The 111,193-nt window shown below is 37.2% G+C and overlaps 1 protein-coding gene across 1 annotated transcript; it reads left to right on the plus strand.

The window, feature by feature from the left end:
• Positions 1–7,250: 7,250 nt before the first annotated feature.
• SLC13A1 (solute carrier family 13 member 1) lies at positions 7,251–84,025 on the plus strand. The gene is given in 16 exon segments (XM_014558527.2): positions 7,251–7,395; positions 25,717–25,785; positions 25,787–25,846; positions 34,717–34,853; positions 37,036–37,223; positions 37,836–37,893; positions 37,981–38,023; positions 53,172–53,323; positions 62,127–62,246; positions 66,551–66,649; positions 66,997–67,098; positions 70,245–70,351; positions 72,373–72,482; positions 77,247–77,408; positions 78,742–78,879; positions 80,585–84,025. Coding segments are annotated over 16 exon segments (1,782 nt in total). The 5' UTR covers positions 7,251–7,296; the 3' UTR covers positions 80,723–84,025.
• Positions 84,026–111,193: the final 27,168 nt, after the last annotated feature.

Consider the following 111,193-nt stretch of genomic DNA (forward strand, 5'->3'; position numbering starts at 1 on the left):
TCCAAAAGCTGCTTTCTAATGAAAGAAGGCATTTGGAGAAGGGAATCTATTGAATACCTTATCAATGATTTTGAATTAAAATGTGAGGACATCATTATTAACTATGTGTTTAGCCTGCATGTGATGAACGACAGAAGTCATGGCACTTTAAAGCATATGTAAAAATCTAACAAGATGGAAATTAGTAGGAAAATTTGCTGTATTTATTAAGACGACAGGATAGAGATTACTTAGCTATATCACACAGAAAAATACTTTCAAAGTTTATTGGGTAGTAAACTCAAAATGTTTCAGTAATATAATGGGGCAAATGCAGCCTGCATTGTTGTAAGAACCACATCTAGAACCAGGGAAGTGTTGGTCCAGTTCTGCTCCTGTCTGCCAAGCAGCATGTGCAATAGAGTATTGAACTCAGGCACCAGCCAGGGAGACAGAAAAGGAGTCCATGTTCTTAATTTGAGACGAGTGCCCAAGATAGTGAAGAGAATTAACATTTGAGACATGAGATATAGTTGAAGCAAATGGTTAGGGGAAGACTTCAAATATATAAAGGCTGTCACTTGATTTCCCCCTCACCCCATGGTCCCCAAAAGCAGAATTATAGCAGAGCTGAAAGCTACAGAAAGACAGATTTTGGCTCAATGGGGAAAAATGTCTAACAGAAAAGGGAGGGGATATTTAAATACGGAGGGAGGGACGAGTCATCCATCATGAGATACATTCAAGAACATGCTGGGAAAGAATGGACTTTTGGGCACTGATATTTCCTGGGGGTGCCTAGAGCAATTTTCTGAATCAGAGATGCTCTGATTCTCTAAAAGTAGAGACAGCCACATTAGGTCAAGACTCATGCTATGAGAATTTATAATTAGTTATTTTAGGGACTATGAAAATGGAGATTGTTATGAAAGATAAGAGAGCACTCAGAATTAACTGTCCTCCCATAGCACTTGTCTTATGCTCTACTGAGCCACCAGCTCCTGGTTGTGTGCACGCTACCTTCCCAGTTGAAGAAGGCACAGTGTCTTATTCACATCAGTGCACTCACTACACGAGTCCATTTTATTGGTTCCATTTCTTTTAAAACCTCCCAGAATTCAAACTATTCCTTACCCCTGCCATTGTACATCATATTTACCCAGGCCAAAGATGTAAATCAGGCTTGTGGTCTATCAATTAATGTGGTTTAACTATACAATCATACAAATGAAGAAGAAAATGTTCTGAAAATACACCTCTGTGAGTCTATGGTAAAGAAAATGGACAAGAATGAAAGCATAAATAACTTGCCAGAATAAATGTTGGGATATTTCTTCATAAGGTTGTTAGTAACCACAAGGCACAAATTTCCTTCCCTTAAGAGTGAGTTTACTCTATGAGTAACCATTTTGAACCGAAAGCCACCAAATCCAAATGGTAATAAAAGGCCAAGTCGCCAAGAAGAGCAGTGACGCTGTAGCTATGCCAACAGAAAATTACTGCAAGAGGGCACCCTGGCTAACTTCCTGTAGTCATGTTAATGGCATATTGTGAAATATTCTATGCTTATGGAAAAATTTATTTCCAAGGAAGATGGGTTAGCCTGGCAGCTGGATTGTGTCAACACCGCTTACTACACTTAAAATAAAATCACCATCAGGAACTTTATTTTTTCATTGTCATCAAGGGCAGGAGATGTACCAGGCTCAAATGGACAACAGTTTTGGTGGTGAAGATGGTGGGAGAAATACTAATTTTCTTTTTCTGGGAGAGAAAAATGGACACATTTGGCTATGAGCAACAGTGAATTCATAGCAGCACTGAGATTACCAGGGCAAAACTTTTACCTCTGTGGCTTCTTTAAATGGGTCTCTCTAGCTATACCCCAAAGCAGTTCCTTACTGCCTAGTTTGAACTATATGGAATGCTACTGACGTCTGAGGAGGGAACCCTCAGATCAGCTGGGATGGTATGGTAGCTGTATGTAATTTATTTCATGGATCCTCAGCTTCCATTCTGAGGAGTCCTAGTGTCACAGCAATCCTCTCAGAGCACCTGGAACTCTGGTCTCCTTTCCCACCTAGGTGCTGGTAATTTATGCTACATCCAGGAGTCCTGGCTCACCTCTAAATACCCTAAAAGTTCTCACGAAGGTCCCCATACTGTCTCATGTGTGAAGGCTGCTGCAAGATGATTATTACAGAAGGTGACCGGGCAGGGAAGTGAGGGACAAGCAGGGAGCAGGAGTAAAGAGAGATCTAGACATTTTGGGGCAGCTTTATTCAGTTTCCTTTTCTAACAATATGCTGCTTATTAGAGCATGTCCTTTCTCCTTTCTTCTTCCCAACATCCCCCTCTTTCTTCTTCCATCCCTGGATTTTCCCCTTTTATCCCTCAGGGTGCCCAAGATAAAGACATGGTCAGGGAAAAACATTCCTCGCACCCGGGTGGAGGGTGTGACCAGTTGTGTCTGGACAGGAGTGCTCAGCTGTTCAGGCAGCTGCTGTTTTTGCCAAAAATAGATCCTCCTCTTTTGGAATTTGCTTTGCTTCTCGGTTCATGGGAGTTCAGGTCATCACCTTTTAGGTCATGGTTCAGTCTTCATCTGTTCAGTCAGTCATTTACTTCATGGTATTGGAGGAATGATTATTGAAGTTGTGGTTAATAATGAATGATACCAATTTAGGTGTCTAGAGGGTTGTGCATGAGCCAGGAGTCTCTAGGGTAGATTATCCATCCCGAGGTAATGCCTTTATCCTTTATTTTAGGCAATGAAAATAAAAACTGATACAGTTAATTGATGTGGGCCTGGAAATTTCACTACAATATTCTTACATTTCACTTTCATCAAGGGAATTCATCATCTTAAGGAATAGAAAAGTTGAACGTGAAGAAATTGAAAATATTAAAAAGTGGTGAAGGGAATGACTGCTAGATGCCAGTTAGGAGGGGAAAAATGATCTTAGTTTTCAGAGTATCTAAAAAGGTTTTAGCGCATAGCTCGCACATGGAGCTCAGAGAGTAAACAATTTACTGTGCAGTATCTGGAAATGATAGAATTTATGAAGGTAACCAGAATATATAAAAGGGGATGGACCATGAGTGAGATTCAGAATTAAGGATTAGTTGAGGCTTAGAAATAAATGACTGTGAAGAGAAAATCTGACTTACATCCTGACTCGACAATCTCAACAATAGCAATCAGCTAAAACTGGACTGCACTTTGAGCTCCACACATTCTAACAATGAAAATTGGAACACGTAATTGAAGTGAATGCAGTCAGTCTTTTATATACAAATGTTTATAATGCCTGCTTTCACCAACAGGAAAGGCTTTTGACTTTTTTTTTCTTAGTCAAAGTGTACACCGAGCATACACACTTTCTCATCTAAGTATTTATATATATTTTTGCAATGGAGCAAATATTCCCCCATTGAGCAAGTCATATCTCTTTGAAGTCCTGAATACTTAATTGAAGAACTGCTCCTGTAAACCACACTATATAAACAGTGAGGCTAATTGGTTCCCATTTATCTATATTTATAGGTAAATCCAGAGAAAATTTTCACCGAGTATTCACCTGTCACTTTGCTAGGGACATAGGGGAGGAAATTAATGTCCCCTGTACTCAAACAGTTAGCAAGTTTATTGAGGATTTAAGATTTACGTGCATTATATCACCCATGTATGGAATCAAAAAAAAAAGAAAGAAAGAGGACATTAATGAGCTCATCTACAAAACAGAAACAGACTCACAGACATAGTAAACAATCTTATGGTTGCCAGGGGAAAGGGGGTGGGAAGGGATAAATTTGGGAGTTTGAGATTTGCAAATGTTAACCACTATATATAAAAATAGATGAAAAACAAATTTCTTTTGTATTACACAGGGAAGTATATTCAATATCTTGTAACAACCTTTAATGAAAAAGAATATGAAATGAATATATGTGTGTATATATATATACACACACACACATGGCTGGGTCATTATGCTGTGCACTGGAAATTGACACACTGCAACTGACTATAAACTTCAATTAAAAGAAATAGTAATTAATGTAAATCTGTCTACTCACAGGCCAGAATGCATCTTACAGATACTGCGTCAATGGGTCTCAAATCTTAGTGTGCATAAAAACTTCGTAAGGATCCAACTAAACATGAAGACACATTTTGACCCAATAGGGCAGGGAATCTGCACTTTCGTGGAGCTCTCAAGATTATTTGGATATGGTCGGCCCAAGGAGCTTCCCCTGTGGAAAGCCAGGAATCATCAGGTTGGATTTATAGGAAGCAGCAGATTTGAGATGAGTCTACGAGTTCAAACTTTGAGGATGGGTGGGGTTTAAAGACAGAGAAAGGAAGCATGTTCTTGGAATAGGGAGAGACTTGAAGAAGAGCACAGAGTTGAGAGTAAATGTGGCATAAGGAAGGGGCGGCCAGAAAACAAGCCTGAGAGAAGTATGTGGCACGGCATGTAAAGCTGGTTTCTGCTCCCCTCATGTTGACTGTCTATACAGCTTCAGCACCAAACTTCTTCATGAAAATAATCAGAATATAAAGAAGGAATCCTTCTTTCTCTTTATGCCCGAACCTGATTTTCACATAAGTTGTGTCCAATCATAAGGCTTGATGGACATTAAAGTAAACAAGCCCTAGAGCTACAATCCGCCCCTTAGCCAACCAAACCACATGCTGATATACAAATGCTGGATTCGATGATTTAGTGTTTAGTGTCAAATTAATAGTCAGCATGGTAGATACATGACATATTACCCCCAAAAAATGCCTTAGGTACGAGAAAGAACTGGATTTAAATCATTGCTATACACTTAGTACCTGGTGTGTTTTACACGGACTCTTTGGATTTTAGTTTCAAAATCTGTACAAGAGAAATAGTTATAAAAATACACACAATACCAACAACTTGCATTGGGTTTTGAAGGTTAAATGAGATGGTAAACTTCCTGGAACATAGTATATAACTGTGAATGAATGAACAATATTTGTAATATTCTTATATTTATAGAGAAGATGTTTTAAATGGACTAATCTGTGATTACACAATGGTGTGATTCATTTTAGGTCAAATAGATAAAACAATACATTTGTGATGTAGTAAAAGAGATTTATGTTTTTCTGTACCAAGAAGAGGTGAAACCTCATGACTGTGGAACTGGTTAGCAATGTGATATGATTTGAAAGACACCTTAAGATATGTTTCCAAGGGGCCCATAGTCTCCCATTAGCGTTTCATTTCCTGCTGACTCTTCCAGAGGTAGGCAGACCGGTCATATTAGTCATTCGTGTTTCGTGTGAATTGTTCTATCAGATCTTTTCTCTCTATGATAATGGAGAGAAGACCCTTAGGAACAGAAGATTAGCTGGACGTAAAGAAGAGTAGAACCATTTTGTAGTAAGGGGCCACCACAGAAGATGGAGCTGGCTAGAACCTAGGTTTATAGGAGGGTCCTGCAAAGCTTTGTCCTGTGAGAAAGGGGCGCCAGAGTAGAGAAAACAGGGCACAGAAAGGAGGCCCTGACAAATGTCAAGTGTTTTCCTTTAGCCTCTGTCTGGCTTGAGTGCCACTAGTCCCTGCATGCATAGGCACTCATTTCCATTAAATGTCACATAAATGCCTTTTCATTTTTGGTGTCATTTCACAGAGTAAAATCTAAGATGAGGAAAGTGAAGTTCAAATGGTCTCACCAGGTGGCCTAAGGAAATTTCAGAACAGAAATGGTTTCTTGAAAAAATCTCAAAAAAAAAAGCATGCAATGAAATGTACAGGGTGTTATATATTGAAAAAAAATGTATCAAAATTGCTTTAAGTAACTCTGTTCCTTTAATGTGTTTTTTAACACTATTATTATTACTGCTCATTTATTACTGCTCATTATTTATTGCTACTATTTATAATTACCCACTTTTTTTTTCACCTGAGAAATTCAAGATGTAATGTGCCTTTCTGGTTTGGAGACTTTTTTTTTTCTGTGTACTATGGTGATTTTCCTGAACACTATATATATATATATATATTTAGAAATTTAGACTTTTACAGGGAAAAAAATGCTTTCTCACCCACATTAACAGTACAGTGAGATGAGTGTTGGTGAAATTATCTTCCTTGATGGGAAAAGAGAGCAGAGTTACATTAGTGAGGAATTAGAAATAAGGTCTGAATGCTAACCATAGATTACATAAAAGTAAGGTTATTTGTGCCAAGAGAAATTGACTATAAATTATAGAAGGGAATGTGTTTTGTTTATACCTAGGGCTGGGTGCATAGTAATTGTTTAGTTGACGTTTTGGGATGATTAATTTACAACACAACGAGAAACAAACCAACCAGTCCCTAGCCCTGAGGCATTTCAAAACAGATCCTTGATATCACTGTCAGAACATTTCCCATCTATACACACACACACAGCCCTTCATACATGGCTCTAATGACTTATCTCTGTGCAGGTTCCCTCATAGTTAACTCATCAATCTAGTCAGTATCAGAGCAATACTATCAACTCAATCTTTTGGTTTCCTATTGAAAGAGGTCATAAAGTCCAAGAAATACACAGAACTTTGTTTCCAAACAGTGAAGAAGTCATTGTACAACCGAGTGTGGTATTGGGGAGGAAAATACTACTCACTGTCATAAACAGGTATTTATCTTTTGAATGAGAGCAGAGAATTCCTGGACGAGAGAGGTCCGGAGCACTCCTCTGAGCCGAACCCCACGTGGGCAGTGAGACAGCTGCCTTAATACATTATCTAAGAAGCCCTAGAAAAGCCCATCTGCACCCAAAACTTGCCCTTTCACACTGGAATTCCCGCTACTGGGGTTGCTATTTCAATTTACACGCTGAAAATGGACTTCATTGGAAAGGACACTGGAGTGACCCAGAAAAGACTTGCTCAAGACACAACCCAAGTGTGGAGCCTCAAAGTCGGGGGACATCAGAACGGGCAGAGGGTCCTCATTGTGGGCAGACTCAACCCACTTCACAGTTCTGCCTTCTCCTAGACTTGGCCAGTCTATATTCCGGTTAATGTGAACAAAGGAAACAAAGAGAGTTTGGCCTTTCAAAAACTGTACCTGTAAATGGTCTTTGGTTTCTTGAAAACACTCTTGGGCTTATCTCTCCATGTTAATTGTGACAGTAAAACAATAAAAATCAAGATTTAATTTTAACTCATGTTGGTCAGTCTGGGGCAGTAAATGAAGATGATGAGCTGGAGAAATATTAATCCAGGTTGGTTATTTAACATCTGCCTTATTTTGAGGAGAACACTATTGAAGGCACCTGCTCGGGACAATGAAATTCTTCAGTTATATTCTAGTTTATCGCCGGCTTCTCCTTGTGGTTTTCAGTCTGTTGATCCTATTGCCATTGCCAATCGTCCTCTGCACCAAGGTAAGCGAACCCAGAGAATAGGCTGGTGGATTTTCTGATTTATCTAGTTGTCATTTATTGTCGCTATGTCATTGGCTCAGAGCTGAATGGATGGTGACACTTTGGGCTTGAAATCAGGATGGTTATACATTGTGTTTTGTCCATTTTTCTCCTTTTTAATGACTAATGTTGTAGATTCTCAGTATGATTAACTAGCATAATTAAATAGTATATTCAAGCAGAATTATTCTCTGCCTGGCAACCAGGTGAGAGGAAGAACAAAAAAAGCACAGCTCTTGAGATCTTGTTGTCCTGGTTATCAGTCTCCAGGGAGCATCCTGGGTTAACACAGTCCCTTCCCCTGAGATTAGGCAGCACTGTGACATTGGGGGAAAGAGCTAGAACAGCTGGTGTAGCACAGACTAATTCACTTGTCAGCTTCATGGCTTGGTGTAAGCCTTGGAACTTCTGGAAATTTAGTTTCCTCACGGGATAAGAAGACATTGAAAACACAAAGTAATTTTCTTGGTTAATCAGAAAATCTATTAAATTATTGTAGATATTCTGATTCTTTGAGATTTTATTTTGGTGTACTTGTAGGGATTTTTCTGTTTGCTTTTACCTGTGGTCAGTCTATTAAGTCCAGAACAATAAACTCAATGTATTTTTAATACTTTGGTAAAGTGATTTGTATCAGCAAATATTTAATGAACATCTTCCCTATGCCAGGCACGACAGGTGTCTCTTGGTGCTAAGAGGATGGTCACCAGAGCCAGGCTCTCTCCTTGAGTTGCCAGGATTCCACTTAGAGCTGTGTGACCTGGGCAAATTAATTATCCTCTCTGTGCTTCCATTTTCTCATATGTAAGATTGGAATAGTAGTGGGCTTGTTGTGAGGATTAAATGAATAAGCGCTCATCAAGCACTTTCTTGGAGCAGTGGCTGACACATCGTACGTGGGTTAGTGAGCATCTCCCCAAACCTGTTGACCCCACAGCTGTGTGATTCCTGCCACCTCATGACGCCTTTTCTCTGAGTAGAAAAGAACGTGTCTGATGTTCTCCAACAAGTATTAACCAAGGTTATACTAGTCTTAGGTTAAAATAGAATCACGGTAATTATAATACTCCAGCCTGCCTCAGAAGCCTTTCACTGGTATGGGAATCTCTGAAGGAAATTCACGTGAGATAATGAAAAGTCCTTTTGAACTCATGCAAAGCTGGCAGAGGGACCGACCTCTGCTGCCCACAGCTGCGGGTTACCTCCTGCAGGGGGTTGGGGGGCAACCACTCGGCTGGGCCTCTGTTGGCACTGAGGTCTCAGGGCCCTGTGGAGGGAGGGAAGAGCTCCCCTCACCCCCTTTTCATCAAACATTGTTCTGAACCCCCAAAGTCTAACAGAATTTCTAGTGAAAACAGCAGGCACACTCCAGTTGTTTATGGTTTGGTGGTTTTGTTCTTTAAATTCTGTGTGACTAATCCTCCCCTCTTCCCTCTGCCCCCCCGACCCCACCTCAGCTACTTCTTTTTTTTATTGAAGTATGGTCAGTTTGCTATGTTGTGTTAATTTCTGATGTACAGCACAGTGATTCACTTATACATATATATACATATATTCCTTGTCATATTCTTTTTCATTATAGGCTGTTACAAGATATTGAAGATAGTTCCCTCTGCTATACAGTAGGACCCTGTTGTTTGTCTATTTTATATATAGTAGTTAGTATCTGCAAATCTCGAACTCCCAATTTATCCCTCCCCACCGTCTTCTCCTCCTGATAACCGTAAGTTTGTTTTCTATGTCTGTTAATCTGTCTCTCTTTCATAAATAAGTTCATTTGTGTCATTTTTTAAGATTCCACAGATAAGTGATATCATTTGGTATTTTTCTTTCTCTTTCTAGCGTACTCCACTTTGTATGGCAATCTTCAGGTCCATCCATGTTGCTACAAATGTTTATATTTTATTCCTTTTTATGGCTGAGTAGTATTCTATTGTATATATATATCCCATAGCTTCCTTATCCAGTCATCTGTCGATGGACATTTAGGTTGCTTCCATGTCTTGGCTATTGTAAATAGTGCTGCTATGAACATTGGGGTGTATGTAACTTTTCAAATTAGTTTCCTCCAGATATATGCTCAGGAGTGGGATTGCTAGATCATAGGATAACTCTGTTTTTAGTTTTTTAAGGAATCTCTATACTGTTTTTCATAATGGCTGCACCAAACTACATTCCCATCAATAGTGTAGGAGGGTTCCCTTTTCTCCACACCCTCTCCAGCATTTATTGTTTGTGGACTGAGGACCCCTCTATGAGTCTCTGGCAGCCAGTAGATGACAAATTTGAGTCACAGACACAAGACTCTAAGCTGAACTCCTACCCTCACCCTCTTCAAAGACTCGATAATCCATCTAGTGTGTGTGATGGATTTCTTTTTCCAACTCCCCTGGTCCCACGTGTCCCCCAGACCTGGCTGAATCCTACCATGAGTACATCTTGATTCATACCGGGACCCCTGCTATATTTTAGTATTTCTGGATTAGTCTCAGCATAAGTCCTTACTTAAGGCAGAGAAACTAAGAAGTTAAAGTAGTCAAGACAAACTTTGGCCATGACTGCATATCATCAGTGATGCTCCTTTGACATATATACACTCGACACTTTGATTATCTTGCATAGTTTTCAGAGAAAGTGAGTATAAACTCTTTGAAAAGGCAAACAAGTAAATAAATTAAAAGCAACAATCTCTGTGCGTGATTCATTAACCAGAAAGTGTATTCTTGCTAAGAAAGGCAGTCGCTGATTTTTTTCCCTGAGGTGCTGTGATAAGAGTACATTAGGTCTGTGGGGAAGCCTGACATCAAAGCCTGCATTTGATGAACTGTGTTCCTCTTTCTTTTCCCTCTAATCAACTCATTTGTTAAAACTCAATAAATGTTAATGAGAGGATATTTTCCTAGTACAATAAAGTGATTTCATTTTTTGGCTACTTTAAATGCATATTTAATCATTCAATCAACTGCTAATTAAACTCAAAGAATATTATTTTAACTGTTGCTTACAATGAAAGCAGAACTTTTTTTTTTCAGAGACCATGAGCCTTTGGATGGTATAAAATTTAAGTAGAGGTTTACTTTGACAGGGCTGCAAATTAATGCATTGTAACTTTTAGGTTACCAAACTGGAGAACTCTAATAGAACAACTAAAGAATTCAACCCCCTCAAAAAGTCAATTTTGCTTTATAAAAGCACAATCAATCTATATGACATAGAACCAACAAACAATAAATTAATTGACTGATTTTTTTTTCATTTTCCTACTGATTATTGAGTTGTTTCTATAGACTGGCCTTAACTCTTACCTTAATTCCATATCAATTCAAAAATGTAGTATCAATGGTGAGAGACCCTAAGTGATTTTGCAAGGTAAAGTTCAAACAGAAGGGGAAGGGATTCATTTTGCAGAGCACGCTTCTGCTCCAGGCATTCTGCCAGCTGCTTTATCCAAATTATCTTCTTTAACTTTCATTACAAGCTAAGAAGACAAGCACATATGTTCTATCATTCTCCTTTCACACTTGAGGAAAGTGATGCTCCAAGACAGTTGACCCAACCAAAGCCACACAGATGTTACTGAAACTGGATTTGGACTCAGGTTCTGTACATAGTTACATAAAGCGTGGCTTGGTAATCATTTACCAACTCAGGCATATCTCTTTAAGATAATGCTTTAGACAGGTAAAACCAGAGAAGAGGTATATCTTAGCCATTTCCCCAATTGGTCTCATGTTACTCAGTGTCTTTAAGATAGAAAATTGCAGTGATTCTAACTACGGGGGGGTGGAACTATCAGAACCAGAGTAGCAGGCTCAGTCATTTGCTGAATGTCCCAGAGTCCCAGCTACACAAGCTGGTCTTATCAGCTTGTCAGGATGTTTTTTTCTTCCCTTCACACCTGTGCCCCAATGTTTACTATGGGTCATAGCATTAGACTGGCATCTCGATAACTTCTAGTTGGAAAGAGACCTTGGAACTATGTACTTGAATGAATGAATGTTTTCACGGAAATAATATTTTATAGCAAAGGAAGGTATGTCTCATCCCAGAAGCCCATGAGCGTAAGTCAAAAAGAAGTTCAAATTCAATCCTTATGAATTCGCTGTCATACTTGGTCAAATTATGCAGATCGGAAATGGAGACAGAAACAAGTAAATGGCTTACCCAGATGTGGCTATACAGATGCTTCCTATCAACATCTGTCTGACCCTACGGCCAGTGAGCCCATATTTGTGTCTTTATAGCTTCCACAGTGGTAGTAAGTATACTCCTAAAACACTGGTGTGATGTCACTTTCCTAAAGGAATCCTGACTTCTTACTGCCTTTCACTAAAACATCAGAAATCCTGTCTTTTTAACTGCCACACAAACATAAAGGTAGGCTCGGTCTTCCCCAATCAGTAGCTAGTGATCAGTAAAACAAGCCCGTCATGTAATTGATATTTATGTAAACGTTTGAATAACATTAACAAACTGCACCGAATGTTTCCCTTTTTGGAGCCAAATGTTCTTAAATACCGCCAGAGAAAAACCTGTTAAACCTGGTCCAGACTCTGTGCCGTATCCAGTGATGTTCTCTACGCAGCTTTGTTCTTGTATGACTACTTCTAGCAGCTTGTTCATTTTTATTCTTCTCAGAACTCTGTACTATTTTCTTACTTACTTTTCTAGTCCTTGGCTTTTCTTCATACTTATTTTGATGGGACAAAACGATAAAAAGAATGCCAGATTTGTTTGAGAAGGAGTAAGAGAAGAAAATTGAACAATAATACTTCCTGTTTGTAGCGAGCATTTCCTCCAGGTATGCCACTCCTCCATCCAGTTTATCCATTCATTATGGATCCCTTTTTTTCAGTTAAGGAGTCGGGAAAACAGCCGCACAGATATTGAGCAGCATTCCCTAGTTGATTGGTTGTAAAACCAAGACCAGATTTTGGATTTCTGTCAGATACTTCAGGATTTCTCTAGAAGATATTTTACGCTGAGAGAAACTTGAAGAGAGAAGAGAGTGGGAGCATGAGCAGAGCAGAGTGCTGGTGCGCAGGACCGACCCCGTTAGACATGGAGGAGATACGGCTGGGAGGGCCGCCTCTGTTTCTGCAGCTGTCATGTGCTGCTTCTTTCCTTCCCAACCTAGGCATCTAATGCATCGCAAATATAATATAAATTATAGTAAGGATAAGAAATGATGCATAGTGAGAGATGCAGTGCTACATCTGTACAAATGAAACATGGGAGAAATACAGTGCTTGTAAAGAAGCGTAAACTTTAGCGGGATACAGGCTCTAAGGGGAAGGGGAAAGTGGTAGGTCGGGAAGTCTGACAAAGCAAATGAAAATGAGTGGGAGACATTTTAAAATACTACAAGTGAGAGAAGAGGGAGGGGAGGAATTCCCAGAAAACACGAAGAACTTTCAAAGCAGGAAATCGAGTAATGAAACATTATTAATAGAAACAATTGGTATTGTTTTGGATGTTGGTTTAGAATACTGTAGGGATTTAAGGTAAGGGGGAGAATACTATAAATTCCAAGACAGTGAACATTTTTGATCCAAAAGAGCATCAAAATGATGGCAGGCAAGAAAAAAGAAAACATAGAAATCCGCCAACAATAATGTGGTAGGAGAGGACCAAAACCAGAAAATCCAAATGTGAGATATATTTATTTCATGAATATTTTCTGAGAACCTACAAAGGCCAAAGGGTCGTGCTAAGTGAACGGTGACATTACACAGAAGTTTAACGTTTCTGCTTTCCAGTAGCTGGTACAGTTGCTGAAAGTCAATATATACTGTGGCAAACATTCATCACAAAACAAGGCTGCTTATAAATTTATGCCAAATGATTAGAACACATCATTTGTGGTATAGATGTGTAACTAAAAGGTGGGTGCACCTCTAGGGAGTCATCACCGTCCTGCCCTCCGTTCCCCCGACCACACACGGTCCCACTTGCCCACAACCTGCTGCTCCTTCTGTTTTCTTTATCTCAGAGAATCTGCTACTCTTCACCCCACTTCCAGGCCTGAAACCTGTGCGTCATGTCAGATGCTTCAGAGATTCCTGAGCTCCCATCACTCAGTGTATGTAGCTTCACTGCCCGAATCCACCCATCTCCTGTCTGCGGCCCCATCTCCACTCCCGCTGGCCCTGCTCTCCTCGAGGCTGTCTTCACCTCTCTCTTTCATAGGCCATCATCACACTCCTTCCCCGCCAAGTCTCCTGCCCGAGCACCAAGTCAGAAATGCCAGCCTGGTCCTATTGTACCCCTGGTCAGACTTCTGCAATGGCTCCCTTTCGATGACAGGTGGAAAATATCTAAACAAAACACATATGTACTAATGGAGTTTTAGGGTTTTGTCATTTATGTGTCCTAACAGCCCTCCCCAAAGCCCCCCATACTTATCTCCCACATTCACATTTCCTGCGTTAACAGTATTTCACTGTCTGTTGCCCTTGGAATACTCATGACTATTCTTCCTCTCTGTCTGTGTCCTCTTCCTGGAATGCCCTCTCCTCCCGCCCTGTGCTCTTTGGGAAAGGCAGCTCAGGTTACGATACAGTCAGAATCATCCTCCATGCTCTCACTGCACCATCATGGAGACATCGGCCTCCACTACAGTATGTATTCCTCTTTGCTTTTATCTTTGCTTCCCCCTCTCAGCTGTAAATACCTCAAGAATATGGAATGTGTGGTTTAGCTTGTTTCCTCCTCTGGCCTAAATGCAGTGCCTGTCACACAGGAGAGAGTTGATCATTGTGCTGAATGGATGGACTAAAGACCTCTTGAGGCAGAAGGATGTAGGGACTTCAGCCAGATCTTATAGGAAAGATAGGATGCAGGAGACAGAAGATGATGAAAGGAAGGAACTTCAAATACAGTGAAGAGAGTGACTAAGAGACAGGACAAAGGGTGTGTCTCTTCCGTGGAGCTCTTCTTGACCTTTCACAATACATTTTTGTATCTTGTTTGGTAACAATAATATATGTGAATGTCGGCTATCAGCCTCCTAACAACCATTAGAAATAGGCAACATTATCCCCTTTTTACCGATGAGCAAATGGACAAAGAGGTTAAGTAATTTGCCCAAAGTCACATAGTCAATAAAGAAGGTGGGAGGATTTAAACACTGACTCCCAAGCTCATCAATGATATTGCCTCTTCAGTGGCATTTATATCAGATTTCTAATGGTTTGTGCACCGTTCTTCCTACATTTGCAATTACGAAAACACATACTGACATGAGTCTCCCACTGACTGGATTGCAGAGCAACCACGACCCTTGATGAACAAATAATGTGAACAAGAAATAAACTTTGATTGTTGTAAGCTGCTGAGGTTTAGGGAGTTTTGCCACAGCATAACCTAGGCTGTCCCGACTTGTCTGGTATATTCTGGAAAACTCCCCAAGTGATTCCGTCATGCTGTCCTCTGGGCCATGTCCTCATCTGTAAAATGAAAAAGACTCTTAAAAGTGTTTTAGATCTTATCTGTGGATTGGCTCTCCCAGATTCACTGGAGGTACTTGTTTAAAATCACAGCCTCTGGATGTGAAGTCTGGGATGCTGCACTTTTAACAGACTCCTCGTGATTATGAAGCAGTTAATCCAGGGACCGCATTTCCATCACACCCTAACGATGTAAAGTCAGGTTGGAGAACCGGATGACCTCTACAGCTGTTTCCGGTTCCACTGTGTGCATGGGGTATGAACGCAGTACATCTCCATTGCTAAATGGTGGTAGACGTTAAATGAAAAGAAAGAGTTAAAAATCCCTTGTAATTGACATAGTTGAGCCACCAGTTGCCTTTCCCTGCTATCCATTTTGGGCTAAAGACTAACAAGAAATGCTGATTATTTTTCTTTGACTTTGTAGTTGAGCTCTTTCTTATTCTCAAGATTAAGGATTAAGTCTTGAGAAATTCCTGCAGCAGTAGGGGTAGGTGTATCACGAACCAGGCAAAGCCCTTCATGGGCTCTGTCAAATAATAATAGTGTTTTTTTTGTAGCACCCAGATTTAGAAAGCATGATTTTTTCCCCTTCTTAATTGCTTGGCGTTCCTTTTAGAAAGTCAATTGCAGTGAGTGAGGCCTGGGATTGGCCCCGCTTTTCTCAAGCTGTGCTGCGAGATCGTAGCCACGTACATGCTAATTCATCAGCCAAATTACTCCCTAATATCAGTCAGTGTGTTATTAAAAAGCGGGAGGTGAAAAAACTATATTTTAAAGCCTAATTTATATTTCAATTCCATCTGGAGTTATAATTTAAAAGTGAACTAAGGTGATTTTTCAATATAATCAGCCACATTTCCCAAGATAATATATTTGGCACTCGGGACTTTGGGGGAGGGGTAGCCGTGGCTGCCTACTCAGAGTTGCATTTGCCTTTTCTGCCTCGGGGACAGTTGCCTGGCTGCACTTACTGAGGTGGTGAAGACAGGAGATGACTATAATATTGTTAAATGGGGAAGTGGGAGAGTGTCAGGTGCGGGAAACTGACCTATGCAGGTAAAAAGTTTTAGTTTCAATTCTAGCTTGTTGGCAAGAGAGATGAGAACCTCAGGAGAAATAAACATTTAGCCACTGGTATGAGGGTCAAGAGATCCACTGCCAGGCAAGAAGAAGAGAAAACAGAAAAGAAAACAAAGCAAAAGATTCCTATGCTGAAGAATTTTATGGCCAGGATGGTGATTGAGTGTTTTCTTTAGGGGTCAAGATATATGAATAAAAACAGTTGTAGAAAAGACACAGAATGAGGGGAAAAAAACCTCATCATTCAACAAATGTTACTGAGCACTTACCATATGCCAGGCACTGTTCTGGTGCTAGGAATAGGGCAGTCAATGAACAAGAGATGCTCTCATGGGTCTACTTGGATTGAACGCTACTACATACTAGCAAAGTGATTATGGATCCTTGGTTCAGCATGGAATTACAATACCTACTTTCCTCTCCTCTTATTTAGTCATAAGTCAGAAAAACAGATCTGTCTGTTTATTGGCAAATATCTTCACCTTGTAAGTAAGATTGCCTGTCTATAAAGCCTGTGATCAGCAGTCTACATAATGTTGGTGCAGTTAAGACCCCTCCACCCCACCACACTCTCCACCATAAACACAAAGCAAATAAATATTTCTGTAGACCCGAATGGGGCAGAAAAGCAAACAAGCAAACCCAAAAAGTGAGAACCTGTATGGTCTACTGTGCTCCCACATCATTCTGAGGTTAGAGTTAATGTCACTGCCACAGACTAAGGGCTGGAGAGTGGTTTTCTTGCAGCTATGAAAGCACTAAAAAAGTAGACTGACCGCTGTCTGTGGTGGCATTCACAGAAAGCAGCCCAGCCTCCCAGCCAGCTAGAAGCCTGGATTTGCATTCTTCTGGCAGGACAGGACCTCAGGCTGACAAATAAGGCACATTCTGGACTGTGAGCCAGGGACTGGCTGGAGGCAACTGTAAAACTTCTAGATGGGGAGTAATGAGTACAGAAAGAAAAGAAACCACTAAAACAAAACAACTACCACTCAGGGTGAATCTGAAAATAAAATTTAAAAATGCAATAAGACAATTAAGAAAGTCTGACAATGGAATCAACACAAAGATGAAAACAGTCCAAATAAAATGAAAATAATAGGGCAATCATCAGATGAGGAAGGGGGGAAATTTGAAAAAGATGCAAAAGATGACAAATTATTTTTAAAAGAGAAATATATCAATTACACACCAACAAATTGAATAATCTAGACCTAAATAAATTCCTAGAAACACACAGTCTATCAAGACTGAATCATAAATAAATAAGAAACCCTAACAAACCAATAATTACTGAAGAGCTTGAATCAGTAATCAAAAACATCCTAACAAAGAAAAGCTCAAGACCAGATGGCTCCACTGGTAACTTCTACCAGATGTTTTAAAAAGAATTGATGCCAATCCTTTTCAAACTCTTCGAAAATACTGGAGAGGAGGAAACACTTCCAAACTGATTTTATGAGGCCAACTTTACCTCTGCTACCAAAGCCAGGCAAAGAGACTACAATGAAAGAAATTGTCCCTAATGAACATGCACATAAAAATCCTCAACAGAACACTAGCAGACCAAATTCATTAGCGCATTAAAGGATCATACAACACGGCCACGTGGGATTTACAGCGGTGATTCAGTTATACACAAATCAGTTCATGTGATGCATCAGAATAACAGGTTTTTTTTAAATCATATGATCGTCTCAATAGATGCAGACAAATCATTTGACAAAATTCAACATTCTTTCATAATGAAAAAAAAAACTGTCAAGAAATTAGGCGACAACAATTAAGGAACAAACCTCAACATAATAAAGGATGTATATGACAAGCCCACATGTGACATCATACTCAATGTTGAAAAACTGAAAGCTTTTCCTCTAAGCTCAGGAATAAGACAAAGATGCCCATTCTCACCACTTCTATTTAATACAGTGTTGGAAGTCCTGATCAGACCGGTTAGGTAAGAAAAAGAAATAAAAGGCAACAAATTGGAAAAAGAAGAAGTAAAATGATCTTATGCGTGGAAAACTCTAAATATGCCACAAAAAACTATTAGAATTAATAAAATTCAGTAAATGTACAGGATTCAAAATCAATGTAAAAATTCAGTTGTGGAATTTATACACTAACAACTATCAGAAAAGAAAATTAAGAAAATAATTCCATTTACAGTAGCATCAAAAAGAATAAAATACTTAGGAATAAACTTAAGCAAGGAACTTCACCTTCTACACTGAAAATTACAAAACTATAAAACATTGATGAAAGAAAACAAAGCCATTTGGACCTTGGTCCAAACCTTGGACATGTCTATTTGTGGAGATAGTGACTGATTGTGGTGACAGTTATATGGGTGTATGTATATATCACATATATCCAAACTCAGCAAACTGCTTATAATATAGTATACAATTTTTTTGTATACAAGTTACACCTCATTAAAACTGTTTTTTAAAAAAGAAATACGAAACAAGAAAAAGTAAATGTAAAAAATGACTAGTTAGAAATCCAGGAAATGAAAAAGATAATCTCTGAAATTAAAAAAGAAAAAAAGCAACTCAATTAGAATTTTAAAAACTCAAGATAAAATAAACTATAATCTTTAAAGTGAGTACACCTGAAGACATAATTATGTGGACTAAGAATACTAGGAATTCACCTAAAAAATCAGGCAGAATAGTAAGTAAATATGTTTTAAGTTAAAGAATAATTTGAGGAAGGAATTCAGAATTCCCAAAATGCATGCAAGAGGTATTCCTGAAAGAGACAGAATAGAAAAGAGATTATATTCAAAGTAATAATGGCTAATTTTTTCAGAATTAAAAAAGACATCAATCCTCAGGCAGAATATACATTTCTAAGTACAAAATAATTTAATATTAGCCCACGTTCAGACACATCATAAATGGAACTTCAGACCATCGAAAATAAGGAGAAAATGTTAAAGCTACTAAACAGTAGAGAGGAAAAAACTTTCTACAATAGGATGATAATTAGATTCATTTCTCATTCTCAACAATAATGAAGATATTTAATAAAGATACACAAAACTCCTGCAGAGAAAATTACAAGATATTATAGAAGGAATTTAATGAACACCTAAATGAATAGAGAGATTAATAGATAGAAATATTTTAAGGCTATTTCTTACTCTATAAATTCTGTGTAATTTGAATACAAATCTAAAAATCAAAGAGAAAAATGAAAGCTTAAAACGATCAAGGCAAGTTTGAGAAACTGTAAGATAAGGGACTTTAGATAGAGATTATAAAACTTATTGAAAAGCTATAGTAGTTATGAGTTTAATAATTCTACAAGAATTGATTTTTGAAAGCTGTGGTGAGGGTAGGAGTTGAGGGACAAAATTAAAAAGTCCATAAACACATGTGCCTACATTTGTAGAAATTTGGCATAGGAAATAGGTACCAACATGAATTTGTGGGCAAAAGATGGACCATCCAATAAAAAAAAAAACAAAAACCCAGACCATTTTGGTTATCCATTTAGAAAAAGAGTTATCAGATTCCTACACAAATAAATTTAGGACCTACACTTGAAAAACAAAATTTAAAGCTTTAGGAAAAACATGGGACTACAATATAATATAGAGAGAATTTTTCATACAAGACAGTAAAAACATAAAACGTAATAGAAAGGATTTAAAATAACTGCATTAAAATTGAAATCCTCTTATCAACCAGAAATACAATAAAACAAATTTCATAGATGAGCCAGAGACTAAGAAAAATACTTGCAAAAATATACTTATAAAGAAATATTATCAAGAATCTAAAAATAACTCCACAAATGCATGAAGAAAAAGTAAACAACTGAACAGAAAGATAGAAAGAGACTATAAACAAGGTAATTTGCAGGAAAGAAACAATTATGTTCAATAGCCATGAAAAAATACTTCAGTGGTATTCAAGCAAATGCAAATTAAATTAAGAACTTTCCACAGCATCAGATTGTCAAATACGTAAATTAGTCCAATATACCAATGGTTGGTGAAACTGAACTTTCTCACATTGCTGGTGCTAATATAAACTGATACAACCATCTTGCATAGCATCTGGCAATTCCCAGTAAAGTTCAAATGCATCCCTTCCACCCAGAAATATTGATACTACTTTTATACAATATCTTAGAAAATCTCTTTCCTATATTCACATGGAACTAGGTACAAGGATGGTCATAGTCTTATGATAATGAAGAATTGGGGAAAGAGCCCTAAAGAGCCATCAGTAGAAAAAAGCACAAATGAATTGTAATATATTTATAAAAAGAAATGCTATAGTCACTTAAAATTAAATAACAATAGGTCTACATGTATCAACATGAATGCATTTGAAATACATAAAATATTGAGTGAAAAAGCAAGTTGAAAAATCACATACACAGAAAGTCTTATTTATTCTTAAAATTGCATGTTTATTAATGTATTAATGTCTACATATAGTAAAATCACAAAAGCATGGATAGAAAGGATGCAGACCACACTCTAAACAATGGTTGACTTCTATGATTTCCAAGGAGAAAGAAATGGAGTGGTCTATATAAATCTTGCATGTTTTATTTATTTTTTAAAAAGTCAAGCAAATGTGGCAAAATGTCAACATTTTTAAAATGTGAACACAAGTGCAGTTACTATTATAATTTTTCCATGTGTTCTTAATATTTCACAATTTTAAAAACATTTTTAAAAGATATTCTGCTAGAAGAGTTATACTTAAATTTTTTTTTTTAATCAGGAAACAAATTTCTCGTCCCTATTGGTAATAAGTCTGCAAGGAATCGCTTCATCTCTCTGGTAGTTTGAGAGAAGCATCTTTTAATAGGAAAGGTGGAGATGGCCCTAAAAGAGCCAGAAAGGCATAGTGTACACACAGAGCAGGAAAGCATGGTTACTTAACATTCCACCTCATACTACCTGACAGAATTTACAGCATCTGTTTCTGCACAGCTGCCCCTGTCTGGATGGATGTGGTTTGTTTGCTGAACTTCTCCATGTAACTTTTGGAAGTGGTAGGGGGTGTATAGATTTTTAAAAAGAAAAAATTTTGAGGAAGTCCTCTGGACTTTCCCCTCTTTGTTTCATATAGAGTTTTGAGAAGGAATCATGACTTAAAGAGTATTTTTATAAGATCAGTCAGTCATAATTTTGAATCATTTTTTTCTTCCTATATTTTCCTTCACAATAAACAAAATAAAAGTGGACGTTATTTGTGTTGCTCTCATTCAGTTCAGAATTTTATGATACTGAAATGCTTTGCTTTATCTAGAACAGAATTTGATTCAACATTACTTGTTATGGCTGTAGGATTAATTTTATGAAAGGCATCAGATTGTAGTCGTGACTTGCACTAGACTTGAGAGAGCTTGAGAAAGGAAAATGATTCACCCACAGTCTAACTTATTTGACAATTGGCCTTCTTTTATTGTTGTTGTATTATTGGTTGTCGGTGGTAGTATTAGTGGTGGTTGTGGTATATAACTGTGGTGATGGTGGCGTCCCTCTGTTTTAGGAGTAGGGGCTTGATAAAAAAGTAGAAAAAGAGAAGAAAGAGAACAAAATTAAAGAGCTCAACGAGAGACAGAGATGCTATAGCTAGAGAGAACAGGTGATGAAGCATTTCCAGGGATAAAATGAAGCAATTTTCCCCTTTATCTCAGAGATGATTCTACAGATCAAACATTCAGGGTGTCTTTGGAGTTGCAGCACATTCAGACAGAGATAATTCTGTTTTCCTCCTATTCTAGACTTTGAGTTTAAGATATGGGGACAAGGAGGCATTTCCTACAAATTCTGGAAGGGTAGCTGTCAGAGACAACAGATATGGTGCCTTAGCCAGATGCAGCTGTAATCCCCTGGGATGTAGATGCAAAAATATGAAATGTACATAAGTGTTTAGGGGAAGCTCTGCAGACAAGACTGTAAATTTGAACTTCACATTGAAGAATGGATAAGTATTCAGAATAGGTTATGAGTCTAATGATTCAGCTTAAGCAAAATGACCCTTCTTGGAAGCGCGTTTCTGGTTTGAAAGTTGGACCCAGCAATAAAGATAAAAGGGAAGGTCCGGAAGAGGTAGTAACCCAGGGCTTAGCAAATTTTAACTTAATTAATAATCAACTGGAGAACTTGAATATGGTGATCTGGACTCAGTATGTCTGGGGAAAACCCTGAGAATCTGCATTTCTCACAAGCTCCCAGATCATGCTGATGTGCTGGTCCATGGACCACACAGCCAGTAGGCAGAGAAATCCAAATGAGCAATCTAGGTGTTGATGCAGGAATGGTAAAAGCAGGATGGTAAAAGGCAGCATTTTTATTACTGGAGATTTTACTTAAATACTAAGGCCAAACAGGAAACAGAATGAATTTGATGGTGCAGAGTTACTGTACACGACCGCAAAGCACAGGTCAGCATCTAAAGGGGAAGCTCTCCTCGAATCTGGAGAATTGTTGACCTGGAAGAATATGATCTCAGTGTTACCAAATTCCTTAGTTTGTCAAGAGAAGCCAGAAATTCAGGTTTTATTTCTAACGTGAAATCTGCTGATTTACCAATCTTGACCCAAATTAAATGCGCGCGCGCACACACACACACTCCCCTCATTGTAAGTCAGATAAGATGTATTTTCTTGCTAGAGTTGGCCATTAGCTTGCAACTACTTCATTTAAATAGTCAAACTTGGTCAAAGGGCCCAAGAGGCCAGAATATAGTCATAGGCAGGTAGAAGCTGTCACTTAAGAGTATCTGGGGGCTTACTGGTATGAACGTTATGGATTAGAGTTTAGAAAAAGAGTGCATGACGAGGAGCAGGGATCAGAACCCAAACATGAGGAAGGAATGTCACTAAGACTCTTTAGAAATATTTCAGGAAATACTGGGATGAGTCTTATCATAGTTAAAGTGAAGATGGCCTTGAAGGCAAGATGAGGATTTTGGATTCTTTACAATGAACTACTGAAAAATCACTAACTTGATCATTTTAAATCAGGGCTGTGCCAGTTAAAATATGAAAGCAGTCTAGGCAAGTTAATAATTTAATACCTGAAATTTTGTTTTTTATTTTATCTCCAAAATTGCCCTGTCTAAGCAGACCATGCGTGTCTAGTTGAAGTAGACCCAGGTGGAAGTGAAATTTCAACACAATGGCCAGGGTTATGTGTGGTGAACAGCATCCTCTTGCACTGTGTTTTCTATTTCTTTTCCTGGTGTTTTAGCAGGCCCTTATAGATTGGTGCTCCAGACAGTTGTCAGGGTAGCTAGTCTTTTAATCCAGCTGTATGCAAGGGGATTACAAAATCGAAGTGGATTCTTGGAAGATGATCTGGCTTTGAAACAGCCTTGCCTACAGTGGAGGACATGGAATGGAGCCTAAAGGGCAGATCTGAGAGGTAAAGGGGCAGATTTGAGAGGACCAAAAGACTGGTTAGCTGTGGCTAAAAAGCAAGGTAGTAAAAAGATCCATTTTATCTTTGAAATCTAGGTTCTTATAAGTAAGATAGAAAACACAGAGTCACAATGAAGAGCTTTTGCTTTATCCATGTGTTCTGACTAAGAGAAAAAGCGGACCCCGTCTTTCTTTTACTCTGGCATTTTAAATCAAGCCTGTATTCACAAATTCTCTCCGGAGCAAGTCAGGAAGATTTAGTCAAGGCTCAGCTTTGTTTCACTGTTTTATTGTTTGTCAAGATTATAGAGGCAGACTTTGTATAAAATTGCCAACATCGAAACACCTTTATTCTTTCTCCTTGAAAAAGAGCACAATAAAGATATGACACAATCTTGGCTTACTAAGAATTGCTTAGAAACCCACTAAAAGTGCAGGGATGCTGGGTGAGTAAATACCAGGCCCAGAGGACTCACCCTGAGGTAGGTGAACCAGAGAGGGCAGCGGAGCTAGAAATCTTTATTGCCCTGGGAAAGCCTTAAATAAAAGACCTCATTAAACTCGGATAGCAGTTTTGTAAAAATTTTAAATGCAGCTCAAAATTTGCAGAGATTAAGCTTTGGGAGAGCAAAACAAAGCCACAGAAGAGATGCTAACCTTTACCGATCACTTAGTACATCCAGGTGATTTCATATCAAAATTATTTCTATCAACCAAATATAATGATAAATTTCAACCATTTCTCAACAGTGGCCTAAAACAGAAACCCACACTGTTAAATGTAGCAAGGCAACAGTGTCTATTAAGAGTGTCTGTCCTGTTGAGTCTCCCTGTGTCTCCCTAGAAGCTCAGCTAACTTTCTAAAAAGCAAGGCAGAAGGCAATCACCTCTAGGCCCGGGTCACTTAGGAGCTAATTCAGTATTATCCATGCCATATAACTAGGCACTGTCCTTCCTTCTCAGCAAAAAAATATACCAAAAATTTTCTTCTAGGTTGATTTCCCTTTTTAGTAGAGGGAAAGGAAGGCAAGTGCGCATGGGTCCCACCCAACCAGGCACCAAAAAATGCAGTTAAAAGGCAGGTGTGTCCAGCCCCGGGGAAAGGCAGTAACTTGGCTATTTCTGCACTCCAGGCAGATGGGTGTGCATTTTATAGGCCACATGAAGGTGAGTGCAAACACCCATATATGCTGACAAAAGCACAGACAACTGATAATATACTGTTATCTGTTGTGAAGGAAATGCGAAGGAAACTTCAATGAGAATTTTTTTGTATCATTGGTTTTTCACATGTATTAAATTTTGACTCTTAGAACCCCTAAGAGATGACTATTTGCTGCCTAACTCAAAGGTGCAGAGGTCTTCAGTTTCTTCTTGACTTTCTCTGTGACTCAACTCAGCTCTATTCAGCAAAAGTGTGACTTTTTTAAAAAAATTTTTATTGAAGTGTAGTTGATTTACAATGTTAGTTTCAGGTATACAGCAAAGTGATTCAGTTATACATATACATACACATATGTACATTTTCTCTTCAGATGCTTTTTCGTTATATGTTATTGCAAGAAACTGAATATAGTTCCCTATGCTATACAGTAGGTCCTTGTTGTTTATCTATTGTATATATAGTAATGTGTGTCTGTTAATCCCCAATCCCTAATTTATACCCTCTGTCCTTTCCCCTTTGGTAACCATACTTTGCTTTCTATGTCAGTGAATCTGTTTTTGGTTTGTAAATAGAATTTTTTATCATTTTCTTTTTAGATTCCACATGTAAGTGATATCATATGACATTTGTCTTTCTCTGTCTGACTTTACTTACTATGATGATCTCTAGGTCCATCCATGTTGCTGCAAATGGCATTATTTCATTCCTTTTTATGGCTGAGTAGTATTCCATTGTATGTACACACCACATCTTCTTTATCCAGTCATCTGTTCGATGGACGTTTAGGTTGTTTCCACATCTCAGCTATTGTAAATAGTGCTGCTATGAATGTTGGGGTGCATGTATCTTTTTGAATTAGAGTTCCCTCTGGATATATGCCCAGGAGTGGGATTGCTGGATCATATGATGACTCTATTTTTAGTTTTTTAAAGAATCCTCCATACTGTTCTCCATAGTGGCTGCACCTTACATTCCCACCAACAGTGTAGGAAGGTTCCTTTTTCTCCACACCCTCTCCGGCATTTATTAATTGTAGACTTTTTCATGGTGGCCATTCTGACTGGTGTGAGGTGAGGTGTGAGGTGATACCTCATTGTAGTTTTGATAGTGATTTGAATGTGATTGTGATTTGACTGATGATTTCCAACCTCGTTACTTCACCTCGCACTATGCTTTTGTTCTGTCCAGGAAGCAGAATGCGCCTACATCCTCTTTGTCATCGCCATCTTTTGGCTGACAGAAGCTTTGCCTCTGTCAGGTAACAGCTCTGCTGCCTGCTTTAATGTTGCCTTTGTTTGGGATCATGGCTTCTAAGGAGGTAAGTACTCCTGCGAATGTTTGTCATGATCAGATTCCCTACTCTGTGCTGATACTTCCAATGAGAAAGTTGTATTTAAAAGGAGTGATGATCCTGTTGACAAGGCTTCCACATAAGTCCTCCAAGCTCCTGTTCGTTTCTTGCCTCTAGAATTCTGCGTGTGTGTCCACCTTCAGGTGGACAAAAACAAAACTCAAGCTGCAGCTTTTTGAGTCATGCGTGTCAGTGGAAGAAATGTGTGTCCCAGCTCCCCAGGCTGACATCTGTGCCCAGTGTCTCCCTCCCAACAAAAGGGCTGACTTTTTCATGTCCTGCATCAGGTTTTTTCTATTCAACAGAATTTGGTCTCACACAGTGTTGGAAAAGCAATTTTTGTTTTTAATGAAGAAAAAGCCTCCCTGTTTTCTTTTCCAGAAACCTGCCATTTCAGAAGATAAAGCCAAATTAACTTTCACGTGTATTTCCATTTTGTTCTTGCTGAGAGGAGTTTATTCATGCTGAGAGGTGTTTCTTACCTTTATACAATCTAAGGGTACCCGTCTGAAGAAAATAGATTCAGTTTCCCATTAAAAGCATGAAATGCATTGAAACCAGGATATCTGTCTCCATGCAGCTTTCAGCCACCCAGCACACAGCTGCCTAAACCACCACTGAAACGTTCTCAGGAAAGATGTCACGTTCAAGATGCCAGTCCATGCAATTTATCACCCTTGGACTTCTGCCTTCAGTTTGGTCCAGTACTGCTAACATAAGGCTCATCTGTCTTGTAATGTGGGCTGAGATTTTTCTTTTTAACTAACCCGTGATACAGTTTTTTTACTTTCCTATAAGAGAAGCTGTTCCTTTTCTGACCTTCATGTCATTCTTCCCCATTTTGGAGTCCAATTCCATCTCTTTGCCTTTCTGATCCTTTCTGCTCCTGTTTTCCATCTGCATTTTCCCATCCCTCATAATCCTCACTCTTTTCTTTAATAAGCACCACTGATTTGGAAGAGAGTTTAGCCAGGGCTGTATTTTGTTCCTTTCACCCCAGAATGAAGCTTTGCTGCCCCCCAGAACCCAGGATCTATAATCTAAGAAGTTTCTCAAATGCTCCAACAAGGCTCTCAGTAAAGGAAATATAAAAAGAAGGGGTTGAAAAACTCTCAAAAGTAAGGTGTCAAGTTATCAGCCCCTGTCTTGCTGGAGTGGGGAGTCCTACTCCCAGAGTTAATTAAGTTTGATAGTCACATAGTTGTCCCTTGTGATTTAATAACAATCAGTTTTTTTTAAAGGAGGCTGAGATAGATTAACTGGAATCACGAGACATTTGTGTAGCAAGCAGGCTAGAGGCAGACAAGAGGAAGAGGATGACTAGGAGGGTCTGGCTTTGTGGGAGCTGCCAAAGAAATCTCTCTGCATCTTTTGGGGCTGTGGAGGCCCAACTAGAGGCAGCAAAATTCTAGGTGCCAATGGTAGTTGCATTATTCAAGCTGCCAATTCCTGCCCAAAAGACCTCTATACTCAAGAGTATAAGCCTAGACTAATTTCACAGTCGTAGACTCTCTGACTTGGAAGGGAGTTCTGGGTCACTCACCCTGGGCAAGGAACTCCCCTCCGCGATATTCCTTACAGACGAGATCACTCAGCAAGTGCTGAAGACTTCCCTGTGTGAGCCTGTAATACCTCACAGGGATATCCATACCATTTTTGAATAATTTTAACACTTAAGCAACTCAACTTTATTGAGCCCATGTCTGAACTCAGTGACTTTGATTCTTTAAACTTTTCTCTAACATCTAAGATTCTACAGATAATTCTTGTCTTTATTCCACATGATAGCATTGCTAGGATTTGAACATAGACACTATGTCCCCAAGTCTCCCCACCTGCAGTCTTGATGGTTTCCAGAACCAACTCCCCATCTCTACCCACCACCCACACCTCCATCATCACCAGCATCTCCTTTTCTCTTCCAGGATCTGTGTCTAGTTTAGCAATGAGATTTAAGGACTCAATAATTAATAACTGTAAAGTCTGTCACAAATTAAACACTCCATATATGTTAGTTAATATTATTGTTATTTGTACATTGACAAATGTGAATAGATCACTCAGGAAATGAGTGTTGCAAAGCTTGGTGAATCTATCCTCTCCCCTCTGGTATTTCAGCCTAAATTTGTTTTTAACCTGATTTTCTTCACCTGTTAAGCTTGATGGGGACTTGGAACAAATCAGAAGTCTTTAGGACTTCCAGTGGAGAAAACTATTCTTTGGTCTTGTGATCCTCTTTCCAGGCAGGGTAACTGACCTTTTACTCAGAAGCAGCTGAGCAAAGCTACAGGGAATGAGCTATAGATTTGGTCAGAAGACCTGAGTTTAAGACCTAATATTCATCACTAATTACTTGTATGCCTGATCATGTGTCTTAATAATGCTTTTTTAAAAATCTGTAAATAGGGAATGATAATGCCTTATAATTCAAGGGTTGTTGTAACCATTAAATCAAATAATATATGTGAAACATACTAGCTATCAAGTGTTCCCATGAGTTTTAATAGTGACAGTTAAAGTTTGCTTGTGAGTGTTAGCCTGCTGTAACACTTGGAATCTCAACTCTGTCATGGAGGAGACTGATGTGTTTTCAATATCCTTATCTAAGTTTAGAGCCCTGCACATCACTCTCTTTGGCCACCACAGTCTTCAACTTATTTTACCTGTTTGTTAGTGCTAAATACCTATATCTTACTGAGCACATGGTTGTATTGAAGAATATCAACAAATATTGACTTTCTCTCCTATCTGTTGAATTAAACCTGAAGTGCTAAATATTTAGTGTTCCTAATTAGATATTTCAAAACATGTATACTTAATATTATTGTTGAAAATATGTTTATATGTAAGTTTTACATATACAAATGTTAAGATAACATACATCTATATATACATATATATGTTATATATGTGTGTGTGTGTGTGTGTGTGTGTGTGTGTGTATGTTATAGTACAAATTTACTCAGTCAGTAAATAAATATATGCTAGGACTCTGCCAGGCACTTGAGAGTACATTAATAAATAAAAACAGACAAAAAAATCCCTATCTTCCTAGGAGAAAAGAGACAACAAACAATATACCTTATGACTTGGTCAATTACATAGTGAGTTAGAAGGTAATTGGTGCTATGGAAAAAATGCAGAAGGATGATGAGGATTAGAAGAGGGCTGTAGTTCTAAATAGGATGACCAGGGAAGACCTCAATGAGATGTCAGTACCTGGAGAAAGATTTACACAGGATGAGGGAATTAGCCATTTGGTAAAACGAGGAACATATATACTGTTGCAGAAAAATGTGTTACTGCTCAGTGTTGCAACTCTTGTGTTACAGCTCAGTTGTGACACTAACCTGGATCCGGGTGAGAGACCAAGCAGCACTCACAGAGTTGGAGAACTCAGGTTTATTATGCCAGTGGGCCCAGAGGAGTTAACACTACAAACTCTGGACCCCGTCTGTAGGTTTACACAGGGTTTTATAGGCTGCCAGTTTACACTTTGCAACATCATATGCAAATAAGGTATAACAAAAGTTGACTAATTAGGAACAAGCTCTGTAGAAATGGACCAATCAGGAGTGAGAGAAATAACCAATCAGGAGTGAGCTCCATGCAAGTAAAGTACTACAAATGAACCAATCAGAAGTTAGGGAAATGGACCAATCAGGAGTGAAGGAAATAACCAATCAGGAGTGAGCTTAGGGAACCAGTAGAATTCTAGGGGTAAGTAAGCCATTTCAGAGGCAAAAAGTGACAGAGCCTCTGGGCCAGAGAACTGGATGGTGCTGGCAGGAGAGTAGTGGCCCTGCCTGGGAGTCCTGCCGGTCTTTTTATGGGGCTTCCTACCTCAATACCATTGCTAACAGGGCAATATTCAGTACAAAGACCTTAAATTGGGTTTATGTCTGCAGTGTGACTGGAACAGAGTGAAGGGGGAAATGAGAGATGATGGTGACATCAGGAAGACAATGTGAAGAGGGACTGGATCATGTGGGGCCAAAGTAGGCCACCGTGAAGTTTAACTTTGAATGAAGAGACCCTCTATAGAGTTTTAAGTAGAAGAGTGACATGATCCATTTATCTTTCATGTAATAAGGAGAACTTGGGCTGCGGTGTTGAAAAACATGGTGAAAAATGGTGACAGGGTAGGTTGCTGCAATAATCCAGGTGAGAGGCCATGGTAATTCAGACAAAGGAGAGCAATAGGAATCTTGGATATAGTATTGATATATTTTTATGGTAAAACCAACAAAATTTCCTAAATAACATAATATGGCATGATTATGGAAAGAAAGGAGTCCAGGATAACACACAGCTTTTTTTACCTGCCAGGTGATAAAATGGAGTTGCCACCAATTGAAATTGATGGGCAGAGTAGGCTTGTTGCAGAAGAAAAGCTGACACCTGGAGTTCAGTGTTGGACATGAAGGTTAAAATACCTGTTTGACATCTAAGTGAAGATGTTGAGTAAGCAGTTAGATGCAGATGAGTCCAGAGTTCACGAGAGAGACCTGAACAGGAAATAAGGATTTGAGAATAATCAGCATGTGGATGGTATTTAAAGCCTGCAGTTTGATAAGATCATTTAGGGAGTGAATGGAGGTAGAAAAGCAAAGAGAGTAAGAACTGAGCCCTGGGGAATTGCTTCATTAGGGTTTGGTGAGAGAGAAAGTTACTAGGGAAGAATACTGTGAAGGAGAAGTTACTGAGGGAAGAGGGAGACCCTGAGAATATGGAATCCTGGAATCCAAGTGAAGCAGATGTTTTAAGGATGAGGCAATGATGAGATGTTATACCTGTTAACAGGTCAATTAACGTGAGAACTGGAAATTGACTTACTGGATTTAACAACACAAGTCAGTATTTTTTAAAAAAACAACAACAAAATATAGGCTTTATAATTATACACAGTATAACTGACAAAGCACCTTTTAAAAATTTCATTAAATTCACAAACTTAACATGAAGTATTATTTAACTTTTATAGGTAAATATATTGATTTGTAGAAAGATTGCTGAACTGGTATAAATTACATAGCTAAGAGAGAACACAGGTGTTTTGATCATAAAGGTTCAATTTTTTTTTATGAAATCCCATTTTCAAGCATAAATGTAACTACCTTGATCTTGTAAATAGAATTCAAATTTTATTAGGACTTTTACTTGAAATACTAATTTTGCCTAGAATATGGTTATATTTACCTATGCCATTTACAACCAATAACATCTTTTCTTATTACATCTTATACAAGTAGATCATTAGCAAACACATTTGCCTGTGGCTAAAGTTCTTCTGCAAATACACTAACTGATGAAAAACAAAGAATGGGTAAGAAAGTAAAAGAGAGAATGTGAAAATTCCTCCTTAGATTTAACAACTAATGTCATTTAGACAACTGAGCTGCAGGCCATAGGTTGTTTACATAGTCTACTAAGGGATTGGCAGGGATGAGTCTGAGGGCCAGATCCAGCCAGCTACCCAATTTTTGAAATAAAGTTTCATTAGAAACACACAGCTGTTCATTTACATATTGTCTTTGGCTACTTTTGCGCTCCAAAGACAAGTTGTGATAGTTGTGAAAGGCTCATAAAAGTCTAAAATGTTTATTATCTGACCTTTTACAGACAAAGTCTGTCAACTGCTGGTATAATTTAAAGAGATTATGACCAGAATATCTCATGTTCTTAGACTTCTTTCTGTGTTTAATTGCTTCCTAATAATGACTTGCTTCTATGTGTCCCTTTGTATTTTTAAAGTAATTCTGTATTTATCCTCTCATTTAATTCTCAGAGTGTTGGTGAAATAGGGTCAGTGGGGTTTATTTCCATGAGCAAAACTGCAAAAGAGATAAGGGCAGAGGAAAACTCAAATGTCTATTAATCTTTTAATAATCAACTCAAATATAGGCGCCTGTGAGAAGACTTTCTCAATTCCCTTAGGAAAAAGTGGTCACTTACCCTTTGAATCTCAATTGTATTGAAGAAGTAGCTCTCATGCCCTTACGATGTGTTATTGCACTTTTCATTAACTTTAACAAACAAACTTGTTTCACTTGTTACAGTAACTTGTAAGCTTCTTGTGCTTAGGGACTTACTAATTCAACATCCACTATGTGCCAGACATGTGCTAAGTCCATAAATACAGGGATCAATAAGACACACCTCAAAAAAAAAAAAAAAAAGACACGTCTGCCTTCAAAATACGTCTGGTCTAATGAACAGGGTAGTTAATTAAATACAGAAAATGATCATTGTATTGATTAAGTTGTGCTATAACAAAAGGAATTACCATCCAACTAAGTAGAGGGTGGTCAGGGAAGGCATCTAGGAAAGAATGACATCTAAGTTAATCCATGAAGGAAGATAAAGTTTAGCGAGATGAGAGAAGAGGGTCATTCCAGGTTAAATGACCAGAAGTGCTAAAGCACTTCTGTGTTTGGGGAACTGCACACTTGGGGAGAAGCTGGTGCAGCACTGAAAGTGTATGCGGGAGAGATGAGCTCAGACCAAATGATGAGGAGTCTTGTAACATATTAAGAATATTGGATTTAGCCTCAAAAGACCTGGGGTCTGCTAAAAGAGTTTAGGAAAGACAGTGTGATCAGACGTACCTGTTGGAAGAGTGACAATGGCAACAGTAAGGGGTGGATAAGAAACGGATCATACAGTAACCAGGTAAGAAATGGTGAGGCGCTTAATTAAGGTAGTAGTGTGCGAACAGAGGAAAGTAGACAAATTTAAAAGGAACTAGAAATGATAAGACTTGGTGATACACACGTATTGGAAGTTAAAAAGGCATCATAACTGACCCTCTGGTTTCTGGCTTGGGCAACTGAGTAGATGGAACTTTCATTCACAAAAAGAGATACATGAGGAGGTGCAAGTGTGAAGGATGCGGAGTGAGAAGATGAGAAGCGTTAGTTTAGACATATTGAGTTTTTAGATGCTTGTGGGAAATTCGAATGGAAGTATCCATTGGATACACCAGTCTGGACCTCAGCAGACATATCTGCCTGGATGCAAAGATTTTAGTGTCTTCAGCATTCATTCAACAAATGTGTACTGAACACCTACCATGTGCCAAACATTATTTAGACACGTAGAAATGGTAGCTGAATCCATAAGATTCAGCCATCGAGTGGATAAGACAGGAATACTGCGGAGAGAACCCTGTAGAACACCAGCATTTAAGGAAAGCAGCAGAAAACGAATTTTTAGAGTCGGCTGAGAAGAAAACTTCAGAGAGGCAGGGATAGAACCAGGGAGGTGTAAAAATAGTTCACAAGTCTGGAAACATGAGTAAATTAGTAAATTGAAATAATGCTTTTACCAAGAGTAAGTTAGAGGGAGTTGGGAAGATAGGAGTTTGGGAAGAGTGTAGACAATGGGCTGAGTTGCTCAGAGACCACAGCTTATACATTCACTCCCGCCTACTGCCCACTCTCCGTCCCAAAACTGTGCGACGTGCCAGATATGCGATGGTTAGCAAAACAGATTCCTGGTCCACACAGAATGTGTGTATAATAGAAAAGATATGCAATAAGCAAGTAAACAAATAGTCTTTACACAATGTGCTATGCTATGAGGAAAACAAACAGGGCTCTGCGATGCAGAAAAATGGCAGGACCTACTTGGAAAAGCTCACCGTTTAAGAATTGTAGAGGCATAAACAGGGAAAAACCATGCTAGACATCTTACCCGTATCCCTTGCTCCTGGAGCAGTTTTGGTGCATCGTGGATGCTCACGCAATGTTAGAGTAATTAACAAATGAAAATAATAAGGAAATTGATGCAATTACTTATTTTCTATTATATAATTACTACAAAGTGTAAAGAGAAATATAAACTTTGAAAAGCATCATAAACTAACCTTTCATAAACCATAAACCACTCGTTGACTTTTAATTCCAAGGGTAATTTTCAATTTTTTTTAAAACCCAGGCAGGCAAGCTTAGTGAGTTGTATTAAAAATGCAGATACAATTTAAAATCGCAAATTCATCATCAGAATTGATTTTCCTATTCGTTCATGGTTTCATAACAGAGTAGTTTTGTTCCAACTCTTCCATTTTTTCTACTAGACATTATGTGATTTTTTTTTTAAAGCGATATTTCCTCTTAGAATCCTCTCCTCTTCCCACAGCCTTGTGATTCAGTTTAGCCAAGTATTTCATACAGTCAGGACTCTTGAATATCTATACCTTGAGGTAATTTAAAATAATATTTCTATGATTAGATAAGTTTAGAAAACACAGAGTATAGGGTATCCCCCTCACTGAGAGTTATAATAGTATACACTGTGTTTAAAGGTTTTGAGAAGGTCTATATAAAGGAAGATTCTAGAATTTTAGAAAACTGTTTTCTAAACTTATTTGACCACACGGCTGCTTGATTAAGTGTCTGTACACTCTACTAATCTCCATTCAAAATACAAAAGCGTGACTCTGCAGGTTTGGCATAATGAGTGGGGATGAAGATATTGGCGAGCTGGTGTTAGTCACGGCCATTCTGCCACAGGAGCACAAACTAATTAACCCCAGTTTACAGATGGAGAAATTAAGGCATAGAAGGCACTTACCTGAGGTTACTCAGCTCTTTCAAAACCTAGTATATGGGTACTTTTTAAAATGTATATATTTTTTTCTTAACAGTACTATTTCTAGGTAAGGATATGGAACTTATTTAAATTTGTATTCAGACACATCTACATTTCCTTCAACAAAATAGAAAGATAATGCAGTTGAAGGTCAAATTTAAGAGCAGTGAGAGCAACATCTTTCTTATGCAATGTTATTTTCCCCTCACCAACGTAAATAATCATGGGTTTAATTGTAATTTCAGGTGGCATCTGCTTATTTCAAAGATTTTCACCTACTGCTAATTGGAGTCATCTGTTTAGCAACATCAATAGAAAAATGGAATCTGCATAAAAGGATTGCTCTGAGGATGGTGATGATGGTGGGTGTGAACCCAGCATGGTAAGTACTGTGTTTACTGTTCGAGGTTTATATTCCAAACAGAAAATTTTTGTGCAGAGCAAATAACCAGATAAGTAATGCATATCCAGACAATCATTTGTATGGCAGTGTAATTCATGATTTTTTTTTTTCCTCTCTGCAAATATGAAAGTGATATAAAGGGCACTTGAGTTGGAGGAGGGGAAAAAAAAAAACCCAGCAACTTTCCTTTCACTGCCGGTCTAATTACAGGGAGATTGGAATAAGTGCACACAACTCTGTCACCTTTTATGCACCATAGGAGTCAAAGCCGAGAGAAGCCTTGAACCTCAACAGACAAGACTGATAGACTTCAGAGTAGATTTCAGTGCTATCTTGTTTATTTGGCTGATTACACATTCAAGACTTGTTCAAGAGTATCCTTGATCATCAGAGAGGCTGTTAAGAACCAAAGACAAAGACATTACTGACAAAATACAAATGTGTGCAGAAAAATTCCAAGGTGAACTTTTCTCTTTTTAAATGAACAGTTGCAAAGTGAAGCAATTACGAAGTTTCATCTATAGAATGTGAAAGCAGGCAGTTGACTGAATTTTCCCACTAAAATAAACGCTCTTTTTTCTTTAAATTAATTGGGTGTTTTGCTTTTAATTCTAGCTCTTGTTAAGAACATAAATGTGAGTTAAAAAAAATTCCAGTGTCATAATCATTTGCATAATGGCATGCTTTAAAGCCTTAGGTGGTTCTTTCCTTCTCATCTTTCTTTAGAAATAGGAAAACTGTATTGAACTCTGTTGCATAATTCATTCTAGGGTATAAGCACTGTCTGTGTTCATCATTTGTGGAGCAAACTGTTTTGTTAAATAGAAAGATATTAAATAACTCAGATGAGACAGATCCTTAAAAAAATATTTGTTACTGAAAAATTTTATAACAGTGCGGGTATTAAGGGCATTTCAGTCTTAAAATGAAATGATGTTCCACGCTTCTTGAAGCGCTATAGAAATATGTCTCTTCTCCTTGGCCACTGACCCCAGGGGGTAGACAGGGTGGGGCACTGCATAGTGTGCAAAAGTCCTGTTCATTATACCACTAAATGGCTTTTCAGTTTAAGGCATTTTTACCAGATAGAAGGTTTATTAGATCCCAGCCTTTTTGTATTGAAAGATTTCATGTTTTGCCAATGCCTTAAGTTAAAATTGTTTGTTTTTTTAAATTAAGAATCATTTCTGGTTTAAACAATTTTCTTAAAAGTTTTCTTTTAGAAATAGAAAATATTTGCCTTATTCGTAATTGAAACTTACACTGTGGAATTTTTCTTATAGATCTGTTTCAAAAGACGAGTCAAAGAATTTCATAAATGGCTCTATATGGAAAGATGTGCTTCTGAGTGATTTTCTGGGACCTCCTACTCATACGAGATCATGTTTTGTTTTTTTTTTTCCTAAGTGTGATTTTGAAAGTTTATAGACATGGTTTAAAATCCTCTAATCTTAGGTATGTTATTTTTAAGAGAGAAGAATTACTCTATTTATAAGAGAAGACAATGCAATATATCCAGTTCTGACAACAGGCAGGAATGTCAGATTCAGGAGAGCATAAATCATTGAATCTACAGAAAACTCTGAAACTTCATTTTAGCTAGTGGTTTTAAAACCATTTCCTCCACCTACCACGTATTAAACCAGAGTAGTGAACAAGTAAAAAGCAGATTTATAAATATTAATCTCCCTCCTTGCCCTTGTGCCTCCCTGGCGCACTAATAAACAGAGCTATAACCCAAAGACAAAGGGAAGAATAAGTGTTCTAAATTCAAATGCTGATGGCACCATGTCTTACTAGGATTTGAAGGTAAGTGTCATCTGTAAAGGGCATTCAAATATTGGCATTACATTATAGCTGGTATATCATCAACCAACTTGCAGTTTGATTATAAGTTTTACCATTTTTCTGTTTTTGGAGAGAAGATTCTTAACGGTTTCCAGGGAGACAAATCTCATAAGAAATCCACTCTTAATGTGTGCCATTTTGATTTCCACTTGGCTATCACTGTCCTCAGAGTTCTTCATCTGGGAGGAATCCTAACCTTCTGTGTTTTGAAAACATTAATTTCCAACTCACAAACAACATCCCTTACAGTTAAATAACACAGAGCTAGTTAATCTAGACAGCAGAGTTCATACTAAACGCCCTCTCATTTCAGGCTGACTTTGGGGTTCATGAGTAGTACTGCCTTCTTATCTATGTGGCTGAGCAACACCTCAACTGCGGCCATGGTGATGCCCATCGTGGAGGCTGTGGCACAGCAGATCATCAGTGCTGAAGCAGAGGTCGAGGCCACTCAGATGACTTATTTCAGTGGATCAACCAACCAGGGACTGGAAATTGATGGTATCTCATGCTGATATGGCCAAAATGGGGTCTAGTCATTTGGGCATTAGAATAAACTCAAGAATTCTGGATTGTATTTTGAATGAACTGTTCATATATACATGTATGATGTGAAATTAACCTTCCTTTTTCTGTATTTCCCAATATTTATACAAAGGAATTACATTACCCAAATATTTTACCTGCAATTAATGGTTGAATTTACATTCTCTGGCAAAAGGGAAAGAATAAGAATGACTTTTCTATTCTTCAGCCTTTTTATCTGTCTTTTAAGGCTTTATCAGTAGACCTTCAGGTTTCTCTTTTGTACTGAAATGACTTTCCTGCATAGTATTGGGAACCTTTAATTCCTATATTCTGTTTGGAAACAGCATCACATTTCACTTGGTTATTTCTGGCCCTGAAAAAACTACTCTAATGCAGTGAAAAGATGTTGGGAGGACATTTGTATTTATAAAATACTTCATTACAAGGAGTGTTATCTCAGTATAAAGCGAATTCATTTATTTTTAGTTTCTCATAATGCTTTCATCTTCACACACACCCCCACCCCTCGGGCACACGCTGATAACCCTTCATTTAATTTTTCTTTTTCTATTTACTATTTTGCAGAAAGTGTTGATGGAAATGAAACAAATGAGAAGAAAGAGAAAACAAAACCAGTTCCAGGGTAAAGAATATTGACATTTTGATTAGGATTTTCCAAATTACGTTTTAATAAAATTATAAACTGGGTCAATTTATTTTTCATATACAGGAATGATGCAGGGAAAACTTCAAGCAAGATGGAGCTGGAAAAGGTACATTAAATTTGATTCTTTCTAAATAATTATACATGAAATTATATTAGATCTGCAGTTAGATATTGTATGCATTTTCAGACCTGTAAAACCTATAAATTATTTTGCTTTCCTAAGTCAAAGCCTGGTATAATGGTTTGATAAGCCTTCATGGGTAGACACATAATCAACATCCTGATAGGAAACATTTTAGGCTCTGAAAATTAGCATCATTTTCTCCTTTTACCAGGTTCATGGTGATGTCAGTGAGCACATGTGTTTTAAAGAAATGCAATGCTGGTCTCAGAATATTGTTTCACTTTCTTATTAAAATCTTGCTGCCTGTTTTATTAGGAGCATCCTGTCTTTCAGGTTATGAACTTAGAGCAGCTGCTATTTATGTAATTACAACCCAGTTATCTTTAGTGTCCTCGTTGCCACTAGAAACTGCGATGCAGAATTCCCGAGTCGCTACCACCCAATACAGATGGGGTTGGAGCTATCCCAGCTATTAAACGAAGGAAGGAGACTTTTGTAAACTATCCCATAGAATTCATTTCCCCAGGATAAATCAATATAAAAATACTATACTAGGTTGTATTGGGAATAATATATCTCGAGACCACTGGAAAATAATCCTGCATAGAAATAGTCCTACAGTAACCATGGCATTAGAAATATGAGAGTGGAGCATATGTTCCTTCCTCAGGCTATGATGCATTAGCATGTAATTCAATAGGAAGAAGAAAACCCTTTTGTTATTTACAGAAATCTTCAAGGGAAGAACAATTTCTATATAAAGAGAAAACTAATACAAACATTAATTTTAAGCCATTAGCTATCATATATATTAAGGGTTTTTAAGATGAGAATCGAATATGTATTTATGAAAACCTTATCATCTTTAGGGCTGGAAGTAATTGTTTTAAAACGCAGAAAATCAATAGTATGCCAGGTATATTACAGAAGAATACATTAGAAATAATTTTTAAAAACTGTTGGATATACTTGCACTCAGTAATTTTCTTGTGGTCATCTTCAGAAACCCTGTTTTCTGGCGTAATGCCTAAATTTTGGGTCAAAGCCTTTCCAATAGATTTGCCATCCAACACTGCCCCAGGCGTTATAAGAAAGTCTATTGATGAAAAGACCTGCTCCTTAGTGTAAGCAGCTCAGAGTCTAGTGGGGAAGATGGACTTTAGAAAAAAAAAAAAAAAGTGTGACATAAATACCACAGCACAGGCACATACAGAGGCCAAGTCTTCTAGAGTCTGGAGCAACCAGCTCACCTGGGCATATTGCCAGAAGGGAATATGAGGTAAAGGAATTTGAGAATGGAGGGAAGATGGCTCCTGCAGTCAGAGGAGTGCAGATTCCATTCCTGCAGGGACCAAGTCTGCTTGGTTCCCCATTCAATCCCCTATCTCGTTCCATTGCCTGAAGCAGAGTGAGTATTCAATAGATGCTTACCTTGACTAATGAAGGAGTGAAAAAGAAAGAGATAATGTACTCAGAATACAATGTATTCAAAGACCCAATTATTTAGAGAGCAGGGCTTTTTCAGAAACATCTCCAGTGCAGGTGCCAGGTGAGGAGTTGTAGGGAGTGAAACGTTCAGATAGGTTGGACCAGGATAAAAATAGCTGTTCATGCTATGCAAAGGAGTTTAGTTTATCTTAAGGGGAATAGAGAGCCTTGAAACTAGGGGACAGCATGGTAGATTCTGCCCTTTGAAGAGCTTACTGTGGCAATAATGCGTAGGGCAGAAGGTATGGACCTAACTGGACTTTTTGATTAATCTGACTTGGTGGATGAGAGAGAGAAAAGCACTGGAGACGCCTCTGCTACAGTAAGCTGGGCAAAGGCAGGGTGTGATACCACTGACGAGGTGAGGAACACCGAGGGAGAAGTAAGTTTTCAACAAGGGAAAGTAAGATAATTTGGGTGTATCTTAGGCCGTAAAGATTGAGATCTGAGTTCAAACAAGGCCTTTGAACATAAAAATGTAGCTTTATGTCAAAGAAAAATTAAGTGATAACGTTTTGGTCTATAATAGTGTTCTTTGTAAGAGATAGCATGAAAGTATTATTTTACATATTGTACATTGGAGATATGTTTTGATTTTTATCAATTATAAATCTTCAATATACACGTTTTGTATAGTTTGTGTTATAATTATTATAAGTTGTACCTGTTCTTTGCCAGGTTTTAACTAGATAATTTAACATTAACTGATTATGTGGAAGAATCTGTATCTAGTTAAACTAGCTATGAAATGGAAGGAATATTCATAACATAATATTTTGGTCTTCTACTTTCTTCATGGTGTTGGTGAGGCATTTCATTTAATTAAAAGTAAATCCTGGGTGGTTTGACTTTGTATGTGAACTACAAGTCAAAAAGATCTAAATATTACTCCCTTTGAAGAGAAATGGTTTAAAATAAATTTCAAAGAAAAGGAAAAACAATGAAGGGCATAGATTTTTTGGTAATATGCACTAAAAAATTGTTTGATTTCTATGAAAATTACTGAAATTTCACACATTGGAATCACCAATCTGTTGATTTGATATACCTATATATTGTAAATGATTACCACCAGTGTTATTTAACACCTCCATTACGGTACATAATTACCATTTCTTTTTTTTTTTTTTTTTTTGAGGGGGGAATTAGGTTTATTTATTCATTCATTCATTTGTTTGTTTGTTTGTTTGTTTGGTAGAGGTACTGGGGGTTGAATCCAGGACCTCATGCATGTTAGGCGCGCACTCGACCACCGAGCTATGCTCTCCCCCTCCATAATTACCATTTCTTTACTTCAATGTGACCATTTAAGATCTACTCTCTTAGTAGCTTCCAGCTATGTATATAGTACTATTAATTATAATAGTCATGCTGTACATTAGATCCCCAGAACTTACTCATCTTATAACTGGGAGTTTGTACCCTTTGACCAACATCTCCCTGTTCCTTCTCCCGCCTCCCCTCCCCAGGCCCTAGTAACCACCACTCTACTTCTGTTCTATGAGTTTGGCTTTCATCGATTCCACGTATAAATCATACCAGGCAGCATCTGTCTTTCTCTGTCTGACTTACTTCTCTTAGCATAGTGCGTGCTATTATAATGACAGCCATTCTAACAGGTGTGAGATGATAACTCTTTGTGCTTTTGATTTGCATTTCCCTGATGATTAGTGATGTTGAGCACCTTCTCATGTACCTGTTGACCATTTTTATGTCTTGTGTGTAAAAAAGGTCTATTCAGTTCCTCTGCCTGTTTTTCAATTGGATATCCTGGGGTGGGTTGGTTGGTTTTTTACTGTTGAGTTTTATGGGTTCTTTATATACTTTATCAACCATAAAATTCTTGTTAATAGCACTACAAAGTTTTGATACAGATAATAATGGTGAATAATTTGAAGATAATTTTCCCATTGCTGCTGCTGCTGCAGCTGATGGTGATGGTTATATGTTGATTTTGAAGATGATGGATATTCAGTAGTCCCTTAGATTCCAGGAACTGATTACAGAGCACTCCTATCTAAGAGTCATATTCCTATGCTTCATACATAAAAAAGAGATGTCTTCCATGACTCCCCAGGTGCCCTTTTCACTATAGGCCACGACCCAGACAATAGCAGCGTTCCCTCCTTGTGCCCCGAATAAAAGCGGTGGGTAGACACTTAGCCCATAAATTCTGTGTTACTTCAAATTAGCTGAAATATTTTAGAGAAGAAAAGGAACAAGAAGAAAGGAAGGCCCCAAAAGAACACTGACATGCACGGGGGAATAGATTTGGCAGGTTCCAGTGGAGAAACTGGGAGACCAATCATCCCCTATAGTATTTCCATGAGAAATAAGTTCTGAGTATCCAAAAGTCAACTTTTACACACCGAAAGAAGAACCAAGTTGCTGTATTTTTTTCCTTCTTGACACTAGTGTTATTCAAAGAGATACCCCAGATTTTTTATACCAGCTCAATTTCTAAACCTCCAGGCATCTTTGAATGAAAACAATTGGAAAATCAGTATGCTTTTAATGAGACGTCTAAGGTAATCGTTTTCCATTCATCTTATATAATTTGAACTTCCCCAAAGGGAAAAGTTCAAAGGAAATTTTCCTTGAACAAATTGAATCTTGCTTTTAATTAGGTGATGTTTAGTTTGGGGGTGAAAATTCTTATTATTAAAAATCAAATTCTGTAAGACAGAACTCTTTAATGTTCTCCAAGAATTCAAGGTATCATACAACAGTAATAAGCACGGCCCATAATACTAGGGACTAGGGACATTAGTTCTGTCAGGTAAGGAGATAGCAATTCTAGAATATCTGGCCCCTAGATCAAATATGGAAAATGTATTTTACATTAGATCAGGTAGGTGCTACAAACCACAGTCCTTCCTGACTACTTTCCCCTTCTCCTAGACTGGGTGAAACTGGGCAGCAAAGCCAGTTGTTAGTGCTGCCCAGTCCTGACCTGACACAACCCAGGCGTCTCCTTTACTCATCCAGCCAAATCCTGACGTTTACAGAGAGGTGAGCAGGGAGGGAAAGAGACTATCACACACCCTTTAGGACTCACAGAAGCATCAAAAAGACAAGAGGTAACAAGTGTTAAAGGTGGGGAGAATAGGAACCCCTTTTGTGTTGTTGGTGGGACTGTAAAGTGTGCAATCACTGTGGAAACATTCATTCTCCCTTTGGCTATGTCTGTTTTGTTGTTTAACCCATTGACTGAATTTTTTAATTCAGTAACTTAAATTTCAATTTCTATAAATTCTGTTTGTCTCTTTTTAAGATTTGCTTGGTAATTTTATAGTCTCTTTCTTCTTACTCATATTTTCCATCTTCTAACTTGTTAATCACAAACAAGTTTATTTATATTCTGTGTCTAATTGCTCTAGTGTCTGAAGCCCTGTGGATCTCATTCTTTGGCCTATTTTTGTTTTCTGCTGGTTCTCATTTTTGTTGTCATATTTTCTTGCATGTTTTGTGCTTTCAAATATTGAAATGCTGATTTTCTTTGAAACCCTATGGGAATTCCTCAAGTCCTAAGCTGCAGTTGCATGGAAGAGCTTTGAATTATATCGCTGTTTTTTGTCTAATGCACAGGTAACATCAATTTAGGCTAGAAATGCTCATGGTTTAGGAGTTTTCAGGGAACATTACATTTTTCCTTAAGTCAGCATGAGATTTCCTTGCCTTCTGCTTCTGCAAAGGATACCAGCTTTATGAGTGTTTTCCTATACTATTCACCACACAGGGTGGGCCTTAGGCATTATCTGCCATCTTCAGCTCTCTCTGCAAAAGAATAAACTGAAATCCTCAGGTCAAAAACTGCTTAGACCCTTCACTTAAGATTCCCACTTGTGCATTATTTGGGGCCAAGGCAGATTCCTTACTTCTGTATCAGTTCAGTGATATATCTTTAAAGGGACTTTTTAATATTTTAAACAGCATTTCATTTAACAGAAAATCTGATTTGTCATGCAGCCGGATAGAGAGATAGCTGTTATATTATTTACACATTATTTCAGTCATTTCTATCACTATGAAAAGAAAACAAGATTTTTTTTTTCCAACAGCATGTATATTTTTATTTTTTGCTCTTCACTAAGAAATCACAAAGGAGGCTTCTAAATAACATTCAAGATATAACATTTTGTAAAATGGATTTTGGGTTTAATTGATTTTCAACATTGCTGAAAAATATAATTTTTATGAAGAATCCTCATGTCTTGAGTGCTAAATTTTAAATATCCTTCTGTGCCTCATACCATTACTGTATAAACTAATATCCCAAATCACAATATGTGACATAATTCTTTATTAACTACAGTAGATATAAATCATATTTCAAAGAGTCTTACTGATAGCTTCAAACTTGTCACCAACTCTTCTGAGTTGTTCAGGTTATTACTGATTAGATCTTCACCAGATCTTCATGAGGAGGTCATATCAGGAGTAGGAGAAGGATGTCTCTTAAGATTTTCTTGCTGTTCACTTATGCATTATCTTCATTCTACAGTTTCATTACATAAGTCATTTCCTATAGAAATTATTTAAAGTCATGTGTACATTATGGGAGGGCTGGTTTAATTAAAACTAGAAAGGTTATTCTGTTATCCACTTAACCAAGCACATGTAAACTCAGTGTGCCGAGTGAACAGAGGAGACAGGCCCCACTGTCAATCCCTCTGTGCACCATGGACTCTCCTCTCCCTTTTGCCTATGGCATCCACCATGTATGGCCTACAAGGGCACCAAGGTCAATGCAATGACTACTAGTTAAGAATCATTTAGTTCTTGTTTTTTTTTTTTTTTTAATGTAAAAAGAGAAATATTGCATCTTCCAATAAGATGGTAGGTTGAATGGGCCCATTTACCTTCACTCTATCCCAAATCTCCGTTAAAACAAGAATAGACTTTCTAAGTCATAAGTCATAGTTATAAAAATGTCAAGAAAGGAGATGACAGCAAAATCACTTTGGAAGCCAGAAAGTTAAAGAGTGAGTGGGAAGTGCCTCAGTTATCCCACGAAAGTGTAATCCCGTCAGCCGTGAGGAAGGACAATAAGCTACTGATCTAATTTACTCAGCCGCAGCCCTCAAAGTCTTTACAATGTTGAAAAGTGGGGGTAAGTAAAAAAAATTGCTTATGAAACAGTTAAATCCCCAAACTTCTTCCTCAACTCCACCTGGATGCAGCTGCTTCCCCTCCACCAGACAAGTGTCATCTTTAGACGTGGTAAAGCAGAGGGTAAGGAGGACTCGACACAGTTCAGGCTCAGGGAAGGGCTTCACAGTGAAAACTGGAGCACCGAGTGATCGTTTGTATGTTGAATGGTGAGAACCTTGCCCCATCTCACCGGCCCCAGTAGCCAGGCCTATACCCTCCAGGTGTCAGCAGGCAAGAGGCCAGGAGGTTTTTCTTCGGGGAATGTAATCAACACAAGATAAAAGATGAAAATATATTGCATTAGGTTTTCTCAAAAAAAAGATCCAGGCAGATGATAGCATCTATGAGCCCACAGTCAACAACAAGTTCCTAAGAGCAGGTACAGGGCTTCCAACCAGCTTTCCACTGCCTTAAATAGGAGCAAACCACCCGAGTTCTTGGGTACCTGAAGACAACCGCAGGCATGAAAGAGAGAGATCCAAACAAACCAAAAGGAAACAAACTGGCAGGAAACAAGACTGTGCAGAAAGATGAAAACACAAGAAAAAATTATCATTAATATATATTCAGAGAGGTGAACAAAGAAATTGCAGTCATGAAATATGAATGAAATTTTATAAAAAAGGAGTAAGACAAAAATAAATATATATAATAGGAAATAAATATATAAAATACTATAAATATAAAATATATAAAATAAAGATAGAAATATAAAGCTATAAAATATAAATGAAAATTTTAGTATAAAATAGAAGAAACAAGATAAAATAATAGGAGTTTCAGAAAAAGAATTGAGAAAACTAAGGTTACCTCAAAATTCAAGAAAATTTTCATAATGAAAGAATATAATTTTTATGACGTAAAGCCCCACTGGGTGCCAGCAAAACTGATGAAACAGACCCACATAGGAAAGGACCTTGAGATTTCAGAACATGGTGAATGAAGAGAAAACCCTAAAAGTTTCCAAAAAGCATGATTCCTTAGGACAAAAAGCATGGGTGACAGAAGACTTCTTTACAGCAACACTGAAAACTCGGAGACAATAGGGGAAAATGCTTTCAAAATTCTGGGTAACACTGTTTCCAATCTAGAAATCAATACCCAAACTATCAATGAAGTGATGTAGATTAGTTATCCTATTATTTAATTATGTGGAGAGAAGATTTAAACAACCACAGAATATTTGGGGCTGATTTGGTGGTATCCACTTAGAAAACTAAGCAAGTAATGGGATACAAAACACAAAAAGTTATATATATCCTGTTGTTCAGCTGTTAATAGATCTCTAGACAACATTCTGAACATTGAGCTCTGCTCTAAGCAAAATTTCGAGGGGAGGATGATGGTGACATAAAAAGTATGAGTGTGTATGAGTATTGAATATGGGAGGAGGCTGTGAAAGAAAGCTAAAGTCTCATCTAACATAGTGGAATTTTAATTGTAATGCCTACAGCTGAGAAATCAGGAGATTTTATCATATGAATATAGTTAAAGTAAGTGCAAATAAATATCCAAAAATAGCTGGAAGGTTTCAAACTGGCTGTATTTGACAAGCAGAAGATTGTTAATGGGAACTAATATTTTGTGCAATTAGCCTTGAATAATTACTTAAATATAAATAGAACCCCTAATGTTTTTATATCACACTCACCCAAATGAATTATTTTATACTCGCAGTGGCGACCACTGGTTTAGTCCACAGTGATTCGTGTGTGCATTACTAGCACCCGAGATCCGTGTGTAACGTGCCCCTGGAATCTGCAATCACTGCCACCAGGTGGCAATAGTGAGTTATATCTGGACCTGCAGGAATTTTTGTTCTGAAATGTCCCGTGAGCACCGCTCGTTCTGTGATGTCTTAGGATTCTGAATTTGGTCATATCCTGTATAAAATGCTTTCAGTCACTTGGAAGAAGTTGTGGAAGACACACTGACAAGGTCTTAGATGTCATATATTTGTGGGAGATACGAATGTATGACAGAGAATTGGGATTGAATAAAATCCCGATAGGTTACAATTGCTTTGGTTACAAGCGTGATGAAATAAAATTGACCGTAAAGTCTTATATCCATTAAAGAGCTCACATAAGTAAAAATTGTTCTGGAAGGCAAGGTGACACAGGGGAGATCACTGAGAGGGAACGCATATGCCATACATTCTGCATCAGTTCTGCTGTGACCAGTTACGTATGTCACAGTGAGACTCGTTTTACTCCTCTAAAAAATTAGGTCTTTGTACCAGATTATCTCTAAATATGTGTCTTCTCTAGTAGTCTATGATTTTTTTTAAATACATTTAAAAACTTTTTTTTATGATTGTGAAAGATACAATAAGTATCAGGAAGGTAGTGGCTACTCCCCCCGCCCCATAATCCTATTGTTAATATTTTGACATATTTCATTTCAGTCTTATTTCTAGGCACATATATGTGTGTGGATATGTTTTTTATTTTAAAAATTATATTCTGTGTATTTGGTTTCAGAGAAGTCTCCCCACGTGAAACATAAAGCAAGCGCTTTCCTGGTCTATCCGTCATGGCAGTCTCCTTTGATCACCAGCACAAGAGGTTTTCTCTGGCCTCTTCATCCCTGACCGTCTCCAGCCTCACCTCTCTAGATGCTTTGCTTCTCATCCCTTTGTTTGTTTGTTTGTTTTCTCTCCCAAACCCCTAGGAGAAAAGACACCACACATACAACACACATGCGCATGCGCGCACAAACACCGAACTCCTTTCACTTATGGAAAAATGTGATGAGTTCTATCTGCAAACATGTGCTGTCAGGCTCTGGGTCTTATTTTCTACCCCAAATAACTTATTTTAACTCCCCTTTAGATCCGGGTCAAACCCTTGGTCTCAGGTTGAAACTACTGTCTTGAGCAGAAGACTGACCTACTGAGGACCCTCCCCCACTCCTTTCCATACCAGTCGTTGGCTTAATTTGTGGCTCCTCTTAGACTTTCTTAAGAGCACTATTTTCTTGCCCATTGTCCTCTACTACTGTCCCTCTGGTCCTTAATCTTTACTTCTTACTACACAGTGTGGTCTCTTCGGCCAGTTCAGCCCAGCAGTCACATGCCCTAAGCACAAAACAGAATAAAGCTGACTACCCCGGGCTCGTATTTACTGTCTAGATAACACAAGTGGTGCACCCCATCCCACCCTCCAGACACCTCCACTTAACCCTGAACGTGTTTTGTGATGTATTAGCACTACCATTTACTGCAGAATTTCAATCTATCTTGAATTCATAATGCCTTTCTAAATTGTCCGTGATATTTACATAATCGTGTATGTAGCATTCATGTATATTTTAAAAGTCTTTATGTAGGGAAAAAGAGAGAAGTCCATAAATTATGGCAATATATTAATATTTTTCTATTTTGATATTTTAACTTTGTATTTGCCAATGCAGTTTCATCATTGCTTCATATATAGGAATATATGTGCATTTACTGCAGTTAAGCTTTAATATGGAATCTAATTTTTTTCTTTATATTTTGGAAGTTCTAATGTAACAATGAGAAGTTATATACACATTACATCTCTGTGTTTGTCCTTATTATCAACTTAATAATATCCAAATTATATATCACTTTCTGATTTGCGTTTGAGGTCTTTCCTTAGTAAAATAGTTAAAAGTTAAGCCCTAAATTTCTCTTGTCATTTTTGTATCACTCATAAGAATTTTTAAACTTATTTTGCTGTCTTATTTACGTATCATTTGTTTTTCAAATTTCCAATGGAAAGTTTTATCATGGGGAAAATACAGATCCTTTCCACATAGAAAATATAAGGCAAAAGGAGACATTTGTAAATTAGTTTATTAGAGGTGAAGAGTAGGTACCTTTGGGGGCTAACCTTTAAGTTAATTAGAAAGTTAAAGGCAAATTACAGTGCACCTGACCCTGCCACGCTAAATGCTGTGCCCACACCCATGATGGCTCTTAGAGAGTAGTAATTTTCTCCTGTCATTCATACAATTTCTCAAGAAGGTCTTTCAGTGCCAGTGTCTCACACAGCATGCTTATTTGTATGAGATAAGGCAGTTCTGTTTGCATATTTCTTATTTCTTAAATATATCTAGCTTTTTAAAAGGCTCAGTGTGGAAGACAGGTCTGAAATAGGCAAGAATTGAAGCACCGAAGGCTGGAAGGAGCTATTGCAATAACCCAAGTCAGGGACAATGACAACTTAGACTCACGTGGTAGCAGAGATGGAAAAAACCCAACAGAGTCCAGACGTATTTAAGTAGATAAAATTGACAGGATTTCATGGGATGAGGAAGACAATGATTTCAAGGAGGACAAGCAAAATAGTGTAGTGGCTGGCGGTGTGAGGGTATAAGCCCTACATGGTCTCAGACTTCAAGTCTGCCATTTCCAGGCTCTGTCACCTTGGGCAACACACTTAACCTCTCTGTGTTTCGCATCTTCATGTGTAAAGTGAGATAAAAGCAGCTCTACCTTCATTGTGTTGTAAGAAAAAGGTGAATTGAACCATTTATTTGATTGTAACTTAAAGCAATGCCTTTACTTACGAAGCCCACTCTAAGTGTTTGTAATTATGGTGCTGGTAATGCTATTATCTTATATAGATGATCCTGAAGAAAAACAGGGTTTGAGAAAGGAAATAATGAATTCGGCTTTGAACATTTTGGGGTTGGAGTTTTATTTTAAAACATTCAAATTATGTTGAATGGACAATTGGATATATAGGTCTAAAAGGAGTCTGGCTGAAGACAGAAGTTCAGTGGTCTCATATATCTTTCATTAAATCATTGAAAACATATGAAATTTCCTAAGGAGAAATATTACTGTGAGAAGAGACAAGTACCTTTGATGAAGTTTCAAGAAATTTGTTTTAAGAAAGGACCAAGGGAAATAAACTGGTGAGGAAGACAGAGGAACAGGCAGAGATGTAGAAGAAAAACTGGAAGACTGAGATATCGCAGAGCCTAAGCAAGAGTTTTCCGGCAGAAAGGAGTGATCAGCTCTTTTAGGTGCTGCTAAGAGGTCTACCAAACTGACACTGAGAAGTATCCACTGGGTTTAGGAATATGGAGGTTATTGTTAATCACAGCAAGTGCGTGTTGGGTGGATTGAAGAGACAGAAGCCAGATTTGATTGGGTAAAGCAATGGAGTCAGTGAATGCAGAGAACTCTTTTGAGTAGTTTGGTTGTGAAAATGGAGGTGATGTGGGTCATTGAGAGGGGACTTAAAAAGGCCTTCTCTGTTTTCTTTTGAAAAGATGACTTGAAAATGATTAAACATTGATGGGAAGATTCCAGTAAAGTCTACTGTATAAGGTTTCTGAGAATGTCTGAGAGACAGGAGTCCAGAAACAAGTTGGAGGCGAGACATTTATTCTTTTGTATGTTGAAAGGAGGAGAAGGAGGGGCAGGTGCAAGTAGGTTTCTAGTTTGACAATGAGTCCTCTGTCTGCTGGCTTCCATTTTCCCTGGGGAGTGGGAGGCAAAGCTACATGTGAAGAGTGAAAGGAGGGAAGTGGGAAGGTTCCCAGGTTTCTTGGGGAGACAGCTAGAATCATTTGGTCAGAGAAACACAGCAGGGTAGAGGTGTGGCAGGAACGAAGCAATTGAAGGCTGTGATCCTGAATGTAGGGAACCCATTCTCTACCATGTTTAATTATCACCAGCTGTACTGGGCTGCTCAGAGGCAGACATGACACGGAGAAAGTAAACGGCTGAGTTCATCCAAAGCGAACATTTTGCTGAATAACTACCATTCAGATAGAGACAAGAGAGTTTAGGGTTTTGTTGAGAAAGTTACTGATGCTGGTGATGGCTTCCTAGGTATGTACTTATCCCCAAACTCATCAACGTGTATGCATTAAGTATGCACAGCATTTTACATGGCAAACATACCTCAGTAAATTGGCTTTAAAACTACACGCCTAAAAAAAGAGAAAGTTACTGAGTTGGTTTACCAAGGAATCCAAACTGGATAAGACAGGAAGCGAAGACAGGAGAATAGTAACTAGGTACTTCGGTGACCTAGACTTGTCAGTAGAGTTGAAAGAAAGCAGAGATAAAAGTAAGTCACCAGCAGTTGGAAAAGATGCTGTGGTTAAACAGGAGAATTCTTGGTTAATAGGGTGGTAAAATGAGACTCTTTCTATCCCTGAAGAACAAGCACATACCATAAGTATTCCCATGCTTTCTTTGCATGGAATTTGCAAAGGGAGCAACCAAAAAACCCTTTTAGACTCTTAAATTTAGTTTTGAAGATGAGAGGCCTGAGAGATGGTCTACCTTTGAAGGAAGTTAGAATATTTTCCCAAACCCAGTCTAACCTGTCAAGGTCGGGGCGGGGGAGTCGTCCACTTACCTCAAGACAGTGTGATAGATGTTGAGAAATCACCGCTTGGAGAACTTGAGAATCTGTTTCCTAGACTTAGAGGCGATCAATGGGCCAGTATCTGAGGTACTCTTGAAATATTTAGAAGTGAAAGTCATGGGTGAATCTCCTTACTAACGGAGTTCCAGCTGCACTCTCACTGAACAGGTAGAGGGGCCTGTTTCCCGTGGACCAGATGTAGGGAATATATAAGAGAAGTGGCACTTGGGGTCATTTCAAAAGCAACTTTCCCCAAAACAGCTTCTTGACAGGCACGTTGAGCTCCACATAAAGAGACTGGGTGGACGACCATCACACTCGAAAACCACAAGTGTGTCGTAAGAGAAAGAGATGCATTACTACACAGGAGGGGCAGCAACCTGATGTCCCTACCTGGGTGATAGGAATCCATTATCCATAAAAATCCATGGCAGGCCCACCGGATAGAGCCATTTTGAACACCCATCAAACCCGCAGAGTACTGATGTCACATCTAATTTAAACCAGTCAAATAAGACCTCTTTTAAGCATTACCACTCCTCTCCTGAACCTGTTCGTTCCCTGCCACTCCGAATATGGAGGATTTAGAAACTTGAACTAGCAGGTGGTGGGAGCAGTTGGCGCTAGAAGAGGGAGACAAGGCCTAACCCACAGGCCCACTTCTCACAGTGGGCTGTTCAGCGGGCCTGACCTAGGGGGCGAGTGCAAGCGACCTTAGTAGAGGAGGGACTTTTGTTATTAAATAGCACACGATTCATTTTAGCCCTGAAATTAGATTTTTTTTCTAAACATGACTAAAAGATCATTTATTAAATGAAGTGATCAAAAAATGTCGTAGATTTTGCCCCAGATACCACCCCAACCATAGCACGAATCAGACCCACAGAGTGTGTTAAATGGGCCGTGCATGAGAGAAGGAATGAAGTTCCTGTTATCTTATCCCTTAGGAAGTTCCATTCTTAAGCAAAAACATTAAAATAGTGGTTTTTCAGATGGAGCCATTTGAGAATGTGCTGTTGTCCAGGAGCTGTAGGAGGGGGTGACTGAGGGAGAGTAGGCTTGAAGGTCTCTAAAAACTGTGTAAGGCCAGGGTATTTGAAGGGCTATAATGAACATGGTATAGTTACCCAGATGCTGATGGATTTGGAGGATAGAGGAATGCTGTGTCATCTTAAGTGGAGGAATGCAAATATCACCTTAAAAAGTGATAGCCGCGGGTGACCAGGAGATTAGGATGTCTTGTTCAAAACAATGAGCAGAGAGAGAGAGATACCCAAGTTACATGAGCCTTAAAGAAAAATAGATTTATTTCCATGTGAGTAGAGGATTAATGTTCTGGAAGAGAGTGGGGAACAGGAGGACACTGACTCCATCTCTCAATGCCGAAGTATATGGGGTTGGAAGCACTCAATTTCAGACATAGTGGTATCCTCTGGGGGGCCATCAAAAGCACCAAAGCACCAAAAATAGAGAAATGCTCCAAAAAGAGGTTTAGGAACTCATTGACCGTGTACCACCAGTGCAGAGGGAAAACTGGGAAGATTTGGGGTGGTGGTGAGAAGGGAAAAAAGGAGGTAAGAGTTAGCTCAGGAATAAGAAAGAAGAATGACTGAATGAATGAAATTATGTTCATAAAATATATCAGTGGTTAAATATTTTTATTGTTAACATTTCTATTGATGGAAAGACAAATGCTGTGTTATTGGGCTACCATAACAGAATACCATAGACTTAACAGGAATTTATTTCTCCCCATTCTGGAGCCTGAAAATCCAAGATCAAAGTGCCAGCAGCATTAGTGTCTGATGAGAGCTCTCTCCTTAGGTTGCAGATGGCTGCCTTCTCTCTGTGTTCTCATGTGGCAGAGAGAGAGATCAAGCTCTCTGGTGTCTCCTTTTACAAGAGCACTCATCCCGTCATGCCAGGATCCCACCGTCATGATCTCATCTACCCCTCATTACCTCCCAAAGTCCCCATCTCCAAATACCATCATACTGGGGGCTAGGGCTTCAGCATATGAATTTTGGGGATGGGGTGGACACAAACATTCAGCCCATAACAGATGCTATTACTGCTTGTTACGACCACAAACAGAGCTACTTCTCATAGTACATTTTATTGTTGAACAGAATTCAGGCACAGGAAACAGATACCGAACGAAGAAGGACCACATGATGTGTAAACTTATGTGCTTGTGCATTGCCTACTCTTCTACCATTGGTGGACTGACAACGATCACTGGTACCTCCACCAACTTGATCTTTGCTGAGCATTTCAATACGTAAGTAAAATTATTGGGTTGGTGATTTGCTAAATGGGCAGCACACAAACTATAAGAATTATTCTTAACCTGTTTCAGAGAATCCAAAGACAGAGAAGCCATATTGAGTCCCGCCAGGACTTCTATAGGTCTAGAAATGTTCCCTTCTACTGAGAGTTAAATGTGTAGGACGTAGTGAATTAACATATGTCTGCAGATTCCAAGGCCAGCTTAGAAGAAATAACTTGTAGAGGACCACGCTAATCGAACACAGGAGATACTCTTCATTACAAATAATATTGCAAATCGTAGCTACCTAAGGGAAAAAGGAATTGTTCACATGGGACAATTTATGTAGGGCTTGGCAACTGACATTTGAACTTCAGTGATGAGTGGTAAACAGAAGTGCCCATCACGGAAGGTTTGGCATTGCAATTGAAAAAGATATGAAAGATTGGGCAACTACAAAAAAAATTGCAATAATAGCATATTCTAAGGACAGATTACAAATCTAAATATAGTTAGTACTGTGATGTCAGTCCAGTGCAGAAAATGGGGAAAGTTGGATACAGTCAGAGCACTTGAGTTAAAAATGCCACAGTTTCCAGTCACTTACTTGGTGAATTTGAACAGTAAAAAGTAAATAACTCTTTTTTCATATCTCAAATAGTCACAGTTGATATGATGATTGTGAGAATTAAATGAAATAAACTATGTAAAAATACTTAACACTACGTAAGAACTATTGGAGCAGTAGTTTGAAAGTCCATGTTTCTTTGTGAGAGCTGAAACTGATCCGATACCCAAGGTGTATTTTCAAGTACTAATAGGACAGATAATAGTCAGAGTTTCAGAAGGTGGGTGGCATTGAGGATGTCCTAGAACAGGATTTAGGTCCTTTTCACAGAAAAATTAGGGTTCAGAGGCAGGAAAACCACATTCTAGGAAGCAGATTCACAGACTCTGTGAACTTTCTGAAATTATTTGCAAAATGTTCCAAGAAATCCAAGATCAAAATGTGTCATCCTCCATTCTGTAAAGAATGAAAGCTTGTGTACAAAAAACACTGGTGGGTATAGCTCAGTGGTAAAGTGTATGCTTAGCATGAGGTCCTGGGTTCAGTCCCCAGTGCCTCCATTTTAAAAAAGAAACAAACAACAAAAAAATTACTGGCATAGCAGTTTAGGGACAATATAACACAGACCTCCACGTGCACTCATTGTTTCTGTGAGTACACATCTATTGTGCAAACTCCAACTGCCGACTTAGAATGGAAATTTTGAAAGACATTTAGTTTGCAAGTGGGAGACTTCTGAAGTTCACAGTGCCAGAAAGGATTTATCCAATATATCTCCTAGTTCAAGACAAGGCAAGAAATGTACTTGATCCTTTTCTGTGAGCTGGACCTCTGTCCTTTCTCATGAATTCCCCAAAGAAAGAGATTCCACTTCTTAGTCCTTTCTGTAAATCTCTTTTTCTAAAAATTAGAGCAAGTTTTTCTTGTTTTATCTTTTTTGATGTTAAAGAACTGCTGCTTTCCATCATTCCCATGAAATTAACCTGAGATCGTCAAAGTAATCCATATTGAGTTTGCCTTTGGTCTTTGTGTTCTTGTCCGATGTATCAACAAGATTTCCTTTCTTTTATTTAACTGTTCCTTTGACTCTTTGAATGCATTCATCCATTTGCAGTGACAGATTGAGAGCACTGTAGCACTTTGAGCAAAACGCTTCAGCAACTATTTTCTCTAATTGTCTAAACTTCTAATTCTCCTAATCATGGGAATTTGGCCAAAATCTTCTTTAAATTTAGAAAATGCTTAAAATGTACTTTGAAATTTAGTGATTTTTTCTTCTTCAGTTTGTTTAACATTAAGACTTATTTGAAAACTGGAAAAAAATCAAAGTATCCCCTCTTGATAGAAAATACTGAAATAGAAGGGGGAAAACAACCTTATGTGACAAAATATAACTGATACTATTAAACAAGCTAGATATTTAATAAATGTTTCCATGAATATTGACCCAGAAAGATAAAGCAGCATCCCAAAGTAACAATAGGATGAAATGCATTCAGTTTCACGGTAAAAAGTTCCAGAAACTTAAAACTGCAAAAAATAAAAAAAAGATTCCTACTTTAATGTCCAGATGTTTGGAGTCAAAGAGAAATCGCCCTTTATTTCCAAATCCATTACAATAATCTCACCTTTCGTCTTGACACTGTTTGCCATCTCTTTGAGCAATGCCAATGATCATTTTGTACAAATTCATTTTGGGTCTTACCAAGCTCCAAAGGGCACATAAGACTGACAGTCAATGATTTCCTACCATTGACATTTAGAGAAAGGCAACATCTTACAAATGAACTATGGGAGGAAGAGATTGGATAACACATTTCAAAGCTTTATCTATCTGTCTATTTATTTGTATATAAAATATATATTTATATTATATATGTAATGTCTTTTGTTCTCTTTTTTACACAAAGAAAATAATAATGAATTCTGAGAAAACTAAATTTTATTCAGTGCAAATAAAAACAGATCTTCATTCATTCACATAGTCAATCAACAAACATTTATTGAGGACTGACTTGCACATTGCACAGTATAACCAGAGGCAGAGAGTTCCTTTAGAACAAAGGAGATGTCAGTTTGCTTTTATACTCAGAGAAAGGAGCCAGTAAAAACAGACACGTGAGGTTTAGGGGAAAAAAGAAAAAGAATATTGATTGGCTAAGTGTCAAGTGGAATGAAATGAAATTAGAAACGAGTAGAAATGTTAGTCTTGGAAAAGAAGGACATGTCCTCCTGAGTGATAATGAAAGGGAATAAGTGAAGACAGAAAGTTCACATTGAGTATACAATGCCCTCATTTCACAAGTGAGGAAACCAAGGCTCCAAGAGTTTAAGTGACGATCACTAGTCAGTGGAGGCCCTGGGAGGTGAAGCAGATGGCCTGAGTCCCAGTGCCCTTTCCACCCTGCAGCCTCATTGCCTCGCAGACCATCTGTGAGGGGCCATGTGGGTAAAATTCTAAAAAAGAAAGTTTGCTGCCAGTGACAATTAAAAACTGCATTGGTATTTGCACACATGGGTTGCAATTTCTTTTTCATAAAGTATAAACATGCACATGTAACAGGTACAGTTTGAAATAGTTGCAAAGCTGAGAATGTGGCTAGTTTGGCTGAACCATCTCCTTCTTGTCATAAACTGATGTATAGCTTGGAACGTGATTTTCAGAACAGTACTAACAAGACTGAGGCGATTAGCTAACTCAACCATAAGGTATGAAATTTCTCGCATTCTTAGTCTTTGAATCTAGGACCTGTGGTGCCTGAATTCTGACTCCCCTGTGATTAATTCACCATTAGTTTTGACTAATCTTTGGAGTAGGGCATTCTGGAAATGTACTTTGTTCACTCTACCTTCTGTTACAATCTGACAGGTCCTTTGGATTCTTGTTGGCTCCTCATTAGGGAAATCCTGCTTGCTCGGTGCTCTCTACCTGACCCTTCTGCTCCACTGATCCACTCTTCCAATCATCACCCAATCTTCTCCTTTCCTCACACTATTGCTAGTAAATGCCACCCTGTAATTCACCCATTTCTTCCTACTCTGCTTCTAGAAAGACCCACCAATTCTGCCACCTTCTTTCTCGACTTGTGTGGATTCTATACCATTTGAGACTCTGTTCAGTTTCTCCTAAACTTCCTTTCCCATCTCCTCTTGTCATAAACTATGTTCACATTTCTATAAACTTGCCTTATCCACATACATGCACAGCTACCACCCTGGATCGCCAGCTTGTAAAAGCTGAATGAATTTTGTCTCCTTCTTTAAGCCTACACGGGGCACCAGTAGGTGATTGGTAAGGATTGATTGAGATGAACTGTACCAAGAAACACATGAAGTGCTGACTGTTCCCGGGAATCACCTAAGTAACTGCATAATCTTTTGATATTAAAATAAAATTATTAAGGGAAATACTACTAGGGACAATTACTGCTTTCCTAACAGTATAGTTTTGATGCATCAATATCACTTAACAAATACAACAGCTATTAGTTAAACATAAAAAGCAAATCTTTTTTGTTTAAGATCAAGAATGGAAAATTATCCCAAGTAAAATTTCACGGCTTGCTGATTATCAAAGTATATCATTCAGCTTGTGGGTGTCAGCTGTGAAATACGTGGGTACGCAAAGCAGCTTGGAAGGAAGTTGAATTATCGATGATTAGCACAGTCGTTGTTACTAATTACATGTTAAATAATAACTATTATAGGTTCACAGACCAAGAAATAATAAAAGAAATGTGTTTATAGGTGCCCTAAATTCAAAGCCCACCTCCCTAGCCTCTCTTCTTGGCTAATTAGAGAGGGAGAAGGTAAACCAGTTACTTAGCAATAGCTACTTTCAAAAGTTACTGTGATTTTCCTCTGCAGAAAAGAGCAATATGTAATTCTAATAAAGAATTTCTCTAGCAGATACTATGGAAGAAATGTGGACATTGCAGAGTTTGGATTCAGATTTTGGTTCAGATTTCAATCTTGCCATATATTGGCTTAACTTCTGTGAACATCAGTTTCTTCATCTGTAAAATGGGGACGAAACTCCTCATCATTATGAGAAATAAATGGCTTAATGCATACATGGCTCTTAGCAGGGGGTCTGGCAGGTAGGAAATTGTCAGTAACACTATCCATTGAATTGGCACTAATTCTTCTTTAAATGTTTGGTAGAATTCACTAGTGAAACCATCTGGTCCTAAGCTTTTCTGTGTCACCGCTGCTTTGAGTTTTGCTATTGCTGTTAGAAATCTAAGCCAGGCTCATGGGTAACAAGTAGTTAATGTTTGAAAAGAAACCTCTGGAAGTACACAAATACAAGACTGAAAAGTGACTTTGACTCAGAAATAATCAAAACGGTCATTAATCAAAAGGGCTATAATCAATGTGGATAACAGCTTATCGTCCTCTCAATGGCCAAAATCTGTTTCAAAGCTGTGAATGTCCACAACCACATCCCTTCTTTTGAGATCCCTGCTGTGTATTTAATTAGTATTATTTGTGATTTTGTAGTTGGGCATCAGAACGGCATCAATAACACCATCTTCTTAAATTCCAACATTGACGCACATGGATGCTTTAAGTCAAAGCATGTCTCTCCTATGCTGCAATCATTTCTACTGTGTTTTAAAATGTCCTTAAAACATCAGGTTTATACTCTAGCTTATTTACATTTTGCAATATATATGGAATTTTCTCTTTTCACCTGGGAGCTGGAGTTGAGAACACCATGCTTTAATGAAAAGAGGTTGTGTTTGCAGCACGCCTTGTGGATTTAAATATCCAGCTTGACTGAGCATTCTGTGACCTTGAGCAATCCACCTGACCTTCTGAGATTTGGTGTTTTCTGTGTAAAATGGAAATACAATGCTTTGCTCACAGGATTTTTGTTAGAATTAAATGTTCTTAGCCCATTCCTACACCTCTGCCTGACTTACAAGACTTAGGGTGCATTCTGTGTTCCTCACACCTCCACTTATTCCCAAAATTATCACGCCCATTTCCATGGCTTATAGATCCACCTGTATGTTGGTAACCACCAACTTTATATCTCTAACCTGCCTTCTCAATTCCAGATTCATTTATCTAACTGCCTACCCCACATGGCCACTTGGGAGACTAAGGGACATCTCAAATGGACATGCCTGAGCAGCATTCTTGACCCACCACTCCCTTCTGCCAAACTGTTCCTCCCTTAGCCTTCATTTCAATCAATGGCACCTTTTCCTCATTTCTTACATTTTATCTCAAATATATGTAAAATGTATTGCCTTCTCTTCATCTTTGCTTTTTACCAATCTAAATTAAGCTAAAATCTACTCAACTCCCTACTCTATTCTGCTCCTCTGTAAAACTGCCTGACGGATTTCCTGTCTATGTTTTCTATTGCTGTGTTACAACTTACCATCAGCTTAGTGGTTTAAAACAGCATGAATTTACTGCCTCATAATTGCTGTGGGTTAGAAGTCTAGGCTCTGGTTAGCCAGGTCCTTGGCTCAGCTGAAATCATGGTGTCAGCTGGGCCTGTAATCTCCCCAGAAGCTCAGGGTTCTATTGCAAGCTGATTCAGATTATTGACAGAATTCAGTTCCCTGTGTTTAAATTACTGAGGTACCCATTTTATTGCTGACTATTGCTATAAGGTCACTGTCAACAACTAGAGGTTACCCCAGACCCTTGCCATGTGGCCCCTTCCTTTGACAACATGGAAGCTTACTTTTTTAGGCCAGCGGGAAAATCTCTCTTTTAGGAGTTCACTTGATTAAGTCAGGTCCACCCAAGATAATCTCCTTTTTGATTAACTCAAAGTTAATTGATGGGGACCTTGATTATCTCTGCAAAATTCCTTCACTTTAGCTATAAAAGAACCTAAAAAATCCCAGAAATAAAATCTCATTGTATTTACAACTTCTGTCCACACAGAAGGGGAGAGGAATATACTAGGCTTATATACTAGGGGCAGGAAATTTAGGGGTTGCTTGGAATTCTGCCTCCCACACTTGGTTTCCACTCTTCTTACCTTCAATCTTGAGAATCCAGCTAGCCAACATGTTTTATGAAATTCATAAATTTACATAAACTTTAAATTAGATCATGATACTAAGTTACTATGTTCCAATTACTCCTAATTGCATTAGTACTAAAATCCAAATTCCTTCTGATAGGCTACAAGGTTTTGTATGGTTTGAACCCTATTGACTACTTCTTGGACTTTGTTTCATGTGACTGTAAACTTAACTCACTACCCACAGCCACACTGGCCTTCTCTCTGACCTGCAAACATTCCAAACTCATTCCTACCCCAGGACCTTTGCACTTGCCATTTCCTCTGTCTGGAATGCTATTTCTAAGTTATTTACATGATTGGTTCCTTCTTTCCAGTTAGATCTCATCTCAAATATCACTTTCCTTGCTCACACAATATAAAATTTCTCCCTCTGCCTAATAACTTTTTAATCACATTAAAATGTTTTATTTTCTGATTCAGTATATGCTTATCTGTTCATTATCTGTGTCCTTCATTTAACTGTAAACTTGTGAGAGCCTGGACTATATCCATCTAACTAACCATTATATCCCCAGTAGCTTGAAGAGCACCTGGCACGTGGGAGACAGTCGTGGTGTGTTGGGTAAAAGAAAAGGATTCCATCAGAATTAAATGTACTCAGCATAGTTCTGATAGAAGAAATCTATGTGGGCTGAACAGAATAACATCGGTCATTGACCTATAATCCAAGTCTAATAAATTGACTGGAGATAAGCCTCTTCCTGCTTATTTTATTTTTCATTTGGAAACATTTTTTTAAGAAGGCAATTCTCACTAAAGCCTCGTGGACATGATAAAGCATTTTTTTCTATTCATCAATTCTAGGTATCCTTTAGCATTTTTTACCTATCATTTACCACTTTCTAACTGCATAAATATATAAGCTAATTCTAGGATCTCTTCAGGGTGGGGAAAATCATCCAGTTGCCAGTGTTAACTCTAGGACCCAGGGAGATCAGTTCAGAGAAATTGTAGACAACTTCAGAAATCTACAGTTTTGAAAGATTATTTTTGTTTTTTTTCTTTTAAAGCAGCCTTTGCATTACTTAGGAACCATTTTAAAATAGAGGGAGTACTCCAAAATAAATAAATTTGGCTTATTGTTAATGCATTCTTTATTTATTTACATGTTTTTAAGTGGAAAAATACAAAGTGTGATTTAAATAGAAAAATACTGAAAATCTATCATTTCTATAAAGTTCTTTATATTTTTTATGATTTCAAAAATAATAAAAATATGTTAATGGTATTTTTATTACTTCTGTGTTATTTTCTGTACTTTTCCAATGTCCAATTCTTGGTGTTACTGCTTCAAGGAGAAAAATTAAAGACAACTATTTCTCAATTTTTCTTTTTTTTTCCCCACAATAAAATAGATAACTGAATGAGAATGTAGACTACATTTGGAAACAATAGATGTGAGGTTACCAAAGAAACTGTGCTTGTACCTGACCTTCTTTATTGCTATTCTTTTTTGTTGTTGTTGTTGTTATTCTGTGAGCCAAAAAGCTGAAAATAACTAGGGGAGATAAAGGAAGAGTTGATGTTTTTCACAGAACTTTTAATTATTTTTGTCTGGTCCAGATTTATTCCATTTGACTAAGCCCCAAAGCACTATCTATTCTAGGAAGAGCAAGAATACATCTGGTAAGATGGTTGCAATTACTTTGGGGCAGAAGAAACAGAGGGGAAACAGCTTTGAGAGGCAAAGTGGACCAGACCAGAGTCCCTTCAGAGCCTGGGATGCCAGCTACCAAAGTGAAATGCCAACGGACACATTCAGTTCTGTTAAGTTCATTTTCATCTGCTCCCAAGTCTGCTCATTTGTCTTCCCTCACTCACGTGCCGATGATGTGTGTACTAACCACAAACCCCCCCCCCCCCCCGCACACCCGTTTCTCGTGAATTCCCATGAGTATCAAATACTGCGCTAGGTTCCTTCGCAAGCACTTCCTTTTAGACTGAATAAAGGGAACAACAATTACAACATACTCACTCTTGTCTTTGTGGGAAGCAGTGATGACTCTCCAGGTAGAGAGTCAAGAGATGCAGAGTCAAAGTCACCTCTGTCCTCAGTGGTGAACATCCCCCTCGTCTCCCTTCTTGGCTGGTAGCACAGGGAAGGCGGGAGCTGCCGCTTCCCACTGACCGTCAGAGACGATTCTGCTCGTGCTCCTTCCGTGAACGCTTTTCCCCGTGTTTTCACACAGGCGCTACCCTGAGTGTCACTGCATCAACTTCGGGTCGTGGTTTATCATGTCTTTCCCGGCTGCTGTTATTATTCTCCTCTTGTCCTGGGTCTGGCTTCAGTGGCTGTTCCTAGGATTCAAGTGAGTACATCCTCCATTTCAGTCGGAGAAAAAAGGTGCCTGGGTTCCACGTTCTTGGCTCCTCATGCAAGGCGTTACACCCATTTCACATGTGCTGAGTTTTTTTGCACTACTCTTCCCCTGCACAGCTGACACGTATGAACACATACAGTAAAGATACTCTAGAATATCACCTAAACCATGCTGGCTGTGAAAGAGAGTTTGCAGAAAGCAAATGCATCTTGGTCTCCTTTGATCCTAAGCCATTAAGGTATTAATAGACCAGAAGGGCATAAGGAGCTTATTATGAGGAGGACGGACACAGTCCAACCTGTTAAAGTGGAATTTTCAGAAGTTTTGTCTCTCCTCTTGGTTTAATGTGGGGATTTCCTCAGATTGTCAAGTTACCTTAAACTGATGTGCAGGGCTTCCTGCTTCATCCTAGCACAAACATTGATACATCCTTGAAAAACTAAAATAAAGATCTGAGAGTGTGCTCTGGGGAAAGAATATTGGATTGGAATCAGGAGACGAAGGACAAAGCTGTGGCTTCTTTCAAGACAGATGAGTGACCCTTGCAAGTCCCAACCCATTCTCAGTCTTAGTGTCTTCAACTAAATATGATAGAATTTAACCGGAAAATCGGCAAGATCACTTACAACGCCGTGATTCTAACACGGATAGGCCCAAGGTGAATACAGAGAAAGTCAAGGTAGGGAACACTGATCAATAAAGAGCCAGAAATTACCTACCTCCTCCCAAAGAAAATAAAATTTAAAAACAAAGAGCCAGAAAATGTCAAATATACATATTCACGGAGAATTTGCAAATGTTACCTTGGCTGGGACTAAAGTCGGTGGTTCATAAATACCGATGAGTCATATAACTTATCCCAGCTTTGAAAATTATCTTGCCAGGCTTCAGAGCAAAATCTCAAATGCTGCATCATAAATCCAACAATACTCCAAAGAGAAAGGGGAAAGGGCTGGGTATCAAACCTTGAGGAGTTTTTCCTAAAAAAAACAAAACAATTTAACTTCATTTTTAGAGAGTTTGATCTGAATAATTGCAGGGACCTATCAATGAAACAGCATGTTATCCACCAAGCGGGTGAGACTGAAGTCAGCTATTTGTGCTGCCTTTGAGATCGGGTGGTGGTCCACACCCATGTCCGAGTTTTCCAAGCTGGAGTCATATAAGGACTAATATTCTTCCCTCTCCATTCCTCTTCCAGGTTTTTCTCCAGAACTGCTATAATTTTGTTAGTAATGGGGAGATGGCACTGATGATTTTTTTAAAAATCTATTTGTCCAGATTGTGGGAGCAGTGTGAGGCCATCCTCCTGCTGAAGCAAATGTGTGGAATGTCACTGACTTCAGCAGGTGGGCATCAGTAGGGAGAGGCCAGCTGCATACTAAATGCCTCTTCCTGGAAATCCAAGCCTTTGGGGTCTATTCAGTTGTACAGGTAGCAACGCAGGATGCAGGGGGCAGGGATCCCCAACCAATGGAGAAAGCATCTGGTCCCAGACCCACAACTGTTCCTTTCTCTTTTTTTCTTTTCTTTTTTTTTTTTTGCTGTGTATAATGACTTTATAAAATATGTATGCCACCCTTGTCATTTTTCTCTTGAAATGTCCCACCGTTTAAAAAGGAGAAATTAAGAAGATAAAGGGCAGATGAAATGTGTTTTCTATGAGGAAAAAAAAAATCCTGTGAAGTGCATACATTAGGCAAATTCCATAAATCATGATCAGCGGCATGTTGAAACAGTCCCTTTGCTGTCCACTTTTGGTTCAACACAGCGCAGCTTCATGCTTCAGCTAATTTTTCAGTGTCCTCTTCAGTCTGCCAGGGTGTTCACCTCCGGAGGTTTTAGATCGACAAACAGAAATTATCAGCCACTCCCCTGGCAGGCCACCATGCTTTCTGATTAGTGTGTTGGCTGTTTACACAGTTAACTCACCCATTATAAATGACCCCAGCCTACCTGGGAAGTGAGGTCATCTATCCATGCCACCGAACTTACTCAGATGGAGAGGCTGATGCATTGTCATATGCTTTATCAGTTCCTTTGTGAAGGCATTAACCTTCATTTGTAGCAAAGCCAATTTGGCTTTTGACTTAACCATTGCTTGGCCCTAACCAAAGTGACAAAATACACATACAGTCTACTGGGTAGAAACCAGTTTCTGAGGAGACTCACTTCTTTCTCTAACTCTCCTTTTTTATTCTACAGATGGTTCTCAAGGTTGTCCGTGGATTCGTTTCTTTTAATGGTAGTATTTATGTTGTGACAAAGGGTAAAATTTCAAGATGGACACTAGTCAGTAATTTAACTGAGACTATAAAAATTAAATATCATCTTGCTGATCTTCAATGCAACAGCTTCCACCTAATCGCGTTCAGTGGGGGTCGTGTGGGTAGAAGGGTGACTATAAATCTGTAGGACGGATGACTTAAGAATTGAGGAAACTCTGCTCCTTCAAAGGTAAGTAACAGTCCATCTGAGTAGCAGAGTTGCAGAAAAAGGAGTAAACATAACACGTCTTTGTGTGATAGCTGCCCTCCCACCATAGCAGTCTTCCTCTTTACTCCCTCATAAATATCCATGTTTACCCCAGCAATTTTACCAAAGAAAATGTCCCTGCTTCTTTTCTTTTTTTAAACTGCTGTATTCAGGTATGATTGACATACAAAAAGCTGTACATACTAGATGTACGCAGAACTTACTATCTGGAGGTAAGCAAACAGCCATGAAACCATTGTCGATATCATTGCCGTAAACTTACCCATCACTTCCAAAAGCTTCCTCCCACCTCCTTTGCTTTTTTGTTGTTTTTTTTTTCCTTCCTACTGTAGTACAAGCACTTCATATAAGATTTACCCTCTTAGCAAAATTTTAAGTATATAGTATAATATTGTTAATTATAGGCTCTATTTTGTACAGTCTATCTCCAGAGCTTGCTTACTTTGAATAACTGAAACATACCCTTTGGTCAACGTCTGCCCATTTTCCCCTCACCCCAGCCCCTGGCAATCACCATGTTTATTTTAGACTCCACAGATAAGTGAGATCACACACTATTTGTTTCTCTGTGTCTGACTTATTTCATTTAGCGTAATATCCTCCAGGTCCATCCACAGTGTAGCAAGTATCAGTGCTTCATTTCTTTTTATAACTAAATAATATTCCATTGTATGTGTGCACCACTTTTTTCTTTATCCATTGGTCCATCCATGGACATGTGAGTTGTTTCCATATCTTGGCTATTGTGAATAATACTGCAATGATCATGTCAGTGCAAATATCTCTTCAAGATTTAGATGCCAGTTCCTTCGGATATATGCCCAAAAGTGCTTTCTATACCAACATATAACATATTCTAATTTAGCTATTCATATCATACATTCCAAGAGATAATCCGTAATAATCTGACCATTTTCCCGTTTCTTTCTTTCTCTGGGTTTTGTTTTTTTTTTTTTTAAATCAGGCTTTAGAGCAGCACCTTACAAAAAAAAAACTGTTCAAGGTTTTGAAGACCCTGGACTTTTCAGGATAAGAAAATTATTCACAGGGGAAAGAGGTCACTAAAATAAGCAGCTAAAATAAGAGACTGACAGTTGCTATTGAAAGTAAATTGGAAGATTATCTGGTGGATGCTATTAGGACATAAGGAGTGAAGAAACTCAAAGAAAAATGGAACTGGATTTAGTTCTAAGAAGAGACCTAGTTTGGACTTTGCTCACGATCAGTGTGTGTGACTTTCCATCCCTAGTGTATAACTGTGAAAACTGATGGATCTAACAACCAACTATCTTATAAATTTGACAAAGTTAATGAGTCAAGTATTTATACCAGTGTTTAGAGATACTGGGCCAAAGAAAACATTCTTGAAACCGCCCCCTGCCCTCAAATAATTTGCTTTCTCATTAGTGAGATAAATCTTACACATATGCACAATGAACAATTAAGATACTTAAGAAATACGTTAAAATATGTATCAATCAGGTGTATAATAAAGTATTAAATTGGAAGTGAGTGGCACATGGCAGAATTCCAATGGTGCAAAAGGACTTGGAAAAGGAAGAGATCAGTGGGAGATGTCATGGAAAATGTGGAAGGAAAGTTAAGCATTGAACATTGAGCAAACCAGGAAAAAACAGAAAAGAGGGGAGAGAACATTGAAAAAAAGGAGACAGAGGTATAGACAAAAAACACAAATTTCTATTATTGGCGGGGATATTTGCATATTCTGACTTTTTCACACAGAATTCTAGTGAAGGAAAAATTCTTTGCTTAACAGGCTTAATTATTCTTTTCAGTTTTAAGGAGATGTTCAAATGTGGTAAGACCAAAACATCCAGACAAAAGGCTTGTGCTGAGGTGATTAAACAAGAATACCAAAAACTTGGACCAATAAGGTAAGATACAGACACACACACACACACAGCTATATGCTGCTTATACTCCAAGTACTTGTTTAAAGGCATATATGCACATAATGTCTGTAACGTATTTATTAACCCTTGAAAATGTTCTAACCTTTGCGAATATAACTCAACATAATAAAACACATACCTCATCTAACTAAAAGTTACCGGATAGGACAAGAGGCTGGGAGGATTCTGCTGATTCTCTTAAATTATTGACACGTTGGGGTTTTACTGTGCTTAGTGTTCTGCTAAGATCACACTTGACGACAGCTCAGGGAGCTTCTGCAAATGTCTTGGCTGAGAAAATAAATGAAAGGATTGGAATTTTCCCACAGGTATCAAGAAATTGTGACCTTAGTTCTCTTCATTATAATGGCTGTGCTCTGGTTTACCCGAGAACCTGGGTTTGTTACCGGTTGGTCTGCACTTTTTTCAGAGTAAGCATTACATGTTATGTTTGTGAACCCTTTCTGTTTTATACTCTGCTTTTTTTTTTTTTTTTATTGTTTTCTGCCTAAATGGTTTCTGTAATTCTGGAAGATTGTATGAGATTTTTTTTTTTTCTTCCTTTTCCATTGAAAAGATTTTTTCGTTCTAATCTTTTCAGAAAAAAAAAAAAAGATAAGGAATGAAATCTAGGATAAGGCAGCAAACAAGATGACCAAACTGCCCTGTAACTAAAAATCACGCTCGTTCAGACAAGGCTATTTTCATCCTTACGAAATTAGAAATATAATTGGCAGGAAAGCCATGTTTTAAGATGGTTTGGAGTATGGACTTTGGAGCCACATTGCTTGGGTCCCATTCCTGGCTCTTCCACTTACCTTGGGCAAGTCACTTACCTCTCAGTCTCTCCATCTGTAAAATGGCACTAATAATAGCACTTGAAACAGTGCTCCCCTTCTACCCACAGGAAGTGCAATATAAATACTTATTATGTGAACTAAATGCCACTCAGCGTTTCTTAGTAACCTGATCTGAATTCATAGTCTGTGATTTTTGCTGACTTAAATTTTGTACTTCTGTGGAGGGTTGTCTGCTTGGTTCGCTCTCTTGTCTTTTCCTCTGCTGATGTCCATCTCTGTATGAGTTCACTATAAACCCACCCCTGCCCCTATTTTATAGGTGAGGAAGTCCTGAATAAGTATTAAGACTGAGTGTACAAACTAACGTTAGAAGCTGGGCCAGAGTTAATTTTATCTCTCAGCGTCTTCTATCCCGGCACACGTTGCTGAGTCATGTGAAGTGAGGGGGAGATTGTAGCATACTTTTCTAAATTAAGGACCATCCTACATGCCAATATAAATACTCTGGTTTTGCGATTTGCGTTCCCAAGTCTTATCTTTCACCGAAGCACTCCACTTCCTAAATTCAGCAGATCTCTGATTTGAACTTCCTGTCTTACACCCCCCAGCAAAATTCAGTGTAGTTAGGGGCAGAAAACAAAATTATTTGAGTCAGATCTGTTCTGCCCACATGGAATAAAGAAATTCCTCTCTTCTTGAATCAGAGCCTTCTGGTGATACAGGCACTGCCAATATTTTTTTAAAGCTGCAGAGTCCGCGTGCAAATTCCTAGTGAACACACGAGTGCAGCACTGCTGGGTGGTACATGTTACAAAGGGTCAGCTGCACCCTTGCAAACTTTTTCTTTCCGTTGGCACTAAAACTTCTCATTTTAAGAAGTCTAAGCAAAAGGCAGTATCCAATCCTTCAAAGCAAGCTATTCAAAGCAAACTGTTGCTTAACAGTTTGATTAGGACTTTGTAGTTTGGTAAGAGGACCTAGACCAACAAAAAAAATAATTCTCCCTCCTTCTTAAAATCCCACCTCTATCATTCCAGGTAGGGAGAGTCTTCTCTAAACACCAGTGTGTAAAAACTAAATGAAACCAGACAATGGCTAATGAAAACCAGGCAGAAATCCCAATAAGAAATTCAATATAATCAGTTTCTAATTTCTATTCCTTATGGGAGGAAAATGTAGGAGATGTTCTGTCTGCAGAAAGAAGACAATGTATTTATTATGGGGAGATGCTCATGTTACCTAGAATTCTGACAAAACCATAAGAAAAGGAACGAAGGTTTGAGGGAGGAAAGGATTTGAATATATGCATCTAATTGGCTATTAGACTTATAAATTGCCAAAGCAAATAAAATTCGCAGAAGCTTGTAATACTGAGGCAACCTAACTTAGTTCATAATAAACCAAGAATAAAACAGTAACATTTTTCAAGGTTTTTTGAAAAGCAGTTATTTCAGTATTTATGGCTGGATTTTATTTAAAGTATGTATTCTGTAGAATATATTTGTAACATAGAGGTTTTAGGCATTTAGAGTTTCCAAAGCTAGAATGGCAGATGAAGATTTATAGCTACCACCTCCTGTTTTCATTCCATCTGTTTGAACCTGGAAGGAATTCAATATGTCTTTCATATAAAACAAAATCAGATTACATGATGCCTGACCCAATTTGGCCAAAATTCAACCAAAATGATAACTGAAATAAGAGAAATAAGGAACAACAAAATAATAAGTATTGGTTAAGTTTGTTGAAGAAATTACACCCAAGGCAGCTTTTTACTCCACAATGAAATAAAGAAATCTATATTTAGGGAAAACAGACTGCTTTGTAAAATTATCAGATTGAATAAAATAATACATTTCCCTCATTATTCAGATTGCTGAAGTAAATTATAGGAGTAGAGAGCCTCTATAGTACGTATGCACTGCTGAGTTACAAGGTAGCAAATTAATCTTTAGGGTGTACATACTTTTCAGACTACAAAGATTCACTAGTTAATATGCTGAATTTTAAAATTGATTTCTAGTTATTTATGCCTGTTCATATCTTTTCTCCAGGTCCTTCTTAACTGTTGAGGCTTCTGGGAACCTGTCTTACTTGCTAGAATGACCCGGTGATTCTAAGGCCCCATCTGTTCCTGAATCACTGTTAATTTGTACAGTGATCATTTTTGAGCATCTCTCATAAGCCATGCTAATCATTGATATTCTTGATTGAGTTTCACAGAGTGCAAAGCATTAAATGGGTTGATTTCATGTGTATGATGTGGCCAGGGCTTATAAACACAGAAGCAGATGTCATATCTTTAAAATAAAAATCAATTCCTTTTCACAAATCCAAAGAAGAGTTTTAGAGGATTCTAGAAACATCCATGCCTTGCCACAGTTTCAACAGTAGCCTTTTATAAATCAGTTATACAGGACTTGGCCTAATGTAATTAAAAGCAATAATTCAGAGAAGGAATTGTTTACCAGATCCATCAGCTTTACCAAAAGGGGATTTTTGGCCTATAATATCATCATGTGTATGTATACACAATTTTGAAATTAAGGAGACACATACAGACAATGGGAGCGTGGTCTGAGATTTTCAGTCCCACTGTTACGTATTTAGTTGGGAACCATAGATTTTAGAACAGATTATCCAGAACAAATAGCCTACACCACCACTCCTACTTTATGCTCTAGGCATAGTCCGGTGGTGCCTAGTTCATACAAATTCTTGATGGCATTTTTAAATGCATGTGCTTGTCTTTTTTTTTTTTTTTTTTTTTTTTTTAGGTATCCTGGTTTTGCTACAGATTCAACTGTTGCCTTGCTTGTAGGACTCCTGTTTTTCCTTATCCCAGCTAAGAGACTGACCAAAACTACACCTGCAGGAGAAACTGGTTGAGTATTATTTATAGTTCTGACTGAATCTGACAGAAGAGCCAACATACAAAACCCCCTTGGTTTCAGTTAGCACGTAGAACAGAAGGATGGACTCAGACGCAGCCCCTGAGATACATACCCCGTGTGCACACTGCAACCCCTAACCAGGCAGCACACACCCTCCTTCCCCCTCTAAAGGATCATCTGACTGTGCAGAAGTGAGAGGTAGACTTCCTTATGCACCACGATTAGGATTCTGCTAGAGGTGATGCATTCGTTCAGTCTGCTATAAGCCCCCCTCCCCTGTCATAATCAGAATTAATCTTACTATTGGCAAACATAGAAACAAAAACTTGGAAGTCCTACTTCATGATGAACCCTTGGTAATAAATGCTAAGGATCCAACGTGAGGAATTTCAAGGGAAAGAGTACTTACAGCCTCCTAGTAACCTTGGAGAAAATGCTGATCAGCCCCATACTTAGCCATAACCTAGTGTCACAGTTGAAAGAAAACATATTCAGGGAGCATTCATTGTCTTTATAACTCATGGACAAAGAAGTGTGTATGTTTATGTGTTCATGCCCCTCCCTCCCACAACACACATACTTCTTAAATACAGGATTCATTTATGCCTGTGCTTTATTCTAACACAACATGTTTTGGGTAGTCAGATTCCTATGTTGTCAGTGTGGGACAAAGGGTTTAAAATTGTTTGAAATAGCCTAATAGAGTTGTGGCTTTTAGTTGTTTTTCCTTTCTTTCCTTCCTTCCTCCCGTCCCTCCTTCCCTCATCCCAGTAGTTGCGTTGGCCCACCTGACTCCTTGACTCAGAATTGATAAATGCCTATTGAGTCAGATTTCTAGGTTATGATATATGTGAACAGTGTAGTGTAGAAATAAATGCCTTTTGCTCTTCACTTGAGACTAGAGTAACTCAAATGTGTTATAAGCAGATGTTGTGATATTGAGCAATGATTGCTATGAGACCCTGAGGACTCTGACCATGCAATCAAAGCCCTAAGGCCTTGCAGTGGCAAGTGTTACACTCGGCTTAACTCCTCTGGCTCCCACAGCTGGATCCCCCTCTCAGAAACAGCCTTGCCCAACCCATCAGTCTCTCTCTTCTCATGCTTCAGCTCATCTCCCTGAGAAACTCATTCGCACTAGGTTTTAAAATGACAGCTAAGACATAAAATGTTCAATTTTACATGAGAGGTACAATCCGAGATGTTTACATTTTAACAGGACATATGGCCTTAATTCAAGTAGGAAATAGCAAAACTTCCATCAACAGTGAGGGTAGGTTTGGTTTAGGTTCCGGGGAAGGAGATAATAAAGAGGCTTAACCTTAAAATCTCACCATGTAGAAGTCTCCCTGTTACACACAAATGTTCAATGGGAATCATGTGTTCATGGATGATCTTTTTTTCTAAGAAAATCAGTGGAGCCATCAGTGCCAAATATCAAGAGAAATCTTTAGGATTATTGCTTTATGAGTACTTTAAGGGTCTCATGAATAATATGTAAATTATTTAATCTGAACTTTGAATTATTTTAAATTGAAATCCTGATGAATCTATCATGACCTTCCTCATGATTTGAAAAAAATAATATAATATTCAAATAAATGTTAGTGAATCATAATTATAATGCTCCACTGATGCTGTTAGAACCAATGGTATATTACAGACATTTTGCATAGCAAAGGATAGTATAGTCCAATGCACATGTTACTCATAGGCAAAGATGTTAGTGGAATAAGTGAATAAATAAATAGCATTATAGATGACAATGTTATTATTTTTATCTAAATTTATTCTCTAATAAAATCCAAAGGATTTTTCCAACTTACGGCATTTTTCTTTTTATAATATTCTACCAAGGCCAGATGGAAGTTATTCAAAGTCCAGATCAAATTCCTATTTAAAAACAATATAGGAGTATTAAAAACTTCTTTTGAGATGGCTCTTCAGGATAATAAAGAATGTATATTGTCGTATTTTATGCAATGTGTAACTGTAGGACTTTTGGTTGCAGTTGCTTTTGATTACTCTCCACTGATTACTTGGAAAGAATTCCAGTCATTCATGCCCTGGGATATAGCCATTCTTGTTGGTGGAGGGTTTGCCTTGGCAGATGGCTGTGAGGTAAGACTCTGTGTCTAAGATAGTTGGTAATTAACCAGACTGTTCAAGAGGAGAGCGCAGAGACGGGCAAGGTTTGGCGTGTTCAACTTCACCCTCACTGTAATGATGCAGACTTCAGTAACCATGCAGTCAGTATATGGCACCGATTAGGTGAGTTCAGAGCTCAAGATTTATTACAGGCATAAAACATCATTTTTTATGATGCCCCAGTATATCAAAAGAAATAAAATGAAGAAAATTAGAATTCTTAATCCATGAAATAGTATTAGAAGACCAGCTCAGTAAGAAAATAATTATATAAAAATTATATGTTCAGTGACTCCTAGCAGAACACATTTTTTTGTGTATACCTTTACCCTATTTTATGATGAATTTAAGTAGCTCTCAGACTTCTCAGCAATATATTATGGTCCTAAAGTTGTCAAAGAAGAAAGAGAAATAATAGTACTTTATCATATTGCTTAATTATTATATTATTTTTATTACATATTAGATACATTAGAGATACTTAGTACATGTTTACTAAATGAAGTCCAGAAAGAATTTCACATAGCCGTGTTTAATATTGCATTGTGTCTAATTTTAGGAAGAAATAAAACCACCATGAGAAATAAAGTTGGTTATTTTTTTGTCCTATCATCTATCCAGTTGATATAAAGTAAAAATCTGGGGAAGGCCTGTGTCCCTTGAAATGGGCCTGGTCATTACAGGGTTGCTCGAAGAAAAGTATCTTCTCCAACATCTCCATGAAAATCCTTCACTCTTTGACTAATTATAAACCTCTCATTTCTGGATTTAGCAGCCTTCAGCAAAACACTCAAAGCTCAGGGATATTCCATTTCCTTATTCAGTCATCAAAATAAAAAGGATGGTGAGAGAGATGTTGCGTCCAGCCCTTCAGTTTCTGAAAGTTAAATTTTTATAGTTTTCAAGGCAAATAGCAGTCTGTTCTTGTCTCTTCTTGATAACCTAAGGGAAGACTGTTTTTTGTTTCTGACTTTAGTCATTTTTTTCTGTATGATATTTGGATACTGAGCTTTCAGCAGTTTAGTAATAGATGGAAGTGTTAGAAATTGTCTAAATTCTGAGTGCCCTTACAGTGTCATTTTAGGTCTAGATTTGGCTTGCCTCATGGACTGTTCCAATATAAATGATAGAAATAGAAGACAAATACCCTTTTCTGCTAGCTCAGTAGTAATGAGATCTGGTTTCTCAGAATAAATAACTTCCATTTCTATGTCTGCTAATTTGAATTATGAAGAAATCAGAATCAGCAGTACTGGCATTGATGGAATTTGTTCATCCTTCCTTCCCAGAATTGAGATTGGATCCTAGACTCTTAAAGTAGGATTTAAAAGCATTGGCCAGACCCCAGAATGGCAAAATCGAAGGAAATGAAAAGGTGTGGTCTTAGTCTAATGCACCAGGCTCTCTCACCAGGGAGAATTGGGGAAATCATGGAGGGAGTCTGCTTTGCTGTGAAAACCCTAGTACTTAGAATCAGATTTCTATGGGATACCCAGAATCGCCTTACCCCTAAGTGGCCAGACTGAAGCCATGAACTTAAAAAAGATAGCTGTGGAAAACTATTCCCCTAGAAACTGGTTTTACAAAGATTTGGAGACAGTTAATTTTTTAAAATTTTGTTCCAAACTGTAATTAGTTTGGCAAATATCCAGCACTAGATAACCTTTCCAGTTGGGAACTGTTTTGAGGTAGCAGTTCCTACAGCACTCACCTCATTTTCATTCCCTCTCTTAAATGCCTCTGGATTTTGCTTTAACATGATTGAACTCTCATGAGCTGTGACAGTCACCTTCAAAATCTCACCGGTGAATAACTCCTCCCTCCCTTTTTCACACATCTTTCAAACTTTTTCTGTTAAGTTCAACGTGGAGGATTTAGCACTTTTACTCAGATCTCTGCTAACACGGCAGTAACAACAAAAAAGTATTACTCCACAAAGATAAAGAATATACAGCAAGAATAATAACATACAAGAGATACTGATAAAATTTAGAAGATGGAAAGAAGATATTTAAGGGGTCAATGACTATGCACAGTAGAAGAAATAGAGAAAGATTAAATCTATGGGCCTGCCAAAAAAAAAAAAAAAAAGCCAAAAAGAAACAAACTGATTCAGCCACAAGATTCCAGAAGAGCATAGGAATCGGAAGCAAAGAGTAACTGAAAACTAACGAAAAAACCAGGATTAACAATCAAAGATTGCTTAAAAAGTATATTAGGAGGTGTGAGACTCCCAGATACCCTCTCCAGTCCTCAACAGACAGGCAACTGCTCTCTCTCCTCCCTGGTAAAAAAATGTAAATTTACTCTGTAACAAAATTCAGTCATTGAGACACTGGCTCACAGTTCAGTCACTGTTGTAATGTCTTCTCAACAGTCTTTACCCAGGCACAAAGAGCTTTCAACCATCATTTTATTGCCTCCCTTTCAAACATAAATAGGTAGTCTGAGATCCCCAGACAGTTGGGAAAGCCTCTGATACAATAACCAGTAACAAAAATAATAATAATAATAAAAGAATGAAAAAGAAAAAGAATACAAAAAGCAAGGGAAATGTATAAAGCAAAAGAGAACTTTAAAAAATTGTTCGTTGATGCTTTCAAAAACGTGTTAGAAACATTAAAGTCACAAAACCAAAACAGAATGTTATTTTTTAAGGGAATAGATGGGAAATAAGAAAAAGCCACTGAAGAGAAGAAAGATTATAACAGTGAGTTAAAAATTCTGTAGCAGGTTTAGAAGATGAAGTATGAACTTATCCTAGAAAATAGAACAAAGATGAAGAGAAAGTAATATTTTTTAAAGGAAGGGATAAGAAATTTAGAGCATCAATCAGAAATGTCCAACAGCAAACCAATAAGGGTTTCAGAAAGAGAAGAGAAACAAGAAAGATGGAAAACAAACAGGAGGTCATTTCCAAAAAATAATACAAGAAATTTCACAGAACTAAGGAATTTGAGATTTGGGATTTAGAGAGCTACTGAGAACCTGATACCAAAGCACCTCATGTAGAATCTCAGAACCCTGGGTTTGATGATAGGACCCCAGTGACTTCCAGAGAAGGGGAACAGTAAGTACTGTAATCTTTTCCAGCTGCATCTAATTATACATAGATAAAATCTGTTATTAAAGTATATTTAAAGATGAATTTGTGCCAATGTAATTTCAACAGTAGATAGTCTTTTCCATCTAAAAGTTAAACCCCAAACAAACAAGCAAAAATATAAATCAAAACTACAAATTACATACATAACATCTAGTATCCACATCTGGGGATGTTTTTGGCAGCTTTGATCTGAGAGTATACTGCCTGTAATTAGAGCTTTACTGATGTCCATCCTACGTTGTCATGAGCATACAGAATGACACGTGCAGCAGTGCATTGAAATCTTCTCACAGTGGAGAATTTTCCCTTCTATTTTAGGGAGAAAAATAGAAAAACATATCTATTAACCTGAGTGTGGCTATTTTTCTATACTATGTACCATGAATCAAAAATCAGAAAGTCATCATGCTTCTAAAGAACCCAAATGGAAGCCCCAGGAAATGGAGCAATAATTATTTGGAGTGGTAATTATTTCAAGTCTAGCACTGTACAATAGCTAAACTATCAAAGCAAGGCAAAAAGAAACGAAAGAGATTTTCAGACATGCAGAGACTAAAAAAAAATTACTTCCCATGCGCCAGTTTTTAGGAAGCTGTAGAAATGTGGTCCTGTGGTCCACTAGCACAAAAGAGTTAACAAGAAACGATTTCCACATCAGAGGGCAGTGAAGGGAATCTGAGTATGCTGGTGGAGAGGAGTCCCTTTACAATAGTAAAGTAGATCCAAAAAGCAACTAGTCCCGATGGAGCAGGAGGGAATGCTCCAAAATGGACAACTCCATGAGGGAAAGTGAAAAAGAACAATTACCTGAAATGTTTGTCTACTTGTGAGGAATTTTCCAATTTCACTGGAGCATGTACTGAAGACTTAATGATAGAGACTTAGAAAACTAAGGCAACAAAAGAATTAGGCAATAAAAATTTCCTGGAAAAAAACAAATGATCAAAAGGCCAACTAAAAAAACTGAAAGCAGTCACAGTACACTAAGTGACTCAGTTGTGAACAATATAATCATAATGGCAAACTTTAAATACTGATTTAACCAAGAATGTTGATATATGAGTGTCAGGGAATGGGGGGAAGGGCACGAAATATACGTATGGTGGAAAGTGTAAGAAAGCTGAATTCTTATGTAGCATATTAGGAAGTCAGTAAATAATGTCTAAACTTAAAATTTAGAAATCTGAAAAAAGTATAATTTTGTAAAATAGCTATAAACACATAAACAGCTATAAATAGCTGATATCAGTTGAAAGCTGTTGCCTGTGGGGAACACAACTGAAAAGTGGAGAAAGGTAGACCAGAAGGGCTGCTCTTTTCTTAAAGCTCTATAATACCATGTGGCTTGTTAAATACCACATTTATTAATTAGGTAAAATTAAACTTCAACTGAAAAAATGTGGGAAGACAATTCAAACTTCTTAAAGTATGTTGGTAGCATTAAAATAATAATTGAGAACTTCTCTAGGTCAAGGCCACCTAGATCTAACAAACCACAGAAAAAATATGAAAGGTTAAAATTACATTTTAGAAACTGAGTTCTAAGAGTGAATAATGCTTTTTATATATTTAAATTGTCTGATTAAAATGAATTATTTATGAATAACAAATACCGCAACTTTTTGTTTTAGGAGTCAGGACTATCTAAGTGGATGGGAAATAAATTATCTCCTCTAGGTTCATTACCAGTCTGGCTAATAATTCTGGTGTCTTCTTTGCTCGTCACATCTTTAACAGAGGTAGCCAGCAATCCAGCTACCATTACCCTCATTCTTCCAATACTGTCTCCATTGGTGAGTATCTCGTTTATCCCTTTTATACTCTTCACTTAAAGAGCAGTGTTCTACTTCCCTTGTTCTCATTGTGGTGTGGAATCACTCTGGACCTGAATTGTCCCCCTGTCAGTAACTTATAGAGTGGTCCTTATTTGCATTCATGCTTTCTTGGGAGATCTCAACTCAAGAGAACTCTTTTGGTCCATGTTCAAGCAGCATGATCTTAAGTGAACCCTTTACCTTCTTTCTGCCCAGAATTTTCATTTGCAGATAAACAGGAGGGTCAGCTCAGATCCCTTCCAACTCTAAGACTTTGGGCTTCCATGTTGTTTCCTAGCAACTTTAGTGTTTAGATCTCTGACACTGACACTCCAGAAGATTAGTCTTGAGTTTTTGAGAAGTGCTTCATATAAGTGATTTGCAAGGGAATAAAAAGCTAGGTTTACACTTCAGGCTTCAAGCTTACATATCTTAGACACAGTTCTCTACAGCCCAGGGAAGAATTTAAAAAGACAAGTAAGAAGCAGATTTGCAAAAAGAGAGAGGGAAAGACTGTCTTCTCTTCTTCTCCGCAACTAGCTAGCAATTACAAGGAATAGCTTTGGGTAAAATGTTCTTCTTACTGGGCGAGATGAGCTTGGTGATATTTTGATATGTATTTCTCAACATGGAGCAGTTAAAAATTATGTGATGAATTAAGAATAGTGATAACTCTTCTGTAATAATCTCTAAGCAAATTTTAAATTATATATGTCACCAGGGCAGTAAAGTTAATGGAATGATGAGAAGCTTTGGAGCCAAAGGGACCTGAGACCCTCCCTAAGCGCTGTTGCTTGCCACCTATGTGTCCGGATCAGTTAACTTAGCCTTTGTGGGACTCAGTTCCTTTATCTGTTATTTGGGGCTACAGTTACCATCTTATAAGGTCATTGTGAAGATCAAGTTACATGTATAAATATATGAAGTTCTATTATGTTATACGTTACCTAAGTTAAATTTTACATGTATCACATATATAAATATTTATATATTATATATGTATAAATACTTAACACAGCACTTAACTCTAGATAAATGACAAGTAGTGATTTTTATTTTGCTTCTGGAATAAATGATACCTTACTTTCTATATGAACTAGAATTCTTAAATGGGCACCAATAACCATATAAACAGCAATGAGAGAAAGATGCATTTTCTAAAACATATTCTTCCAGTTATAACTGCATTATGTATGTAATTTTATGTCTTTACATTTCAACTTGCTTCTGGGATAGTTTATCATAATTATTTTGCTCATTTGGATGCTTATCTCAAAACCTTATTTAAACTCCTTTTTATCTTTTCCAACAGGCTGAAGCCATTCATGTCAACCCTCTTTATATTTTGTTACCTTCTACTCTGTCCACTTCATTTGCATTCCTCCTCCCAGTAGCAAATCCACCCAATGCTATTGTTTTTTCATACGGCCACCTAAAGGTCATCGACATGGTGAGTAAGCTGAAGGAGTACCGTCGGGTCCAACGTACATGATTCTGTGATGTCTTAGCTTGTCTGTCATTTTACACACTAATCAACTGCTAGGGAATACGTAGCTTGAGTTCTGCTTTGGAAGGTAAGTGCGTGACTGGCCATAGAATTGTTTTCAAGAGTGATAACCAGCAGCAAACATGCCATTAATATGGACAGTCTCAAATACAGAGATACTGAATGCATCAGTAATATGCTGGAAGAGGAAGAGAGCATTGAATATACTCAACACAACGGCTTAAACTTACATGTCGAGATCAGGATCCAGCCTGACTGGACAAAAGAAGGAAATAGGGTTAATGACATTCAACCATCAAGCTGTGGTTTGCTATCACGAATATTCACACAAACCAACATTTGTTCTGAATAAAACGCTGGGCTCAGTGCCTGACTGATGAAAAGTCATCTTTCTTGTTCCGATTCTAATAGTGGCATCTGAAATAAAATGAAATGAAATGATATTAGCACAAGTAATAATAGAAAATCTAACTGACAAAACATGCACATTTTTGCCAAATACAAAAGTAGTGGTAGTCAAGAACTAACTGGAGAACATTCTAGCCTTCTCTTAATTTTGATCACCAACTTCCGAACCAAACCAAGTATATAACAAAGTAATTTCAACGAGTTAGCTGTGTAACATAAAGTTTCAAGTTAAGTCCCAGGTTCCTTCCTTCCACACAGATTGCTGTCCCTAAACCCCTGTAATGTAAAAATTCTGTGAATGCCTCTATGCAGAAGCCATATAATCTCCTTTGGGTAAAGGAAATGTACATAATATACAATGAAAGTAATGTGCTAGGTTTGTGAGTTAAAAAAATAAAAACAGGATTCTGAAATAAATGAGTAGCTTGCACGGACAGAAGAGGGGGCCTCTGTAGCATTCACTGCTAGGTGTCCCCATTTTGCCTTGCGGCTCCACGTTTTGATGCAGAAAATGCAGAGATAATCAAACCTCCTCTGTAAAGAGCCAGGTAGTAAATACCTGACACTCTGTGGGGCCATATGGTCTCTGTCACATGTATCACGAAGGTGGCCAAAAACAGTATGTAAACAAATGGGCATGATTGTGGTCCCGCAAAGCTTTATCTACGAAAACAGTCTATGGGCAGTTTGCCACCCTCTGTTTTAATAGCTAGAAAGCAACTTTGAGATTGTCAATGGACATGAGAATAATGATGTCAGAGCTAGAAAAATGGGACCTCTAAGAAAGATGGCTAAGAGAGGCATTAAATTTAAGTGAGAGATGTACTCACTAAGGCTAAACTAAAGATGACGTCGATTGAACATGAAGGGACCAGTCATCATATAATGACCTTAACCTCATTCACAGAAGTACAAAACTACAAAACTCAAATCCTGATTTGACATGAAATGGTAGACTTCTAAAGGGATTCTCTAATCAGAATGACTTCAGTATATTCCTAAGAGAAAGCTCTCTGAGTCTCTTTAGCTAAATGGCATTTAGTTGGCAACAGATTCTCTTTCAACATAAATGGAAGGACTCCTTGTCTTATGAAAACAATCATTGATACTAATCATTTAGGATGCATGCAAATCTGCCATATGCCTCTGCAACAGTATTCCAATTCTCCTATAGGTTTTTTCTGTTTGTTTGTTTGTTTTTTGTGGAAGAAGGCTGAAATTGATGTTTTTCGTATTCAAGGTTAAAGCTGGACTTGGCATTAATATTGTGGGTCTTGCTGTGGTGATGCTTGGCATGTTTACCTGGATTGCACCCATGTTTGACCTCCACACTTACCCTTCTTGGGCTCCTACAATTTCCAATGAGACCATGCCCTAACAACATGAATGCTCTGACTATCCTGTGGTGAGTTTGGGGAACCATTAAGAATTCACTGCAAAATCTGGCTATAGAAAACTGATGACACACTTAAATCAGCCCTGGTATAGCTGCTACAGTTCCAGTAAACACCCAAAATCTGTCACAACTCAAGAGTCTGCATTCCTTTGAGATGTAACCAAGATCATCTATATGCCTTCATCCAGAAGCCCACAGTTGAGATTTTGCTCCTGAACCATATGCAACCTGCTTCATCATAAGAATAATTCATAACTTAACCTTCTTGAAAGAGATTATGTCATTTGCTTCATCTTACAGTTTGGGTTCAATGTAACATTTCAAATGTCAATTCATTATTTCAGAAACTTTCCATGAAGCTGCAAATAGAAAATAAAACAAGTTAATTAGGTATTTGTATAAATCATTTTTGTAGTCTTTGTCCAAGAGAATTTTCTGAAAAATCAAAGCTGTGGTCATCTGGTGGTGCAAGAGAAAAGTTTAATCTAAATAAAATGTACATTCCCTCATTTAAAAAAATTCCTGTCAGATTACTCTTGATATATACATAGAGCATAAAAATTGAAATTAAGTAGTAGTTATAAAATAATGGCTGAATCCACTAAACAACAGAAAACAGATAAGGATTAATTTCTGTTAGATTCAAAGGCTAAAGTAATATAATTCACACTTCTATGATCTCAGTGCACTGAGAAATGCGTTTTGTAGAGCTATGGATAAGGCTTCCTATGATTTGCACAATTAGCAAAGTATAGTTAGAAAAGAAAGGTAAACAGTATAAATCTATTAACACATTTGTATATTTGTACAATAGTTTTACTTAAGTATTTATTTTATTTCAGAAATACATAATGTCATACGTGAAGACAAGAGATTTAGAAATTTAAATGAATTATCACTGTGTATACAGCCATTAAAATGTCACATAACTTCATGACATCAACATTGAAATGAAATACCAGAGAAAGTAAAGAATAAATAATTGAAATTGTTGGTATATTTACAAAAGAGATAAATAAATTATTGATGGGCAAATAAAAAGAAAAGAGAACTAAACATTCAAATAAAAATGGGAAAAGAATAGTCTCCTAGTATTCAGGACATGAATGAGTAAGGTCTATTGACATTCCAAAATTAGACTAAAGGGAAAAAATTGACAATCCAAGACAAAAAAATGTGTACAGTTAAGAAAATATGCTAACAATAAAATAGAAGAAAAAGTGAAAAAAACACCTTTGCTATTTTTAATTTTCAAAGAAGTCATCAGACCTGTATAGATTTTGCAAATGAAATTATAAAATTATTTTTGAAAATTAAATATGGTAAAGAGGATTTTTTTAAGTAATACATTTCTTAAAAAAATTATTTATGGTACATTGCCCATGTTCATTATTTGTCAATTTATTAATGCAAAATTAATCATTTTTTCAAGAAAAAAAAATGTGTCCATTTAAATCTGACAATATAATATTGCTGCTTTGTGTAGATCATCTATACTCACCCTATGCACTTGTTCCCTTCTGTATCATATGTTACACATTTGTTTATGATCCGTAGTATTTATTACTTTGCTGCTTTTTTCTAGTCATTCAATTTATCTCTGCTGAATTATATTATAGGATAAATATATTTTCATTATGAAAAAATGAAATGACTTTTCAAATTATAATGAGTAAATTTTGCTCTCAAGAAAATAATAGAAACATTTCAGCTTGAATCATTTTAATAAATTGCTTCCAACAGCTGCCAGCTGAGTACAGGAAAATGATCCTTAGTCAAAATTTGTTTAAGTGAGCCATATGGTTCTCTACATCTTTATGTTTAGTTGATGTATCAAAAATGACTCAACTCATCCATTTCACACTTGTCCCATACACATCAGAGTTCTCAAGCTCTTTTAGTCTGGAAGTTGCAGGCTGTCTTCGAGAGTTTCCAAAAGGCATCAGAAGCAGATTATCTAACAAATCTTTTCCTCCCACTCTAGGGCAGATAGCGTTTTTGTTTTTGTCTTGAGCCTTACTCAGAGATTAACTAGAAATCTTTGTCACTTTAAATCCCTTCATCTTACTTAGGATCAGGTCTTGTGTGGATAGTAGGAGCAATTTCACTAAGTGACTATTTACTGTCTGTTTCTGCGAGTGCTTGGAAGGCTCCCCCAGCACACAGGTATCCTTCACTCACCACAGCTGCCACTGTGCATCTCAACACCTCTAGAATTCACATTTCCTTCTTTTCAAATGTGCGCACTGTTTTCACCCTACTTGGTCTCCAAGGCTTTGTTCTCTCTTTCTCAGCCTGGGAGGTGGGGAGGTACACTTTTAGCCAATATTACTAACTAAACTTATTAGCAAAAATTGATAAAACAATATCATGACACATTAATTGTCTGGACATTTGTGCTATGTATTATTAGCTGTCAAAGATTAATACTATTTTATTGTATCTTTGCTTTGGCTAAATATTTGATAAAAATCTTTGTCAAGGCACTTTTGTTCCGGAGTTTTTGGTTCAATTAATGCATGACTATTATCTTGTGTGTGGATTTTTCCCAATTAAATGTTTCTGTTTTTAGGAGGGGGAGGTTGTACTAGCAATGGAAGGGTAAACCCAAACAGTTTTACTACTGTAACATAATATAAAAATGAAAATGGTTTAAATTGTTGCCCCAGCTCAGCATCAGCCATGTTATTCCCAAATGAAGTATTTTAGTGAAAGCAGAAATTTACTAGGTAAGTTTTGGGAATGCAAATATCAAAAACAGAGGTCCCCAGTGCAAAGCAAGATCAGACTAGTCCAGGAGTACAATAAAAATAGCATATAAAGAAAGTAGAAATTAAAAGGTTTTTTCCGAATATAGGGAGTTTTAATTCCTCTGGGAAGAAAAAGACATGGGGTTTTAAAAAAGCAAAGTGCTTTTCTTAATGACAGTATGGTGGTATAGATATTGGGAGCAGGAAGAGGAAGATCTTTAAGCCAAATAATAAAACATATTGTATATCATACATTACTGTGGCTGCAAAAAAATAACGGAGGCCCTCAAAAGAGGACTATGGTGAAGGACCAGCAAGAATCTAGAGACTTAGGCAAGGACTGAAGGTGGCAACTGCTAATCCCTAGAGATATTGAAATTTTCTTTTAATAAGTACACTGGTTACAAGGGACGGGAGACAAAGCTAAGAGCCAAGCAAGTTAGGGCTTGAATGAAAATTCCATAGAGTTAGGATCTCAAAAGTCTATATTCTCAATGAAAATGAGAGAAAAAAAAAAACACCCATTGGGGGAAACGTCAAGGGAAATTTAATGTTTTGGCCTATGCACTTGGTGGAGAATGTAAAATCTTTGAAAATTCATAACCATGCAGGTTAGGAGGCTTAAGTCGCAATATCAGTGTGTGTGTGCAGGGGACATTAATCTGAAGCTTTATTTTAAAACAATCCTAGGTTGGTAGATTCACCAAGTACCTGGCAAAAGAAAGAACACCTTCTTCAACCTGGAGCTCAATGAATTTCTAAGATTTTAATCAAAACTCATAAATTCTGCCAAGACGTAAATCATGTTGTGCAAGAGACAACATAAACAAAAGAAATAGAACCCCATATACAAAGACAAGAGATACTCTAATTATCAAGTAAAGAATATAAAATGAAGAAACATAATGTTTGAAAATATGAAAGAGGGTAACGGAAGTATAATAAGTATGATTGGCAGAGTTCTAAAAATGTCCCGCCAAGATTTCTGTCTCCTGGTTATGTAATCAAACACTAATCTAGGTACTACTATACTGCTATGAAGGATTTTTCAGGTGTAGTCAGGATTATTAATCAGATGACCTTAAAATAGATTATCCTGGACTATCCAGGTAGACCTGATGTGATTACATGAGCTCTTTAAAGCAGAAGAGGAAGGCAGAAGAGTCTGGTGGGTGTGATGGGACAGAATGGGAAATCAGAGAAATTTGAAACATGAGAACTACACCCATTGTTGCTGGCTTTGATGATTAAAAGCGTCACAAGCCCAGGAATGCAAGTAGCCTTTAGAAACTGAGAATGACCCCTGGCTGAAACCCAGCAAAGAAATAGAGGCCTCAGTCCTACAGTTGCATGGAGCTGACTTCTACCAACAATATAATAAGCCTAGAAATAGATTCTCCTTAAGAGCCTCCACTAAGGAACACAGCCCTGCGGACACCTTGATTTTAGCCCAATGAGGCTTGTTTTGGACAAGTCAATTAATCTACAGAGCTTTGAGATAATGAGTATTGTTTTAAGCCACTATATTTGTGGTAGTTTGTTATAGCAACAATAGAAAACAAATTCAATAAGGAACAACAGACCGTGAAAAGTGATCAGATAGATATGAAAAGATGTCAGATAGACATTTTAGATAGAAGAAGTATAATGATTCAAATTAAAAACTTAATGAACAGGTGAAATAATACACTGTACAAAACAGAAGAGAAAGTGTATGAAGTCGAAGACACAGTCTAAAAACTGATTTAGAATGCAACCCAGTGATGGACAAAGAAATAACTCTGAAAAGGAAGTTAAGAAAAAGGCAAGCTAGAATGATAAATGAAACATACGTTCAGTCAGAATTCCAAGAGTAGAAAATAAAAAGAATGAGGGAGACACAATCATTGAAGACACAGGGTGAAAATTTTGCAATACTAATGAAAGAAGCTAATCAAGATTTGCAGGAAGCATGATGAAGCCAAAGCAGGATTTTAGAAAAGGAAATCTACCTTTACCTATATAATAGTGAAATAGTGGAACACTCAAAAGAAAGAAAAGAAACAGAAGACAGACTACATATAAGGGATGACAATTAGACTGTGACTACCCTCTCAAGAACAGTTGGAAACAGTTAAGCGTCTCCAAGTGCTAAAATAAAGAGCTATCATTGTATGTCTAGAAAATCTGTTTCAAGAATGAAGGAAAACTAAGGAATTTTCAAACCAACAAAACTAAGAGAGCTTACCACTAACTGAAGCTTGTGAAGGTACTCCTAATGCTTGTATCAATGGAAAAAGAAAAATAATTCAAGACAGACGTGTGACACAATAAGGAACGGCGAGTATTGCTAAACATATGGCTTAAAAAAATACAACTCGAATGAAAATACTGAAAAAGCATAAGATACAAGTTCAAAGAAGACAGAGTATTCTAATTTAGCTCTTAAGCATCCGTTTTCTTCACGGCACAACACTTAATCTAACTAAATCAAAGTCAATTTAGTCATTTCAGTGTTTTTACTGATTTCAGGAGTTTAACTTAGTCAACTTAGGCTTTTGTTTTTTAGATTCCCTCTCTTACTCCTTTCTTCTTGCAGTTTTTATCTAAGTTCTGTGAATCTTACGTATGAGACTCACACCAGATGGGTGAGATGCATCTGGTCTTTGTGATTAGCAATTGTCTATGTTGGCTTCCACTCAGATGTACGATCCTCTGAAATGTATGATTCCTGTTGGTTTTATCATCCACTTCTGATTCCAGAATCTGTTCCTGCTCTCTGGCTCATGCCCCTCACATCATGCCTGAAATCAACACCTCTTCATCACAGCCACAAGTCCCACTGACCCACCCCTTTGAGGGCTTAGGGAACTTTTGATACCCTCTGTACCTCTCTTGGATCCTAGGAGTCTTGTCATTACTGCAGTCTTGTCTACTGCAGGTCTTCCCGTTAAGTGCAAGAGAGAGGGAGCCTGAAGCTCACATCTTTCTCGAGAAGTGTCAGTATATTAATTAATTCATGGCAAAAAAAATCGCTGATGTAGCCTGTGGCCACAAAACAGCATATCAGCAGAGCTCAAGTTGAGACCAAAACCACTGTGTTTAGAGCAGTGCTTAGAAGCATCAGATCTGGAGACTGACTTCCTCTGCTCACCACGCCATCCTAAGACATGTTACCTGACCTCTACATGCTGCAGTGTCCTCATCCAAAAATGGACCACTGATGGCACAAGAATATCTTCACAGGGTTAATACACATAAAATAGATTTCCAGAGAATGATTTAATTTTTACCCAATTACTTACTTCTTGGTTGAGAGAGAATACTGGAGGTAAAAGAGTGTACAAAGTGTACACTTAAAAAAAATGCATCTCCATTTTACAGAATTCAGCACACAAAGAAAACACAGGAAATTTAGACAGTGTATACAATACTAAAAATCAAGTTCAATAGCTTATTGGAAGAATGTGACGTGTTGGTAATGAATGAGCCACTCTATTAAATGATTCTCATCATTAGCTTCCTCTTCAGGGATGTTGAGAAAGCTCAAACCCCTGCGTTGTCAGGGCTCCCTGGAGCACTGTGTGCAGGGTTGTTGATGGATCTGGACAGCTGTAATTCTGTACACCTGCTAAGCTGAACCTACCCTTTGACTTCCCCTCAACGGCAAGTCTGCGGCTGGGCCACCGAGTCAGCCTCTGTGCCTCTGTGGTCATTGTTCTATAAAAAGTACATACTGAAGATTACCAAAATGTCAGAAAAGTCACATAGCCTCTCCTTCATTCAAAGAACACTAATGTGCACTTGCATCTATGTGATAGCCAGCATTTCCATTATTTTTCTCATTTATTCGAATTGCTTAATTCCATCTTATTTTATTTAGTGCGCCTTTCTTTCTTGACACAGTGTCCTTGTTTAAGAGCTGCAGAAGTGCTTGGACTCTTCAGAGAAGTCAGAAACTGTGTTTCTTACAGTGTCTCTAAATTAGTGACCTCTCATAGTGCTTCTACATGAAGAAATTATAAATCGTTTCCTACATCTACTTCATGTGCTATGACCTAGGGATACAATTTCAAATGAAACTTGAAAATAACATACCTTATACGTTATGCAATGGTTTTCAAACTCCAGGTCATCCTGAAAGAGAGTGGGGTAGGGGTTGAACTTTGGTGGGAAAGCTTAGGGCAGAAGAGAAAAGATGTTCTAAAGACATCATGTTTGATCCATCTAAACTTGACTGCCATGAAATCTGTTTCTGGTTTAAAGACTCCAATTCTTCAAACAATGTTCTGTCTTTTAGATGTTGGGTTTCCAAACTGTCTTCCAGAATCCTTCCTTCTCTCACGCTTCTTTAGAGTGTTTATGGATTTTTATCACCTTAGAGAATTTAAAAGAAAGTGTATACCCGCAATGGAACATTGTGAGACTACAATAGGAACTCAATGATCTCTAGTTGTAAATGATAAATCATCTTGGGAAGAGTTGACATCTTAAAATTTTTGAGTCTCCTGACCTATGAACACACTGTCTCTACTTAGGTATTCCTTAATTTCTCTGAGCAATGTTAGGTAGCTTTCAGTGTACAGTCCTGCTCATCTTTAAAAATATCTATCCATGAGTATTTCATATTTTTGACACTACTCTATTTCACATGTTGATGCTATTGTAAGTGGTATTTTTTTTTTTTTTAGTTTCAATTTCTGATCAATAGTTGCTAGGATTTAGAAGTACAATACATTGGGTTTTTTTTTTTTATTCTGTACTCTCTAAACTTACTTATTAGTTTTAGTTCTTTTTTGTAGATCATAGGATTTTCTCCATAAACAGTAATGTCTTATGTGAATAAAATCAGTGACACTTCTTACTTTTCAATCTGGATACTTTTATTTTTTATTTTGTCTTAAGATCTAGCCTTACCTTTTTTATCTTCCCTTAGCAATAAAGCCCTTTTTTTTTTTTACCATTAATTATCAATGTTAGTTGTAGAATTTTCAGATTGAGGAAACTCTTCTATTGCTAGTTTGTTGAGAGTTTTTTTGTCAGGAATGGATTTTGGAGTTTGTCAAATGTTTTTGTTGCATGTTTCAAGAAGATCTTATGGTTTTATTTTTTAGTCTGTTAACATGCTAAATTACATTGAACTAAACAAACTTTGAGCATGATATATTATACTTTTATATATTATTAAATTATATTTAGTAAAATTTTGTTAAGAATTTTTGCATCAATGTTCAGGAGAGACATAGGTCTATAGTTTTCTTTCTTACAGGTTTTTTTGTTTGTTTGTTGTCAGATTTTAGTATTAGGGTAATGCTGGCCTCAGAGAGTGAGTTAGGAAGCATTCTCTTCACTTCAAATACCTGGAAAAGTCTGTAGCATTTGAACCCTCTTAAATTTATTGAGATTTATTTACAACAGAATATGGTTTATCGTAGTAAATATTACAGGTTTGAAAATTGAAAAGAATATGTATTCTGCTGTTGTTGGGTGGAGTGTTCTAAAATGTCAGTCAATCAAGTTGGTTGATAGAATTTTCAATTATCTTATATTCTTATTGATTTTCTCCTTGTTCTATCAATTATTGAGAGAAGAATGTTGAAACCTTTGCCAACAGTTGTGGATTTGTCAATTCTTCTTGCATTTTTATTGGGTTTTGCTTTATGTTTTTGAATGTTCTGTTCTGTACTGTTTTGTTATATTCTGGTATTTGGTTGGTATGTAAACATCTGAAGTTGCTTTGTATTCTTTGTGAATATATGTCTTTATCACTATATATAGCTCTTTTGATCAATGTTGATATTCTTTACTCTGAAATACATGGCTATTAATGTAACTATTACAACTTTTTAAAATTAGTTTTATTTTAGTATGATGTATCTTTTTCCATCTTTTTATTTTCAACCTACTGTGTCTTTATAGTTAAAAGTGAATTTCTTGATCCAGCAATCCCACTCCTGGGCATATATCCAAAGAGAACCTTAATTCAAAAAGATATATGCACCCCAGTGTTCATAGCAGCACTACTAACAATAGCCAAGACATGGAAACACCCTAAATGTCCATCGACAGATGACTAGATAAGGAAGTTGTGGTATATTTATACACTGAAATACCACTCAGCCATAAAAAAAGAATAAAATAATGCCATTTGCAGCAACATGGATGGACCTGGAGATCAGCATTCCAAGTGAAGTAAGCCAGAAAGACAAAGAAAAATATAATATGATATCATTTATATATGGAATCTAAAAAAAAAAGGCAAACAAACTTATTTATAAAATAGAAACAAAGTCAAAGAAATAGGAAATAAACTTATGGTTATCAGGGAGAGAAGGGAGTGGGAAGGGACAAATTGGGAGCTCGAGATTTAGAGACACTAACTACTATATCTAAAATAGATAAAAAGTTTATACTGTATAGCACAGGGAACTCTATTCAATATCTTGTAGTAACTTATGGTGAAAAAGAATATGAAAATGAATATATGTATGTTCATGTATGACTGAAGCATTATGCTGTACGCCAAAAATTGACACACTGTAAACTGACTATATTTCAATAAAAATATATATACACAAAAAAAGTGAATTTCTTATAGGTAAAATATAAATTGAATCTTGCTTTTTTAGGTTTTAATCAAACATGACAACTATAACACAAAGTTGTGAAGTTTCTACAGCTATATCTTTAGGTTCACTCTTTCATTCTTTTGCAGTGTTTAAACATCTGTTAATTCCATCAAGGCTATTTTTCATCTCAAACATTCTAATTTTCAACTCTAGAAATTTGTTTTGGGTTTCATATATTTTTCCTCTTGCTACTTATCATACTCAATTTTTTCTTCTATGTTCTTGAACACATGTAATATACTTTTAAAATTTTTGATATTTTTGTCTACTAATTTTAACTGCCTCTATTCCTATTGCTTGATTTTCCTCTCTTTTAAGAGCGATATTTTAGTTCTTTTTCTACCCAGTAACTTTTTTCAGTTGAGGGTCAGACATTTGATCTATTGTTTAATATTGGATGTATTTTTATTTCTGTAAATATTCTTTAGTGTTATTCTGGGGCACAGTTACATTATTTGGAAACAGTTTGCTCTTAAGATTTATTGGGTAAGACCAAAACTATCTTTAATTTAGGGCTACATTTGCGTCACTACTGAGGCAGTATTTTTCTGAGTATTGCACTTGATGCTCCATTAATTTTGAGGTTTTACACTCTTGTTGGAATATGGATTGCTCCCAACTCTGTGTGAGCCCTTGTGATTACCTCATCTAACAATTTTGAGTGATTCTTCCCTTTCTTTCAGGTAGCTTCCTGATAGACACGTGCTGATCAGTATTCAGCAGGAAAATGGACAGGATTTCTGGAGATCTTTCTGTCTGTGCATGTTTCTCCTCCCTGGTACTCTGCCCGGCAAACAGTAGCCACCTGTCCTCTCCAAACTCCCAACTCCATCTAAGCAACTCAGGTTATCACCAGGATCTACCTGGATTCCCCCCTTTATTTCTTGGTGCTGCTGCCTGGAAATTTTCCTTATGTTATAAGTTGGAGCAATCATAGGATGCAATTATTTCCTCTCTGCTAGAGATCACTATCCTGTGTTACCTGATATGCAATGTCTGAAAACTGTTATTTCATTTAAAATCTTTCTGTTTTTCAGTTGTTTTAGGAAGGAGAGTAAATCCTGTTCCTAATGCTGCATCTTGCCAAAAGTGGAAATCTCAAGAAAAGTCAAATTTAATTATAATCCTTTTTTCTCCTAGTAAATTTGGAATCAGGACGAGTTGAGTTAATTGGATGACTCTGACGTCTCCAATTTTGATCACTGGTGTATAATGCAGCTCTTAAATAAGAGAGTAAATAGTGGATAAGGAGCCTCTGTAGTGGCATTGGGAAGTAGAGAGGATTCTTCTGTGAGTGCAGTTTTGAATTTGTTGAGTTTGAGATTTATTCATCACTTATGTGAGAGTCAAGAAGAAATGACTAATGGCACTTGAATAATCCAGATGTGAAACTGAGGACAGTGATCACACCTGCATTTCTGTCCACACACGTTTAAAATATGTTTCTATAAGATGCAGTGAGTCCAAAGCATACAAAAAAAATGTGTAAGAACCTCTTTTCTATTTTTCTTCAACTTCAATACTGTGATAGCTACCTGATAGTCATATCCTGAACTGTTATATTTTTGAATTATTATTTTAATTCAGACTGCAAGATTTCATGGCCATGGTTGAAAGTATATTGGGACAAACATAATTTATACTTTCTTGTTTTATGTAAAAAGAATTAGGGGATGATGTAAAGGTTTAAATCTTGGGGAAATTGTTCAGAAAATAATTCAACCCCAACATCAGTTCAACCTGAGGAAGCATGTCCCTGACATGGTTTGACAGAAATTTTATCTTCACAGCCACAGGGCTTTTTGGGTGGTTCATCTAACAAATGTTAAATGAATAATTAATAATCGCAGGTTATTTCTCAGGGGCTGGGAAATCGTATTTGACTACAGTCCTTGACATTCCTCTCCATAAACTTTTAATCTCCATCTCAGCTGGGAAAGTAATTACTTCTGGTCAGAGATGAGGGTCCACTGGGTGTGAGCACTCCTGTCATCAGAGAATCTACTAGGTTGCTTTGAGATGCCCTCACCTTCCTCCATACAGAACCTACTCACGGGTCCTCCTTAGAATTTGAAAAGGGCCAGAATCCATCATCAGAACTGGAACTTGGCATCTCTGTTATTGCAGCTGTAGTCAGGACTACATGTGGGATTTAATGTGCCAGATAATTTATACGTTGGGTTAAAGCCAGCTTTATAGGTAATATTTCCCGAAGGCTAGTGTTACTTGTATTTACTTCCCCATTTATTTAAAGCCAGAACCGTGAGGGTTATAAGGAGCCTCAGTCTTCCCCTGGGGAGAGAGGTCCCATTGGTCCCTATTTACATTCCAGCTCCTGCATCAATTTTCTTTCTCTTCATATATTCACTTGACTAAAGAATGTAAATGAAGAAACAAAACTGCATACAATTCCCTAAAGTGTTTTTGACCATTTTTAGTAACTTGCCTTTTAAAATCTGATGTGGGTCAACTACTTTACAGAATATAAAGCAAATTTGCAAGAAAGAGTATTTTTAATCAGTAATCCTTTGTGTATCTTCTGGAAAAACGTGTATGGAAGGCAGAGATGATAACTAAGCCCCAAGTACTAGCTGCTAGATAATATGCCATTGCATCTCGTGCACCCTCCTCTGAACCTGTTTGCCAAACATTATGGATGTTGAATCAGTATTTAGATAGTTCTGTGTATCCATTAAGAGTATTTCAAGGGGTTTAAAATAGACTTTAAATTTAGATTTCTTTTAGTGACAAAATAGAGCCAGGCTATTTTACCCAACTTTGAGACATTACACAGATATCATAACCAAAACTTTATGGGACTGGCAAAGGCACAGCCACATATAATTGACACTAGATAGAGAACCCAGAACTAGTCCTGTATAAATATGCCTCACTGAATTTTGACTAAGGCATAAAAGCAATTCAATAGAGAAAAATATCCCTTTTCAGCAAATGATGCTGGAGTGGTGGACATCTACAGGAAAAACAAAAAACAGAAAATATCCTTGATCTTTAAGTGTCATACCGTATACAAAAATTAATGCAAAATTGATCATAGACTTAAACACTTCAATGTAAAACATAAAATTATTAAAACTTTAGAAAAAAATACAGAAGAAAATCTTCAGGATCTAAGGCTTGGCAAAGAATCTATAGACTTGATATGAAAGCATAGTCCACAAAAGCAAAAATTATTAAATTGGATATTAACAGTTTAAACTTTTTCTCAGCAAAGAACCCCATTAAGGGGATGAAAAAATAAATTTTACATAATGAGAGAAAATTTTTGCAAACAACAGGGACTAATATTGATTAATACATAAAGAACTCTTAAAACTCAATAAACAATCCAGTTAGAAAATGGGCAGAAGATATGAAGATGCATTTCAGAGAGGAGCATATACAGATGTTGAACACATGAAAAGACTTTCAACATTACTAATCATTAGGTAAATGCAAATTAAAACCACAATGAGCTATTACTACATACATGTCAGATGGCTAAAAAGAAGAATAGTGACAGTCCCCAAATGCTGGTGAGGATGTGAATAAACAATCACTTAGACAATGCTGGTAGGAGTGCAGGTGGTCCAGGCAGTCTGGAAAACAGATTGGCAATTTCTTAAAATAAAAAAAAAAAAGAAATCTGAACATGAAACTACCCTCTAACCCAGTAATTGCAATTCTGGACATTTATTTCAGAAAAATGAAAATGCAAAATGATTTTCACACAAAAATCTACATTTATAGCAGCTTAATAAAGTCAAAAATTGGAAACAACCCAGATGTCTTTCAAAGTATGACTCATTCAGGAAACAGTGATGCATTCATATCATGGAATATTACTCAGCATTAAAAAAAAAAAAGAACAAACTTTGATACATGTAAATTAAAATTAACCTCCAGAGAATTTTGATGAGGGAAAAAAGCCAATCTCACAAGGTTCCAAACTGTATGACTCCAATTATAGAACATTCTTGAAATGAGAAAATTACAGAAACAGGAAACAAACTGATGTTTGCCAGAAGTTAAGGAGGAGGTGAGGGTGGCATGGAAGCTTGTGGGGCTATGAAAGGGCAACGTGAACGATCCTTGTGGGAAAGGAATTGTGTTGTATCTTGACTGTGTCACTGTCAATATCTTGCTTGTGATGTGTTTTACAGTTTTGCAAGATGGGCAAAACTGGGTAAAAAGTATAGGCGATTTCTTTCTATTATTTCTTATAACCTCATGGGAATCTATAATTATGTCAAAGTAAAAAAACTTAACTTAGAAGATACATTATAAATACATTTTTAATATATTTTAAATGTGATAATTTGTTACATGTAAACATTGTGGAATGATTACCAACATCAAGATAATTAACACACTAATCACCTCACATAGTTAACTTTGCTTGTGTGTGTGTGTGGGTGTGTGGTGGGAATGTTTTTTTTAAAGTGATCAAAATAGACATTTTTTAAGTGTCAAGACAGAAAGGAGAAACTCATACCTACTAAGAGTACTTAAAATGTTACTTCCAGTTATTCCTGAGGCAATAGGGTGCCTAGTATTATCTTTAAAATCTCCTCTTGAACTCTAAGCCTGCAAACATTTAGCATACCACTTTATTGTCCACATCAATGGAAAAAAACATTAAGAAGACTATAGAAAGCTGAAAGGCTTACACACATTTTCCTGGACAATCAACCTTATTTGTTAAACTATAGCCTTCCATCTTTGTTTCTCACTGAGTTGGGTCCTTTTAAGGTCTCAAGTCCAATGCACTTCTTGAAGTGTTTCTAGTGACACAAGATGACCAGGTGCGCCTTGACTATTTCTTCAGTATCAGTGATGGTTTGCATTACTGAAGTGCTAAGAACTTTGTGGAGTAGCTGTAAATATTTATTCCTTATATTGTCTAAGGACTCTCTCTACAAAGAGTAAATTAAAGTAAAAACAAATGTGGAGATGGAGGTTGAGACAGCAGACGTTATTGAAAGACTGGCTCTCAGAGGTACAGACATCACTTTTAGCTACGCCTGAGCTTTGGTAAACTGAGGAGATGGAAGCAATACGCTGCACATGCCACAGTGATATTGAGTCTTGTTTTTCTCTTCTTATTTTTATTCTTCACAATCCATCTGCTTTTCATTTCCACCATCTGAATGGCTGATGAAGTACCTTTTTAAAGCACTCAGAATTGCAGTGTGTGAATTGAAAGATGCATCACACCATAATTGCATGTTCTCAAGGAATTTTCACATTGTTCATTTTTATTAGAGTCTGATTAAGTGCCCCCTAAGAGGTAAAGCACGATATCTGAATTATCAAAGTAATCATCGCCAGCGTATCTTCTAACTCTTTTCCATGAAGAAATATCAGCTTGTGAATTAGGAGATTTTCAAAAAAAAAGTGTTGACATTTTCTAATCCCTTTTCTCTATCCTCTTAGAAAAAAATATAACAAATGATGATTTAATAGTGACTTCTGTCTCTCCAGTATTGTTCTGAATTCCTACAAAAGAGTAAAAATTCTTGGAAGAGTTAGAAAACCAGGTATTCCCCCTTGTTCAGAGGTTAGAACTAGTTGTGGGTTGATTCAACCCATTGTACAAAGCATAATTCAAAAGCAAGACCTTGTGATAGGTTCTAGGATTTCTTCATGAAAATGCATCAGCATAATAAACACTCTTGTCTCTCTTAGGGAAAAATTTTAAATCAACAATGGTCATCTGTAGAAGACCATTTAGTCCACATTTTCACTTTTGGGATAAATATGAATGCATAAAGATCCTTCGTATGAAAAAGTCATTCATCAATCAGTTGATTTTAAAGAAAATATGACTGGGTTGTTGTTTTGATTGTATGAGTAGAGCTGTGAGAGCCTGGGGGTGTGGAATTAAGGTGAAGAAAGACATATCTAAAGAATGCAATAGGAAGATTTTTGTAGAGTTTTATTTGAATATTATCAAAATGCCTTTGCATTTAGGTTAATTGCCAGAGTGCAATTATCTAGTTAAAGACTAGGAAAGTAAAGAATAAGAGTTAAATTAACTTGAAAAAAGATATATGTGCCCCTATGTTCATTGCAGCATTATTTACAGTAGCCAAGATACAGAATCAACCTAAATGCCCATTAACGAATGAGTGGAGATATAGATATACATATTTACAATGAAATACTACTTAGCTGTCAAAAAAGAAACTTGCCATTTATGGCAACACAGATGGAACCTGGAGGTATTATGCTAAGAAATAAGTCAGACAGAGGAAAACAAATACCATATGATCTTGCTCGAATGTGGAATATAAAAAAAATAAATGAAATAAATGAAACACAAAGCAAAGCAAAACAAAAACCCAGGTATATACAAAAAATAGAGCAGTAATTATCAGAGAGGAAGAGGCAGAGGTGAAACAAGTAAATGGCGCCAACTGTATGGTGACAGATGGAAACTAAAATTTTGGTGGTGAGCAGGCTGTGGTGTATACAGAAGTCAAACTGTTGTAAATGTGAAACATATATAATGATACAATGTTATAAACCAACATTACTGTAGTTAAAACATTTTTTTCAGCAAAGTAATATAATAAAAAAAATTAGAGGCAAGAGCATGGTTTTGGAGTAAGAAATATCAGGGCTTGAATATTACCATTTTCTAATTACATTACTTTGGCCCTGTTACTTAATTCTTAAATCTCAAGTTTCCCTGCCTGTAAAATGTCATAATAATAGCACTTAACTATTAGGATTATAAGATATAATTCATATATTTAGTTTTCAGGAAGCACTCTTAAATAGTCCTTACTATATATCATTACTGTTTATAAAATGTTTTCTTGCCTATGTGGATAACTGCTTTTACTCAAGAGAAGAATCAGGGATTCAACTCCTTTTTTTGAATCCTCTTGATAATTTCTTTTAATCTGCTTATTTTCAAACATTTATCTGGACTTCCTTCCGACAAGGATTTCAATTAGAGTCTAGATATTTAAATCAAAGAGAAATTTTTTACAAATAGAGGAAGAAAGAATGTAAAGAAAATAAATACGGGAAAGTCAGCTTAAGCTAAATATCTTATGGTACATTTAAGATATTTTCCATATTGTCATGTGTCTTTTTATCTTGGTAATATAGACGATCTCATCCTTAATGACATTAATATAATAGTTAAATGCCTGGACTGTTTCTCAGAATATGCAATACTAAAAGCCCATAGAGTAATGACAAAACATCACTCAGGAAAGCAAGTCTTGTCACAACCCGAGGTGGAGGAGGCGGGTAGGGGAAGTGTGTTGAGATGGGATGAGGGCAGAGTGGAGGAAAAAGGACACCATTGTGTTTCAGGTAAAGGATACCTGACCAGCTTGACTGAATATTTCATCTAGAGAAGGAACATCATAGTCTTTGGAATATTTTCCATATATATATCAATTCTTTTTATCTTTTAAAAATGTTTAATTATGAAATAATCCAAACATATAGAAAAGTACAAACATAATAGTAACAACACCAGTGTGTCCATCATCCCATGTAACAATTTGTAATATTTGTTCCATATATTTTTCCCAAAAGAAAGAAACAGCTGAAGCCTCCTAACTCATCACTGCTCCCAGAGGTAGTCACTAGCCTCAGTTTGGTACATGTCATCCCCTCTGCATGATTTCATGGTTTTCCTACATTTTTGTGTATGTATATATATGTGATTTATAATGCTGTGTTTATAGTGTTTTACAAGTTTTATATAACTATTATTCTGTGGCTGCATTTTTACAACATATTTTTCTTCATAACTGTATTAATATATGTAGATCTAGTTTATTCATTTTAATTTTTCTCCAGCCTTAGGTTTTATTTTAAAGGACACCTTTATTGATTCTCCTAATGATGGACAATATGTTTTTTCCCTAGTAACAACCTTGCACATGGCTTGTTGTGCACATGGCTTGTTGTGCACATGGATGAATTTTTCTAGAGAAGATCACTGTCATTGAAACTGCTCCGTTCTAGAGTATGAACACCTCCAGTGTTACTAGATATCCCCTAGTTGTTTTCAGTAGTGGTTGCTGCCATTTAGACTCCCGATGGCAGTGCATGAAAGTTTCCATCTGCCCACATGCTTGTCAATATTTACTGTTAGACATTTCAGTGCTTACTGTTCTTGTAGAAATTTTATCTTGTTGTTACTTTAACATTTTCCTAATGTGTTATGAGACTGAACATCCTTCCATATATTTACTAGCCCTTGGAATTTCATATTCTTTGAATTATCTGTAAATATATTTTCCCTATTTTTTTACAATTTCTTTTTAGTGTTTATTTATAAGAATTCTTTACTTTAGGTAATAATCATCCTTCTGATTGGCAGATTCTTGTTTTTTTATTTTTTTTAATTTTTTCATGGTGGATTGTTGCTGAGTCAAATTGTCAATTTTAGTATAGTAAAATGTGTTTTTTTCCTTTAGCCTTGGCATTTTTTGCCCTTTATGGATATACTTTATGCATCTTATTTAGGAAACACGTCCCTGCCGGCAGTGTCATAAAGCTATTCTCTCAAGTTTTGTACCAAAGCTCACATATAAAATTAGTTTATAATTGTTTTCTTTTTTGTCTTTGTCCAATTTTATTACCAAGGTTTGCATTATTTTTATTATGTGAGCTCAGTCTCTTTTCCACCATTTCTATTCTCTGAAATCATTTATATTCGATATGGGTTGTCTTTCTTCCAAGCCTGGAAAATACCGACGACATCAACATTTACAATTTCCCCTGAACATTTTATTATGAAAATTCTCAAGGAAACAGCAGATTTGAAAGAATTTAAGTGAACATCCCTATACCACCTCCTAGAGTCCATCAGTAACATTTCACTCTGCTTGCTTACCACCTATCTGTCTGTCTGTACACCCCTCTATCCAACTGGTGAGTAAACAGATTATAAATGCTGATTCTGATTTACTGTTATAATTCAATTCAAATTTTTAAAAATTTTGTTAAGAGTGACTTTCACTTTAGCTTTCAAAATTACTGGAATAAAGTGTTTAACATGATCCTTGTTATTTTGTCTACTGTATTTGTAACTATGCTCCATCTCTCTTCTTTGTTTTTACAGATTAGTTGATCATAAGCTAGTTTGCAAAGCAAGTCTCAATAAATTCAATTCTAGACAGTGTTTTCTGACCACAAGGCAATAAAATCATAGCTAATAGCAAAAAGATAGTTCAAAATTACCCCACAAGTTTAGAAATTTAGAAAAACAGTTCTAATAAATTTTAATATAATGCTGTATTATATGTTGTAGTGTATGGTACATATGCTCTGTTTGTTACTTGCCTGAAACATCTTCATGCTCTCAGCATGTACTGCTACCAACTGATTTGTGATTATATTCAATATTCATTTTCTTTTGTACTCCATTTGTTCAGATCTCATTGTATGCACTTTAATGAGATTCCACAGTTTTATTCTTAACAGTCGCGTGCTGGTTTTGTGTTACTCATGTTATCATCAGCAGAACAAATACTTTTCAACTGGGCTACTCATCCTGTTTAATTCCATACAGTGTTCAACAGACTCACCATAATCAGTACATGCCTCCCTCCGCTTGTTTCAACGTGGCTAAAAACTGTCATTCCATCTGTTCTTGCTGGGAGATGGCATGTGTCACCGATTTTTCTCACTCAGATTTTTGTTTGTGTTCAGATTACCTCTTCTCTTTCTAACTCCAGAAAGGGGTCAACTTGAAGAACATTTGCTGGACGCAAAGAATGACAGGTTGTGCATGGCCATTACTGGAGCTGGTATCTCAAAGGAATATATTCCTCTTACAAATCTTAGAAGAATAGATTCCTTTTATGGGTAGACAGATTTTCCTCCTAATGTTCAGAATCAACTACAGGAGGACTTCTGGACTGAGAACACCTCTCTTACGCTTCCTTCATTTGGTTATAGTAACAAGACACTAGATTCAAAGCTGTATTTGGACTTGGCTTTAATAAAAACAGTAGCTCACATTTATTGAGTGTTTATCATGCAGCAGGCATGGTCCTAGGGGATATACACGTACTTACATATTTCGAGTGTGGATACTTTATTTCACAGTATTCATAATAACACTTTTAACCTTCTTCCTACAGTTAGATGTACTTAATGTTTGTTTCACAAGTTAAGATTGCTGCAGTTATTAGATTAACATAATTTCAGTTATTATTTGCATAGGCTTTGGAAAAATATGCGAAGTCAGTGAAATATAATTTATTATTTAGCCTTAAATACACTTTAAGTCTGGCCATTTACTATGGAAGATTATAAGTGATCTTCGCAATTTTTCAAAATCATTTTCCATCTCCACCTATTTGGTGCCATTTACTAAAGCTGTATTCACTGCCTTTGCATGCTTATTTAATGGTTTTTGTTCATGTTCAAATAGATGAGGGAAAGTACATACAGAGTCCTCATACAGTCTGTGGAGGCAGGACCTGGCTTTAATGTGTTATTCTGAAAGCTGAGCTCTCCAATAGAGGACTGTTTTCTAATGCTGGTAACTATCTCCTTGTCCTTCTGGGTTTTTTTGTTGTTTTTTGTTTGTTTGTTTGTTTTAGTTTTTGTTTTTAAACTGTATTGTATCTATTGATAGAGCCAAGAGATCCAGGGTTTTAGCTCTCTTTTGAGTCAGATTCTTTAGGCTTGCCCTTCATCTTCTGTGTTCTGGCAAAAAGTCCTTCTTTCTAATCACTAGGTAGGGAAGTATTTGCCCTTAGCCAGGATCTGCCCCAACTTCCAGTCCCATAAAGAACAGTGAAGAGGACAGGGGCACCTCCACCAACCACTCCTACAGAGAAGAAGTCAAGCAAACAAGTGAAACACGCAGCCTTTAACATGCATTAGAATGTCTTATTCTAAGAGAGTCTGCTTTCTGTTACACATTTGCTTACTAATTCATCTTTGAATGTCTTTCCTTCTCCCTTCAATATAAATCAGAATTCTCAAAAACAGCGCTATTGATATTTTGGTCCAGCTGAGGTTTTTTCTGTGTGTTTTTTGTTTTTTGTTTTTACGTGAGGAGCTGTCCTGTGCATTCGTACCTCTGCTGTCAAGATGCCAGTTGCAAACACCCTCCATTTGCAGCAACCAAAAATATCTCCAGACTGTGTCAAATGCCCCTAAGGGGGCAAAATTGCCCTCAGTTGAGAACCACAGTTATATATTCTATTTAATTATATATATATTTAATTGTAATTATATATAATAATATAATTTACAGAAGATAAATAATGACAGAAAACAGGGTGGCTATTATAACAAAATATGTTTTGAAATTTTATATTTAAAGAAAGTAAAGTACTTTTTTAAATTGGTCCGATTGACAACAATATTAACAAATTTACGTTGCATTACAGCCACCAGGACATAACAGCTGGCTATTAGGCATTTGCATGACAGCAACCGAGAGGCACCACTCACTCTTTCCTTCAGTCAGTTTGGAATAATTACTCTGCTCTAGAAATTGTGCAGAGGACGTAGATCGCAGACATGAAATCAAAACCAAACAGTCCCTTTCTTCAAGTAACACGTTGTTGGCAAAGAGTTTTTCTAAAGCTATAATCTTAAAAACGTTAAGGAATAGAAACATAGTATTAAGTAGATATTGAATAAAAGCTTAACTTCACAGGTGTCAATAAAAAGTAAAATTTCACTAATTTTATTCAGCAGAAGAGTGTTGTAAGTTCTCAAAAATTATTTCGTAAATCTTTTTATTTGCATTGCCTGATGTTATTCAAACTAAAGTAATAAAAATTTAACACCAAAACTTTAGGGGATCTGTTTTCATGACTGGACAAACATGATTTGAAAGTGACCTGTCATTTGTTCATATTCATACAGGTTTCTTTTACGTATGCATTCTCTTAATACATATTCAAAATATAACATGATAATACACATATTTCATTCATTTTAATGAATGTAGAAAATGTCTTTGTAAGACTATATTGTGGAGTATTTGTATTTCCTCCACTGATCTACACTGAGAACATTAGCAGTGTTTCCTTATTACAAATGATGCTGCAGTGAATTTTCTGCCCAACAACTCTGAGTCTGCTTATAGGGTCTGCACAATCTGCTTCCCCCAAAGACATACCATACCACCTATAACCATGAAGGCTGGCCAAGTCGAAGCTGTCCTGAGGGGTGTGTGGAAAGACCTTGGATGTTCAAGCTAAGGCCCTGGTGTCCACACACATGTGTGCATGAGACCTTTGGGGATGGAAGAGAACAGGATTGGGCAAAGGCTCATGAGCTGGAGTCAGAGGCTTGCTTTTCCTGCAGCATCATGTTCTCTCACAGAACTTCAGGGATCCAAGAATTATAAATTCATACTCGCCCTTCAGGTCATTACAAAGGTGTATATGCCAAGATAAACATATAAAACATTTTTCACTTAATTGTTTGACTCAAATGTAAATAGTGCCAAGGTTGTGAATCTTTGCTCCAGATGACACAGGGACATGTAGCACCCACTGTGACACACATATACATACATATAAGTGCATGCATATGTTTGTATGTGTGTGAATGTATTGTAATCAGTGCTTCCCTTTATCTGAGATTCTCAAAGCAATTTACCAATGTTATCTTGTTAATCTTGATTCAATGCTCTAGAAATAGGTGTCAGCTTGATTAGGCTTGTTTTATTACTTCAGAGACAGATTAAGAGCTTTACCCATGTTCATTATAAAAGAAAAAGTATTGAAAACGTACTTCATGAAGTTCTCTGTTTCAACTGTTATGTGATGGTTAACCATTTCTTCCTTTCTTCTGCTTATAAAAGTTGGATGACTTTTCTTTTAAGGCAAAAACATTCTTCCTACTTTTCAACATACTATTGAATTCTAAGTACTTAATTCTTAGCATAGAAATGAATCTAGTTTTAATACACATTTTAAAATTTTATTTGGGTGGGTAGAAATATTGTCATGCTTTAATGAAAATCTAAGGAAAGTATTTATTAAAAAAATTGTAATGGTTTAGTGATTTAGAATCCTCCAAAAAAACCTAATGTTGTAAAGGAATTTACTAAACTAATCATGATAAAACAATGCCATTAAGTTTTAGATTTCATTAGATTTTATTTCTGAGCTTAATGTTTGAAAATAAAACATTTTTCAGTAATTCTGAAAGGATTATTATGAAAGTATTGATGATCCTTAAGGAATCATAAATCTGGATGTGGCTATAAAAGAATATTTCATACTGAGGTTATTAGTTGTAAGGGCAAGTTTATTATCCTTGCTCTCATAGCTGGTGAGTAGGGTTATACTTGAGAATGTATCACAGTTAATTATGTCATCTTGGCTGGGTCATGGTGTCCAGATACATGGACAAATATTTTTCCAGATATTTCTATGAGAATTTTTTGTATGAGATTAACATACAAATAATACCTAAAGCAGATTGCCCTCCATTATGTGGGTGGGCCTTGTCCAATCAGGTAAAGTCCCAAATAGAACAAAAGATTGACCTCCTCTGAGCAAGAAGGAATTCTACAGCAGATGACCTGTGTACTTGAACTGCAGAATTGGCTATTCTCTGGATAAACCTACCCTGCAGATTTTTGGATTTGCCAACCTCAATAATCACATGAGTTAATTCATTAAAATAAATTTCTTTCTAAGTATATATACACATCCTATTAGTTCTGTTTCTCTGAAAAACCCTAAGTGATACAGTATATAAAGAAACAACTTATGATGTCTCAACAATATGTAGAAAGATGGATAAACATATATTTTGATTTAAGCAGAGTTATACACAATGTTGAGTAGCCAGTTGTGTTTTCACTTACTCAGACTATTTTTTACACTTTTTTTTTTTTAAATCTCTACTCTCAGATCTCATCTATATGCTGTGAGTATCACAAACGTGCTGAGATAAATACTAACTATCCAGTTCTCCTTCTTTCCTGGACATATGGGAAACTAAACTCCCTAGAAGTTCTTGCCATTAAGCAGGCCAAAGTGACTAGTCTTGGCCAAAGAAATGTCAATGGAAATGACCATGTCACTTCCAGGGTGAAGGAGTAAAAACCTCCCTGGGCAATTTTCCAGTCTCTCCCTTCATCTCTGGCAGCAAACCCTGAAACTTCATGTTGAAATGTCAATGCCTCTCTTAACCAGAGTTTTTGGGCGACTCTGGAGCAAAGCCTGCCTCTGTCTGGCCTTGAACATGTAGCACGATACAGAAATGAACCTTGACTGTATTAAAGCACTGGGATTCATGACTAATGTTTTACCATATCCTAATATACACGGCAATGCATCCTTGCTGGCACAGCATAACTGCTGGAAGGAAAGTTAATTGCAACTATATCCTTATGAAATACGATTGGACTCTCTAAAAAACTAATAAGTTGAATACAGAATTAATATAATAAAAACTGAATATGACGAAGTTCTAATATTAACACTATCACTGTTATTTGTTACTTTGAATTCAGATTGTTTAAACCAGTTTATGTGTATAGACACAACTCTTCTGTCTCACACTTTTTTCTGAAATTATTGTCCAAATAATTTAAATTCCCTGTGCCACTGTTTCTTTACCACAATGCTATAAAAATTAGAACGTTGACTAGTTTTTGAACTTGATCTTGTAAGTGTCTCAGAGGAAAACACTTAACAAAAAACAGCACAGCTTTTATTTGAGGCTGACCTTCCAGGGCACATACAAATAAAGAAATGGCGATTACATAATTTTAGATGCCTAAATGTATCACAGGATGATACAAATTGACATGACGTATCTGACTTTGCTCTTTCTTCTACTTCTTCTCCTTCTGGAAATGATGAAACACAAACATAATATTTATAATATTTCTCTTCCTCCTAAGCTAGCCTTCCCACCTACATGGGAGGAAGATTTACTTCTCAGGGGGGAAAAAAAAAAAAACACTTTAAAACTCAAACTTAACCTAGCAACAAAAGGTCTTAGTCATTTGTACTGCCAGAATAAACTCCGTTTCCAAATCTAAAAGTAACGAGAAAGGTGCTGGATTTGCTTTCATCTCTGGGCGCAAGTCCTGGATCTAAAAATTACTCTCTTTGTGATGCTGAGATAGTCATTTAATCTCCCTTACCTGCAGTCTCCTCAATCCAAAAATGTATAAATACGTAGCTTATATGTTTTCATCTGGCATTTAATAATTACTGAAAATTATATGCTGATTGAATAAATACAAAAATGGATGGGTGGGTGGTAGTTATGAAATTAGGCTGAAATAATGTTTGTATAAAAGATTTCCTAAATGATTAAGTACTGTAGAGACTATCAGTAAATAACGTGTTTTGAAAACAGTATTTTTAATATTAATGTTTGTTAGATGTGAGTCTAAAAACTGATGGGTTAACAACATAAAAGAATTCTTATGCATCCTATAAGCATTTAGTGAACTTAACTCAGAAGCTGGAGACTTCTATTCTGTAGCAACCTCAGCGAAAGGGGACTCCCATGCTCTACCCCCCACCTACCACTGGAGGTGAACGTTCGCAACATGTTTGAACTTTGCAGTGGAGCTGGAGTGTCTGTACTAAGAAGATAAAGTTTGCTGTTTGGGGGGACCAGAGAAAGGATGTGTATAAATCTCAGCTTTCTACACTCATCTCTCAGAGAAACTAGACTACCTTGAAAATACCCACCCCCACAGGGCTCAGGGAGATTGTTCTCCCTGACAATGAACACATGTGAAAGACTTTGGACCTTGAAGATGTGCAGGGATCAGGTTTAATCTGCAGTAGAATTTAGGGTCTTGAAATCATTGAAACCTCCAAAAGGTGAAGCAACAGCTTCAAACCAGATCTTCAAAGAAAGTCCCTCATTGAGTTTAAGCTGAAGTACTTCAAAACAGTTACGGACTCTGACAGCTCTGAGTTCTGCAAAAGACCAGCTTGCCTCTGATCCTGCTTTGCTATTGATCTAGAGGAAACTGCTTAGTTTTAGGGGGCATCAACGTTTGTCTTTGTCATAAACAAGAATCTCAGGTATCTTTCTCCCTCCAAGACCCACCTTAGAGCCTCCCTCTATTCTTCCCAGAATTCTGAAAGTATTTCATCACAAGAAATGTTGACTTTAACTCAGGAGCTTTACTGAAAACTTTTGAAGTTTAGGCAATTTCCTAGTTATCTGTGAAATTGATCTTCAAGTGACACTTAAAGCTATTAAATTGTGCTATTATCATTTTTAAGAGAGTAGGACTGCCTAATTAGGCAGTGACTAGAGATTACAATTGTACATCTTTTTGTTCTTTGTATTATTCTAAATTCCAGTCCTTTCCTCGCACCACTGCCATGTCACCACCACAAACAAACTCTCTTTTCTTTGGTATAATCATGTTCTACTGGGGATGATCTGAAGATAAACAGTAATAAAATGTCTCAAAAAAAGAAAATTCAATTATTGATATATTTAACATTTTTGGAAATCTTTCGTTTAGGTTTTAAGAATTTCAAGGAGCTCGGTTCATAATGGATATCTACAAATGTGCATGGTCTGCTCTAAGTCCATAGATGTTTTCCAAAAATAACTTTCCTTACAGTCACTACGTTAAGTCAGAATCAGTTAACATGAGGGCAGAAAGTTCCCCTTGGTTTGCTGCTTTCTTTGCTGTGGTCCCTAATGTTTGCTTTCAGGGGTCTCAATGAGTCCTGCCTGATTTATTCTAAGCATGTAAGAAAGAGGGGCACCAACCCAGCTTGCTCAGTCTCTATTTCAATCTCTCTCCAACGATCAGTCGGAATACTCTTCTGTACGACAGCCAATAATGTTGCTGAAAGAAAATAAAACAGAATCAATCATTCACACCAGAAACTGTCAAACTCCTTGTAATAAGATAGCTACACAAATTATGCAATGTAATCCACGGTTTTATTGTTATTTTCATTAAAATTGAATAGATGAAGTAATAGAAACTAATTGCTACATGCAAATAAATTTTTTCCTAAACGCAGCCTGTCCCTGTCCTTAACCAAAAAAAAAAAAATCCTTCTAACCTCACTAATTCTATGAGGCAGCTGACAGGGACATCAGAGACTTTCACAACCACCTATAGACATTCACGTTTGGATGTCAAAGCAAAAATTCCGCCAAAGTTAAACAAGTAAGAAAGATTCTATTCAAAGCTATTGAAACAAAGGAGCAAGGCCAGAGCTGGGTTTGAATTCATCACCACTAAAACAGAAAGCAGGAGAGTTTTAAAGCGCTGGGGTGGGCTTATGGGGAGAGTGTTGGAGGTTATCATGGGGGATGGTTGGTTAAGGCAATGTCTGGAGCCGTTGAGTTATTCCTGAGCTTGCAAATGGTTTTCTCTGTGATTATGCCATCCGTGTTTGCTAACCCGTAAAAGTTTAGAAGTTAGGCTCTTATTCTCCCACAGAAACTGAGAGATAGGGACTCTATCTCCATGATGATTACATTTCAAAGGGATGACTCCCAGGTCCTGCAGAAAGACATCCCTGGGTTGTAAAGCTGGCACTGAAGCTCCTAAAAGGTTTATATCTCAAAGGGGCACAGAAAGAATTTACATGCTTTCTAAAGGAAATCCTCTGAGGACAAAGGAGGTCAGAAGCCTGGAGTTAGGAAAGAGCCTGTCTAAAGTCACGCTAGGTTAGGGTTATGTGAAGGCCATGTTAGATCCTGCTGAACCACAGTGTCTCCACAGTATGAGTTCTGACAAAACAAAATTTGGTGTGAAATAGATTTATCTTAATTCCATACAAGAAGGTTTGGCTAAAGAATGACTTCACTGGGAGCAGTTTTTCCTCTAAGTCAGATCTCTACCCAAATACATGTTGAAAACCATATGACATCAGCATGGTTTTCCAGAGTCTTCCTGACTAATATGATTAAAGCACAAAACTCATTTTCAAGTGAAATCAAGTCATCATATGGTTCAAGTGACCTGAAGAAAGAGTAGTTCATTTCTGGGCACTTGCTTTATGCTCAGACATAGAGGCGGCATTCTTAGACCCTGTTTTTCTTTTTAGTGATATGCAATGATGAAGTTGTTCCATATCCCACACAACAAACTTTCTCATCAAAAATTAAGGATTTCCATTTTCATTCCCAACTTAAACCCTCCCTTACTCCCACCCACAGCATTTTTGGGTTTTTGTTTTTGTTTTTGTTTTGAAGTTGAGAAGTTTATTTAACATCTTACTTTTTAAACAAGACTTGAGTGATGTTTCTTCAGGCACCCAGAAGCCAGAAAGCATCCCATAAATAAAATTAACTGCATTTGGAACCAGGCTCTAGGCTGGTTAATGGAAACTGAATGGAAATCAACTCTCATCCCTGCATTTGGAACACCTGTCCCAACAAATAAAATAACAGTGGCTTAAAGAGTAATGTTCTGTGTATAAATCTCTGTGTGTATTTTTAATCATACTTATCATCATACAAGCAAAGTGTAAGTTAGAAAGAAGCTCACTTCCCAATCGTCGGAGCTTGATTTCGTAACACTCACAGACAAGGATACTGCTTGGATTAATCGCCCAAACCCGCACAAATTGTGCACCGTAGCAGTTTTGCTACTATCAGTAGCTGTCAAAAATTACCCAGCCTCACAGCTAGAATATTGCCCTAATTGCTATTTCTCTATGAATTGCTCAAAGCCAAGGGATCCCAGTACCGCATTTTTTCTAAAGGGTACGGTTTCTTAGAATTCCTATGTGTTTTCTTTTGTCTTTTCCCATCTTTATTAGGATACGATTGGCTTATAACATTGTGTAAGTTTAAGGTATACAAGGTGTTGACATATATATATATATATAGTGAAATGATTACCAAAATAAGATTAGTGAACACCTTCATCACCTCATGTAGCTACCTTTTGTGGGTGTGTGGTGAGAACATTTTAGGTCTCTTCTCTCAACTTTTGAGTATACAATACAGTATTGTTAACTGCAGTCATCAAACTGCACCTTAGAGCGCTGGAATTTATTTCTGTTACAACTGAAAATTTGTACCCTTTGACCGACATCTCGCCGTTTTCCCCACACCCCATGGGTTTCCTTGAGAGGAAATCCTATTCGTTTGGAGCATGTTTGGCTACTCAGTTGAGTTAGGTGAACACAGACTGCAACTTTTTAAAACCTCTGACTGCCCACGTTTACTCTTAACTCAAGTCTTAACATTTCCAGAATAGCTAGGATAATGGGGGAAGAGTATAGCTCTGGTAGAGTGCATGCCTAGCATGCACGAAGTCCTGGGTTCAATCCCCAGTACTTCCATTAAAATAAATAAATAAACTTAATTACCTCCCCCCAAGTTTTTCTTTTTAAAGATAATGGCCATCTATTCAGAAGGATATACTTCAACCTCACTTCTGCAAGGCATATGTTTTGGTTAACACCAAGTCATCTGCAGTCTTACTCAGTCTGTGTGACCAACAACTTAAATGAGAGAGACCACTGAAGATTTTAGATACAGGGCAAAATCATGAAGTGACTAAAGTCACTTTAGTAAGATTAGATTTTGTTATCAATCCCTTGAAGTAACATGACACAAACTTCATGGGAAAAAATTACTTATTGAATGTTCATAACAAAATTGGTCAGAAAGAAAGAAGGAAGGATAAAATGGATATGGGTTATAGGATTAGCAAAATGCAGGGTTTTTCCTCAGAACAATGTGATTCACATTCATTTTGTCATATTTTTTAATATGTATAAGTTACTCATTTAATCAGTATTCAATTGTTGGACATTTATAATATTTATATTTTTGTTATTATAAAATCTTTCACAATAAACATTCATAAACACACCCTCACATGTGTTTAAAAACAAAGGAGTGCTATGACCCAGCAGTGTCCATACCAGACCCAGTACAACATTTATTGGAGCAAACTAGCCATGGCAGGGGTCATCTGTGGCAGGTGCACAGTTCCCTGGTGTCCATCACACCTAGAGCCAGTGCTCAAGGAAAAAGAAGGCACCAGAGAGAAGCCCTGGATTTCAAGGTCGTGATGGTGAAGGCCCAGCCCAGCCGTTCCCTTAGGTGCAAGCTTTGTGATTCCAGCAGGACGATGGGGTAGAACTCTGGCCTCCTTCCCTAGTCTACCCATTCAGCACTCATGGTTGACTGAAGATGAAGGGGAGAGCCTAAAGAGAGGAGATAATTTGGAAAAAAAAAATGGATGGGTGATATTTTTAAATCTTTAGGCAAAGAGAGTATTTTGGGTGACTTTGTGCTTTTCAGGAATAGTTATTTTCCATGTTTTGCAAATCCTTCCACAGACTTGAAAAAGAGGGAAGGTTTCCCCACTCATTTAATGAACTCAACATTATCTTGATATACACTTTTTGTAATAACATAAAAAAGAAAACAACAGACCAGTTATACATTATATGGTTACATTTATAAATGTACAAAAAATGCTTAGAAAGAAACACACCAATGTGACGACAGCAGCAGAGGGGACTGGGGTTGGGACAGTGAGCACAGGACACTTCGGCCTCGTGTGTGAAGCATAATTATGTTTACAAACAGAGTGATCTCAAATATTAGATTATGTGCTTGTGATTATCTCTTACCCTCCATTATCTACCTAAACTCTATTTAATTTAGACCAGTTGATATTTATTTGAATTTTTTAAACCCTGCACGTTATTAGTGACATTTTTTGCCATTTGACGTTTGCGTTCTGTTTTGGTTTACAGCACTATTGAACTATATTACATAGATCATAAAGTTCATCTGTTTTAAGTGTACAATTGAATGATATTTAATTTATAGAATTGTGCAACCATAATCACAATCCAGCTTTAAAATATTTCTATCACCCCCAAAAGATCAGTTTTGCAGGTTTCCAACCTATCTTCATTCCAAATGCCACTCTAAGCAACCATTAATCTGCTTTCTGTGTCTGCAGATTTGACTTTTCAGGACATTTCATATAAATGGAATCATACACTATGTAACATTTTGCCTCTGGCTTCTTTTACTTCACACAAATTTTTTTTTTCATCCATGTTGTACCATCCATCAGTAGTTCACCCCTTTTCATTGCTAAACAGTATTCCATTGTATGGATATACAACAGGATTTTCCTTTAGTTA

The sequence above is a fragment of the Camelus ferus genome, chromosome 7 (assembly GCF_009834535.1).
Source record: "Camelus ferus isolate YT-003-E chromosome 7, BCGSAC_Cfer_1.0, whole genome shotgun sequence".
In the NCBI taxonomy this organism is placed as follows: domain Eukaryota; kingdom Metazoa; phylum Chordata; class Mammalia; order Artiodactyla; family Camelidae; genus Camelus; species Camelus ferus.